Source organism: Bufo gargarizans, chromosome 6 (genome assembly GCF_014858855.1).
Source record: "Bufo gargarizans isolate SCDJY-AF-19 chromosome 6, ASM1485885v1, whole genome shotgun sequence".
In the NCBI taxonomy this organism is placed as follows: Eukaryota; Metazoa; Chordata; class Amphibia; order Anura; family Bufonidae; genus Bufo; species Bufo gargarizans.
In genome coordinates, this window is record NC_058085.1 from 268,265,476 (window position 1) to 268,409,654 (window position 144,179).

The window sequence follows — 144,179 nt, forward strand, 5'->3', positions numbered from 1 at the left end:
TTTTAGAAATGATGTACGTGACGTGCAAATTCGGCACCAAATATACACCAAAAAGTGGCGTATATTTGGTCATAAAAGATGGCCAGTGTGAATTCATCTTAAATATTCATCTATTCTAACAGTTCAATAATTTAAACCAAAATCAGTGTTCTTCACAAAAGAGGCAGGGCAGCTACACCTTCCTGATATTAATGGAGCTTGATGGTTCTTCAGAGGTTCTTGAGCTGTCCTCTCTGATTAAAAGAGAAGGGACCAGAGTGGAGTTTACCTTCTTTTAACTCAACATGTCCTATTATTTTTTTTATTTTCAATAATTTTTATTGAAAATGAAAATCATTACATATGGTAAAGTATGAAGAAATACATACTGGTATCAATTAAAGACATATGTGTAACAAAAGTGAACAGATAGTAAGACAGGTTCCTACATGTCCTATTATGATATCTTACTTGTAGTTGTCCTGATCTTATATTGGTTGTATTGGGGACATTGTTTTAGAAATATACTTTTATAGCAGAATCTAGAGTTTGGGTTCACAGAAAGTATGCAGAAGGCTGCTATGGACATCTGATCACCTAGTCACCATTATGACATCAAGAGTCTTTACTTGAATCTCCTGGGACACAATGCACAACATGTACCAGGGCCCCCAGTTTGGACATGCAATTATTTCCTCCTGCACAATGTATTTCTTTATCTGTATTTATTATAAAGGCAAGTCATGACATTGACAGTGCTTTTTATCTGTAGAGGAGCCTTTTAGGTCCCTCATGTTCCAAGGCCCAGGAACATCCTACTACTATGTAGAAATATTCAGCTAATTGCCACATATGTCCCTTACATGTGCTTTTTATTTTTTTGCCTATATTAAGAAATAAGGTAGTATTCATATGTTGAGGCAGTATTTTACGTAGGCACGCTGACAAAATAAATGTCCAGCCCTATCTGGCTTTGGTTTCTGCAGCAGAACCAGTGCTGTGACCACGGTGAGTGTTCACATACTGATTAGCCCCAACAAATGGGGCTAATAAGCTTGCAGAATTATGACAGAACCTGAAGCAGAAATCCAACACTCAGCCTTGGCTGTCTGCTGCAGGTCCACAGACAAAATACTTGGATGTTTCCAAAGAGCATTTTGCCCAAATAAACTAACCATAAGGCTGCCTGTGCATGTTCAGATTTTGATCAGATTTTTGATGCAGTTTTTGAAGGTAAAACCATGAGTGAAATCAAAATGAAAGCGGAGTAGAATCTGTCCTGTATATTTTCTTCTCCATTTACGATCCCCAAATGGGTTTGGCTTCCGAACTGCATTAAAGAATCTGAACAAAACCTGATTAAAAGTATACAGGAATCCATAAAGGTGTCCAGTTTATTGTGTATAATGAAAATGTCTAGAGCTTAACACTCCTTTGGCCAACGGCCGTCACTACCGTTCCCCTCATACACGTGCATGCTTGGCCGAGTGATCATGAGTTCACAATAGGAAGAGGTGAGAAAGCCTCTGCCGTGCTCCTTTGTTGAAATCCAACTCACCAATCCTTATCTTCCCCAATATCTGTCACTGGGGAAGGGGGGGGAGTTGGGAGGCCCCCAAACATATTACCGTAGATGGTCAACTGAAATTGGCAGGTGTATGGACAGCTCAAACCTCTACATCAAGAAGTTTTCAATTAATTGATAGCTAGTAGGGATCTTGAAAATAAACAGTGACCAAAAGATAATTTATTAGAAAGTTTCACCACAGTGCTGGGAATAGAGTTAATCCCTTACATGCCAGTGTCAGGACCGATCAGAGCACCTGACTTTTGTGAGTGAAAATAAATAAATGAATACATGACTTAGGGTGGGTTCACATCACATGTTATGTCTCTGTTTGACATATATGTTAAAAAAAATTATACAAATCTCAGCACACCACGTTCTTGTATCCTGCATAGTCCAGTAAAAAAAGTATGTTTTTTTTTTTTTTTTTTTTACAATGGGACTCTAAAGTGAATGGATACCATTGGATGGCATCAGTCTGAGGCATCTGTTTAACGTATGCATTTTTGGTATACGTTAGAGGGAACCTAACGTATACCTGTCACCGCGTTTCTAAATGTTCATTGTGTTACCCTAAACATATAAATTACACTTTTAATTTAATTTGCAGACAAATTCAATAAGTATTATGCATTTTTTTTACTTCCCAGCCTTTTATGCAACTTAACATAAAATAGTCATATCTTACTTGTGTGACCAGAGAAGAGTCATATTTTCAAGCTCTGACTCATCTCAGGGACAGGACTCATCTCAGGTTCATTTGCATATGTATCAAATCGTTTTTTTTACACAATAAAAGCACACAGAGCTATGGGGACTGGATATTGCGGATGTTCTAGTGGCCATCTAGTAACCCATGTCCTTAGCTCTATACCCAAAATCCAGGTGACTGGTTCCCTTTAAATGGATGGGAAAAACGTGATGTGAACCCAGCCTTAAGGCTGGGTTCACACCTGAGCGTTTTACAGCGCGTTCCTACGCGCTGTAAAACGCACAACAGGCAAGAACCAATGATTCCCTATGGGAATGGTTCTCACCTGGGCGTTTTACAGCGCGTACGATCGCGCTGTAAAACGCCCGACGCTCAAACAAGTGCTTGAGCTTTTTTTTGGGCGTTTGTCGCGCGTTCCCGCACATAGATATTCGGGAACGCGCGACAATGTGTGCACGCCTGTCTCTGTATGCGCGATTGTAAACGCCCGTACAATCGCGCATACAGAGCGCTCGTTTCAGAACGCTCAGGTCTGAACCCAGCGTAAAAAACACTTACATAATTGGTATTGCTAATTGGTATTGCTGCAGCGATAATGACATGTGATGCAAAATAAACTCATTATTTATCCCACATAGTGAACCTGAAAAAACAATATCTTTGTTCCTTCATCCCCAAAAATAGATATAAAAGTGATCAATAAGTTACCTTTACACCAAAATGGTAGCAATGATAACTACAACTCATCCTTCAAATAATAAGCCCTCATGAAGTAAAAATGTGGTGGGTCTTGCCGTGCAGTGGCACAAACACAATAAATAAAACAAACTTTGGAGAAATTTCAGCCCCCCCCCCAAAAAAAAGCCTTTATGGGCACTGCAGAACCATGTCCATGGAGCAATATGGAGGTGTATCTGATAGGGGAGAAATTAGGGGACAGTGCAAACTCATGAACCCATATCTGCAAGATAGTAGTGGGGATACTAACCACTGAGCCACCATGCCACCTATATGGATGACCACATAACTCAGTGTTCGATAATAATATGCTTATTTACATTTTAGATTGTTTTGTTCAATAAATATTTACTTAGTACTGCAATTAATGCTAGGAATTGATTAATAAAGGTAAACATATAATGGATCCTGGTGTTATCATTACACTTGAGTAGCCATGGAGCTCTGGCTATTGAGCCTCGATAATGTAACTGACTCCTCTGTTTTATATACTGCATACATTTAAGAAACTTCTGTCATCTTAAGGGGTGACCTGACAATGACAGTACTCTGTCTGACAGCATGGCTCGAGAGCAACCAAATTCTCAGTCTGAACGGGGTGTAAATGATTAGTGAGCTGGTGACAGGGGATATGTTCAGACTATGTGCTCAGTGACATTTTATTTTATGGCTCAGTAGGTTCTCAGGTGAGATGTTTTATTGCTCTGCTGTTCCATGTATAATGCATTAGAGTCTGAGCTCAGGGCAGTGACAGGATCACCTTCTGGTGCTGCCAGGTAGGAGGCATCTGAAACTTTTACCATAGGACAGTGACTTCAGCTTAGTGGTCTCCTCATGAACTTGTCTTCTTCTGTTCCTCAGATCTCAGCTGAAAGATGGATTTCACTCTTCCGGACTTGCCCTTCGAGGCAGCCTTTCTGAGAGAGTTCTTACGCAATTCAACCCTTAATGGCAGTTTCTTCAATGGAACAGGAGACAGGTTCCTACCACTGGGCATTGAGGTCACCATAGTTGTGGTGTATCTGATTGTCTGCGTGGTGGGCCTTGTGGGAAACTGTGCAGTGATGTACGTCATTATCAGGTAAGAAAGACACGGCTTGTATAGTCCTTGACTCGTATGTATGGCTGTACCAATAAGACTTGTGTAATTAATTATTCCATTAAGTGTTCTTCTTGCATGTGAAATTGAATCTGTACAATGAAATTAAATACATAAGTACTGGATGAAATGCATGATGTGATGGTAAAGATTTCCTAGGAAATTAGGATTGTGGTGCATCTCTATGTACTGTACTATTTCAAAGACCACTTTCACATGGTCAGTATTTTGCATTAGTATTTGTAAGCCAAAACGAGGAGTAGGTCCATAGAGAAATCTTTCTGTTGTATGTTTTCTCTGTAGGCTCCACTCCTGGTTTTGGGTGACAAATAGTTATGCAAAACACTGACCTTGTGAAAGTCGCCTAAATCATGATTTGAATGTTCGGTCTTTGAGCTGTGACTGTCATCAGATTAAACTACATCGTTACAATCATCATATTGTGAGCAATCACCTAAATCGACTAATGTGTGTATATAGATATTGTAAGGGATCATCTCTTTTCAGGGGGTCACACTTACAGATATCTTCGCAGACACGGTTATAATGTCCAAACTCTTGCTTTATTTCAGACACTTTAGCAAAAGCACAGGTTACGAAGTCGCAGATTCAACTTATCACATGTGACATCCACACAAAATAAAAAACCCTTGCCCGGCTAGGCTCTAACTAAACACATAGTCATATCCCTGACTCACCTAGAGAGCCCTGTTCACACATGGAACACAAATGCGGCTTTCCTCAGCCATACAGTCCAGCAACCTTCAGGCTGTGACACTTCAATACCCTTTGGGGGATTGTGGCCCAGTAGTCCTCCCGACTCTGGCCTCGTGATCCTTGTTTCGAAGGCGTCACCGCGTCCCACAAAGTTCAGGCTATTGCCTAATCTCGTGGCCCCTCAGCCCACCTGGCGGAGACCATTCACACAGAGCCTCACCAGGACTCTGCTTCATAAAACACTCCAGAGTGAGACACACCCATTTCCAGAAACCAGATTAAATAGAATCCCTGGACGTGAGCATGCCCTAAGTCCCGAACTGGAGCATGGGGAACAGGCACCCACCTAACACATTGCCTGTTCCCAGTAAAAGCTCGCCCTGAAATAGCTGAACCAGCAACACTATCTATATGGTGTCCCCCAACTACTTTAGTGGACACCTGGACTAGGGCTTTTACTCTAACAAGGCCGGGCCCCTTGGTGACACGTTCCTGGTGCAAACAACACCTCAATGTTCACATTGCCACAATATATATTAATAGACAACATATTATGGTTCCATAAAACTGATGTAATATGGCAGTGTGCTTTAGTGTTAGGCGCGAATGTTCGAATCGTGAATATTGGCGCTTCGAAAATTTGCAGATATTTGGAATATAGTGATATATATTTGTAATTTCGAATATTCTAGATTTTTTTTTTTTTTTTATCAGTAACCTCCCTTCTTGCTTGTGGGCCAATGAGAAGGATGCAATGTCTTTGCCTGAGCTTAGCAACATCCCTAGCAACCAATAGGAAAGTTGCCTACCCCTTACTATATAAGAACTTCCCTAGCAGCCATTTTCTACAGTTTTTTTAAAGTTCTGAGAGAGACAGCAGTGTCATTGCTGTGCTCTGTGCTTTCCACACAACATAAGATAGATAGTTAGATATATTGAAGCACTCTAACTGCATATAAAGCCATTTTTAATCTTCTGCCGTGCCAACCATCCAGTCTTACGAAACTTCTAGCAGCTTGAAAAATGTAGCAAAAGTGACCTATGCCTGTATTTTGCACGCATTATGCGAATATTACATTGCCGATTTTTTGCAATCAAGAAAATAACCTCGAAATCGCGAATTCGCGAATATATGATGAATATTCGCCCAAATAGTAGTGAAATATTGTAAATTTGAATATAGCCCCTGCCGCTCATCACTAGTGTGCTTTAGTTTGAAGAGTATGGCCGCACAGTCAGAAGTCTGAGTTTTGGGAGTGGAAACCCAGAAGTGAATTCAAAAAAGAGAAGTCGTATCTGTCATTTATAATTTATAATTTATGATCCAGTCCGGATTTTGGTTTAAAAAACCTGATGGTGTGGCCGTACGCTAGGGTTGCACCAATAATTTTTTGGTGATTGTTATTGACCAGTTGACTAATGTCTTGGTGCTGTAGGGGATCAGCTCTCTTTCGGGGGTCATTCTCACAGATAACTTCAAGACACCAAGTTTAAGATCCAAACACGGTGCTTTATTGTGGCACACCCACATAAACATAAACAACAATACAAAATAATAAACACTCACCCGGCTGGGCTCTAACTAAACAAACAGATCCCTGACTCACCTAAGTCCCTGTTCACACCCTGGGAACACATGCGGCTTTCTGAGCCAATGTCCCACAGCCTCCTGGCTGTACAGAGCACAGTACGCCCACTGTCTCCAGTCCAGTGTCTCTTGGGGAATCGTGGTCTCTCAGCCCTCCTAGCTTGGACCACACAGAGCCTCCAGGCCTCTGTCCACAGGCAACACACTTCCCCCTTGCTGACACCCTGGGAGGTGCTTTATGCCAGCTGGTCTCACCTGTGGTGGAATAGGGGTGTGGACCGCACTATCCACCCCTTCCTTGCCGCTAACCTGTGTGAGACCTGTCACTGTCTCACAGTGCTTATAGGGTATGTCCACATGTGACTGTTTTTTGCTGTGTGTACTGCAAGTCGATTTACACTGGATGGCAAATCCGCAGCAGTTATGTCACGTGGGCACATAGCCAAACATATTGTGGACCCAATAATTCCAATTACTGGCCTATGACTTTATAACATGATTTTGTTCCCTCTTTTTCCATGCAGAGATGTAGCAAAGCTGAATTTTTCATTTCACAGTTTTTACATCATCTCAGTTGCTACCTGTGGTTTTATTGAAATCCATAGCTAACACATAGCGATGTCAGTACAGTAGGCAGGAAACTCAGACAGTGAGCCTTGACTGGTACCCATCCTATTTTCCCTGCCTACTTGCAGTACAAGCCCTAAGTGGCAAGTCTGCAACTGGTCGACGATCCTTGCTCTGCTAAGTGCTAGACAAACACACTCACAGAGACGAGAAAACACGAAAACATGGTCATACGAGAATGGTTGGAGCCAGGTGGACAAAACAGTACCAAATCAGACAAATGGTAGTAAGAATAGCCAAGCCGAAGTCAGAACCAGATGGGAGGGAGTCACAGTCCCAAATCACGAGGCAGACAGTAGTCAAAGGCAAGCCAAGGTCAAATCAAATAGCAATCCAATATGCACAGAAGGGAACCGGGAGCACAGGAATGGAGTAAAACGTATAACTGGCAAGGATGTATTGCCAGCATGCGATTTAAATAGAGTGGCGAGTCCCTGGATCAGAACCTGATAGGTCCAGTGACCCGGCTCCCCATTGGACCAGAACACAGTAGCCCAGACATAGGCAGGCTGAGCAGTCACTCAGCCTGCATCATAGGTCACACACCTATGCCAAATAAAGCACTAAATCTCCCCTAGCGTTTATGCGCTGTGGGGAGGAATAGAGTGAGCGCTCCATTGCTATGGATGCGCTTGCACTACCAGAGGGTGTGGCTGGGCAGCGCATCTTAGAGAGAATGCCCCGGCATCACGTCTGACACGCCACAGCACAGCACCAGGGTGCAGCGCTGGACCTCAGACAGGTAAGTTGGTGACATGAGCTGTGTCAAATGGCAAACTGGGCTCTGCTACATCTAAACACTTCACCTGCCTACACATACAACCTGTATCTCCTTTTTCGCTCTCTTGAAGTTGATGCTTCTTTGCATGGCTATCCAACTAAATCTAACATCACATAGGGTAATGTAGTCCACTGTGCTCTTTTTTAAACATGTGACGGTCGGTTTGGATAGTATTTGAAAATATTTGATTACCAGCAATTTTCAACAGTGATCCAATGATCAGCCAGTAATATATATATGTATATAAATCTTAGTGTTGCTACAATGTTGCCAATATAATTGTCCGACTGCTTCGCAACCATGGCAACAGCAACCATGAATAACTGCAGCAAATCCAAGCTGAATGTAAAACTCACATTATAATGTAGACTGTATCACCCAGGCATCAAGCAGGGAACCAGTTACATTTTATATATATATATATATATATATATATATATATATATAAATAAATTAAAAAAAAAAAATATATATATATATATATGTATATATATATATTTATTTGTATTATTAATTTCTAAAAAGTAATTGCATGAGCCCGCATAAGTATAATTTGTATATCATTAATATTTATGACCCTGTGTGTCACCTCTCACACTGTGCAAACCCCCCACCCCCTCCGCCCCACTGGAGCAATACTGCACCCAAGATCCTTAGAAGCACACCATTTTGGGTTCACTTGAAAGAGTCCTTTCAGAAGTATAGCTATTGGAGCTCTCTAGGGACCCCTTAGGATCTCTTCATAAACTTCCCCATTTATTTTGTAGTTTTTGGCTTAAATGATTACTAGAAATAATGGGATTACCTTAAAAATAAATGCTTGAAATTTTTTTTTCTCCAAATTTTCATATACTAGTATTATGGTAATAATGGTGTCACTAAGACAATGAAGGGATAATGGCTCCTTTGTACGGTTATCTGGAAAGTAATATACAATGAAGTATATGATACTGAATTCTCTGGGGAGAAGTATACAATGCTGAATCATCAGCTGAGATGCACACAATGCAGAATTGTCTGGTGAGAAGTATGCCATACACATTTGTTTAGTGCAAAGTATACAGTGCAGAAATATCTGGCGAGAAGGATGCAATGCAGAATTGTCTGTTGAGCAGTAAACAATGCAGAATTTCTGGTGAGCAGCATACAATGCAGAGTTGTCTGGTGAGCGGTATACAATATACTATTGTCTGGTGAGAAGTTGGTCACAAGTATATAATGCAGAATTGTCTGGTGAGATGTATACAATGTAGAACCCTCTAGTGAGCAGTCTACAGTGCAGAATTGTCTGGTGAGTAGTATTCAATGCAGAATTATCTGGCGAGAAGTATGAAATGCAGAATTGTCTGAAGAGCAATATACAATGCAGAATTATCTGGTGTGCAGTTAGACAATGCAAGCAGTATATTCTGTTCCAAAAATAATTTTGTAAATAGTATTAGGTCCGACTGTCAGTGGCCTCCACTCTAGGATGATGGAAGGAATTCAGTAGGACAAACTTAAGGCGATTGTATGGTCTCTCTGCAGGAAAAGTAATGGTTACAACCTTTGAGGGGCAAAAGTCTTTGTGTTTACATTAACCACTTACCTTTGGCTTGCGTTGCACACAGCTTCCTGGTCGTTGGCAATGTGGTAAGTCTCATTAGAGTGACAGAATAAAACATGGTTGTATGTGCAATTAACACCACAGTTATCTCTAGAGGTGGTTCAGTACCACACAGTCTGCATAGTCTCTAAATTGGGCTCCTAGATTGCAGTATTTCCACCACTACAGCCACTGTGCACAGTCTTCTCAGTGGCAGTATGCCATGCAATGCAACACAGTCTTGCACGCAATCTCCAACAGAATGTTGCTTACAAGCTGCAGGCTAGCTGGTCTTGGTTACAGACCTTGGCTGCTTCCCTGAGTCACAGACTATGCGGCTGTTGGCTACCACTCAACTCTTCTGTAGTATACAGCTTCAGGTGCCTTGGGTATTCCCCTGAGGTGTGTGGCACCTTTATTACTAGTACCACTTACCTCCACTATCCAGCTAGTTACTCTCAGGATTAATGCTGGCTTTGTTTCCAGCAGCAGCTTCCCCACTCTGCCCCAGTCTCAGACACTCCTGCTACTGACCATGAGTTCTGCAGAGCACTACTATTCATCTCTCCTCCACAAGCTGTCTACAACTTAAGAATAATTTACAAATCAGTCTATTATCCAACTGTAATAATGCAGTTGGTCAATAGATGTTAGCATAACTCCATTGTTGCTTCCAACATGCATACATTTACAGTGCAATACCGTTATATTAGTACAGTATATGATACAGTGCAGTTCATCTACAGTGTCCATCACATCCTGTCCAAGGTATATGACTCCCCCAGTGTGACATTATGTTGTCACAACCTACCTGACATATTTCCCACCATTTGACAGCTATGTCCAGGGTGTTTTACTGTACTTAGTTCAGTGCCTTGTCTTCTTGTGTTTGCCAGCAGCATAAGAACCATACACTATACACTCACCTAAAGAATTATTAGGAACACCATACTAATACGGTATTGGACCCCCTTTTGCCTTTAGAACTGCCTTAATTCTATGTGGCATTGATTCAACAAGGTGCTGATAGCATTCTTTAGAAATGTTGGCCCATATTGATAGGATAGCATCTTGCAGTTGATGGAGATTTGAGGGATGCACATCCAGGGCACAAAGCTCCCGTTCCACCACATCCCAAAGATGCTCTATCGGTTTGAGATCTGGTGACTGTGGGGTCCATTTTAGTACAGTGAACTCATTGTCATGTTCAAGAAACCAATTTGAAATGATTCGAGCTTTGTGACATGGTGCATTATCCTGCTGGAAGTAGCCATCAGAGGATGGGTACATGGTGGTCATGAAGGGATGGACATGGTCAGAAACAATGCTCAGGTAGCCCGTGGCATTTAAACGATGGCCAATTGGCACTAAGGGGCCTAAAGTGTGCCCAGAAAACATCCCCCACACCATTACACCACCACCACCAGCCTGTACAGTGGTAACAAGGCCTGATGGATACATGTTCTCATTCCGTTTACGCCAAATTCAGACATTTTTCCAGTCTTCAACTGTCACGGAAAGTGTACAGGAAACAAGACAACACAAAATTAATATACGACTCACTGGATCCAAAACTAAGGAACAAAAAGGGAGACCCCTGCATCAGACCTGGCACTCTCCCTGACTGCTCAGCCTATGCGAAAATCCCAATGGTAGATGATCACATATCCTCGTACCTCGACTGTATAACACCTAAACACCCTATAATAGTGAGGGGACACGACCACCGGCTCCCTACACTAGATACGGAGGGAGTCAGGGTCACCTGGGATCCAGCAAACAGAAAAACACAAATGAATGCACAACACTTATCTTGTAGAAGACTGGGAATTAGGATCAGCATGCACACACACTCCAGGAAGAAATATAAACCGCACACTGATGCACTATGGGGAGGAATTTAAAGGGATGCAATCAGTACAACTACATGACAGCTGAGAGAGGCTAACGAGATGAGGAACTGAAAGCAAAACAAAGGAAGCTCAAGGAGGAGGTTCTGAAAGGCATCTGTCAGAGCTTCTCAGATGTCTGGTGGTGACATCAACAGTCCAATTTTGGTGAGCTCGTGCAAATTGTAGCCTCTTTTTCCTATTTGTAGTGGAGATGAATGGTACCCGGTGGGGTCTTCTGCTGTTGTCGCCCCCATTCTTTCCCATTCTGACATTCAGTTTGGAGTTCAGGAGATTGTCTTGACCAGGACCACAACCCTACATGCATTGAAGCAACTGCCATGTGATTGGTTGACTAGATATTCACATTAATGAGAAATTGAACAGGTGTTCCTAATAATTCTTTAGGTGAGTGTATATGTAGCACATGATATTACATCATGCACTATATACCACTCACCAGATAATTCAGCATTGTATACTGTTCACTACAAATTCTGCATTGTATACTTCTCACCAGATCATTATGGACTGTATTCTGCTCAACAGACAACTCTGCGTTGTACAGGTCCTTCTCAAAAAATTAGCATATTGTGATGAAGTTCATTATTTTCTGTAATGTACTGATAAACATTAGACTTTCATATATTTTAGATTCATTACACACCAACTGAAGTAGTTCAAGCCTTTTATTGTTTTAATATTGATGATTTTGGCATACAGCTCATGAAAACCCAAAATTCCTATCTCAAAAAATTAGCATATCATGAAAAGGTTCTCTAAACGAGCTATTAACCTAATCATCTGAATCAACTAATTAACTCTAAACACCTGCAAGAGATTCCTGAGGCTTTTAAAAACTCCCAGCCTGGTTCATTACTCAAAACCGCAATCATGGGTAAGACTGCCGACCTGACTGCTGTCCAGAAGGCCATCATTGACACCCTCAAGCAAGAGGGTAAGACACAGAAAGAAATTTCTGAACGAATAGGCTGTTCCCAGAGTGCTGTATCAAGGCACCTCAGTGGGAAGTCTGTGGGAAGGAAAAAGTGTGGCAGAAAACGCTGCACAACGAGAAGAGGTGACCGGACCCTGAGGAAGATTGTGGAGAAGGACCGATTCCAGACCTTGGGGGACCTGCGGAAGCAGTGGACTGAGTCTGGAGTAGAAACATCCAGAGCCACCGTGTACAGGCGTGTGCAGGAAATGGGCTACAGGTGCCGCATTCCCCAGGTCAAGCCACTTTTGAACCAGAAACAGCGGCAGAAGCGCCTGACCTGGGCTACAGAGAAGCAGCACTGGACTGTTGCATGTCATTCGGAAATCAAGGTGCCAGAGTCTGGAGGAAGACTGGGGAGAGGGAAATGCCAAAATGCCTGAAGTCCAGTGTCAAGTACCCACAGTCAGTGATGGTCTGGGGTGCCATGTCAGCTGCTGGTGTTGGTCCACTGTGTTTTATCAAGGGCAGGGTCAATGCAGCTAGCTATCAGGAGATTTTGGAGCACTTCATGCTTCCATCTGCTGAAAAGCTTTATGGAGATGAAGATTTCATTTTTCAGCACGACCTGGCACCTGCTCACAGTGCCAAAACCACTGGTAAATGGTTTACTGACCATGGTATTACTGTGCTCAATTGGCCTGCCAACTCTCCTGACCTGAACCCCATAGAGAATCTGTGGGATATTGGGAAGAGAAAGTTGAGAGACGCAAGACCCAACACTCTGGATGAGCTTAAGGCCGCTATCGAAGCATCCTGGGCCTCCATAACACCTCAGCAGTGCCACAGGCTGATTGCCTCCATGCCACGCCGCATTGAAGCAGTCATTTCTGCAAAAGGATTCCCGACCAAGTATTGAGTGCATAACTGAACATCATTATTTGAAGGTTGACTTTTTTTGTATTAAAAACACTTTTCTTTTATTGGTCGGATTAAATATGCTAATTTTTTGAGATAGGAAATTTGGGTTTTCATGAGCTGTATGCCAAAATCATCAATATTAAAACAATAAAAGGCTTGAACTACTTCAGTTGGTGTGTAATGAATCTAAAATATATTAAAGTCTAATGTTTATCAGTACATTACCGAAAATAATGAACTTTATCACAATATGCTAATTTTTTGAGAAGGACCTGTATACTGCTCAACAGATAATTATGCATTGTATAATGGCGGTCTTTCAGCCTCGTCATATATTATGCTCGTCGTCCGGCAGGCCGCGTGCCAGGATGAATTCGGAGCTGCTGTTGATTGCTGTCTTCATTTGCAACTGAAAACAGGAGAAATGTAAATAAATAAATCAGACCCAATGGCCACGCCCTCGCCATGCGTGCTTTTTAGAAGGTGGCAAGCGCGCGGTGTTTGCAACTTTTTTACAGAGACAAAAACAGCACTCTGCAAACACAAATAATGTACAATAATGCCATAATTATACAAAATATACCGGTGCTAATGCTACGCTCATTTTGTAAATATGAGATTCTTGGCAAATGCATTTTGTACACAATTTTTTGTGCCTGTCCACCAGCTTCAAGGCGATCTTTATAGGACAGAAGCCTAATACTCCACAAAAAGTGTTACAGGGAGATGATAAATCTCCCGTTTGTTTCAATCATTTTACTAATATACACAAAACTATCTGGTGGGCAGTATACAATGCAGGATTATTTGGTGAGTGGTATACAGCGCTGGATCCATATGTTGCACATAACGCTTAGTCATCTGGCATGCAGTGGGCCTTGTTGTCCCATCTGGTCACTGTTAGCTCTCTGTGGTTACTCAGTGTGAAGAAAACAGAAGAGCTTGGATAAATAAGACAAGCGGCGACAACCCAGTGCAATGATTAGTTTCAAAGCTTCCCCCATGTATTTACATAGCAGCCCGGCAGAGGTACACAGCTCCATACCACAAGGCTTTCAGTGCTAGAATACAACTTAACTGTAAACAGATATCATCAATTATTCAACGTTAAAGTGTCTATGAATAGTATAAGCGCTGTCAATCAACATTTCTTGAACCTGAGCCATATTTTGTGGTGGATTGTAATGAAGGACAATCAGATTGGACAAAAACACATTCCATAATATTTCTAGGCACAATTGTAATTATTCATTGTGCAGAGCACAAGTTATTTGCCCCTGGACGTAGAGACAAAGTATCAGATATAAAATAAAATAGAAGAATGTCACCTCCATGGCATGTTTTCTGCAGCAGTGTAACCTGGAGAATGAGGGGACTTGAAAAAGTCCCCCTGTCTCAAATTAAATGTCTATTGCTTTAAACTACATTTGACAGTTGGAGACCCTAGGTAAGCAGCTGTTCACCCTGGGGGAGGGGGGGGGGGGATATTACATTCAGAAAGGGGGTTGTTCTTGCTGGGTAACCTGATTAATAAAGCCCACTGGAGGCCTGTCTGAAGCAGATGCAGATTATGGTCTACTGAATCTTTGTTGATTGACTAAGGATCTCATATAGGGATGAGCGAACTCGAACTGTATAGTTCGGGTTCGTACCGAATTTTGGGGTGTCCGTGACACGGACCCGAACCCGGACATTTTCGTAAAAGTCCGGGTTCGGGTTCGGTGTTCGTCGCTTTCTTCGCGCTTTTGTGACGCTTTCTTGGCGCTTTTTGAAAGGCTGCAAAGCAGCCAATCAACAAGCGTCATACTACTTGCCCCAAGAGGCCATCACAGCCATGCCTACTATTGGCATGGCTGTGATTGGCCAGAGCACCATGTGACCCAGCCTCTATTTAAGCTGGAGTCACATAGCGCCGCCCGTCACTCTGCTCTGATTAGCGTAGGGAGAGGTTGCGGCTGCGACAGTAGGGCGAGATTAGGCAGATTAACTCCTCCAAAGGACTTGATTAACTGATCGATCTGCAGCTGTGGATCATTGAGCTGCTGATCCTCAATTGCTCACTGTTTTTAGGCTGCACAGACCGTTTGTCAGTCTCATTTTTCTGGGGTGATCGGCGGCCATTTTGTGTCTTGTGGTGCGCCAGCACAAGCTGCGACCAAGTGCATTTAACCCTCAATGGTGTGGTTGTTTTTTGGCTAAAGCCTACATCAGGGTGAAGCTGTCACACCAAGTGCATTTAACCAGCAATAGTCTGTTCATTTTTTGGCCATATACAAAATCAGGGGCAAGCTGCGCCTGTCACCAAGTGCATTTAACCCTCAATGGTGTGGTTGTTTTTTGGCTAAAGCCTACATCAGGGTGAAGCTGTCACACCAAGTGCATTTAACCAGCAATAGTCTGTTCATTTTTTGGCCATATACAAAATCAGGGGCAAGCTGCGCCTGTCACCAAGTGCATTTAACCCTCAATGGTGTGGTTGTTTTTTGGCTAAAGCCTACATCAGGGTGAAGCTGTCACACCAAGTGCATTTAACCAGCAATAGTCTGTTCATTTTTTGGCCATATACAAAATCAGGGGCAAGCTGCGCCTGTCACCAAGTGCATTTAACCCTCAATGGTGTGGTTGTTTTTTGGCTAAAGCCTACATCAGGGTGAAGCTGTCACACCAAGTGCATTTAACCAGCAATAGTCTGTTCATTTTTTGGCCATATCCCAGTCTAATTCTGTCACTAAATCCATACCGGTCACCCAGCGCCTAAATACTAGGCCTCAAATTTATATCCAGCTAAATCTGTCCCTAGTGCTGTAGCTGGGCGAGTTATTTAGTGTCCGTTCAAGCACATTTCTTGTTCTGGGTTGAAATACAATTCCCAATTTAGCAATTTCATAATTTAGTGGTTCCTGCTATATCAGAGCTATTTGAAATCTATCCCAAAAAGGGTATATAATATTGAAGGTGCACATTGGGTCATTCAGAATAACTTCACACACACCCGCTACTGTGTATTTCCAAGTCTAATTCTGTCACTAAACCCATACCTGTCACCCAGCGCCTAAATACTAGGCCTCAAATTTAAATCCCTCTAAATCTCTCGTTACCCACCGCTGTACTGTTGTTGCTGGGCAAGATATTTAGTGTCCGTCAAAGCACATTTTTTGTTCTGGGTTGAAGTACAATTCCCAATTTAGCAATTTCATAATTTAGTGGTTTCTGCTATATCAGAGCTATTTGAAATCTATCCCTAAAAGGGTATATAATATTGAAGGTGCACATAGGGTCATTCAGAATAACTTCACACACACGCTTCTGTGCATTTCCAAGTCTAATTCTGTCACTAAATCCATACCGGTGACCCAGCGCCTAAATACTAGGCCTCAAATTTAAATCCCTCTAAATCTCTCGTTACCCACCGCTGTACTGTTGTTGCTGGGCAAGATATTTAGTGTCCGTCAAAGCACATTTTTTGTTCTGGGTTGAAGTACAATTCCCAATTTAGCAATTTCATAATTTAGTGGTTTCTGCTATATCAGAGCTATTTGAAATCTATCCCTAAAAGGGTATATAATATTGAAGGTGCACATAGGGTCATTCAGAATAACTTCACACACACGCTTCTGTGCATTTCCAAGTCTAATTCTGTCACTAAATCCATACCGGTGACCCAGCGCCTAAATACTAGGCCTCAAATTTAAATCCCTCTAAATCTCTCGTTACCCACCGCTGTACTGTTGTTGCTGGGCAAGATATTTAGTGTCCGTCAAAGCACATTTTTTGTTCTGGGTTGAAGTACAATTCCCAATTTAGCAATTTCATAATTTAGTGGTTTCTGCTATATCAGAGCTATTTGAAATCTATCCCTAAAAGGGTATATAATATTGAAGGTGCACATAGGGTCATTCAGAATAACTTCACACACACGCTTCTGTGCATTTCCAAGTCTAATTCTGTCACTAAATCCATACCGGTGACCCAGCGCCTAAATACTAGGCCTCAAATTTAAATCCCTCTAAATCTCTCGTTACCCACCACTGTACTGTTGTTGCTGGGCAAGATATTTAGTGTCCGTCAAAGCACATTTTTTGTTCTGGGTTGAAGTACAATTCCCAATTTAGCAATTTCATAATTTAGTGGTTCCTGCTATATCAGAGCTATTTGAAATCTATCCCAAAAAGGGTATATAATATTGAAGGTGCACATTGGGTCATTCAGAATAACTTCACACACACCCGCTACTGTGTATTTCCAAGTCTAATTCTGTCACTAAACCCATACCTGTCACCCAGCGCCTAAATACTAGGCCTCAAATTTAAATCCCTCTAAATCTCTCGTTACCCACCGCTGTACTGTTGTTGCTGGGCAAGATATTTAGTGTCCGTCAAAGCACATTTTTTGTTCTGGGTTGAAGTACAATTCCCAATTTAGCAATTTCATAATTTAGTGGTTTCTGCTATATCAGAGCTATTTGAAATCTATCCCTAAAAGGGTATATAATATTGAAGGTGCACATAGGGTCATTCAGAATAACTTCACACACACGCTTCTGTGCATTTCCAAGTCTAATTCTGTCACTAAATCCATACCGGTGACCCAGCGCCTAAATACTAGGCCTCAAATTTAAATCCCTCTAAATCTCTCGTTACCCACCGCTGTACTGTTGTTGCTGGGCAAGATATTTAGTGTCCGTCAAAGCACATTTTTTGTTCTGGGTTGAAGTACAATTCCCAATTTAGCAATTTCATAATTTAGTGGTTTCTGCTATATCAGAGCTATTTGAAATCTATCCCTAAAAGGGTATATAATATTGAAGGTGCACATAGGGTCATTCAGAATAACTTCACACACACGCTTCTGTGCATTTCCAAGTCTAATTCTGTCACTAAATCCATACCGGTGACCCAGCGCCTAAATACTAGGCCTCAAATTTAAATCCCTCTAAATCTCTCGTTACCCACCGCTGTACTGTTGTTGCTGGGCAAGATATTTAGTGTCCGTCAAAGCACATTTTTTGTTCTGGGTTGAAGTACAATTCCCAATTTAGCAATTTCATAATTTAGTGGTTTCTGCTATATCAGAGCTATTTGAAATCTATCCCTAAAAGGGTATATAATATTGAAGGTGCACATAGGGTCATTCAGAATAACTTCACACACACGCTTCTGTGCATTTCCAAGTCTAATTCTGTCACTAAATCCATACCGGTGACCCAGCGCCTAAATACTAGGCCTCAAATTTAAATCCCTCTAAATCTCTCGTTACCCACCACTGTACTGTTGTTGCTGGGCAAGATATTTAGTGTCCGTCAAAGCACATTTTTTGTTCTGGGTTGAAGTACAATTCCCAATTTAGCAATTTCATAATTTAGTGGTTCCTGCTATATCAGAGCTATTTGAAATCTATCCCAAAAAGGGTATATAATATTGAAGGTGCACATTGGGTCATTCAGAATAACTTCACACACACCCGCTACTGTGTATTTCCAAGTCTAATTCTGTCACTAAACCCATACCTGTCACCCAGCGCCTAAATACTAGGCCTCAAATTTAAATCCCTCTAAATCTCTCGTTACCCACCGCTGTACTGTTGTTGCTGGGCAAGATATTTAGTGTCCGTCAAAGCACATTTTTTGTTCTGGGTTGAAGTACAATTCCCAATTTAGCAATTTCATAATTTAGTGGTTTCTGCTATATCAGAGCTATTTGAAATCTATCCCTAAAAGGGTATATAATATTGAAGGTGCACATAGGGTCATTCAGAATAACTTCACACACACGCTTCTGTGCATTTCCAAGTCTAATTCTGTCACTAAATCCATACCGGTGACCCAGCGCCTAAATACTAGGCCTCAAATTTAAATCCCTCTAAATCTCTCGTTACCCACCGCTGTACTGTTGTTGCTGGGCAAGATATTTAGTGTCCGTCAAAGCACATTTTTTGTTCTGGGTTGAAGTACAATTCCCAATTTAGCAATTTCATAATTTAGTGGTTTCTGCTATATCAGAGCTATTTGAAATCTATCCCTAAAAGGGTATATAATATTGAAGGTGCACATAGGGTCATTCAGAATAACTTCACACACACGCTTCTGTGCATTTCCAAGTCTAATTCTGTCACTAAATCCATACCGGTGACCCAGCGCCTAAATACTAGGCCTCAAATTTAAATCCCTCTAAATCTCTCGTTACCCACCGCTGTACTGTTGTTGCTGGGCAAGATATTTAGTGTCCGTCAAAGCACATTTTTTGTTCTGGGTTGAAGTACAATTCCCAATTTAGCAATTTCATAATTTAGTGGTTTCTGCTATATCAGAGCTATTTGAAATCTATCCCTAAAAGGGTATATAATATTGAAGGTGCACATAGGGTCATTCAGAATAACTTCACACACACGCTTCTGTGCATTTCCAAGTCTAATTCTGTCACTAAATCCATACCGGTGACCCAGCGCCTAAATACTAGGCCTCAAATTTAAATCCCTCTAAATCTCTCGTTACCCACCACTGTACTGTTGTTGCTGGGCAAGATATTTAGTGTCCGTCAAAGCACATTTTTTGTTCTGGGTTGAAGTACAATTCCCAATTTAGCAATTTCATAATTTAGTGGTTCCTGCTATATCAGAGCTATTTGAAATCTATCCCAAAAAGGGTATATAATATTGAAGGTGCACATTGGGTCATTCAGAATAACTTCACACACACCCGCTACTGTGTATTTCCAAGTCTAATTCTGTCACTAAACCCATACCTGTCACCCAGCGCCTAAATACTAGGCCTCAAATTTAAATCCCTCTAAATCTCTCGTTACCCACCGCTGTACTGTTGTTGCTGGGCAAGATATTTAGTGTCCGTCAAAGCACATTTTTTGTTCTGGGTTGAAGTACAATTCCCAATTTAGCAATTTCATAATTTAGTGGTTCCTGCTATATCAGAGCTATTTGAAATCTATCCCAAAAAGGGTATATAATATTCAAGGTGCACATTGGGTCATTCAGAATAACTTCACACACACGCTTCTGTGCATTTCCAAGTCTAATTCTGTCACTAAATCCATACCGGTCACCCAGCGCCTAAATACTAGGCCTCAAATTTATATCCCGCTGAATTTGAATACAATACATTGGGCCAAATAATATATTTGTTGTTGTGGTGAACCATAACAATGAGAAAAACATCTAGTAAGGGACGCGGACGTGGACATGGTCGTGGTGGTGTTAGTGGACCCTCTGGTGCTGGGAGAGGACGTGGCCGTTCTGCCACATCCACACGTCCTAGTGTACCAACTACCTCAGGTCCCAGTAGCCGCCAGAATTTACAGCGATATATGGTGGGGCCCAATGCCGTTCTAAGGATGGTAAGGCCTGAGCAGGTACAGGCATTAGTCAATTGGGTGGCCGACAGTGGATCCAGCACGTTCACATTATCTCCCACCCAGTCTTCTGCAGAAAGCGCACAGATGGCGCCTGAAAACCAACCCCATCAGTCTGTCACATCACCCCCATGCATACCAGGGAAACTGTCTCAGCCTCAAGTTATGCAGCAGTCTCTTATGCTGTTTGAAGACTCCGCTGGCAGGGTTTCCCAAGGGCATCCACCTAGCCCTTCCCCAGCGGTGAAAGACATAGAATGCACTGACGCACAACCACTTATGTTTCCTGATGATGAGGACATGGGAATACCACCTCAGCATGTCTCTGATGATGACGAAACACAGGTGCCAACTGCTGCGTCTTTCTGCAGTGTGCAGACTGAACAGGAGGTCAGGGATCAAGACTGGGTGGAAGACGATGCAGGGGACGATGAGGTCCTAGACCCCACATGGAATGAAGGTCGTGCCACTGACTTTCACAGTTCGGAGGAAGAGGCAGTGGTGAGACCGAGCCAACAGCGTAGCAAAAGAGGGAGCAGTGGGCAAAAGCAGAACACCCGCCGCCAAGAGACTCCGCCTGCTACTGACCGCCGCCATCTGGGACCGAGCACCCCAAAGGCAGCTTCAAGGAGTTCCCTGGCATGGCACTTCTTCAAACAATGTGCTGACGACAAGACCCGAGTGGTTTGCACGCTGTGCCATCAGAGCCTGAAGCGAGGCATTAACGTTCTGAACCTGAGCACAACCTGCATGACCAGGCACCTGCATGCAAAGCATGAACTGCAGTGGAGTAAACACCTTAAAACCAAGGAAGTCACTCAGGCTCCCCCTGCTACCTCTTCTGCTGCTGCCGCCTCGGCCTATTCTGCTGCTGCCGCCTCGGCCTCTTCCTCCGCCTCTGGAGGAACGTTGGCACCTGCCGCCCAGCAAACAGGGGATGTACCACCAACACCACCACCACCACCTCCGTCACCAAGCGTCTCAACCATGTCACACGCCAGCGTTCAGCTCTCCATCTCACAAACATTTGATAGAAAGCGTAAATTCCCACCTAGCCACCCTCGATCCCTGGCCCTGAATGCCAGCATTTCTAAACTACTGGCCTATGAAATGCTGTCATTTAGGCTGGTGGACACAGACAGCTTCAAACAGCTCATGTCGCTTGCTGTCCCACAGTATGTTGTTCCCAGCCGGCACTACTTCTCCAAGAGAGCCGTGCCTTCCCTGCACAACCAAGTATCCGATAAAATCAAGTGTGCACTGCGCAACGCCATCTGTAGCAAGGTCCACCTAACCACAGATACGTGGACCAGTAAGCACGGCCAGGGACGCTATATCTCCCTAACTGCACACTGGGTAAATGTAGTGGCAGCTGGGCCCCAGGCGGAGAGCTGTTTGGCGCACGTCCTGCCGCCGCCAAGGATCGCAGGGCAACATTCTTTGCCTCCTGTTGCCACCTCCTCCTTCTCGGCTTCCTCCTCCTCTTCTTCCACCTGCTCATCCAGTCAGCCACACACCTTCACCACCAACTTCAGCACAGCCCGGGGTAAACGTCAGCAGGCCATTCTGAAACTCATATGTTTGGGGGACAGGCCCCACACCGCACAGGAGTTGTGGCGGGGTATTGAACAACAGACCGACGAGTGGTTGCTGCCGGTGAGCCTCAAGCCCGGCCTGGTGGTGTGTGATAATGGGCGAAATCTCGTTGCAGCTCTGGGACTAGCCAATTTGACGCACATCCCTTGCTTGGCGCATGTGCTGAATTTGGTGGTGCAGAAGTTCATTCACAACTACCCCGACATGTCAGAGCTGCTGCATAAAGTGCGGGCCGTCTGTTCGCGCTTCCGGCGTTCACATCCTGCCGCTGCTCGCCTGTCTGCGCTACAGCGTAACTTCGGCCTTCCCGCTCACCGCCTCATATGCGACGTGCCCACCAGGTGGAACTCCACCTTGCACATGCTGGACAGACTGTGCGAGCAGCAGCAGGCCATAGTGGAGTTTCAGCTGCAGCACGCACGGGTCAGTCGCACTACAGAACAGCACCACTTCACCACCAATGACTGGGCCTCCATGCGAGACCTGTGTGCCCTGTTGCGCTGTTTCGAGTACTCCACCAACATGGCCAGTGGCGATGACACCGTTATCAGCGTTACAATACCACTTCTATGTCTCCTTGAGAAAACACTTAGGGCGATGATGGAACAGGAGGTGGCCCAGGAGGAGGAGGAGGAGGATGAGGAAGAGGGGTCATTTTTAGCACTTTCAGGCCAGTCTCTTCGAAGTGACTCAGAGGGAGGTTTTTTGCAACAGCAGAGGCCAGGTACAAATGTGGCCAGCCAGGGCCCACTACTGGAGGACGAGGAGGACGAGGATGAGGAGGAGGTGGAGGAGGATGAGGATGAAGCATGGTCACAGCGGGGTGGCACCCAACGCAGCTCGGGTCCATCACTGGTGCGTGGCTGGGGGGAAAGGCAGGACGATGACGATACGCCTCCCACAGAGGACAGCTTGTCCTTACCCCTGGGCAGCCTGGCACACATGAGCGACTACATGCTGCAGTGCCTGCGCAACGACAGCAGAGTTGCCCACATTTTAACCTGTGCGGACTACTGGGTTGCCACCCTGCTGGATCCACGCTACAAAGACAATGTGCCCACCTTACTTCCTGCACTGGAGCGTGATAGGAAGATGCGCGAGTACAAGCGCACGTTGGTAGACGCGCTACTGAGAGCATTCCCAAATGTCACAGGGGAACAAGTGGAAGCCCAAGGCCAAGGCAGAGGAGGAGCAAGAGGTCGCCAAGGCAGCTGTGTCACGGCCAGCTCCTCTGAGGGCAGGGTTAGCATGGCAGAGATGTGGAAAACTTTTGTCAACACGCCACAGCTAACTGCACCACCACCTGATACGCAACGTGTTAGCAGGAGGCAACATTTCACTAACATGGTGGAACAGTACGTGTGCACACCCCTCCACGTACTGACTGATGGTTCGGCCCCATTCAACTTCTGGGTCTCTAAATTGTCCACGTGGCCAGAGCTAGCCTTTTATGCCTTGGAGGTGCTGGCCTGCCCGGCAGCCAGCGTTTTGTCTGAACGTGTATTCAGCACGGCAGGGGGCGTCATTACAGACAAACGCAGCCGCCTGTCTACAGCCAATGTGGACAAGCTGACGTTCATAAAAATGAACCAGGCATGGATCCCACAGGACCTGTCCGTCCCTTGTCCAGATTAGACATTAACTACCTCCCCATAACCATATATTATTGGACTCCAGGGCACTTCCTCATTCAATCCTATTTTTATTTTCATTTTACCATTATATTGCGATGCTACCCAAAGTTGAATGAACCTCTCCTCTGCCTGTGTGCTAGGCCTAAATATATGCCAATGGACTGTTGCAGTGGTGGCTGACATGAAGCCTGATTCTCTGCTATGACATGCAGACTAATTCTCTGCTGACATGAAGCCAGATTGTCTGTTACGGGACCTCTCTCCTCTGCCTGGGTGCTGGGCCTAAATTTATGACAATGGACTGTTGCAGTGGTGGCTGACGTGAAGCCTGATTCTCTGCTATGACATGCAGACTGATTCTCTGCTGACATGAAGCCAGATCGTCTGTTACGGGACCTCTCTGCTCTGCCTGTGTGCTAGGCCTAAATATATGCCAATGGACTGTTGCAGTGGTGGGTGACGTGAAGCCTCATTCTCTGCTATGACATGCAGACTGATTCTCTGCTGACATGAAGCCAGATTGTCTGTTACGGGACCTCTCTGCTCTGCCTGTGTGCTAGGCCTAAATATATGCCAATGGACTGTTGCAGTGGTGGGTGACATGAAGCCTCATTCTCTGCTATGACATGCAGACTGATTCTCTGCTGTCATGAAGCCAGATTGTCTGTTACGGGACCTCTCTGCTCTGCCTGTGTGCTAGGCCTAAATATATGCCAATGGACTGTTGCAGTGGTGGGTGACGTGAAGCCTCATTCTCTGCTATGACATGCAGACTGATTCTCTGCTGACATGAAGCCAGATTGTCTGTTACGGGACCTCTCTGCTCTGCCTGTGTGCTAGGCCTAAATATATGCCAATGGACTGTTGCAGTGGTGGGTGACGTGAAGCCTCATTCTCTGCTATGACATGCAGACTGATTCTCTGCTGTCATGAAGCCAGATTGTCTGTTACGGGACCTCTCTGCTCTGCCTGTGTGCTAGGCCTAAATATATGCCAATGGACTGTTGCAGTGGTGGGTGACGTGAAGCCTCATTCTCTGCTATGACATGCAGACTAATTCTCTGCTGACATGAAGACAGATTCTCTGTTACGGGACCTCTCTCCTCTGCCTGTGTGTGTGCTGGGCCTAAATATATGCCAATGGACTGTTGCAGTGGTGGCTGACGTGAAGCCTGATTCTCTGCTATGACATGCAGACTGATTCTCTGCTGACATGAAGCCAGATTCTCTGTTACGGGACCTCTCTCCTCTGCCTGTGTGTGTGCTGGGCCTAAATATATGCCAATGGACTGTTGCAGTGGTGGCTGACGTGAAGCCTCATTCTCTGCTATGACATGCAGACTGATTCTCTGCTGACATGAAGCCAGATTCTCTGTTACGGGACCTCTCTCCTCTGCCTGTGTGTGTGCTGGGCCTAAATATATGCCAATGGACTGTTGCAGTGGTGGCTGACGTGAAGCCTCATTCTCTGCTATGACATGCAGACTGATTCTCTGCTGACATGAAGCCAGATTCTCTGTTACGGGACCTCTCTCCTCTGCCTGTGTGTGTGCTGGGCCTAAATATATGCCAATGGACTGTTGCAGTGGTGGCTGACGTGAAGCCTCATTCTCTGCTATGACATGCAGACTGATTCTCTGCTGACATGAAGCCAGATTCTCTGTTACGGGACCTCTCTCCTCTGCCTGTGTGCTAGGCCTAAATATATGCCAATGGACTGTTGCAGTGGTGGCTGACGTGAAGCCTCATTCTCTGCTATGACATGCAGACTAATTCTCTGCTGACATGAAGACAGATTCTCTGTTACGGGACCTCTCTCCTCTGCCTGGGTGCCGGGGCCTAAATATCTGAGAATGGACTGTTCCAGTGGTGGGTGACGGGAAGCCAGATTCTCTGCTATGGAACCTCTCTCCAATTGATTTTGGTTAATTTTTATTTATTTAATTTTTATTTTAATTAATTTCCCTATCCACATTTGTTTGCAGGGGATTTACCTACATGTTGCTGCCTTTTGCAGCCCTCTAGCCCTTTCCTGGGCTGTTTTACAGCCGTTTTAGTGCCGAAAAGTTCGGGTCCCCATTGACTTCAATGGGGTTCGGGTTCGGGACGAAGTTCGGATCGGGTTCGGATCCCGAACCCGAACATTTCCGGGATGTTCGGCCGAACTTCTCGAACCCGAACATCCAGGTGTTCGCTCAACTCTAATCTCATATTAATGGGGGTTTTCCAGGGGTAGAATATTGATGACCTATCCTCAGAATAGGTCAACAATAACCAGTGGGGTACCTCAGGGATCTGTTCTGGGATCCATATTGTTTAATATCTTTATCAGCGAAATTGCAAAAAGGCCTCAATGGTAAGGTGTGTCTTTTTGCTGATGATACAAAGATTTGTAACAGGGTTGATGTTCCTGGAGGAATACACCAAATGGAAAAGGACTTAGGAAAACTAGACGAATGGTCAAAAATCTGGCAACTAAAATTTAATGTTGATAAGTGCAAGATAATGCACCTGGGACGTAAAAACCCAAGAGCAGAATATAAAATCAGTGATACAGTCCTAACCTCAGTATCTGAGGAAAGGGATTTAGGGATCATTATTTCAGAAGACTTAAAGGTAGGCAGACAATGTCACAGAGCAGCAGGAAATGCTAGCAGAATGCTTGGGTGTATAGCAAGAGGAATTACCAGTAGAAAGAGGGAGGTGCTCATGCCGCTCTACAGAGCACTAGTGAGACCTCATTTGGAGTATTGTGCGCAGTACTGGAGACCATATCTCCAGAAGGATATTAATACTTTGGAGAGAGTTCAGAGAAGAGCTACTAAACTGGTACATGGATTGCAGGATAAAACTTACCAGGAAAGATTAAAGGAACTTAACATGTATAGCTTGGAAGAAAGACGAGACAGAGGGGATATGATAGAAACTTTTAAATACATAAAGGGAATCAACAAGGTAAAAGAGGAAAGAATATTTAAAAGAAGAAAAACTGCTACAAGAGGACATAGTTTTAAATTAGAGGGGCAAAGGTTTAAAAGTAATATCAGGAAGTATTACTTTACTGAGAGAGTAGTGGATGCATGGAATAGCCTTCCTGCAGAAGTGGTAGCTGCAAATACAGTGAAGGAGTTTAAGCATGCATGGGATAGGCATAAGGCCATCCTTCATATAAGATAGGGCCAGGGGCTATCCATAGTATTTAGTATATTGGGCAGACTAGATGGGCCAAATGGTTCTTATCTGCCGACACATTCTATGTTTCTATAACCTATCATTGGAGGTCCAACTCCTGCCACCCCCGCTGGTCAGCAGTTTGAAGAGGACGTGGCTCTCCAGTGAGTGGTGTCTCCTCTTCCTAAGCCAGCGACATCACATTCAGCAGTCACATGTCCTACATACTATATGTTTAGCTCAATCCCATTCATGGGTCTGGGCTGCAATACCAAGCATAGCCACTATACAGTGCACAGCACTGTGCTTGGCATGCTGTGAGGAGGCTGCAGCGCTCACTGGAGCACCATGGCCTCTTCAAACAGCTGATCTTTGGTAGTGCCAGGTGTCAAACCCCCGCAGATGAGATATTGATGTGCTGTCCTTAGGATATGTCTTCAACATTCTACTTCCAGAAAACCCCTTTAATGTCAGATCCTTAGCTACATATGAAGCAGTTGCTGCAGTGACATCTCATATGCCAGCCTATTGGCCAGTGTCTGTCCATCTCTGCCTTTCTTCAGTCTATTGCTCCACTAGAATGGTTTAATTACTCATTCCCCATTATATGGTATATAGAAACATTATTGTAGAAATTAATCTGGAACTATGTGTGACTTCTCTGCAGCTTTATTATAATCGATTAGAACATTTAAAGTGCTAATTTTTAAAATGCATCTAATTGTTGTAAATTCTATTAAACCTTAGATTCACTGCCAGCTATAGCTACTCCCACTTCGAGAGGGATTCAGTTATCTTCTGTGGAACTTTACAGAGCAGCCAACATAAAGCTTATGAGTATAGCATGACTCAGGAACTTCACCCACTGCTATAAATCATCACTTACTCGCTAAATATCAAAATAATATTCAGTAGATGCAAAACAGATCTCACCCAGTGACCTATATGTGAAAAGTGATCTATATACAGAATATTAAGATAGAAGATACAAACTCATAAGCATCACCTAGAGCCCATTTTTTCAACTGAATGTCACTTCTATCTTGACTCAGGATACAGAACAGATGTAAGGTGCTCATAGACATTAGACACTGAATGAAACCTCAGGGCTAGCTAGTAATGCCCATACACATTAGTCTACAGTTGACCAGAACTGACAATTTAAATCAAAACTATTATTCATCAGGGGAAATGTAACAATGAAGAATTGATTTGGCCAACCAATGACAGGCTGTCATCATCTGGAAAGAAGTAGTGGCAGTGTGTAAAATTTTTGTCCAATAGCATAGCATGAACAGTATATATATATATATATATATATATATATATATATATATATATATATAATAATAGAAATAGTACCCATCCAGAGGTTCCCCAAGGCCTCTCAGCTAGAAAGGCCAATTCTGACTGCTTTGCTCTGATAAAGAGTTTTTCTTCTGGAACTAGATGATATTACCCTAGTTATGCTATAAAGCCTGCTTAAATGGCTAAGCAATGATTGGAGGGCTATGCTGTTGCTGTAAAACACTTAGCTTGTTAATTCTTTCCAAAAGAAATCTGAATTGCACATGTTTTTCACGTGCAGATCTCTCTCTTGATTTGCCTGAAATGAATTGCAAAATATCTGGGTTTGATAGAGTAATAAAAAAAAAAAAAATTGCGGCTGAATTCCAAATTGTTAGAATTGATGTGCTTATCTCTAGTATGTATATTTATACATACCTCCTTGTATTTCATAGATTAATTTATTATTTTTTTTTCCTTTAGTGGTAGTTTCAGACTTTTCAATTAGTGCTGTTTCATAAAATTTTCTCTTAGTGGTAGCCTCATACTTTTCAATCAGTGCTTTTATGATTTTTATGTATTAGGCCCCTTGCAGACGAGCGTGATAAGGTCCGGATGCGTTGCGGCAAACCCGCGCGAGTAGGTACGCAACTGCAGTCAGTTTTGACTGCGATTGCGTTCCGTTGTTCAGTTTTTATCACGCAGGTGCAATGCATTTTGCAAGCACGTGATAAAAAAACTGAATGTGGTACCCAGACCCAAACTTCTTCACAAAAGTTCAGGTTTGGGTTCAAGGTTGTGTAGATTGTATTATTTCCCCTTATAACATGGTTATAAGGGGAAATAATAGCATTCTGAATACAGAATGCATAGTACAATAGGGTTGAAGGGGTTAAAAAAATAAAATAAAATTTAACTCACCTAATCCACTTGTTCGCGCAGCCGGCATATCTTCTGTCTTCTTCTTTGAGGAATAGGACTTTGATGACATCACTGCGCTCATCACATGGTCCATCACATGATCTTTAACCATGGTGATGGATCATGTGACGTACCATGTGATGAGCGCAGTGACGTCATCAAAGGTCCTTTTCCCGTGCACAGCAAAGAAGAAGACAGAAGAGGAGCCGGGCTGCGCGATCAAGTGGATTAAGGTGAGTTATATTATTATTATATTTATTTTAACCCCTCCAGTCCTATTGTACTATGCATTCTGTATTAAGAATGCTATTATTTTCCCTTATAACCATGTTATAAGGGAAAATAATAATGATCGGGTCCCCATCCCGATCATCTCCTAGCAACCGTGCGTGAAAATCGCACGGAATCCGCACTTGCTTGCGATTTTCACACAGCCCCATTTGATTCTATGGGGCCTGCGTTGCGTGAAAAACGCAGAATATAGAACATGCTGCGACTTTCACGCAATGCACAAGTGATGCGTGAAAATCACTGCTCATGTACACAGCCCCATAGAAATGAATGGGTCCGGATTCAGTGCGGATGCAATGCGTTCACGTCACGCATTGCACCCGCGTGGAAAACGCTTTTCTGGAAAAGAGACAGGCAACCTAGTCTCCTTTCCAAAACTATTTTTCCTTATGAAATGCGGCAAGTATGCATAAGGAGTAGGGAAGATAAGATGCCTTTATTGTCACTGTACAATACAATACAATGTAATACAATGTACAATACAATGAAATGTTGTTTGGAGCAATTCTAGATGCCATGGACAGAGGAACTGATATTTAAACTAAAGCATTACACTAGAAAAAAACAAAACATTGCACTAGAAGGCATTACTATTTAACAAAGCCTGTCAACGATCCTCTCGGTTTTTGGGAAAAATATATGAAAATTAGCACATTTCTCTCTCTCTTGCCCAAAATGAATCACAAAAAATATGGGTTCCTAGAATCCAAATCTTTTGGGAAATTCGGGACAAATTCCTAATCGGTAGAATTGATTCCCTCATCCTTAGTATGGCTGCCACAATTGTTCAGATGCTATTCAACCATCAACCTCCTTGTATCTAATATCTATGGCCAGTTTTTGTATTCCTTGCACAATGGGAGGTTTTTCCATCATGTACTTCACCACTGCTCACTGCTAGGGAAGGGATTGACAACTGCTCTGGGCACAGAAGTGGTTGTCACTTTTTAAACCCATTAATGGTTTTCACTTTTTAAACCCATTAAACCAGTGGTGGCGAACCTATGGCACGGGTGCCAGAGGCGGCACTCAGAGCTCTCTCTGTGGGCACCCGCGCCCTTGAAAAAGTCTATGGTGTACATATATGCCTTAGACTTTTCCTGCCATTCATCAGCGCAGGGTGCACTATGGACAGCACAGGCAGCGCATTAAATGTAGGCAGGTTATTATAGCTAAATGATAAAGTACATGGAAGATATACTATATTGGACTGTGGTACTCAGGTTACACTGCCGTGTTGGCAATTCGCGATAAATAAGTGGGTTTTGGGTTACAGTTTGGGCACTCAGTCTCTAAAAGGTTCAGCATCACTGAATGAAACCATTGGCCTAACAATCCGAGATGACTAGCATGTGCAAAAAGCAAATCAGAACATACACATACGACTGCACCTTAAAGATAAGTTACATAGCCTATAATGCAAATCAGAAAATATACATATACGATAAAAACACAGACTAAAGAATTTCATTTACTTAAAGGGAACCTGTCACCGGGATTTTGTGCATAGAGCTGAGGACATGGGTTGCTAGATGGCCGCTAGCACATCCGCAATACCCAGTCCCCAAAGCTCTGTGTGCTTTTATTGTGTAAAAAAAACGATTTGATACATATGCAAATTAACCTGAGATGAGTCCTGTCCCTGACTCATCTCACGTACAGGACTCATCTCAGGTTAATTTGCATATGTATCAAATCGTTTTTTTTACACAATAAAAGCACACAGAGCTTTGGGGACTGGGTATTGCGGATGTGCTAGCGGCCATCTAGCAACCCATGTCCTCAGCTCTATACACAAAATCCTGGTGACAGGTTCCCTTTAATGCCCTCCAGGTAAATTTGTGTTACATGTTCCTGACCCCTGATATGGTCAAAGGACACCCCACCGCCAGTAGTCAATTTAAATATATGAACAGTGTGATAGATAAGACATACAAGCATCAGGCAATAATACCTTCTCCAAACAAAAATAGCACAAAAATTATAGCAATACACATAGAAATGTTATTTTGAAATAGAAAACCCAAGCATATTGCCAATAAGGCCTCGTTCACATCACCATTTCTCCTTGCCGTTCTCCGGCTCCGTTAAGGACGGATTCTGCAGATAACTGAGACCTAACTGAGCGTAGCGGAGCCTAAAGACCCCATAGACTATAATGGGGTCTGTTCGGTGTCCGCTCAAAACATGATTTTTGAGTGGAGACGAAAGTCCTGCATAAGGAGCCGTATTAATGGTGATACGTGTGGGGTTTATGTAACATTTACTGTCACGGATGATATTGCAGATAGCTGGAAGTTATGGATAAACATGCGACTAGCTTGATCCCAAACTAAGAAGCATAAAGGTGACCCCTGTAAAACCCTAAGAGCTCACCCTGACTGCTAAGCACATACAAGGGTCTCAGAGGTAGACAATTGCATGCCCTCGTACCTAGACTGTGTGACACCTGAAAACCCTATAATAGTGAGGAGACATGACCACCGGCTCCCTGCACTTAATACGGAGGGAGTCAGGGTCACCTAGAATCAAGCCAGCAAAGAAACACAATACAAGAAAGGACTTATCTGAACAAGCAGTAACATAAGTCTCCAGCAGTGATCACTTCAATCCAGGAAGTAGTATAAACCGCAAAGTGAGGCAGTATGGGAGGGAATATAAAGGGAGGCAATTAGCGTGAATAGGTGACAGCTGGGAGAAGGAAAAGAGATGACAAAGTGAAACCAAAACAAAGAACATCATGCAAGAGGTACAGAAGAACGTCTGCCAGACCTTCTCAGAGAGCTGGCGGTGACATTTACATGGACCAGACTATATTGTTATATTCTTTTACTCTTTGCACTAAGTTGAACTTTGTACTGCTCAGCCAGTTGTAACCATTGTAATACTAAATTATCTGGATATTATATAGGTTAATGACAACTTCCTTTCTTTTTTAGGGGGTTTGGAAGTGGGGATGGGTGGGCAGTGAGGGATTCTATGGTGTGTAATTCTTGTGCTCATGTATGCTGTATCTATAGTACTGTCCTAATACATAGTCCTAATGTCTGCAAACATGGTATATTAGTAGTAATGGTAGAACATCTGGACTTGTATTTTTATTTATTTATTACATTTCAGTCATGGAAATGCAAGCAACATCTTACCTTCATAACTGATACACGTTTCACCAGTATTTAATGCAGGAGATTTTGCGTACAAGTTATTCTAATTAAATAAGTCCAGTTGCTCTGACTTATTACTACTGATACTGGATGTCCTTTGACTGCCTCATGGGTTAAGGACATGTAACATCAATTTATTTGTGTGATTGTGTTTTTTAATCATTTTGTCTGTTTTTCTTTAACGTATGTTTATTGTTCAATACAGTGTAAAGTAGAACTGGCTTAGTTGCCCATTGCAACCAGATTCCTCCTTTCATTTTCAAAAGGAGCTGTGAAAAATGAAAGGTGGAATCTGATTGGATTCTATGGGCAACTAAGCCAGTTCTACTTCACACCAGTTTGATACATTTCTCCCTTTGTATGTAAACATGCCTTCATATGTGCATGTTCTCTGATTCGCTTGTTCTTTTTGTTGATATATGCTGATTGGCATTCATTTATGATTTGGGGGTGCTGAATTATGCTGAATTTATAAAAACACTATGGGGGTTATTTATCAAACTGATGTAAAGTAGAACCTTTAATTTTGGACAGCTCCTTTGGAAAATGAAAAGAGGAATCTGATTGGTTGCTATGGGCAACTTAGCAAGTTCTATATTACCCCCCCTATTGGCAAGAATATAATTACTATAATATTTACAAGAATATATAGTGTATTACTGCCTCCTGTTTACAAGAATATGGCTATTATAATACTGCCCCTATGTACAAGAATATAAATACTATAATACTACCCCATGTACAAGAATATAACTACTATAATGCTTTCTCTATGTACAATAATGTTACTACTTTAATACTACCTCATGTGCAAGAATATACCTACTATAATACTGTTTCTATGTACAGGAAAATGACTACTATAATACTGCCACTATATACAATAATATTACTACTATTAGGCCAGTCTTAGGCGAGTGAGTTGTGGGAAACATGCCCCTTGTGGGAGCATGATTTCCTGGTCTGAACTTTGCTCCTGCAATGGGATTTCACTGCATTATAATGATTTAAAATGCTGTGTGTGCCAGGGCCGGGCTGCGGTAGTTCGGCACCCTAGGCTGAGCAGGCAAATTGCATCAAAGAAGCAGTCAGGGGCAAATCCAGTGACTTACAGGTAAAGTCTCCACGGATTCCAGTTGTTCACTTTTCTGCTCTTTTCTACTGTATACGGCACATACGGACTATAACAAATTCTGCAAATCAGCCCCCAAATATATAAAGGCCACTGTCATCCTGTTGCTCCTCTGAATACTCTGCCGCTGTGATTAGAGATGGCCTTGCAGTTCGCCCGGCGGTCGTTTAGCGGCGAACTTTGCTCTCTTTGCACATACGAATATGGCGCCATATTTTTTTGCATTGTGCCGAACTTTGACACATGAACATGCACATATGAAGGCATTTTTAGATACAAAGGGAGTAAATGGTGTGAAGTAGAACTGGCTTAGTTGCCCATAAAAACCAATCAGATTCCACCTTTCATTTTTCACAGCTCCTTTTGAAAATGAAAGGAGGAATCTGGTTGCAATGGGACCGGACAGCCAATTGAGACATTTCAGCACATGGACACACCCCCTACCGTATAAATAAACCCAATCTGGCCGCCGTTTTACATTCTGTTTTTTGCCATTGTAGGGAAAGGTTGCTGTGTGGAGTAAGGACAGACTGTTAGGGACCCCAAACGCTAGCTAATAGGACCACAAAAGTCCTTTTAAGGACTGGTATAGGTGTGCTATCGATAGGTGTGACATACTGAGGGGTGTGATATACTTAACATAGAAAGTATATTACAGTGCATTTGTATTGTGCAGCAGTTGTTTACGGTTCTGCTGCGATACCGCAGCTATATAGAGGGACAAACGCAATTGGAATAACTAATTGCAACTGGTGTTATATACTGTACCTGTTGCCCTCCCGAAAAAAAACTGATTGAGGGGTGTGATTCACCTATAATATACCTTCTAACATAGATAGTATATTATAGTGCATTTGTACTGTGCAGCAGTTGTGTGCGGTCCTGCGAAGTAGTGATGGACGCATGTCGGCTGGGGAGGTTCGAACGCGATCAAATGTTTGCGAACCGCAAGTTCGCGACAGGCCCCATTCACTTTAATGACAGGCGAACCTGGAAAACCTTCAGGTCATATTTACAGCCACCTATTTTAATCAGGGGCCATTTTTATGTGTCTTAAAGGGAAATTCTCAAAAATGTGCCCTGCTGGAGCCTAGAAAATTTTTATTTTAGGCCACGGTAGTAAAGGCCCTAAAATTAGGCATTCACCTGACATAAAATAACAAGTGATTATGTGGCTCGAGGTACATTATGTGGTCACTGAATAGCAATTTTACTGTAGCCCACTTTTTTTTTCACTTTTTTGGGGGGGCAACTGGTATATCACACCAGTAGAAATAATTTGTTCCAATGTCGTTTGTCACTATCTGCAGCTGAGGTGACGCAGCAAAACCGCAAACAAATGCTACACTACCCAAATGCACTATATAGAAAGTATATAATTGGTATATAACACCTCTGCTTCAATCAGTTTTTTTGGAGGGCAACTGGTATATCACACCAGTAGAAATTATTTGTTCCAATGTCGTTTGTCACTCTGTGTAGCTGCGGTAACGCAGCAAAACCGCAAACAAATCCTGCAATACCCAAATGCACTATATAGAAAGTATATAATTGGCATATCACACCACTGCTTCAATCTGTTTTTTTAGGGGGCAACTGGTATTTCACACCAGTTGAAATTGTTTGTTCCAATGTCATTTGTCACTATCTGTAGCTGAGGTAACGCAGCAAAAGCACAAACCAATGCTGCACTACCCAAATGCACTATATAGAAAGTATATTATTGGTATATAACACCCCTGCTTCAATCAGTTTTTTTGGGGGGCAACTGGTATATCACACGAGTAAAAATGATTTGTTCCAATAGCGTTTGGCACTCTGTGTAGCTGCAGTATCGCAGCAGAACCGCACACAACTGCTGCACAATGCAAATGCACTATAATATACTTTCTATGTTAGAAAGTATATTATAAGTATACTACACCCCTCAGTAAGTCATACCTATCGATAGCACACCTTTACCAGTCCTTAAAAGGACTTTTGTGGCCCTATTAGCTAGTGTTTGGTGTCTCTAACAGTCTGTCCCTGCTCCACACAACAACCTCTTCCTACACTGGCAAAAGACTGAATGTAAAATGGTAGGGGGTATGTCCATGTGCTGAAACATCTCAATTGACTGTTCTGTACCACCTGATGGATGTGTCATGGATAAAAGTTCTTCGCAATGTAAAAGAATATGGCGCTGGCAGACATCGCCATATGTTCGCCCATTTGTCGAACCACAGAAGAGCAAAGTTTGCCACGAAACGACCTCCGGGCGAACCGCAAGGCCATCTCTACTGCTGAGATACCGCAACTAGATAGAGGGACAAACGCTATTGGAATAACTAATTGCAACTGGTGTGATATACCTGTTGCCCCCCCCCCAAAAAATTTGATTGAGGGCTGTGATATACCTATAATATACCTTCTAACATGGAAAGTATACTATATACCTATAGAAATGAATAGGGTTGCGTGAAAATCGTAGTGATGGATCATGTGACGGACCATGTGATGAGCGTAGTGACGTCATCAAAGGTCCTATTCCTCACAGAACAAGACAGAAGAGATGCCGGCTGCGTGAACAAGTGGATTAAGGTGAGTACTATGCATTCTGTATTCAACCATGTTATAAGGGGAAATAATACAATCTACACTACAACTAACCCAAACCTAAACTTCTGTGAAGAAGTTCGGGTCTGGGTACCACAGTCAGTTTTTTATCACACGCATACAAAACACATTGCACCCGCGTGATAAAAACTGAACATCGGAAAGCAATCGCTGTCAAAAGTGACTGCAATTGCGTTCCTACTCGCGCGGGTTTGTCACAATCCACCGGGACGCATCAGGACCTAATCCGTACACGCTCGTCTGCAAGGGGCCGAAAAGAACATCTAAACATCCTTGATACATTTTGAAAAAAAATCCTGTAGATGATGAGGTTAAAATAGAACTCTTTGGCCACAATGAGCAAAAGTATGTTTGGAGAAAAAATAGCACAGAATTTTCTGAAAAGAACACCTCTCAAACCATTAAGGATGAGGGGGAAATCAATCCTGCTTTGGGGTTGTGTTGCAGCCAATATCACGGGAAACATTTCTTGGGTAGAGGGAAGAATGGATTCAATGCAATTCCAGCAAATTCTGGAAGAAAACATAAAACCAACTGTAAAAAAGCTGAATTTAAATTGAGAACGACTTCTACAAATGAATAATGATCCTAAACACACTTCAAAATCCATAATAGACTACCTCAAAAAGTGCAAGTCGAGGTTTTGCCATGGCCCTCACAGTCTCCTGATCTGAACATCATTGAAAATTTGTAGATAAACCTAAAAAAAGCAGTGCGTGCACTGGAAGACTTTTGCAAGGAAAAATGGATGTAAATCTCTCAAACAAGAATTAAAAAACTCTTGGCTGGCTAAAAAAAGTGTTTACATGCTGTGATACTTGTCAAAGGGGGTGCTACTAGGTACTAACCATGCAGACTGCCCAAAGTCTTTCTTCAGTTTTGCTTTGGACCCCCACGGATCAAATACTGGTGACCTATCGTGAGGATAGGTTGTCAGTATTAAAGTCTCAGAAAACCCCTTTAACTTTATGCCTTTTGGAGATAATTTAATCAACTTTCTTAACTGTTCACAGTAACAGTAGTTTTGACCAGCTCTGCCTAAACTTTTGCATGCCACTGTAATGTCGTCAGTACAATTGATCACGGCTGAGGTCGGGCAGGGACACACAGCAATATAAATCATTATAATGCAATGAGGTCCTGTTACAGGAGCAGAGCTTAGTTCGGGAGATTTCGCTCCCACACAGCGTGTTTCCCGCACACAACTTGCTCATCTAAAAGTGGTCTAAAACTGTTCTTCATTTACAAGAATATAACTACTATAATACTTCCTCTGTGCATAATAATGTAACTACTATAATACTGTCCCTTATGTAAAGGCATATACCTACTATAATACTACCCCTATGTACAAGAATACAACTACTGTAATACTGCCCCTATGTAAAATAAAATGTAATACTACCTCCTGTGGCCAAGAATATAACTGATATACTAATGCCCCCTATGTACAAGAATATATTGCTATAATACTTCCCCCACAGAAATATAAGAACTATTGATCTGAATAGAAAAGAGATTTTATATGCGTCTTTATCTTTTTTGGTTGTTTTGGCATGCAAATTTAATTGGGGCTTAGTTTGTGCATACATAAATAATGGTTATCCATCTGTGTGTCCGGCTGCACCCTTCTATTTTTCCTTTGTAACTCTAATATTTTACAATTTTAATAAATGCTACTTAGCATCACCAAGTTTTCATAGTATTTGCATCCAAAACCTGTAGCAGCTGTGTGGACCTCTTGGCCAATACTGGCATTTTGTGTATGTGTGTAATCTCACAGCGCCATCTGAAGTCTGAGAGCAGAACTGCCCCCTTTTAACTATAGCTTCTTTAATCATTCATGTTATCTCCGTGTCAGTGGTGAATGTGAAACAATGTTGAGAGACATCATTTCTGAGGATACAGACACAAAGTTTGCCCCTAGAGCTTACATTCTAATTAATGAAGTGGGTTAAGTAGATGTCAGCATGAATATGTGTTACTGAGTACCCATCTAACCTAGCTATTGATTGATAGTGATGTTCTCCAGTATTTGCATTAAAAATGTACTTCAAATGCATGAAACAGTAATTGGATTTCTCCTGGCTCGGAGGAGTCGGTCCGAAGTAATCAAATTACACAAGATGGAGACATGCCAACGTTTCTCTTCTACAGGTTAACAAGCTGAATGTCAAATGGGGGTTGTACAGGACTCTTTCTGACCTGTACCCCTCAGCAACAAATACAATTAATACAGGTTTTCAGTGAGTTTTTACAGTCCCCAGATATTTTTCTGGTCTCCTTAAGTGATGGTTGAGAAGACATATCCATATGATATACGCTCATGGAGCGGAACATCTATTAATGAGAGAGTCCACATAAACTGATTTATGACAGTGACAGGAACGGAATATGATTTTTCTTCGTTCAAGCTTATCTCAACCAAGACGTGCGTCACAGATATTATAGAGAATCAGAAATTCGAACAGTCTCATAGATTAGTCTGGCTCTAGCGGATGATGAGGAGATATTAGCAGAGCGGAAATTGAATTCATTTAAGACACACCTATAGTCATTTGAGGATTTTAGATGCTTGAATTATCATTTAGAGAATGCTTTGGGGGTTTAGTGATAAAATTAACATTTCTTCATTAAAACAAAAAAATATCCTAATTCCTTACTATGAAGATACAAATTCCTAATGCTGTCATAAATCATAGGTTAATAATATATGTCATTTTTGTACAAAGATTTTCAATGTGTGGATTTTTTGGGGCCCCTTAACTGATAAATTGAATGGAGCAGAGTGTCTTGCTCTTTCCTGCCTGCACCAAACTCAATATATTTCCCATGTGAATCCCATCAGGTAGCATAGATTTTGCATTCTTTTTACTCTGTTATGAGAGTTGCTATGTGTTGCCACCTGCTATATTATATTGTATACTTTGAGTTAGCTAAAGTAGTTAAGGATTGGAACTAACAGCTGGCTGTACACATTAGATAGAAGTTGGTTGATGGTTGGACACCACTTGAACAAACAAACAAACGCCTGGTGAACCTTCCTTTAACAGACACAGCTATGCACATTTCAGTCCATATTGGCCATTACATTTGTTCAAACTGCCCATACAAGTTCAATGAAATCGGGCACTGGACGAAAGCTCTTTCTGGGAACATTCTTTTTTTCAAATGATAATGGTCTATCATCTGTTGGCTAAAACGATTAAACCTGTTAATTTTCAATCCACGAATGTTCATTTTGGTTAAATTTGTTCATTTTGATCAACTTTAGACTAAGGTCGAATGCACACGGCCGTGTTCCCGGTCCGTGGTATGCCGGGCTGGATTCCTGTTCAGAGCAGGAGCGCACGGCATCATTGGTTGCTATGTACTCGTATAGTGTATTACTGTAGTGCAGCAGCGACATGGAGCGCACTGCGTCAGAGCAACCAAATGACGCCGTGCTTTCCTGCTCTGAACAGGAATCCAGCCCGGCATACCACGGACCGCTCTCGGCCGCGTAACACGGCCGTGTGCATTCGGCCTTGCATGTATGGACCGTTTAACAGCTGTTTTTGAGCATACTTTTTGTTCTGGATTGAGGTTGCCGCGTTTTAACCCTTTTCCTAAAACCGCCATACATGAACGGCGCTGGAGCTATAGGTAAACGTGGCTGCCGGGTCTCTGCAATTCTTATTTTGGCCAGCAGGTGGAAGGTCAACATAAGAAAAGATCAATTCTCCTCTCATCATGGAGCTATAAGAACCATGAGGGTTCAGAATTTAAAAAAAAATTATGAATACCACAAGTAAAAAAATAACTGTTACAAAATATATAAAAAATTAAAAAAATATTAAAAAGAATAATACATAAATATGAACTATTTTTCCAATATGCAGAAAGGCGTAACAGAAAAAACGTCAAAATGGCAGTTTCCCAATTTTTTTATCTCTTCTCTTATCCCAAAAATTTTATAGAATGTGATCAAAAAGTCATATACACTCTGAAATGGTATCAATAAAAACTACAGATCGTCCCACAAAAAAAATGAGCCCTCACATAGCTCAGTAGATATAACTATAAAAAAGTTATGGGTGTCAGAATATAGTGATGTAAAAAATTTCAATTTAGGCATACAAAAACTTAACTTATGGGGTATCATTGTAATCATACTGACCCAGAGAATAAAGGGCACAGGTCAGTTTTGCTGCAAAGAGAACGCGGTAGGAACAAAACCCATAAAAACGGTGGAGGAATTTTGTTTTATTTTTCAATTCCACCCCATTTGGAATTTCTTTCCCGCTTAACACTACATTGTATGCCATATTAAATAGTGGCATTAGAAAGTACAACATGTCCCCCAAAAAATAAGCCCTCTTATGGATATGTGAACAAAAAAAAAAAATGGCTCAAGGAAGATAGGGAAGAAAAATGAAAACTAAAAAATAACAGGGTTAAAACTATTCAACCACTGCCCTGACAAACTAAGCTGAATATCATTACTGTCAGTTCTGTTGTAATACTGCCCACATCTACAAGAATATAACTATTAAAATAAAGCTCCCTATGTACAAGAATAAAACTACTATAATACTGCCCCTATGTACAAGTAAATAGATACCATAATACTGCCCCTATGTTGAAGAATATAACTACTATAATATTCACCCCTATGTACAAGAATATATAATACTGGCTCCTCTGATATAACTGATATGCTACTGCCCTATATGTATAACAATTTACTATAATACTTCCCTTATATACCAGAATATAACTACTTTAACATTGCCCCTATGTACAAGAATATGACTACTATAATACTGCCTCCTATGTACAAGAATATTACTACTGTAGTACTGTCCCCATGTCCAAGAATAGAATTACTATAATACTGCCCATAATGTACAAGAATATAACTTTTATTATACTGACAGATATGTACAAGAATATAACTACTATAATACTTCCCCTATGAGCAATAAAATAACTACTATAACACTACCCCCCTATGTAGAAGAATATAAATACTGCATGTACAAGAATATAACTTCTATAATGCTGCCCCCTATGTATAAGAACTACTCATATACATTCTGCAAAAAAGAACCACTCAGTGACGATGATTCCCCATATGCAAGCTCTAGACGGAAATCTAAATGTACCCAATTTTTTTTAAAGGGTTTTATTTCTATAGATGGTAAAACCTAATAAAAGCAATATAACTTTGATATTACTGTAATTGTAATGACCCAAAGAATGAGGTTGTTATACCATGTTTAGTACATAGGGAACACTGTAAAAATAAATCCCAAGAAAGAGTGATTATTTTTTCAATTTCACCGCACAGAGAATTTTTTCCTGCTTTTCAGTACAAGTAAAAAAATACAACTTGTTTAGCAAAAATTAAGCTCCCATAAGGCTATGTGAATTGAAAGGTAAAGAAGTTACAGGTGGGGAGAAAAAAATGAAAATTGGTCTGTAAGAGATTAAGCCTGTATGTGGGAAGAGCTTGTATCCTTTAGGCTTACCATAAAGCACACGTCCCATACTTGTGTGCAAAAGGATGTAGTTAGAAACCTGTCCATTGATATTTAGGAATGGGGCTCGCATTCTTTGTTCTTGTGACTCACTGTACTTTAATGAAAAGTAGATATTGATTGAGCTTTCTGTAAATCAATAATGGTTTGTTCACATTAATTAGCCCAAACTGGGTTCCCAGCATGCCTCTCCAGCTTGATACCTACAAGACACAAAGGCACAGAAGAAAAGTGAAGGCTGGAAGCCGCTGAGATGAGAACACTCAATGACGATGATTCCCCCGATTCCTACTTATTTGGAAACTGGCATCTTTTCTTTTAACTACCTACAATTCTTATAATTGCCTACACTTACATTATATTGTCCGCTGCTCTCTACCGGCACGCTCTCGCAGTCTCTAGATATCTATAGCATAGTCCTGTCTCTTGCTACTTGTATTGGGTTATCTAACATTTGAAGCCAGCACCGTGTCTATAAAATCTATTTTACAAATCTTACAATTGTTCTGCTTACATTTTATTTAAGTATTAAGTGACTTTAGTTGATGGTGAATTGCTAAAATAATGTTTTAATATAAGCAAATGAGCTGCTAGGAGCAATGGGGTTGTTGCTGTTACACCTAGAGGCTCTGCTCTCCCTGCAACTACTGCGCCCTCTGCACTCCTGGTCCTGTCAGTCAGAATGCAGAGGGAACAGCAGTTGCAGAGGAAGCAGAGCCTCTAGGTGTAATGGTAACGCCCCTGTTGCTCCTACAGGCTTATTTGCATATATTAAAACTTCATTTTTCTCAGAAATACGGGCACATATGAACATGGGGCCAACACAGATGCCTTCAGCTGCCAAGCACACATGTAAAAGGTGGTCCGGTTTCATAGGTACAAAACTGCCCTTTAAAAATTAGGCTAAATGGTGATGCCAGTGATGTCAGCACTTTCTAGTTAACTGATAGGTGGAATGCTCAGTGATGTCACTACTCTCTCTAGTGAACATATAGGCTGCTTCTCAGTTATGTTGGGGCTCTCTGATGAATGGATAGTCTTCTTCTCAGTGATGTCAGTACTTTATAGTGAATTGATAGGCTTCATGCTCAGTGATGTCAGCACTTTCTAGTTAACTGATAGGTGGAATGCTCAGTGATGTCACTACTCTCTCTAGTGGACATATAGGCTGCTTCTCAGTTATGTTGGGGCTCTCTGATGAATGGATAGTCTTCTTCTCAGTGATGTCAGTACTTTATAGTGAATTGATAGGCTTCATGCTCAGTGATGTCAGCACTTTCTAGTTAACTGATAGGTGGAATGCTCAGTGATGTCACTACTCTCTCTAGTGAACATATAGGCTGCTTCTCAGTTATGTCAGAGCTCTCTAATGTATGGATAGGCTTCTCCTCAGTGATATCACCACTCTCTAGTGAAGGTATGGGATGCATGTTTCCCTCAAAAGGAAAATATAGTTTAAATAGACTGTTGTGTTAGTTGTCTTACAGTGAACCCCTTTTACCTCTGCCTACAAATTTTCCCTGCACTGTAACTGAAGAATTAATGTGGCCTCATCACAGCAGAACTTGGGTGAGGGCTGGAGACTATGGGTGAGGGCTGGAGACTATGGGTGAGGGCTGGAGACTACCTTGAGACTATATTGAATCTCCAGAAGAGAACTTGAGGGATGCATAATGTCAGGGTATCAGTATATTTCCACAAACACCTCTAGTCCAGTATTTGCCAGGTGCTTACCAAGTAATGAGATACATAGACACCAAGCAAGAAGAACTTTGGTCTTTGGCTTAACAGTATATATCTGCCATGACCCCCCCCCCCCCTGTCTTCCCTTCCCTCTCATTACACTAGGAAGAGCTGGCTGTCTGAATAGCTGCTGGTGTCTCAAGTAATCTGTCTGAAACTTTCACAATGGAGTTTAATGTATCATAATAACAGTGGCACAGATACTACGGCTCTGACCTATCCAAAGGTATATACTTGACAGACTTTCCTGGTTCATCCAAGTCACTTGTGTCAGTCAAGTATGCTACTTATGCCGATGGCTCACACGAATGTCAATGTCACTGAGAAGTATATGAGTCCAGATATCTGTCCAGAAGCAGCAAGTCGATGTAAGATTGTAAGACAGAACAAAACACTTGCAGGTTTTTATATTTTTTGCGGCGTTGCATAACTATGGGTTGCAGGGCATACTAAGATAATGACTTTAACACCACTTTAGGCTGAGCACCCCACATCTCTGGTTTTATTCGAAAAATTCCCATTAATTTTTTTTTATAGTTTTTATTGAAATATACAGTATAAAACGGAAACAACGAAAAGAAAAAGACGTGTTTCTGCATGAAAAAACTCAGTGTTTCTGCATCATAGCGTTGGACCCCCACACACATTAGTCTTATGTGTATGAGAAGCTTCTGGCTCTTCCCTGAGAAAATAAGTCGTGGACAGAGAGAGAGATTGGCCATATTGAGCTACATTGCCCTATATTTTTGTTCTCCAGACATGTTTTGCAATGGCTCTCTCCTCTCTCTCCATTGTCAACAAATACATGCTCGTCTGAACCGAATGTGTGTGTGTTTCTGTCAGCGAAGATTAACCCCATAAGAGTCAACTTAAGAGCCAATGCTCAATCAGGTATGCCCCATGCTTATATACCTCCTCATTATTCCCATAGGAGAAAAAAGATGTGGGTTTTCCAGATTCTGGGAATTGCTAAACTATTCTCGGGTTAGGTTATTAAGATCAGTTTGGTGGAGGACATCTGGCATGCCCACCAGTCACCTGTTCTCAGCATCCTCCCATTGCTGGAAAAACACATGGATGATGGAGCTGGAAGCGGAAATCTGTGTAGTGGCCCAGCTGGGTTATTGAAGCTCAGCTCCAATTTACTTAAATGGGCTTCTCCTTTGTTTTGGTAATTTTTTGGGCTTCTTTTTATAATACATGTATATACAGCAAGCCCAGGAGACGCAAGAACAGGAGTGATAGTAACAGAAATGGTGGTATTAGTGATCAGAAGGGTGCACTTTTCATTAATTCAGAGCACATTCTGATTCTGGGGTTCTCCTGCTTGATGTTGGTTGAAGAACCCTTGATGTTAGAGATTTTGGGGTGCAAGGCAGGGTTTCTAGGTGTACCTATAGATGTGAGTGCAGTTTAGGAAGCAATGATGAGGCATTTGTCCAGCATAACAGTTCTTTACTGAAGACTTCAAATGCAAATATATCAGGGCAGTTCTTTTGATGGATACATTGGAAGTTGGAACACAAAATGCACTTTCCACAGATGATACAGGCTTCACAGCTGCACGGGTGATTAATAGGCCAAGGTGCCTCCTAGTGGTGGCTGCGAATATGGTTTATTAATACCATGTGCATGTCAAATACAGCACACAAAAATATTTATTTTAACTCCAGTTTTGCAGTTTACCACTGGTCTGAAGTGGGATGCTGCATGCACCCATGGCTACAGATGATAGGGGGAGGTTACAGGCTTAGGAACTGCATCCAGGACCATGAGGGAATACAATGTGATATACATGAAAATGTTAGTTTGCATATGTTTTTTGCTTTTTAATAAAGGTAATTTCCATTACCTTTTTATGGGCAGTCAGTAAATTTACTGCCAATTTACAGCTATACTCTCAGGAGAAGCTAATCCTTACAGCCACAGCACATCCTATTAATGTTCGCTATTTGAACATAAAGTATAGAATATAGGTTATTCGTGACTTTTTCTAGGGTATAATTGTAGAATTGAGCAGGGAAGAAATTCCTTTGCTCCAGTTAAACAAACTGTGATGAATCAGTCAGTGTCTTAAAACAGCCACGCAATGAATCACTGCTGCTAGAAATTAAGGAGCATCCTTGCCTTGGCAATGAGCCTAAATGCACCATTGTAGACCCACTTAGCAACATGCTGGCCATTCATACATATACATAATATAGAAAAATAATTGCAATGATACAGTAATAATACTGGTCAGATGATCTATCTCAGCCAATCAAATGAGAGGTACATGCTGTTTTAACATTTTTTTAACACCCCCCCCAAGAAATTGCAGTCGTGATTGCGGTCCTACAAGCCAGAGGGGCCCAGAGACCCCTTTACCACACTAAGGCTGTTTGTACTTATTTGATCTTCTTTCTGATCTATTTTGATGTTTTGTAGCAAAAGTATTGTAATTCTAACATGCCTAAGCAGGGGATACAGGGGAAGAAGATCATTAGCCTTGTAACGCTAAAACTAGCTGCATGTCAGCATATAGTCAAGGAAGAGAAGCTGTGAAGAAAAATGCAGATGGGCGGCTGCAAAGGTTGCAGTGTTCTCATAGCACATGCCTGTATTGAAGAGACTGCTGAGCTGTCTAAGAGATTATACTTCCCTTTAGTTCACCCCTGTCTCTGTTTACAGAGGTCATGTTTTGGGGGATTCACTAATTGTGTGCATAAGTGCCTGCATAGAACTGTTTCACAATGTGTTGTGAAAGCCCCCCAATCAAAGAGCTAAGGGCGCTGCAGTTGCAGAGAGAGTTGAGCCTCTAGGTGTAATGGCAACTCCCCATTTGCTCTTAGAGGCTCCTTTGCAATGCAGGTAAATATGTACAGTACATAGGACCAACACAGATGCCGTCAGCTGTCAAGTGCATATGCAACCACTTTCATAGGTACAAATCTGCTGACCGATGCCCTTTTAAGTAACATTCTTGATATACAGAAATTCCTTAAAAAAATTTATTTTCCTATGTGTTGCAGGCAGATGTTATCTGCTTCACAGGCTATGATGATTTGGCCCGAGAAAGCTTCCAGATATAAATTAGCACATCAGCGCTTACTGACAGTGCTTGTTTTTGGAATAACTAAGCCTGGTCGTTCACTATTGATTTTAATATTGACTCATTCGTCGTTATGTTCTGGCTCATCGCCTTTGCTGCTTAGGTGGACATGACAGTAGCAGGAAATAATGCAATCCTCATTATATCACTTTCTGTTATTATTTTTAGCCCTTTTAATGGTTTCAATCAAGCAATTTACAGAAGTTTTAACAAAATGGTCCTGGTCCTTGTCTCTGGGTGGACAATAAAGCTCCTGTACAGCTGTTTATTAGCACTCTCACATCATACTTTTATTTAATTCAGTAATGTCTCAGGACAAATTCATTTCCTATATATCCAAGTAGGAGGTGAAGGTGCAGTGGTACTTGTAAATGTGTGAACCCTTCAGAATTTTCTATATTTCTGAATAAATTTGACTGAAAACTACATCAGGTTTTCACACAAACAGTAGATAAAGATAACCAAATCAAACAAATAAGTCAACTATGTTAGACCTGGTCATTTATTTATTGGGAAAAAAAATGATACAATATTACATGTCTGTGGGAGGTAAAAGTATGTGAAGCTTTGCCTTCAGGATCTGGTGTGACCCCTTTGGTCAGCAATAACTGCAAATAAATATTTCCAGTAATTGTTCATTAGTCCTGCACATCTGCTTCAATGAATTTTTGTATGATAAATGACTCCCATTGTTCCAATAGCCTTTTGACTTGTACAGGTAATCTTAAGCTAACTGCAATGGGCAGTAGTGTTCTTTTATTAAGGGCAGCAGCTTTATCCTTGCAATCCTGCCATTCACACCATTGTTGTTCAATGTTCTCCTGTTGGTGGACACATAAACATTAAAATAAGCTAATGTATAGAAGGCCTTAAGTTGCTTAGAGTTTACCTTGGGTTTCTTTGTGATCTCACGGATTATTACACGCCTTGATCTTAGCCTGATCGTTTGTTGGTCGACCATTCCTAGTTAGGGTCATAATAATTTGGAATTTGCTCCGTTTTTACACAATCTGGAGTCCAAACTTTAGAGATGGTTTTGTAATCTTTTATAGCTTGATAAGCATCAACAACTCTTCTTTTGAGGTATTCACAATTCTAATTCCACCTTTAAATTATTGCTAACCCTAAAGGTTCACATACGTTTGTCCCTCACAGAATTGTAACTTGTAGATTGCAAGCTTTTGCAGACAAGGTCCTCTCCACTTCTGTACCAGTCTGTTAATACGTTTCATAGTTATTGTACTTGTGTTGTTTTATATTATGTATTTATAATCCCTTTTAGATATACAGTGTCTTGAATCCAGAGGAAAAAAGCAGGCTGGTTTGAGAGCTGCATTTATACAAGCAGGCAAATAACGCAAGTTTGTGAGCGTTTGCGTGTTTGAGTTCAAGTGTGTGCAAATTGCCCATTTTGAATCGCACATCGAGTATCTAAACAGGCGAATTTCAACATTGAGAAGCGTTGACAATTTGGAAAAGAGTTTGCTGCTCACTGAGCAAGCACTCTATGGGGTAGATGTGGGGGAGGGTGGTAGCGAGTAGGTTCAGGAAAGTGAGGTAGCTAGCTGGGTAACAGAAAGCAGGGTAGAGGGAAGAGTGCCAGGGAGGCTAGCCCTGATCTGACACACCCCAAAAAGTTTGCAGAGTTGGCAGATGAGGGGGATGTCAGTTCAGGGAGAGCACTTCTGCATCCAGACACTTCCTCTGCCAGTCAGGGGAATGTCAGCCCCAGTAAGCAGGAGAGCATGGCAGGCCAGACAGGTGCTGGTAGTGGGCGACTCAATTATTAGGGGTACAGATAGGGCAATCTGTCACAAAGACTGGGATCGTTGAATGGTGTGTGTTGCGCTCGAGTTCGACACATCGCGGGGTTGAAAGATTACTGGGAGGGGCTGGAGAAGATCCAGCGGTCATGGTCCAATTACAAAGTTAGAGGTAGGTGGAGCGTCCTTAAAACTGATTTTAGGGGTTTAGGTCAAAAGCTTAGGGCAAAGACCTCAAAGATAGTATTTTCCAAAATACTACCGGTACCACGAGCCATACAAGAAAGGCATCGGGAAATTAGGGAGGTTAACAAGTGGCTCAAGAACTGATGTAGGAAGGAGGGGATGGGTTCCTGGAGAACTGGACCGATTTCTCTTTTGGCTACAGGCTCTATTGTAGGGATGGACTGCACCTGAATAGGGAAGGGGCAGCTGTGTTGGGGGGGAGGAGTGTTTAAACTAGGGACTGGGGGGGAGGGTAATTACATTATAGGATGGGAAGATAGTGCCGATAGACAGCGGGGGCAAGGTAATGGGACTGGGGAAGAAATGGAAGGAGGCACTATAACAGCTCAGAAGAAAAAGTGTAGGGACAAAATATACATAAACCTTTTAAATGTATGTATACTAATGCCAGAAGCCTGACTAATAAAACTGGGGAACTAGAATTAGTGATGTGTGAGGAGGACTGTGACATAGTGGAAATAACTGAGACATGGCTGGATGATAGCTATGACTGGGTGGTTAATGTACAGGGTTACAGTCTGTTTAGAAAGAATCGCCAGAACCGGAGAGGGGGAGGGGTCTGCCTTTATGTAAAGTCTTGTCTAAAGCCCACACTCCGGGAAAATATAAGTGAGGGACATGAACATGTGGGTAGAAATACATGGAGGCAAAAACAATAATAAATTACTAATAGGAGTTTATTATAAACCATCTAATATACTAGAGTCCACAGAAAATCTGCTACTAAATGAGATAGAGGAGGTGGCAAATCATAATGAGGTGGTTATTATGGGGGACTTCAACTACCCAGATATAGACTGGGAAACTTAAACTTGTATATCTCATAAAGGAAACAGGTTCTTGGCAATAACCAAAGTTAATTACCTTTCCCAACTGGTTCAGGACCCGACTAGAGGGACGGCCATACTGGACTTAGTATTAACCAATAGACCTGACAGAACAACAGATGTGCAGGTCGGGGGACACCTGGGAAATAGTGACCATAAAGTAATAACCTTCCAATTATACTTCAAAAGAGTGTTTCTTCAGGGAGGAACAAAAATACCAAACTTCAAAAAAGCTACGTTTAGCCAACTAAGAGAGGCCATAGGCCTAACTAACTGGGACAAAGTCCTCAAAAATAAAAATACAGCCACAAAATGGGATATTTTTAGAAGCATCCTAAAATCTAATTGTGAGAGGCACATACCTTATGGAAATAAAAGATTAAGGAACAAGAAAAAACAATGTGGATAAATAGAAATGTAAAGAAAGCAAGACATGACAAAAATAAATCATTTAAATCACTAAAACAGGAGGGTTGCGAGAAAGCACTGAAAAACTAAGGGAAAAAAATAGAATATGTAAAAAACAAATAAAAGCGGCCAAACTAGAGATCGAGATATTAATTGCAAGAGAGAGAGAGTAAAACTAACCCTAAAATGTTCTTCAATTATATAAATGGTAAAAAGTAAAAATCTGAAAGTGTCGGCCCTCTACAAAGTAACGAGAGGGGTAGTTGCAGAGAGTGATGAGGAGAAAGCAAAGCTATTAAATATTTTTTTTCTCCACTGTATTTAATGAAGAAAATAAACTGTCAGATGAAATGCAGGGTATAAAAGTTAATTCCCTATTAAAATTGCCCTGTATGACCCAGGAAGAAGTACAGCGGCATCTTAAAAAGATTAAAAAAGACAAATCGTCAGGACCAGATGGCATGCACCCCCGTATCCTAAGAGAATTAAGTAATGTCATAGCCAGACCCTTATTTATGATATTTAAGGACTCTATACTGACAGGGAGTGTTCCACAGGTTTGGTGCATAGCAAATGTAGTGCCAACATTTAAAAAGGTTCCAAAAACGGTGCCTGGAAACTATAGGCTGGTAAGTTTAACATCTGTCGTGGGTAAACTGTTTGAAGGTTTTCTAAGAGATGCTGTCTTGGAGAACCTCAAGGAAAATAAGCAAATAATGCCATATCAGCATGGCTTTATGTGAGGGATTGTTCATGTCAAACTAATTTATTCAGTTTCCATGAGGAGGTAACGGTAAGTTCTAGACTTGACAGCGGCGAGTAAATGGATGTCGTATATCTGGACTTCTCCAAAGCATTTGACACTGTACCACATAAAAGGTTAGTATATAAAATGAGAATGCTTGGACTGGGAGAAAATGTCTGTATGTGGGTAAGTAACTGTCTCAGTGATAAAAAACAGAGGGTGGTTATTAATGGTACACACTCAGATTTGGTCACTGTCACTAGTGGGGTACCTCAAGGGTCAGATTTGGGCCCTATTCTCCAATATATTTATTAATGATCTTGTAGAAAGCTTGCACAGTAAAATAAAAATTTTTGCAGATGACACTAAACTGTGTAAAGTAATAGACACGGAAGAGGACAGTATACTGCTACAAATAGATCTGAATATTGGAGGCTTGGGGAGATAAGTGGCAGGTGGGTTTTAACACTGACAAATGTAAGGTTATGCTCATGGAAAGGAATAATACAAGTCACCCGAACGGTAAAACACTGGGTAACACTGACATGGAAAAGGAACTAGTAATTTTAGTGAACAGCAAACTAAGCTGTAAAAACGAGTGTCAGGCAGCTGCTGCCAAGGCCAATAAGATAATGGGTTGCGTCAAAAGGGGCATAGATGCCTGTAATGAGAGCATAGTCCTACTACTTTACAAATCACTAGTCAGACCACACATGGAGTACTGTGTACAGCTCTGGGCCCCTGTGAACAAAGCAGACATAGCAGAGCTGGAGAGGGTACAGAGGAGGGCAACTAAAGTAATAACTGAAATGGGGGGACTTCAGTACCCTGAAAGATTATCAACCCTAATTATTCACTTTAGAAAAAAGACAACTGAGGGGAGATCTAATTACTATGTATAAATATATCAGGGGTCAGTACAGAGATCTATCCCATCAGCTATTTATCCCCAGGACTGTGACTGTGACAAGGGGACATCCTCTGTGTCTGGAGGAAAGAAGGTTTGTACACAAACATAGAAGAGGATTCTTTATGGTAAGAGCAGTGAGACTATGGAACTCTCTGCCCGAGGAGGAGGTGATAATGGTGAGTACAATAAAAGAGTTCAAGAGGGGCCTGGATGTATTTATGGAGTGTAACAATATTACAGGCTATAGCTACTAGAGATGGGTCGTTGATCCAGGAAGTTATTCTGATAGCCTGATTGGAGTCGGGAAGGAATTTTTTTCCCCTTGAGTGGGGAAAATTGGCTTCTGCCTCACAGTTTTTTTTTTTTTTGCCTTCCTCTGGATCAACTTGTAGGATAACAGGCCGAACTGGATGGACAAATGTATTTTTTCCGCCTTATATACTATGTTACTATGCTACTATGGAATTAACAGTGCTTTCAGATACAAAAATTCTAAAATAATAATGCAAGATTGGATAATTTTCCTTAATAAATAAATGACCAAGTCTATTATTTTTGACTCATTTGTTTGATTTGGTTATCTTTATCTACTTTTAGGACTTGTGTGAAAGTCTGACATAGTTTTAGGTCAAATTTATGCAGAAATATAGAACATTCCGACGTGTTCAAGCACCACTGTAGTTACTTCCTTCCCCACATATTTCCCCAATTTGGCAAACAAGCATGTTTTTTTGTACAGGGATGGGTATGGTAGAATTCTTTCAATGTGATTACCAGCCAAGGAAATTAAGAAAGTAGACTGTCTGGGTGACCATATGACAGAAAAAAATTCTCTGTAAAAATGAATATTGCTGACAATGGTCCCTAGCAGATAGCTATTTACTGTCCAAGAAACTGCAGATTGGCAAGGTTTAGATCACAAAGAGCCGAGCCTACAACAAAGAGCCGAGCCTACAAAACTTTACATGCATTTTTGGAGCAGATGTATGTTTCAATTTTTAACTGGAGCTGTTTAATATGTTGTCATCTGCAATATTTCATCTTGTCACGGACAGCAGTTAAAGGTTTGTACTGTAACAGGACAGGGTGCAATGGTGATTTGCTCTGCTGTAGTTGTGGCAATGTATTTTTTTTATATTTTTTACTTCTCAGGCATTGTTTGCGTAATACCCCAGAGTTGGAGGTTTTACTATTTTGTACTCTGTTTACTGTATTTTACTTATTTCTGATGCAGTCTTATTGTACTAATGATATGTTATGTACCTGTTTCACCACTAGATGGAGTATGGTTGGCAATGTTTGGAAATAGGAATAGAACTTACCATTCCATTCCTCCCACGTTTGGTAGAAGTGGGCTAGGCCGACTTCCTGCCAAGGGTGGGGTTTGCTAGGGAGAGTCAGTCTAAAGATAGAGAGTGAGGAGTGAGGGGGAATGTGATCCATTGTCTACTCCTCTGGGCCATGAGCACCCCAGAGGCAGCTCATCTGTGAGGACCACTACTCCAGAGAGCCTACAGGGACCTATGTCCCAGAAGAATTGCAAGCTATGGCATATTAGTCAGCAAAGTGATCAGGCATCCGAGCTATCAATACTCATCTGCCAAAAGTGGTGGGAAACATGTTCAGACACCATCATGAGAGTCAGGACAGGCATAGCTAGAAGCCTGCATCATTCGGTGGACACCTACAGTCACAGGTGCCAGAGTAAAGCCGTAGGGAAGATATTCCAGAAAGAGACAGTGTCAGCTAGCAAACCTATGAATGTTACCCTTGCTGCATTGCCAGTCACCATACCGCATCATTTGGGAGGAGAGATTGCACCTTGTACGAACTGGTGCTGTATGTGCTGCTATCTGTTTTTTGCACTCAGTGAAAAAGAGGTTATTTGTTCAACCATCTCTGCCTGATTCCTTTCATCATCATCTCTTTCACTGCATCGAACCCCAGGGAGCAAAGGCCTGAGGTAGTACAGCGTGACACAACTACACTACATCAGCACCACTACCATTCCCATCCCCTACACCAGTTCCCACAGGGACTCGCTGCATTTGTACTTGGCTCAGGGATCATTTTGAATCTGTAAGCATATTTGAAAGCTTTAGAAATGTATAGGCAGTAATAAATGCAACAGTGCAACCTTTTACAGTCTTAGGTTTTAGGCTATAGAGTCAGACTGGCCCACCAGAGTACTAGAGGATCAACCATTGGGTCCATGTTCTGACACAATAAAGAACCTAATGGAGAAAAAAAAACCAGATCTAGCAGAAGACTATTTCATTTGGAGTTGACCTTGGAATAAGAACAGGGGTATATATGTCCAGCCTGGACCCAATGAGAAAAGGGGTCCATCACCATCTTATCATGACAAACTCAATGCATCCTAGTGTCTAGTTAATTACATGTAAAGGACTGTTAAACTATTGTCATAGCTGGTCACTAGTGGATTCAAATCTGCAAGAGAAGTTGGTAGATCATTAAACAACTTTCTGTTACATAAAAGGGGCCCACATACTTTTCTTGCAGAGGAGCCTTTTGCGATCTATGAGGCTGGGCCCTGAGGATCTTTTTCTCTGGTGGGCCCAAGGAACTCCAGTCCCGCGCCATTGGGCTACATGATAAGAGTCCCATTGGAAGCCCTTTTACCACAATATGTCACAATTGTTTTGAACAGTCCTGCTAATATCATAGGTAGGTATTGCAGCATGGCTTATTCACCAAACAGCAATAACACGACTTTGGTTTATGACAAGATGTGAGGATGTAAAGTGATTTAGGCTACTTTCACACTAGCGCTTGATCGGATCCGTTCTGAACGGATCCGATCATATTAATGCAGACGGAGGCTCCGTTCAGAACGGATCCGTCTGCATTAATAACTTAGAAAATTTTCTAAGTGCGCAAGATGCCTGAGCGGATCCGTTCAGACTTTCAATGTAAAGTCAATGCGGGACGGATCCGCTTGAAGATTGATCCATATGGTGACCTCTTCAAGCGGATCCGGTCCCATTGACTTACATTGTAAGTCTGAACGGATCCGCTCGCCTCCGCATGGCCAGGCGGACAGCTGAACGCTGCAAGCAGCGTTCAGCTGTCCGCCTGTCCGTGCGGAGGCGAGCGGAGCGGAGGCTGAACGCCGCCAGACTGATGCAGTCTGAGCGGATCCGCTCCATTCAGACTGCATCAGGGCTGGACGGAGGCGTTCGGGTCCGCTCGTGAGCTCCTTCAAACGGAGCTCACGAGCGGACCGACGAACGCTAGTGTGAAACTAGCCTTACCTGTAGTTCATAGAATCCATTACAAAGAGAATACAACCGTTTGTATTTGTCCATGGATATTTGCTTTGAGAGGTTCTGTCTCTTTTTCCATTGCTGATCACTTTTGCCTCTTCGATCTCCTATCTTCATATAATACTATTCCGCTCCTCTCTCTTATATAACTCTTTTCATGTACTTTAATGTTTTCCCTCTGCCAGGGAACTCAGGAGATTATGAGATGAACAGTCTGAGGCTTTTACCTTAGGTCAGCTCCATTGTGTAAAAGGTGCATTTACTTATTCTTTTTGATAATGATCATCTGTGTATTGTGCAGATTCTTATAGAAGTCAGTTTAGGCAAAATTAGAATGTGTCAGTTCAGACAAATGTCATAAATTATTCCTTTAAAATTGTGTGTATACCAGTGGTCCCTCAAGTTAAAATGGCCTCAGGTTACAACATTTTCAGCATACAATTTCCTGGGCCATTGTTACTTAATACTATGTTCAAAAGGTAATACTATAGACACTGCTGATCTGTGGCACATATAATTAAGTGGAAGATCCAGCCAATCAGCTTTAGCATAACTCTAGTAAACACCTGTATTACTGAAGTTCATGCAGCGATTTGCTGTCTAGTAGAGCCTCTCTGCAGTACAGTATAGAACTACATGTTCTACACTGCTCTAGAATCAGTGCTAGGAGAAGCAGCTCCTGTGGACATCAGATGAGAGTGACTTTAATTTATTTTTTTGGTACTAGTTTTTCATAGAGTTGTGGTCTCATATTACAGTGTTTTCAGCTTACTGTGGTGGCCCTGGAACAAATTAATATTGTATCTTGAGTGACCTCTGTATTTCTATACACCTTCCATTACACAATGTTAGTCAGAGGGTTCCTTGGACCCAGTAGAGGAAATGGTTCTCCTGAGGGCCCTCTGTCTATACAGAATATATGCACATCCACGTGTGGTAATTTGCAGCTTCTGGGTTCCAATGCAAGATATATAACAATGCTACAAACTATGATGAGTCACTTACTGTTGTCCTCATATGGAACGGAGGAACATTTTGGACCCTGTCAGACCTCATGGCCCAGGTATGGCTGCAACCTCTGCATTCTGTGTCACATTTAATTTGACCACTTTTCTTGGTCTAGATCAGCAGAATAGCTAAGAACTTTCTACATTAGAAGGGTAAATAATTTATTGTAAAATGGTCTGGTCGCTAGTACAGTCATATTTTGATCACTAGGCAAATGTTGTTTACTGCACAACATGAAAATGTAATTGAGATATTGTGATACAGTCACATAGTGTATTGTCAGTCACATTTTAGTTCAGTTGTGTTGCAGTCTCTTTTGTGTGGGGTAGTAGCCCTGAGAGAAGGCACTGTACCACAATATTCAGTGCAAAAGCTTTAAGGTACAGTCACATGTTGTGGTGACATTAAGTTCTGTTTATTGTTACTACAAAATCCCATGCTTTCACAAAAAAACAAAGCATTTTGGCACACTTTCGAGTTAATCACAGAAATAAATTGGCTCCACCATGTGATAATACCCTTAGAAATTTGTCTGCATTTAGAACAAACAGGGCAAATGAATTTGACATATTTGTGACTAAAACTGAGGAAAAACAGATAAATATGAACAAATAAGTCCCTTATATTCTACAACAGGCTTAGAAATTGGGGCAAGTAGAGAAGTACAGTACAGACCAAAAGTTTGGACACACCTTCTCATTCAAAGAGTTTTCTTTATTTTCATGACTATGAAAATTGTAGATTCACACTGAAGGCATCAAAACTATGAATTAACACATGTAGAATTATATGCATAACAAAAAAGTGTGAAACAACTGAAAATATGTCATATTCTAGGTTCTTCAAAGTAGCCACCTTTTGCTTTGATTACTGCTTTGCACACTCTTGGCATTCTCTTGATGAGCTTCAAGAGGTAGTCAACTGAAATGGTCTTCCAACAGTCTTGAAGGAGTTCCCAGAGATGCTTAGCACTTGTTGGCCCTTTTGCCTTCACTCTACGGTCCAGCTCACCCCAAACCATCTCGATTGGGTTCAGGTCCGGTGACTGTGGAGGCTAGGTCATCTGGCGCAGCACCCCATCATTCTCCTTCATTGTCAAATAGCCCTTGCACAGCCTGGAGGTGTGTTTGGGGTCACTGTCCTGTTGAAAAATAAATGATGGTCCAACTAAACGCAAACCGGATGGAATAGCATGCCGCTGCAAGATGCTGTGGTAGCCATGCTGGTTCAGTATGCCTTCAATTTTGAATGAATCCCCAACAGTGTCACCAGCAAAGCACCCCAACACCATCACACCTCCTCCTCCATGCTTCACGGTGGGAACCAGGCATGTAGAGTCCACCCGTTCACCTTTTCTGCGTCGCACAAAGACACGGTGGTTGGAACCAAAGATCTCAAATTTGGACTCATCAGACCAAAGCACAGATTTCCACTGGTCTAATTCCATTCCTTGTGTTTTTTAGCCCAAACAAGTCTCTTCTGCTTGTTGTCTGTCCTTAGCAGTGGTTTCCTAGTACATATTCTACCATGAAGACCTGATTCACACAGTCTCCTCTTAACAGTTGTTCTAGAGATGTGTCTGCTGCTCGAACTCTGTGTGGCATTGATCTCGTCTCTAATCTGAGCTGCTGTTAACCTGCAATTTCTGAGGCTGGTGACTCGGATGAACTTATCCTTCGCAGCAGAGGTGACTCTTGGTTGTCCTTTCCTGGTGCGGTCCTCATGTGAGCCAGTTTCTTTGTAGCGCTTGATGGTTTTTGTGACTGCACTTGGGGACAGTTTCAAAGTTTTCCCAATTTTTCGGACTGACTGACCTTCATTTCTTAAAGTAATGATGGCCACTCGTTTTTCTTTACTTAGCTGCTTTTTTCTTGCCATAATACAAATTCTAACAGTCTATTCAGTAGAACTATCAGCTGTGTATCCACCTGACTTCTCCACAACGCAACTGATGGTCCCAACTCCATTTATAAGGCAAGAAATCCCACTTATTAAACCTGACAGGGCACACCTGTGAAGTGAAAACCATTTCAGGTGACTACCTCTTGAAGCTCATCAAGAGAATGCCAAGAGTGTGCAAAGCAGTAATCAAAGCAAAAGGTGGCTACTTTGAAGAACCTAGAATATGACATATTTTCAGTTGTTTCACACTTTTTTGTTATGTATATAATTCCACATGTGTTAATTCATAGTTTTGATGCATTCAGTGTGAATCTACAATTTTCATAGTCATGAAAATAAAGAAAACTCTTTGAATGAGAAGGTGTGTCCAAACTTTTGGTCTGTACTGTATGTTCAAGAGCTCAGCTGAAGAGGCTACAGAAACTGGGTTAGAGTGGAGGGCCCCTTCTCCACGTAAGAGGACAGGAATAGTTAAAACTATATGTGAGAATTGGAGGCCCCTTGACCTTGTTCAGATTTTGCATTCAGGCCCAGGTACTATTATATGTACCTTTGGGTACACATTTCTCTAGTTACATTAGTAGTGCAGCAAAACATCTGTGAATGCTCTTATAATGTTTGGACAGTTTTAATTTGCTTAGTTAGTTTGGCTGTACACAATAGATGACTGACACAAGAGATAACCTCTCTCCTGACTACACCATACATGTACTACAAACAGTTGTTCTCAATAGATACAGGAGGAGTAATTCCAGCCATACAGGCAAGCATCTGCTTGAATGTGGCCATTCAGTCTTCAGTAGGATTGTTCATGTGAATTATCCTACCATCCCTACTAGGGATCCAGTTTTAAAAAGACTTGAGCAAGGTGGCAATTTATTGGCCTGATAAGGCAGATCATGCCAAAGACAAGTAGTTTCACTTAGACTGGAGTTTTAAAAACGGAGTGGTCACATTTATGCTAGAGAAAACTCTGCTGACGGTCATTGTGATCATTAAACAAAAGACATTTTGCCTGACAATTATTTTGGTCAGCTTAAGCCACTGCTGAAAACCTTCAGTTGTGGTTTACCTCCCCAAAAACAAAAGGATCAGGTATGTTGAATTCCAGCATGCCTGACCCTTCTCTTCCATGACATCTGCAGTTTGGCAAGAGTTAGGAGGCACCATATACATTAAGTGGTTGCCTGGCTGGTCCTACCAAAATCCAGGGGTTTGGCCCATATAAAGTAATTTATATGGATAGCTTTGGCCAACTTGATATTGAACTCATATAAGATAATGATGCTTAGATGGTCATTATAGGGATAACTAGTTGTGTTACCGTGAATTCTGAGATTTGGGAAAAAATAAGGTGCCTAAAGTTTACTAGACTATGATAAATAATATATACAAAAGATAACACACAGAGTAAAGTAAGTAACAGTCACAAAAGCCGTGAACAATTGAGCGAGGTCCCCATTGCCCAGTTCCCCACCTAGCCGACCCCCATATGATACAAAGAGAGATAATGGTGGCAAGACACTGATTACCCTGATGATGTCCTCAATGAAGCTAAGCTCTTTGTTACATAGCTAGATGTTTTCTAGCCTCCTGACCCCTCCTAAAAGTCTTTAGTGTGCAGTACACATGTAGTTACTTCACACTTAAGGAATCTGGCCAGGTACGGTACCAGGTACAACTAACCAACAACTACATTACAAGGAATTAAAAGGGGAAAGAACCACAAAAATACCTTGGCATACCCTAGTCCTTATCATGGTCCATAAGTATAAAATTAACATGCTATTGCCCTATTCTTATAAAAATGATTAACTTGATTGTTGAATTCAGTTTTATTTTGTTCTTAACGCATTTCGAGAATATGTGAAACATGATGATAAAAATACAATTGAATTAATTAACCAGGATTATGTGTGAGAAAACCCAGGTCCCTATAACCTCGGCACGCCTACAACTGCAGCAATAAAAGTTTTTACCCCATCCATGCTGCCAGCTTTCTAGAAGGCAGTGAACTGAATGAAACTGGATAATGACCTTCTTGTGGTAACTACAGCTTAGATCCAAAATTCACACAATTTTCGCAGTTATTCACAGAAATTATTTCCCTGAACAGCCTTTGAAACTCAGGTCCCCTTCTCGATCTTAACTCAAAGACACGTGGGAGATCTAATAGTGAAGTACTGACACAAAATTTATTATAAAGTATGCACATAACAATAAAACCAATAAAATCCTAGTCTTTCACCCCAGGCTCACCCGACCCTGGTTTTGTACTGCTTCTTCAAGGGATAACTTTTCCGTCACCATCCATATCCATAAAACACAATAACAAATGTACAGCACTATCTTTTTTACAATTAAATCATGACACATCATTTGTAAATTTACCTCATGATATTGAAAACTTTTCACAATTTGGTCTATTATTAGTCCGATTAGAAACTAGATTCCCTTTTTTCATTGTTTGACGCCTTTGAGCCTTTAAAAAACATGATGGCTTTATCTAATCGGAACTGGGACCCCCTTTCTTATTCTCACATCACTTTAAATCATCCAATAATATTGGAAAATCATCCATTAATAGAGTCTCCTATTCTTTCTTCTTTTGCTCAGATAACAAATCAAGCAGGGTTTTAAACCAAAATCAATATTGAGACTATGCAGTTGCTTGGTTGGTTTTGTTTCATCAGTCTGACCGATCTCCTTCTCCTCACCATTTCTTTTTATTCAGAACGATGCCAACAAAACTTAGGGGGAGATTTATCAAGACTGGCACTTTCTGCACCGGCTTTGATATCCTCTGCGCTGCCCAAAGATGTGCCTAATTCATGATGAGGCACAGGCATCTGAACAGTAGTCTGAGGCAAACTGGCATAAATGAAGATAAATTTGTTGTGGCTTCTGGTCATGCCCCCTTCCTGCTCTAACCATGCCCCCTTTCTGAAAAGTGGTGAGGAAACATAAAACTGGGAGGTGCAACAATTTTTTTTTTAAAGTCACAGTTGAAAAGTCAATAGGGGGTCATTTATTAAGCTGAAATACGCTGTGACAAAGCGAGGGGTTTTGTCTGTGAAGGCAGGTATTTTCCTCCCAACATGTGTGGCTGGGCTGGTTTCCAGCCAGGTGAAGTCAAATTCCGGAGTTTAAGTGCCGGTCTGGGTTATGGCAGCATCTGGCTGTCCTTAAATTGGCAGCTGGGCTCAGCAGCTGAGTCTCTGTGTTGGGATCTGGAAACCTTGTTTCTGGATGAAGGCTTGCTACCTGTTTGGTGTGAAAACAGGTTGGTGCTGCTATCAGCAAGGACTCTTTGAGGCAGAATTGCCACATGGTGTAAATTACCACCAACACCGCAAGGTGACTTTTTGTTTGAATATGACAGTTTGTTTTGTCACTTGCCTAAAGTGTGAATAAAACACTGAACTGTTTGATCCAAAGAACTTGTTGTTGCCTCTATACTGCGTCCGCTAATCTTGTCTACCAGAGCGAGTCCCCACAACGCCTATATTAGGTGTATTTTAGCATCTAGTTGCGCCGCAATCTGCAACTTCTCCCCGCTGATGTCAAGTCTAAAAAAGTGGGCATGGCATGGGCAGAGAAGGTGACCGGCCGACAGGCCTATCTCAATTACCAGTTTCTATACCTGTTTCAGGCGTAGAAAAAGGTCTAAATGTAAGACACCAAGGAAGCTTTCTTACATTTAGAAGTGGCAATGAATCCGCTGAAGTTAGGAAGAGGCCTCTGCCTCTTCATAACTTCGGCGGAACCGCCACCAGCTTAAAGGTTTATTAAGACCAGTGTCTAAAACACTTAATAAATGTGCCCCATGGTTTTGTGATTTTTTTTTAACGCCACCTTTCAGGAGCATGGAAGATAATTCTCTCCCTGTGAGTTTCAAGGCCTTTCCTTATATTTCTTGTATATGTGTCCTTAATTTGTGGAGGGTTTGACCTACATACTAGAGACCACACAGGCACGCTAGCATGTATATGCTCCCCGCATTATCACAGATAATGTTCCCTTTAATGGTAAACTCCATCTTTTTGATTGACTTTTCTGCAGTCTATCATACTGATTACAGCTCTTGCAAGGACCATAGAAACTGCACCATGTGAACATAAACCCTATCTCCTTGCCTTGATTGGGCTGTAAACTATTACGTACCAACTTTAGTCTTTAGGATGGCAGCATGCAAAATCTTTAATTGACTATTTATTGAAAAAGACATACTTCATTGGGATCCTGCAGCACCAGTAGTGATAAAGACTAAAACAAGGATTGTTTCTTTTTTTTTTTTTATTACAACTGCAGCAATGCCTATGATCCTCCAGTGTTTCATCTGGACACATTGGATGAGTGCTATATCAGATGATACTGTGGTCCTTTCAAGGAGGTGAGGTGAAGCAGGAGCAATGATCATATCTAGGCATATTACTACTGTGGTGCCTTACCCTAAGATCAGTAGGTAATCTCATGGTGTCGTATGTGAGATTTATGAATACGGTGTTACTGGTACTGGACATCCTTACTTCAAACTCAACTGTAATATCTTCTATTAATACCAATTTATGTTTAAAAGGGTTGTGTCGCTTCAGCAAATAGCATTTGTTATGTATAGAAAGTTAATACAAGCCACTTACTAATATATTGTTACTATCCATATTCCTTCCTTTGCTGGCTGGTGTAATTTTTCCATTACATTAAACACTGCTCGTTTCCATGGTTTCCACCCTGCAATCCATCAGCAGTGGCCATGTTTGCACACTATAAAAAAAGCACCAGCCTATGTGAGCTCCCATGGTCCCGGTCACCAGAGAGGCTGGCATTTTTCCTGTAGTGTGCAAGCACGAACACCACTGATGGATTACGGGTGGTCGTAACCATGGAAACAAGCAGTATATAATTTGATGGAAAAATTGATCCAGCCAGCAAAGGAAGCAATATGGGTAATGACAGTACATTAGTAAGTGGCTTGTATTAACGTCTTCTACATAATAAATGCTATTTGCTGAAGTGACACAACCCCTTTAAGGATTAGTGGTCCTTAAATCTACTTATTAACATAATATTCTTCCCTTTGATGCATGCATTACTCATGACAGGGATTCCGTATTTTCCTTGTATATATTTGGCTTCTGTATTATATCTTTTCCTGCGAAGATCAGCAGGAAGGCTCAGTGTGTATCTCATATGCTGGCTACATCTGCTCTGCACCAACTCTCATTTCCATGTCATTTTAAATAATTCACAGCCCATGGGCGCAAATAGCCCACGGGAAATCAAGGAAGGCCCAAAAGGATGCACCGAGAGACTTCCAGCTTAAACCATTACTGTATGACTGCTGGAATATCAACTCAATAAGTCATACAGTGGTCGGATACTCTGTGATCTTGTAATACTGCTGCCTGTAAGGAGATACTTCAGCTTGTAAGGACCAGACCTCTTACCTGGCTAAGTATGTTCTACTTGCTTTACAATTGGGGTCAACAAAATAGAAAGCCCGAATATAAAGTTAAGAATCTGCTGTACATCGATACAAGTCCGTAGGGTTTTGCAATGCAGGCTGAAAATAAAATATATTGTTCTCCAGCTATGTGCCGTGGGTTTATCCTATTGCAGAAGTGTCCTGTTATCTTTGCTTGATGTTCACAGACCTTTAAATTCTACATTTTCTTGTTGCATCATGTTATCTGAGAGACATAATGGGGAAGATTTACTAATCAGAATGCGCCAGAATTCTGGCTCAATTTACACAAAAAAACTGGCATACATGCTTTGTAACATGTTTATTACCGTATTTTTTGCCCTATAAGATGACCCTGCAAGATGCACCTAGGTTTTAGAGGACAATAAGACCTTAGATCAGGAATCAGACCCCCCATGTTAATCAGACTTCAGCTCACCACCCCAGTCAGACCCTCAATGTTAATAAGACCCTCAATCACACCTCAGATCAGACCCCCAATGTTAATAAGACCCCAATAAGACCGCAGATCATACCCAAAACCAGACCTTAGCTCAAACCCCAATGTAAATTACCCCCAATCAGCCCCAATATAAATAAGACTCCCCTATTCAGACCTCAGATGAAACCCCCATACCTTAGATGAGATCCCAACCATGCTTCAGATGAGTGCACCATGCCTGAGATCAGCCCCATGCCTCAGATCAGCCCCCCCCCCCCCAATGCTGCAGAGCAAATAATATTTTAAAAAAATCAACTTACCTCTCCTGCTCTGGACGCCACTGCTCCTAGGATCCAACTCTCTACACGCTGTACTGTGACACTGTGCACAGTCACAGTATGGCCAACGGCAGAGGACCAGAAATCGGTGAATACAGAGCCCACTGCATTCACCGCTTCTGGTTCCTCTGGTACTAATGGAAGCTCTCATTAGTATTCGACCCCATAAGACGAAGTTACATTTCTCCCCCGCGTTTGGGGTAAAAAAGTGCGTCTTAAGATGTGAAAAATATTGTGTTTTAGGCACTCTCAGACACCATTTGGAACTAGTCTGACAATGGGGTGTGACATATTGAAAATGGGCACAACTTTCTTTTGCTGCCATATGCCAAAAATAAGCCAAAACTTTGGCACATTGGAGTAACCTAGGCCAACAATTAATCTGTGTAAATTAAGACTCAACAGTCTGTAGGTGCGCCAGATTTATCAACTAGCATCAGCCACTGTGATAAATCTGGTGCAGTTTAAGAATTTCTGGGGGAGATTTATCAAAACTGGTGTAAAGGAAAACAGGCTTAGTTGCCCATTGCAACCAATCAGATTCCATCTTTAATTTATCAGAGCTCCTTTAGAAAATGAATGGCGGAATCTGATTGCTTTTTAATTGCAACCAAGCCAGTTTTCTCCTTCTAAGTTTACACTGTGTTACTTTTAGACAGTATTAATTAATGTAGACCAATGTGACAGTTTTTTTTTTTACAATACATTACAACCTCGGCTAATTGTTGCGTTCCATAGGACACAACCGACAGGGCTTGGACACTATAACATACCTTATTAAGGATTATTTTTTGTCATTCTAGGAGACAACCCCTATGTTCCTAATGTGTGCCCCATAAAACACACACACACACACACACACACACACACATCATGGTGCTCATATTACTGCTCTGTTTCTGGCTACTTCTAGTCCCTGCAGGTCCAGTATTTGGTCCTGTTACCACTGCAGCCAATTAGACCTCAGCGGTCACATCTGCTTGAATATCATGTCATAGGACCAAGCCACTTCCTGTCCCTGCAGAAACCGGAAGCAGCCAGGCATGCTGCGGACAAGTAAGTGTGTTTTTTATGGTGTACACTTTAAAACTATAGGGGTTGTTGGATCCTAGGTTGGATAATCCCTTTAAGATGCATTTGATGGTGTGCCATCAAAACGGTAAATTCTTTTTTTTCACAGCCAGCCATTTTAGGGTCTGATTAGATGCCTATGGCCAGTGAATACAACTGACTCACAATGCCCTCTGTACAATCATTCACTGTAATGAGACAGTTTGTGAATATAAGATGTTCAGCGAAAGTCACGGTGACCCAACAATCTAATTGTCACAGATCCCCAGTTATAACATATTCTGACATATCTCAGTGACATATTAGAAGGTATGTTCTATATGACCTTCCCTTTAAAAGATCTCCTTTGCTATGCTTATGGATCACCCCTGCTTCAAATAGGAGTAATTCCAAAATCTAGTGCAGTATTTTATATGGTCATTCCACACTAGACACAGTCCACTCTACGTGAAACTGGCTTGGTGAAGCACTATTCAAAGGCACCATAAAACCATAGTACTGCTTAAAGGGTGCAATAGACATATCAATCTTCACTGTCCAAATTAGCTGTTTCCTAAAGGAAAATAAAGCTGTTCCCCCGTGATCCTTAATATGTCCCACAGTATATAGCTCTAAAGGAAGAAATGATGGAAAGCTGCCCCCCCCCCACCCCATAAAATAACACAGGGAGGTTCATTCCAATGAGGAACCTTAATCTGGTCAGAAAGGTTACATGCTGTGCCATACAACATCACATAGAGTTAAGCTTTTAAAAAGCAAAGCTTCTCTGTGCAATCCTAGATTTGTATTAGGGTCGTATTACAACGCCCAATATTCGGCAGTTCGAGTGCCGATGGACGATCCATTCGTTTGCACTGGCCTGATTCCATAGGCCGATGCAAATTGAATGTAGAGGGAAGGTTGGCTACCACAGTCATTATCGTTCCGCTCTATACATTATCAGCAACACATCCCTGATTACACAGTGAGATGTGCTGCCAATAATCGTGTATCTTTCATCCTGGTTAAAGATACAAATCAGCTGAAAAATTTGCTCATTCATCAGCTGATTGGCCGCTCAATCATATGGGTAAATTATTGGGAAAGAGCTTTCCTATGATTGCTTGTTCCTGATAATGGTACCAAAAATCTTGCGGTCAATAGGGCCCTTATTCATGTGTGGCAGACAGCCCTACCAAAGCAGACCTCTCTAACCCAAAGAAAATGGGCTAAGACTTTGGTAGCAGGGTTTGTGTGTTGGCTCATCTCTAGAAGGTTAATGTTATATCACCTTTGCTCAGCTCAATACGTACCTTTGTTTTTTGTTTCTTAAAATCCTAGAAGAAACAGGTGGTTTCATTGTCTAGTGGAGTACCTGGGGCACCCTGCTCCGTGTTCCCAGAATTGGAATATAAACTCAGTTGTAAATCAAGTATCTATATTTTCAGATGTATGTCCATTTCTCTTTAAAGGGAATGTGCAATATTCTTTATGCTGCCCTTACCAAGGACAACATAAAGTAGTGACAGAAATGCTGAAATCAAACATGCTAAAGTTCAAAGAAGCACTCTCACAAAAATTGTATTCTCTGATCTGTTAGAAAGGTACATGATATAAACTGTAGCAAAGGTTATTTTCTTACCAGTGACTGTATTTGTGAGTTATAACCTCCATTCAGATCCTCAACTGTGTCTGTGACCAGCACTCTGATCTCCAACTGACATAGCATTTTTTTAGGTATGGACAAGAAGGCAATGTCTCTATGTATTTCTATGGGAGCCTCAATGTCATTCTCAATGGAATGAGTAGAAAAGTGACTTCCTGTGAGTGCGGCAACATTACCTGGAGAAGAGTCAAGTGCTGCTAGTGAAGAGTCCGGCTTATTCATGAGCTCCTTCCTTCTCTTCCAATTTGTCCATCCTTTCCTTATTTTTCTCCCTGGGGGAATCCTGTCAGTCATCAATTGGTGGGTAGAGGGAGAACTCCTGAATAAGCCAGACTCTTCCTAGCAGTACGTGACTCTTCTCCAGCACAGGGTCCGCATTAATATGACAGCTACTTTACCAGATAAGTGATTTTAGTGTCTGACACTAATTTATGCTGCCATCAGTAAGGGTAGCATGAAGAAGGTGACAGGTTCCCTTTAAAACACATTTTGCTATATTATAGAGTCTGAAACCTTTAAATATTAAATGGATATATAACCAATAGATTTTTTTTATCAGCAGAACAGCAGTTCACCATTTGTCGTCAACATACAGATTTTTTTTTATATAATATGTCACATTAACTTTCCCCCCCCCCCAAAGCCCAAGTTAGAAATATGCATAGCCTCCTCCGATATCTGAGTAAACAGTTTGAAGTAGACATAAAAGTAGACACAAAAGGGGCATTCATATAGAAAAAAAAAAAGATTTCTCTGAAACACAAAGATTGGCAACATTGGACCCCCACCCCCAAACGGCAAAGTCCAAATTACATATCAAGGGGCAGTATTGTGCATTTATTCCAAAGTAATATATTGGATGGCAGATTTGGGTAATCCAGCCAAGGACCACAAATTTCATCAAAGTTATGAAGAGCATTGTTTATCCAATAGACCCCTTTTTCCAAATCTATCACCCCATTCAACTTATTCTTAAATTCTTGGATAGTGGGTGGCGCTACCTGTAGCCAATGGAAGTTTAAAAGCTTCCTGGCTTGGAATACCATTCGTGAAATACTCACATTAGTAGGATCGTCCACCCCTTCCAGATACCAGTGCACTTCTGTAATAGCGCATTATACTTCTTGACATATGACTGATCACTGTAATATTACAGTTTTGTATAAGTTGCTGCTCCTATTAACATATTTTGCGGTTTATTTCAGGTATACCAAGATGAAAACTGCAACCAACATCTATATCTTCAACCTGGCCTTAGCAGATGCCTTAGTGTTGATAACTCTCCCATTCCAAGGGACTGATATTATTATGGGAATTTGGCCCTTCGGCAATGCGCTCTGTAAGATTGCCATAGCTATTGACTACTACAACATGTTCACCAGTACCTTCACGCTGACCATGATGAGTGTGGACCGTTACATTGCCATCTGTCATCCTGTGAAAGCCCTTGACATCCGTACTCCACACAAAGCGAAAGTCGTCAATGTCTGCATCTGGATTCTAGCCTCCTGTATTGGAATCCCTGTTATGGTCATGGGGTCAGCAGAGATGGATAATGAGGGTCAGTATAAAAGTAATTTAAGAAAATAAGATGCTTTTCTCATAGATAATAATGCCTATTAGAGCCAAATGCAGAAATGTTGTTTGCCTGTAGTCACCACTAGTGGGAGCTTTAGCGCTTACTGCATACTTTTAATAAAAAAAAATCCTCAAAGTGGGGGTTACAGGCACTAGCTTTTATGTATGCACAGGATTTGGAGCTTTGTATAAGAAAAAGTATCTTTCTTTGTCATCTGGGAGGTTGACATACTGAATAATATTTAGATATTTAATGATTGCACTCTATTCTGTTACATCCTTTTAGATGTTTTTTTTTTAGAGAAAGCAGTTTCTTATTGACTGATAACCTGTAATCCTTTGGATTTTTGTTTTAGCACACAAAATGTACACTTCCGCTGTGTCTGCTCTCTAGGCCTCATATGCACGACCGTTCAGTTTTTTGCGGTCCGCAAACCGCGGATTCGTAAAAAACAGAGGCCGCCCGTGTGCCTTCCGCAATTTGCCCAATGTAGAAATGCCTACTCTTGTCCGCAAAACGGACAAGAATAGAACATGTTATATTTTTTTAGCTGGGCCACGGAACGGAGCAACGGATCGGACAACACACAGAGTGCTGTCCGCATCTTTTGCGGCCCTATTGAAGTGAATGGGTCCGCATCCAAACCGCAAAAACTGCGGCTTGGATGAGGACCAAAACAATGGTCGTGTGCATGAGCCCTTAATCATACTATACCACAATACTGGCATACTACAATTAAACCTAATCTGCAGAGTGAGAAATAGGTCTTTCCAGCAGTGAAATATTATTATAATTAAGGTTGATTTGAAAAGAAGGCTCAATTCGCCAAATTTATAATTATCCGAGGCTAGTGTAACTCATGACCTTCTTTTATGATTTTGCAGGGTTTTTTTTTATTTTTTTTTTCCAGATGACCCAATTTTATTCTCAACCGAGGTTGAAATTAATGTAGTTGCGCTTACTTTCTAATGTGCACACACAGCAAACTAAGGAAGAGGCATTACGGAGCGGAAGAATCAAGAGGGGAAAAAACAAGCAAAACAGACGCTTCTGAAACTGATCTGCTGGGTTTAACGCTACCACATCCATCCCTGTCACTGTAATATCACATAGCTTTCAGTCACATCTATAATTCATGGGCTCTGCTTATACTGCAGGGTGCTTGCTTCTAGGTAAAATGTATGATTGCAAATGTGGACAGCTGCCTTTAGTGCTTGCTACGTGACTGGAGAATAGGATTGGATATAAGGCTCATTTTCGAAGCTGCATAGGCATATTGCCCAAATGACCTCTAATGATGCTTTGTCCTTCTACAAGTGAAGGCAATTAAGGCTTTTTACACGAGTAGATAATTGACTTGATCGAGCAACGAACAAATTGCTATTCGAGTTGTTAATGTTTGTAAGGTAACCCCTTTAGATGCGCAGAGTACCTTTTAAAAATTTGTGTTTGCGATTGTGAAATAGATCATATGTAAGGCTAGCAGTTGCATTTAGATAAATATAATTCACTGTGTGGGTGTTTTGGGGGAAATAAAGGCATTGTGAAAAGGTTGTGTTAAAAAGGTCTCTAAAGACCCTTTTTTCCACCTTATTTACCACCAAAGACCACCTTCCCTCCTGTTTGCCATCTCTGTTTTGTCTTCGGTTGAGACAACACGGTTGAAAGATGAGCTTGTGAGAAAAATCATCTCCTTGCCAAGGAAATATTGGATTATGTTTAAGAGATGGAGCTTGAGGAAAATCGGCAAGGATTTGGACCAAAAAGTGGTTCCAGAAAATAAAATACACGTTGTCTTATATGGGGCTGATGAAAGAAATTTTGAATCCATACCCTTTTATGATTTGTGCACGTATTTCCGGCTGAGGCAATTGACTTGAGTAGCGTAACGATTTCACACCCACAGTGGAATGGTCTAATCAGCTGTAAATGATACCTGTTTACACTTGTGGAATTCTAGACAAGGAATGATGATTTAGACGCCTACCTCAGTGATTCCAAGAACAACAAACGAAACAATTATTGCTCATCGTTCGATCCATCAATTGTGTAGCGGGGCCTTTCGAAGTTGGGGATCATTTTCACTTATCGGGTATGGGAAACAGCTTACTGTTGTAACGGTCACATACACACACGGGGGGGGGGGGGGTAGGATAGTGACCACTGCGCTCCACCCTCACCCCTGGCCCTGCCTACTTTGCTCGCAAGTCCTGATGACAGGGGACAACTGGACTGCAGTCCCTAGCTTAGAATACGTTCTGGGAGGACAAACAAGACAAACAACGGATAGTGAACGGACCAAGTCAATACCAAGAGAGCAACGAAGTACAAATGGAGTAAGCAGAGAATAGTCAGGAGAAGCCGGGGGTCAAATACCAGGAGAGTAATAAAGTACCACAGGAGTCCGCAGAGAATCGTCAGGTGGAAGCCGGGGTCAGAATATCAGGAGAGCAGCGCAGTACAGGAGGAGCAGGCAAAGGATCGTCAGGGAACACAGGAACAGGTAAGTATGCCAGGTAACAGAATCGCAAATTAAGCTAATTAAAAGGCAACCTGTGGCCAGCTTGCTGCCTGTAAAATACTACCTGGGGTCATGTGACGTGTCCAGCGCCACATGACCCATGCTGCTGAATACAGCTGAGCACCAAGTGCCCAGCTTGGTGCTCAGACCTCCCCTGGTTCCCGGGGAAACTGAGGACGCCGGCCACGCTGAGGAGATGTGCGCAGCCAGTACGTCCCAGCAATAGGCCGGCAGCCTATCAGAGGCCGGTGCAGGTGGCGCGATGACGTCATCGCGCCACCTGAGCCAGCGAGGGACACAGGCCGTAAGAGGCCTGCATCGCATCGCTGGAGGAGGTAAGTATAAGTTGTTTTTATTATATATATGTACAAATTACAGTACTGGAACATAAGGGGTCTGCTGGTACATGATAGGGGGGACTACTGGCACTTAAGGGGGACTACTAGCATGTAAGGGGGGCCACTGGTACATAAGGGGATCTACTGGCACATAAGGGGGGCTACTGGCACATAAGGGGGGCTACTGGCACATAAGGGGGGCTACTGGCACATAAGGGGGACTACTGGAACATAAGGGGGATACTGGCACATAAGGGGGCTACTGGAACATAAGGGGGGGCTACTGGCACATGATAGGAGGCTACTGGCACAAAAGGGTAGGGGCTGCTGGCACATAAGGGGGGCTACTGGCACTTGATAGGGGGATACTGGAACATGATGGGGGGCGACTGGCACATAAGGGGGCTACTGGCATATGATAGGGGGCACTCTGGCTACTGGCACATGAAGGTGGGGGGGCTCTTATTACTGGCACATGATTGGGCGCATCTATGGGGGCACATCTTACTGGCACATGATTAAGGGGCATCTATGGGGGCACTTATTACTGGCACATGATTGGGGGGCATCTATTGGGGCACTTATTACTGGCACATGATTGGAAGGCATCTACTGAGGCTAAAAAGAAGGGGTATTTATATGGGGGCTCTGTATTGGGGCATTTTATACTGGGACACATTATGATGGGTACTATGGGGAAGGAGGGAGAGGAGCACTATGGGGTCATCTACGGGGACACTGAGAAGGGGTATTTTACATTGGCACATTATGGGAACATTAGCTCAACTGGGGGCATTACAAGGGGGTATGTTTTGCACATTATAAGGAGAATTATTTCTCCTGGGGGGCCTTATGTTGGACTTTATTACTCCCCCATGGTATGACCCCCTAGTAGCAGCACCAGCCTCTCCCTGCTCTGCTATCCCTCTGCCCTTTCTCCAAATACTTATTATGAAATCTTTCTTATTAGGATAAAGCACAACATCAGCTCCGCCGAGCCCCCGGCCAAAGTGTTGAAGTGGTGTCCGAAATCCCCAAGGGCCAAGCCAAGTAATTGTAAGTTTTCATGTGGAGTATGTTTATGTTATACACATATAGCATACACTGTGCCACACAATATACAGTATACCTCTAAACTGTGTAGGGGTTATACTGTTTATTGTACAGCATAGCACAGAGGTTATATTGTCCGGCATGGTGTAAAGTCCATACATTTTATGTACAGTATACAGTAATCCGCCTTGACATCTATGCTTTGAATCTGGTTTTATGTTACTTGGTTTTTGTACATTTACTTGCGTGTGGTAGTTGAGAACTGCTGTGATTGGGTTTTAGTTAGTTATTAAATGCTAACATGACAGTTTTTTGGTTTTGCACATTATTGATGATTGTATTTTATGACTACTCTTCTAAGGGTATTGTCTTCCTTTATACTGCAGTTCTCCTGTACCACTCTGCCTGCGACCTTTAGCTGTTTAAGCAGTAATTTCAGATTTTATTTTGCTCTCAATAAATCTTGTGTTAAGCATAATTTTTTTTTTATAAAATAATATTAATAATAATAATAATATATATATATATATATATATATATATATATATATATATTGTGGGGGTTTAGCTCTTTTCCGGTGGTTGCAATCACACACTTCTTCACAGACACCAGGATTTAGGGGCCAAACTGTGCTTTATTGTGGCACACGGCATAAAGAAAAACACACAAAGCCAAAATAAAATACCCTGCCCGTCTGGGCCCTATCTAAACACATAGGTTTCCCTGACTCACCTAAAGCGTACCACAGTTCACACCCGTGATGAGATGCGGCTTTCCCAGCCCAACCTCCAGCAGCCTCCAGGCAGCTCCCACACCAGTGTCTCTTGTGGGATAGTGGTCTCTCAGCCCTCCCGGCTCAGACCACACAGAGCCACTCCAGCCTTCTGTGTGCAAGTCCCCCAAAGTTCAGGCTATTGCATAGCCTCGTGGCCCCTCAGCCTTGCCTAGCTGAGACCACACTGACAGAGCCTCACCAGGCCTCTGTCTGCACACTCTCCAGAGTGAGACACACCCAAGATCCAGTAGCAGGATTAAATAGGATCCCTGGACATGAGCATGCCCTAAGTCCTGGACTGGAACCTGGGGAAACAACACTTCAAATGTTCACATTGCCACAATATATATATGGTGAGACGGTTGCAAGTACTCTTCTGATATGTTTTCATCGAGCAGTTTTGATGGGGGGGGAGTTTTTTTTTACACTCATCCTGAGATAAATTTTACCTAGAAACTGCACCGATAAGGATGTACCTGAACCAACAGGATGCATTTTCTATATATTGATTGAGCAGCATCTGAAGTCCCAATCTAACCAATAATAACATTCCCAGTTCTTGTACCGTCTTAGCAAGCTACCTGGCATTGTGCAGACTTGTCTGCGTAGTTAAGACATTGCAAAGCAATGCTTTCCACAGTGGTAATTGTAGTATATGCATACTGATCTGTCCTACTACTAAAATTAGCAGCTTTCAGTAGATGACTTAGGTAGATGATGCTATAAAACTACAGGTTTAATAGGACATAGTCTTCAGCTTCACGTCAGAAAGGTGATCTTTATGCAGTCATAAATACCAGCACAATTAAAATATTATTATGTAGAAATGTCACTGATAAAATCTTGACATCCAGCAAGGTGAATTAGGCTCTTGATTATAAAAATGCAAGAACACCAAGAAGCTGGTGAATATCTTGCTTTACACTAGAATTTTGACTATTTTTGACTACCAGAGTGAAGAGGTCATGGCGAGTGTTGATCGAGCACCTTAGTGCTCGGGTGCTCATGGGCTCGGGCCAAACATATCGGGATGCTCGGGTGCTCTATTGAGCACCTGAGTATAATGGAAGTCAATGGGAAAACCCGAGCATTAAACCAAGCACCCCCTGCTCTGAAGAGGGGAGGGTGCCTGATACATTGGAAAATGTCATAAATTAATGGAAACACCACCAAAATGGTTCGGGAGCAGCATGGTGTGGATGTCTGTGTGCATCTTGGACTCCCTGGTCGCTGCTGGAAACTATGTTGTTCGAGTAGTATGCCACTTTTACAGACTGACAATAATATGCACAAAACCAAAGATAAAATGGATTTTAGAGGAAATTGTTAGGAAACATACTTTCCTGTATATTTCCATAGGCACTCCGATACAACCTGTATATCACATAAAGGAGGGCCTCATTCACATTGTGGTACAATTGTTCAGGTAGTGGGACTCCTACACTCATAAAGCCTATGCATTAAGGGAAAGGGCTGCCAAAAATTACAAGGAACTGGCACTACAATACGAATACACCCTTTGTTATACATAAAGACGGGCATCATACACAGCCTTGAAACATTATGATTGATGGCCCACTGGTGACCCTCAAAAACATTTGGAGCAAGGGCCTGCTGATCTGACTATCTAAAACATTATGGGCGAGGGCCGGCTGCCGCTTTGGTGTCTCTAGATAACCTGGGCCCGATCGCACGTCCCCGTGATGGCGACGATCCATTCGGATGTCTGCCCTATCAACTTTCGATGTTATTTTGATTGCTAACCACGGTGACCACGGGTAACGGGGTATCAGGGTTTGATTCCGGAGATGGAGCCTGAGAAACAGCTATGGCTACCACTTCTAAGCAAGGCAGCATGCGCACAAATTACCTATTAGGTATAATAATAATGCCTGCAGGTGAGCTGACCCTCTAAAATATTGTAGGTGAGGGCCTACTGGTGAGCTGACCCTCTAAAAGATTGTAGGTGAGGGCCTGCAGGTGAGCTGACCCTGTAAAAGATTGTAGGTGAGGGCCTGCTGGTGAGCTGAACCTCTAAAAAATTATATGCGAGGGCCTGCAGGTGATCTGACCCTCTAAAAAATTAAATGCAAGGGCCTGCTGATGAGCTGACCCTCTAAAACATTATGGTTGAGGGCCTGCTGCTGAGCTGACTATTTAAAAAAAATTATGGGAGAGTGCCTGCTGATTAGCTGATTTCAGGGATTTAGGTCAAAAGCTTAGGGCAAGGACCTCAAAGGTATTTTTTTCCGAAATACTACCTGTACCACGGGCCACATAAGAAAGGCAGCGGGAGATTAGGAAGATTAACAAGTGACTCAAGATCTGGTGTAGGAAGGAGGGATTTGGGTTCCTGGAGAACTGGGTCGACTTCTCTATCGGCTACAGGCTCTATCATAGGGACGGTCTGCACCATAATGGGGAAGGGGCAGCTGTGTTGGGGAAGAAGATGGCTAGAAGGTTGGAGGAGTGTTTAAACTAGGGACTGAGGGGGAGAGAAATTAGATTATAGGAGGGGAAGTTAGTGCAGATAGAGACCGGGGGCAAGGTAGTGGGACTGGGGGAGGAATGGAAGGAGGGACTAGAACAGTTCAGAAGGAAAGGTGTAGGGTAAAAAATATACATAAACCTCTCAAATGTATGTATACTAATGCCAGAAGCCTGACTAATAAAACTCGAGAACTGGAATTAGTGATGTCTGAGGAGGACTATGACATAGTGGGAATAACTGAGACATGGCTGCATGATAGCTTTGACTTGGCAGTTAATGTACAAGGTTACAGTCTGTTTAGAAAGAATCATCAAAACCGGAGAGGGGAGGGGTCTGCCTTTATGTAAAGTCCTGTCTAAAGCCCACACTTCGGGAATATATAAGTGAGGGACATGAACATGTGGAGTCACTGTGGGTAGAGATACATGGAGCTAAAAGCAATAATAAATTACTAATAGGAGTTTACTATAAACCACCTAATATACCAGAGTCTACAGAAAATCTACTACTAAATGAGATAGACAAGGTGGCAAATCAGAATGAGGTGGTTATTATGGGGGACTTCAACTACCCAGATATAGGCTGGGAAACTTAAACTTGTATATCTCATAAAGGAAACAGGTTCTTGGCAATAACTAAAGACAATTACCTCTCCCAACTGGTTCAGGACCCGACTAGAGGGACGGCCATACTGGACTTAGTATTAGGTTTGACAGAACAACAGATGTGCAGGTTGGGGGACACCTGGGAAATAGTGACCATAAAGTAATAACCTTCCAATTATCATTCAAAAGAGCGTTTCTACAGAGAGGAACAAAAATACCAAAAAAGTAGAATTTAGCCAACTAAGATAGGCCATAGGCCTAACTGGGACAAAGTCCTCAAAAATAAAAATACAGACACAAAATGGAATATCTTTAAAAGCATCCTAAAATCTCATTGTGAGAGGTACATATCATGTGGGAATAAAAGGTTAAGGAACAAAAAGAAACCAATATGGATAAACAGAACTCTAAAGAAAGCAATAAATGACAAAAAGAAAGCATATAAATCACTAAAACAGGACGGTAGCACGGAAGCACTGAAAGACTCTAAGGAAAAAAATAGAACATGTAAAAAACAAATAAAAGCGGCCAAACTAGAGACCGAGAGATTAATTGCCAAAGAGAGTAAAACTAACCCTAAAATGTTCTTCAATTATATAAATGTTAAAAAGTATAAATCTGAAGGTGTCAACCCTTTAAAGAGTAATGAGTGGAGAGTTGCAGAGAGCGACGAGGAGAAAGCAAAGCTGTTAAATATTTTTTTCTCCAGTGTAATCACTGAGGAAAATAAACTGTCAGATGAAATGCTGAATGTAAAAATAAATTCCCCATTAAAAGTGTCCTGTCTGACCCAGGAAGAAGTATAACAGCAACTTAAAAAGATTAAAATAGACAAATTGTCAGGACCGGATGGCATACACCCCCGTATCCTAAGGGAATAATGTCATAGCTAGATTCTTATTTCTGATATTTGCAGACTTTATACTGACAGGGAATGTCCCACAGGATTGGCGCATAGCAAATGTGGTGCCAATATTCAAAAAGGGTCCAAAACCAGAGCCTGGAAACTATAGGCCAGTAAGTTTAACATCTGTTGTGGGTAAACTGTTTGAAGGTTTTCTGAGAGATGCTATGTTAGAGCATCTCAACGGAAATAAGCAAATAACGCCATATCAGCATGGCCTCATGAGGATCGGTCATGCCAAACTAATTTAATCAGTTTCTATGAGGAGGTAAGTTCTAGACTTGACAGCGGCGAATCAATGAATGTCCTATATCTGGACTTCTCCAAAGCATTTGACACTGTACCACATAAAAGGTTAGTATATAAAATAAGAATGCTCGGACTGGGAGAAAACATCTGTATGTGGGTAAGTGACTGGCTGAGTGATAGAAAACAGAGGGTGGTTATTAGTGGTACACACTCAGATTGGGTCACTGTCACTAGTGGGGTACCTCAGGGGTCAGTATTGGGCCCTATTCTCTTCAATATATTTATTAATGATCCTGTAGAAGGCTTGCATAGTAAAATATAAATTTTCGCAGATGACATTAAACTGTGTAAAGTAATTAACACTGAAGAGGACAGTATACTACTACAGAGGGATCTGGATAGATTGGAGGCTTGGGCAGATAAGTGGCAGATGAGGTTTAACACTGACAAATGTAAAGTTATGCACATGGGAAGGAATAATGCAAGTCACCCGTACATACTAAATGGTAAAACCATCAGTAACACTGACATGAAAAATGATCTAGGAATTTTAACCCTTTCTTGACCAAGGGTCGTTGATGCCCTAGTGCCCAGGTCAAAATTTACAAATCTGACATGCTTCACTTTATGTGGTAATAGCTTTGGAACACTTTTACTTATCCAAGCCATTCTGAGATTGTTTTCTCGTGACACATTGTACTTCATGATAGTCATATGTTTCAGTCAATATATTTCACCTTTATTTATGAAAAAATCCAAAATCTACCTAAAAATGTACTCACAATTTTCAAAATTTCAATTTCTCTGCTTCTAAAACAGAAAGTCATACCTAATAAAATATTTATTACTTAACATTCCCCTTATGTCTACTTTATGTTGGCATCATTTTGGAAATGTCATTTTATTTTTTTAGGATGTTATAAGGCTTAGAAGATTAGAAGCAATTCTTAAAAATTTTAAGAAAATTTCCAAAACCCACTTTTTAAGGACCAGTTCAGGTCTGAAGTCACTTTGTGGGGCCTACATAGTGAATACCCCCATAAATGACCCCATTGTAGAAACTACACCCCTCAGGTTACTCAAAACTGATTTTACAAACTTTGTTAACCCATTAGGTGTTCCACAAGAATTAAAGGAAAATGGAGATGAAATTTCTAAATTTCAATTTTTGGGCAGATTTTCCATTTTATAAAAAAAAAATTCTTTAACACATTGAGGATTAACAGCCGAACAAAACTCAATATTTATTACCCTGATTCCGCGGTTTACAGAAACACACCCCACATGTGGTTGTATACTGCTGTACAGGCACACGGCAGGGCGCAGAAGGAAAGGAATGCCATACGGTTTTTGGAAGGCAGATTTTGCTGGATTGGTTTTCTGAACGCTATATGTTTTTTATTTTTCTGCCGATCATCTTGTGCAGGGGCTCGTTTTTTGCAGAAAGTGTTGAGGTTTTTATTGGTTCCATTTTTGGGTACATAGGATTTTTTGATCATTCATTATTACACTTTATGGGGCAAGGTGACCCAAAAATTGGCTGTTTTGGAACAGTTTTCATTTATTTATTTTTACAGCGTTCATCTGAGGAGTTAGGTCATGTGATAGTTTTATAGAGCAGATCATTACGAACGTGGCAATACCTAATATGTATACTTTTTCTTATTTATTTAAGTTTTACACATTAATAGCATTTCTGAAACTAAAAAAATGATGTTTTAGTGTCTCCATAGTCTGAGAGCCATAGCTTTTTTATTTTTTGGGTGATTGTCTTAAATAGGGTATAATTTTTTGCAGGATAAGGTGACGGTTTGATTGGTACTATTTTTGGGGCTATTAGCCTTTTTGATCGCTTGCTGTTGCACTTTTTGTGATGTAAGTTTTTTCTTTTTTTTGTTATGGTGTTTATCGGACGGGGTCTATCATGTGATATATTTATAGATACAGTCGTTACGAACGCGGTGACACCTGATATGTGTATTTTATTTTATTTTTTCATTTTTTTATAGGAAAAGGCAATTTCTTTTTTTAATTTACATTTTTATTTATTTATTTTTCATTTTTATTATTTTCACTTTCTTTTTTTATCAAGTCCCTCTTGGATCTTGAAGATCCAGTGGGGCTGATGGCTGTACTATACTTTGCAATGCTCTTGAATTGCAAAGTATAATACTATTAGATGCCCTTTTGCAAAGCATCCGGTTGTCATGGCAACCATCGGGTGCTGCCATCGCAGCGCGGCAGCTGCGATCGTTGAGAAAGGGAGCTCCCTCTATTAACCCCATGGATGTCACAACTGCGGCATCTATGGGGTTACAGTAGAGTGTCAGCATAGAGCTGATACTCGCTGCGGATGGTGGCGGCTCAGGAATGGAGCTGCCGCCATCACACACAGCAGGGGGACCGGGGGCAGTGCTGGAAGGGGGGGGGGCAATATTGAGGGAGTCTGGGACAGGAGGGGTGGGTGAGAATGCATGGGGCGGGGAGGAGGCGGACCGAATCAGTGCAGGAGGCAGGAGATGAGCGCAGGAGCAGGAGATGAGCTGCAGGCAGCAGGCGGACACAAGGGGGGCTTGGAGGGGCAAAGAGGGGGGCACAGATGGGGGGCACAGATCGGGGGGGCACGAGGACACTACCTGATTTCAGGCTCTGATCTGCAGAGCGCAGATCAGAGCCTGAAACCGGCATTTTTTCACTGCACAGACTAACCAATCGGATTGATTGCCGGCAAGGGGCCACTCCGATTGGACCCTTGCCGGCATTACTGCACTGTATGCTGTCCGTGACAGCAGCAGTGCAGGGGCAGAAGCTTTAATCCAAGTGCTTTGCAGCGCTTGGATTAAAGAGCTGGTTTGACGTTTATAGACGTGATAGCTGCACGGGGCATGTGCAAATATCACGTATATAAACGTATTGCAGTCGTAAAGGGGTTAATAAACAGCAAACTAAGCTGCAAAAACCAGTGTCAGGCAGCTGCTGCCAAGGCCAATAATATAATGGGTTGCATCAAAAGGGGCATAGATGCCCGTGATAAGAACATAGTCCTAGCACTTTACAAATCTTTAGTCAGACCACACATGGAGTACTGTGTACAGTTCTGGGCTTCTGTGAACAAGGCAGACATAGCAGAGCTGGAGAGGGTCCAGAGGAGGGCAACTAAAGTAATAACTGGAATGGGGCAACTACAGTACCTTGAAAGATTATCAAAATTAGGGTTATTCACTTTAGAAAAAAGACGACTGAGGGGAGATCTAATTACTATGTATAAATATATCAGGGGTCAGTACAGAGATCTATCCCATCATCTATTTACCCCCAGGACTGTAACTGTGACGAGGGGACATCCTCTGCGTCTGGAGGAAAGAAGGTTTGTACACAAACATAGAAAAGGATTCTTTACGGTAAGAGCAGTGAGACTATGGAACTCTCTGCCTGAGGAGGTGGTGATGGTGAGTATTTGGTAAAGGAATTCAAGAGGGGCCTGCATGTATTTCTGGAGTGTAATACTATTACAGGCTATAGCTACTAGAGAGGGGTCGTTGATCCAGGAAGTTATTCTGATTGCCTGATTGGAGTCGGGAAGGAATTTTTTATTCCCCTAAAGTGAGGAAAATTGGCTTCTACCTCACAAATTTTTTTTTCTCCTTCCTCTGGATCAACTTGCAAGATGACAGGCCGAACTGGATGGACAAATATCTTTTTTCGGCCTTATGTACTATGTTACTATGTTGTATGCGAGGGCCTGTAGCTGAGCTGACCCTGCGAAACATTATATGCGAAGGGCATATATGCAAGGGGACTATATGCGACGAATAAGCATAAGGAGGATGAGAAAAGGAAGATTTAAAAAAATACCCTCATTTGTGGTGGAAGGGGTGCATGGGAATAAAGTGTATTCAGTACATTATAAACAACACATTTAAAGTGCCTTTATGTTCATCAGATTTCCTCTAGTGGAGTCGAGAAGTCATGGTCAATCCAGGCCTTATTCCTTTTTATAAGAGTCAACCTGTCAGCATTTTAAGCTGATAGGTGGATACGCTTATCTATTGTAATGCCACCAGCAGCACTAAATACCCGCTCAGACAAAACGCTGATGGCAGGGCAGGCCAGCACCTCCAAGGCGTAGAGCACCAATTCGTGCCACGTGTTCAGCCTGGACACCCAGCAGTTGTAAGGCACTGAGGGATCACTGAGGATGCTGACACGGTCTGCTACGTTCTCCTTCACCATCTTCTAAAACGTTTCCCTCCTTGTGACACTAGGCTGTGCATTAGGGTGAGGGTGCTGGCCGGGTGTCAAGAAACTGTCCCAGACCTTGGAGAGTGTTGCCCTGCCTCTGTTGGAACTGCTGTGTGTTCCCCTTGTCTCCCCTCCTTGGTTCGGCGAGGAAGTACGTACTCTGCCGCCATTGTTGTCAGATGGAAATTTTTGGAGCAATTTTTTAACAAGGACCTTCGGGTATTGCACCGTTTTGCTCGTCCTCTCCACCTGAGAAATGAGAGATGAGAAGTTCTCTTTGTAGCGGGGGTCGAGAAGGGTGAACACCCAGTAATCCGTGTTGTCTAAAATGCGTATAATGTGCGGGTAGTGGGAAAGGCAGCCTAACATGAAGTCAGCCATGTGTGCCAGAGTACCAACAGACAAGGCTTCGCTGTCGTCATCAGGAGGATCACTCTCAACCTCCTCATCCTCTTCCTCCTCTTCTGCCCACCCACGCTGAAGAGATAGAATTAAACTTCCATGGGTACTACCCTCTGTAGTGGAGGCAACCTTTTCCACATGCAAAGAGCCATCCTTAATTGTGATCAGCAAGCGTTTGAGTAGACACTGAAGTGGGATGTTTACGCTGATAATAACGTTATTGCCGCTCACCATCTGTGTTGATTCCTCAAAGTTTCTTAAAACGTCGCAGAGATCAGACATCCATGCCCTCTCCTAGCTTCTGATTAGCGGAAGCTGACTGGAAACACGACGACCATGTTGCAGCTGGTATTCCACTACTGCCCTCTGCTGCTCACAAAGCCCGGCAAACATGTGGAACATCGAGTTCCAGCACGTGCTCACATCGCACAACAGCCAGTGAGTTGGCAAGTTAAAGCGCTGCTGCAGCGTTGACAGACCAGCTGAAGCTGTCGATGACTTGCGGAAATGTGCACACACGCAGTGCACCTTCACCAGTAGCTCAGGCAAATTGGGGTAGGTTTTGAGAAACCGCTGAACCACTAAGTTTAAGACGTGGGCTAGGCATGGGATATGTGTGAGCTTGCCAAGCTCCAAAGCCGCCACCAAGTTACGGCCAATATCACACACAACCATGCCTGGTTGTAGGTTTAGTGGCGAGAGCCACAGCTCAGTCTGGTCTCTTATCCCCTGCAACAGCTCTGCGGCGGTATGCTGTTTGTCCCCTAAGCATATCAGCTTCAGCACGGCCTGTTGACGCTTCCCCACTGCAGTGGTACACTGCTTCCAGAAACCGGCTGATGGCTGACTGGTGCTGCACTTGGATAATCGGAGGTGGAAGTGATGGAGGAGGTGAAGGAGGAGGAGAAGTGGGGGTTGTAGCCACTAACGTAGGTGCTGGCGGAAACCCTGATGGGGCCTGCAATCCTCTGCATTGGTAGCACCTGTGCGATCCCAGGGTACGACCCACCCCTGGCCTCTACAATGTTCACCCAGTGTGCCTTCAGGGAAATGTTGCCTCCCTGGCCAAATGCACTTGTCCATGTGTCAGTAGTTAAGTGGACCTTCCCAGTAACTGCGTTGGTCAGGGCATGTGTGACGTTTCGGGACTCATGTTGGTGTAAGGCGGGCACAGCACACCTTGAAAAATAGAGTACCGCAGGATGGCCGCCGACATCAGGTTGCGGAAGGCCTCAATGTCCACAGGCCTAAATGGCAACATTTCCAAAGCCAGTAATTTTAAAAGCCTGTGGGTGGGTGGCTGGGTATTTGCGTTTGCGTTCAAATGCCTGTGGTAATGCCTGGGACAGAGAAGTGAATGTGGTCGCTGATGGTGCTTGCGAAGGTCCAGATGCAGCGTAGGAGGCATCCTCGCCTGCACCTTCGACAGGCGATTGGCCAGCACGTACCATAGGGGAAGAGGAGGCAGTGGTGTGACTCGCAGACACAGATTGTGGACCCAGGCATTCGTCCCACTTATTACGGTGCTTGGATGCCATGTGGCGGATCATGTTGGTGGTGCTGAGGTTGCTAGTGTTCAAGCCCCGGCTTATTTTGGTGTGGAACAGGTTGCAAACTACTATTCTTTTGTCATCCGCACTTTACTCAAAAAGGCTCCATAATGCGGAACACCTACCCCTTGACAAGGGAGATTTATTCAAGAGGGTGCTCCATGGAACATTTGTGGGCCTGTTTGTTGTGGCCCGCCTTCTCCCTTTTGCCACCCCTCTGCCTCTTCCAGCCTGTTGCAGTGCTGCAGATCCTTCCCCCTCTGTACTGCTGTCCTCGCTTGGCTTTCCACCTTCCCAGGTTGGGTAAGTGACCTCATCGTCCACCACCTCCTCTTCCACTTCCTCACTCTGATCATCCTCTTGTTTGTTGACCTAACCACAACCTCAGTGATTGACAACTGTGTCTCATCCTCTTCATCAACCTCTTGAGACAGTACTTGCGGTTGACTCATTGGAAACTGTGCCTCATCATCATCCACCTCATTAAACACTAATTGCCATTCCCCACCGTGATGTTCTTGTGACTGTGGATGCTCAAGAGGTTGGGAATCAGGGCAAAAGATCTCATGATCCTTTTCAAGCGTGCTTGGCAAGAGGGCCAAATCAAGTAATAGCGATGAAAAGAGCTCCTCGGAATTTCCGAGTGTGGGATCATTTGTTTGGCCAGACTCTCTATGTTGGGAGGAAGGAGGATCAGGTAGAGGATTCTGTTGACCAGACTCTTGGCTACTGAGACTGGACTTGGTGGAAGACAGAGTGGTGCTTAACCGACTGAAAGCATTATCTGCTGCAATCCAACCTACCACCTGGTCGCAATGGTCTGACTTCAAGAGTTTTTTCCTGTGACGCCCTGCAAACTGGGACATGAAGCTAGGTATCGTGGATGATTGTTTCTCTTGTGCTCTGGCAGAAGGCACAGTTTCAACGCGCCCCGAGCCATGGCCTCTGCGTGAACCATCAGCATTACGGCCACTTCCCAGTCTCTTACTGCTCGCCTTCTTCATATTAAATGTTATACGCACGCTTGACAGACAAGATGTGGCACGGATGTCACAGTTCACAGCACGCTCAGTATATTGAAAAAATACATAAAAGTATGGAAAAAAAATAAAAAATTCACTTATATTTCTCAAATCTCTGTCCCTGACACACAGAAGGTATTGGACAGATGCCACAACTCACCGCTGACACCCTCTATATGAAAAGTATAGAAAATTATGAAAAAAATATAGTAATTTTCACTTATATTTCTCAAATCTCTGGCCCTGACACACAGAAGGTATTAAACAGATATTACAACTCACTGCTGACACCCTCTATATAAAAAGTATTGACAATGATGGAAGAAATATTGTAATTTTCCTTTATATTTCTCCAATCTCTGGCCCTGACACACAGAAGGTTTTGGACAGATGTCACAAGTCACTGCTGACACCCTCTATATAAAAAGTATTGAAAATTATGAAAAAAATATAGTCATTTTAACTTATATTTCTCCAACCTCTGGCCCTGACACACAGAAGGTATTGGACAGATGTCACAAGTCACTGCTGACATCCTCTATATAAAAAGTATTAAAAATTATGAAAAAAATATAGTAATTTTCACTTATATTTCTCAAATCTCTGGCCCTGACACACAGAAGGTATTGGACAGATGTCACAAGTCACTGCTGACACCCTCTATATAAAAAGTATTGAAAATGATGGAAAAAATATACAGAAGCAATTTTCCTTTATATTTCTCCAATCTCTGGCCCTGACACACAGAATGTTTTGGACAGATGTCACAAGTCACTGCTGACACCCTCTATATAAAAAGTATTGAAAATTATGGAAAAAAATATACAGAAGTAATTTTCCTTTATATTTCTCTAATCTCTGGCCCTGACACACAGAAGGTATTGGACAGATGTCACAAGTCACTGCTGACACCCTCTATATAAAAAGTATTGAAAATTATGAAAAAAATATAGTCATTTTCACTTATATTTCTCCAACCTCTGGCCCTGACACACAGAAGGTATTGGACAGATGTCACAAGTCACTGCTGACATCCTCTATGTAAAAAGGATAAAAAATTATGGAAAAAATATAGTAATTTTCACTTATATTTCTCAAATCTCTGGCCCTGACACACAGAAGGTATTGGACAGATGTAACAAGTCACTGCTGACACCCTCTATATAAAAAGTATTTAAAATGATGGAAAAAATATAGTCATTTTCACTTATATTTCTCCAATCTCTGGCCATGACACACAAAAGGTATTGGACAGATGTCACAAGTCACTGCTGACACCCTCTATATAAAAAGTATTAAAAATTATGGAAAAAATATAATAATTTTCACTTATATTTCTCAAATCTCTGGCCCTGACACACAGAAGGTATTGGAGAGATGTCACAACTCACAGTTGACACCCTCTATATAAAAAGTATTGAAAATGATGGAAAAAATATAGTAATTTTTACTTATATTTCTTAAATCTCTGGCCCTGACACACAGAAGATATTGGACAGATGTCACTAGTCACTGAAGACACCCTCTATAGAAAAAATATTGAAAATGATGGGGAAAAAAATTGTACTGTAGCTATAAAATTCTGCCAGCCTGCTGCCACACACAATAGTCCTTAAAAGGACTTTTGGGTCTTTGAAACGTTTTTCTACTAAATTGATTGCGATCAGACACCCTACACTCTCTGTCCTTTCCGAAGTGCAGCTCTCCCTGACTGCAAATGAGCCGAACATGCGTCATCAGGTGTATTATATAGAACTTGATGACGTGTTCTGGCCAGCCAATCACTGTAATGCCAGTAACCAACATGGCTACTGGCATTACAGTGAGGGCAGTACTTACCTGCACATTTATTGGCTGCATAGCAGCCGCAAAACATGCGGGGAGGAGAATCCAGCATGGGGCTCAAGCACATGCGGTACTTGGCCGAGTACCGCATGTCCTGAGCATAGCGATGCTCGAGCCGAACAGCAGTTCGGCCGAGCATGCTTGCTCAACACTACCGACCATCACATTGTGACCTTAAGCTCAAGCATACTTGCGTTCTGCAGCAGGACAATGATCCGGAGAATACCAGCAAGTCCATCTTTGAAAGGCAAAAAAAAAGAGAAGGCTTTGGAGTGCCCTTGTCAAAGTCCAGACTTAAATCTTATTGAGAAGCTGTGGCAATTAGAGATGTTGCAAACATTAAATTTTCCGTTCACGAACGGCGAACGCAAATTTATGCAAATGTTCGCGAACAGGCGAACTGCCATAGACTTCAATAGGAAGGTGAATTTTAAAACCCACAGGGACTGTTTCTGGCCGCAATAGTGATGGAAAAGTTGCTTCAAGGGGAGTCACCTGGACTGTGGCATGCCGGAGGGGGATCCATGGCAAAACTCCCATGGAGTCACTGCTGACACCCTCTATATAAAAAGTATTGAAAATTATGAAAAAAATATAGTCATTTTCACTTATATTTCTCCAACCTCTGGCCCTGACACACAGAAGGTATTGGACAGATGTCACAAGTCACTGCTGACATCCTCTATATAAAAAGTATTAAAAATTATGAAAAAAATATAGTAATTTTCACTTATATTTCTCCAAACTCTGGCCCTGACACACAGAAGGTTTTGGACAGATGTCACAAGTCACTGCTGACACCCTCTATATAAAAAGTATTGAAAATGATGGAAAAAAATATACAGAAGTAATTTTCCTTTATATTTCTCTAATCTCTGGCCCTGACACACAGAAGGTATTGGACAGATGTCACAAGTCACTGCTGACACCCTCTATATAAAAAGTATTAAAAATGATGAAAAAAATATAGTCATTTTCACTTATATTTCTCCAACCTCTGGCCCTGACACACAGAAGGTATTGGACAGATGTCACAAGTCACTGCTGACATCCTCTATATAAAAAGTATTAAAAATTATGAAAAAAATATAGTAATTTTCACTTATATTTCTCAAATCTCTGGCCCTGACACACAGAAGTTATTGGACAGATGTCACAAGTCACTGCTGACACCCTCTATATAAAAAGTATTGAAAATGATGGAAAAAATATACAGAAGCAATTTTCCTTTATATTTCTCCAATCTCTGGCCCTGACACACAGAAGGTTTTGGACAGATGTCACAAGTCACTGCTGACACCCTCTATATAAAAAGTATTGAAAATTATGGAAAAAAATATACAGAAGTAATTTTCCTTTATATTTCTCTAATCTCTGGCCCTGACACACAGAAGGTATTGGACAGATGTCACAAGTCACTGCTTACATCCTCTATATAAAAAGGATAAAAAATTATGGAAAAAATATAGTAATTTTCACTTATATTTCTCAAATCTCTGGCCCTGACACACAGAAGGTATTGGACAGATGTAACAAGTCACTGCTGACACCCTCTATATAAAAAGTATTTAAAATGATGGAAAAAATATAGTCATTTTCACTTATATTTCTCCAATCTCTGGCCATGACACACAAAAGGTATTGGACAGATGTCACAAGTCACTGCTGACATCCTCTAAATAAAAAGGATAAAAAATTATGGAAAAAATATAGTAATTTTCACTTATATTTCTCAAATCTCTGGCCCTGACACACAGAAGGTATTGGACAGATGTAACAAGTCACTGCTGACACCCTCTATATAAAAAGTATTTAAAATGATGGAAAAAATATAGTCATTTTCACTTATATTTCTCCAATCTCTGGCCATGACACACAAAAGGTATTGGACAGATGTCACAAGTCACTGCTGACACCCTCTATATAAAAAGTATTAAAAATGATGGAAAAAAGGGGCGGAGCTAGCACCAGCAGGAGATGGCTGCATGAGTGCATAGCTCCGTACACAAATCGCCCTAATTAGCCTGGATATCGAGCCTGGAGATCCAAACATGGTCAAAATCGGAGGACCCAAACCCAGTGACACCGCTGACCAGCAGAAAGCCCCAGCCTGTAAAGGGGATATGGACAAATTTGTCAAGAAAGCAGCCGCTGCTTATGTAGCGCGGGAAAGTAAAATGGCGCCGGCCTCACCTCGCGCTGCCGCCCGCCCACAGAAAGATTCATCTGATGCGTCCCAAGAAGCGGAGGTGGAGGTGGACAATCTACCTATATCGAGATCATACCTTAAAGAAATCCTCACCTCCTCTCTAACGGCAGCGCTGGAGCCTCTGAGCACAGACCTTTCCGTGATCAAGCAGGACGTTAGGCAGATCGGCAGGAGAGTGGAGACGCTGGAAGAGTCTCAAGCGATCATGGTGAGTCACCAAAAGGAAGTGGCTAACAACATGGTCTCTATACAAAGTAATCTGAATGCCTTATACTGCGCTCTGGAAGACCAAGAAAATCGCGGCAGGCGCAATAATTTGCGCTTTCGCGGAGTACCAGAATCAACTGGCGCACGCGATATTCCTTATGTCATCACTCAAATTTGTCTCTCCATCCTGGGCCCTGACTCAGCCCATGAGGTATTAATAGAAAGAGCTCACAGAGCTTTAAGACCCAAGCCAGTCTGATCCACCAAGGGACATCATTTGTAAGTTCCTAAGCTTCCAAGTGAAGGAAGCCATTATGATTAAAGCTCGCTTAGCAGGAGAAATCACTTGGGAAGGGTGCAACATCTCTGTATACCAGTACCTCTCCCAATCCACACTGAAGAAGCGGAGATCTTTGAAGCCACTGACAGATTGGCTCAGGTCCCACAACATTCCATATAGATGGTCATTCCCTTTTGGCCTGTCCTTTTTCCATGAAGGTCGCAGGCTGAATATTTCTACATTTATGGATCTCAATCAAGTGTACGACCACCTCAACATTGGACCTCTGAACATTCAGAACTGGGACCCAATTCAGAACTTATCCTCCTTACCGGACTTACCTATCCCGGCTCCGTGGGAGAAGCAACGCACCCCAAGATCTTCCAAGTCAAGACGGGATGTCTCACAATCTACGCCAAGAAGACTTCCACTAGGAGAGTGAGCGGGTCGGCATTACTATTATCTTCCATTCTGCTCCTTCTCTTTAAACTTTAACTCTTTCACCTCCTCCACTGTCCTTCAATTACCGTCCGGGTAAATGTTCATAATTCCTTACCCCTCTAATGCCTCCTCCGATCCAGCATATATACATGTTTTGCAAAGTTTTGGATCTAAGCATCTAAACAGGGTGATGTCCTTCACATTTGGGAAATTCCCCCTTCAAGTCACCAACGAGTTTTATGCGCATCTGCGCAAATTTTTTCTTTGTTAAGTTTGTCTTTTTATTTATGCCGTTTGTTGTATTATTTGTTTCTGTTTAATGGATACCCCTCACAGAGTGATGTAACCCTGTATATTTCAAGATATACTATGTCTTTGTTCCTACTACCGCGGTATAAACTTGGGATTGCCTTGTATGGCTCTTTTGGCGCGGGGGGGCCTGAGTCGCAGTGTTCCACACAAACGATCGAGTTAATATGGCGGATCTCACAATAGTTTCTTACAATGTTAAAGGCTTCAATGCGCCTTCTAAAAGATGCCAAATATTTTCGCTCTTAAAAAAGAAAAACGCCTCTATTTTATTTTTGCAAGAAACCCACTTTAAATTTAACCACTACCCAAATTTATCTTATTCTAGCTTTCCGACATGGTTCCACTGCGGCTCGGGCTCTTCCGCTTCCAGGGGAGTTAGCATAGGATTTAACAAAAACACTAATTTCCAATACGCGTCCCATATTCAAGACGCAGAGGGACGGTATATAATGCTTAAAGGTACTATAGCTAACCATGTTTACACCCTGATTAACATATACGCCCCTAATGTCAACCAAGCTTCTTGGTTTGAAACTATCTACCCGATTATAGAGTCCTTCCAAGAAGGCACGGTTATCATGGGAGGGGACTTTAACGTCGCCTTGAATCCTGTTTTAGACTCCTCAACCACAAGGTCTGCCCTCTCACGGAAGAAACTTAATTCTCTCTGTACAAAAATACAGGATTTAAATTTAGTCGATGCCTGGAGAACATTTAATCCCACGGAGAGGGATTATACTTTTTTTTCGAATGTTCATGGCTCGTACCACAGGTTGGATTACTTATTTATTTCTAAAGCACATCTTCAGTTCTGCTCTAAAACCCTTATAGACTCCATTCACTTATCCGACCACTCTCCAATTTTTATCACCATCTCCACCCCACAACGCGCTCTTAAGTCAACTAACTGGAGACTTAATGAGCAGCTGATATCCTCTAAGGAAAATAGAGACAAGATACAAAAATCCCTTGATGACTTTTTCTACCTGAATGCCCTCCCGGAAACCTCACATCACGTCCTTTGGGATGCCCACAAGGCATATATAAGGGGCCAATTTATTAGTCTAGGAGCCCATCTTAAGAAGCTGAGGACAGCACGAATTGATCACCTTCTGTCTGAAATTAGCAAGGCAGAAACAACCCACAAAAACTCCCTCTCTGACCAACACCTTCCTAAACTTAATTCACTTCGTTCTGAGCTTAAAAATATCCTAAACTCCATATCAGCTAAATATTTTCTTAACTCCCAGTTCAAATATTTTGCCCATGGAGACAAAGCGTCCAAATTTGTCACGAATAGGATAAAAAAAAGGAGGAACCATAACTACATCTGTAAGATCCATACTAATGAAGGTGGCTTGGTTTCTACGTCTAAAGACATAGCCTCCCAATTTCAGGCCTTTTACCAAGCTCTCTATAAATTACCCCAATCCTCTTCTCCAGCCGATGCCTCCTTCACTATGAATGCCATAAACAGCTTTCTTGATACTGTCTCTCTCCCTAAACTCAATACTTCTAACATTAAGGTATTAGACTCCCCTTTTTCCATGGATGAACTGAAAAAGGCTATTAAACAGCTTCCAAAAAATAAAGCCCCAGGTCCGGATGGCCTTTCGGCCCTTTATTATAACACTTTCACAGATTCCATATCCCCTTTCCTACTTAATATTTGTAATCAGTCACTCAAGGGCATCCCCCTGACTACAGATATGACGAGAGCTTTGATAACTATTATCCCCAAAGAAGGCAAAGATCCAGCTCATTGTGCAAACTATCGGCCTATTTCCCTATTGAACCTGGATTTAAAACTATTGGCTAAGATGTTAGCGAATCGTCTCTCTCCCTTACTCCCATCCTTGATTCATGGTGACCAGACAGGCTTTGTGGTTGGAAGAGAGGGTAAAGACAACTCGGTCCGGATTATTAATGCCATTTACCACGCCACCAAATTCGCTCATCCGTTGGTCCTCCTCAGCACCGACGCCGAAAAGGCTTTTGATAGGGTTAGCTGGAGTTTCTTACGTCTTACCTTATTAAGGTTTGGAATTCCTGCATCCTTCGTCGACGCAGTCTTCTCCATGTACTACAACGCCTCGGCGTCGGTGCTGGTGAATGAAACAACCTCTCCTTCCTTCCCCATTAGAAATGGGACCCGCCAGGGCTGTCCCCTTTCCCCTCTGGTTTTTGTGCTTTCTATGGAACCTCTCTTACAATCTTTCCGTCAAAATGACGAAATCAAAGGTATTAAGCTAGGAAAACACGAACATAAAGTCGCAGCTTTTGCGGACGACCTCCTTCTTATTACCACAAACCCGAAAACATCCCTCCCATTAATTTATGATACTTTTGAGAAGGTCAGCCCCCTATCTAACCTTAAAATTAACATGAAGAAGTCCCATATTCTGTGTTTAGGCCTAAATCCTAGTACTAAAATGAACTTGGCAGCCCAATCCCCATTTAACTGGGATACCCCTTTCATAACTTGTTTGGGAGTTAAAATTGATACCGATACTTCCAAATTATTCCAACTAAATTATGCCCCACTTCTACGACATATGCAAGACCAATTGAACGATCTTCACCGACATACGTTATCCTGGTTTGGGCGTAAAAATATGTTTACCTCCTTAGTCCTCCCTAAGCTTACTTACTTACAACAAGTCCTTCCCCTCCCTGTCCCCAGATCCTTTTTCCAATCCCTGGATAAGGATATTCGCTCTTTCATTTGGAGTCGCAAGAAAGCCCGTATACGCTTTTCTGTACTGCAAAACCCCAAATCCCTGGGGGGCATCAACCTGCCTAATCCCTCCCTATATAACTTAGCTACCCTATTAACCAGAGTTGTCGACTGGTTCAGGAATTCAACATATAAGTCCTGGCCTAGCATGGAAGCTGCCCTAGCTAAGACTTCATTTAGAACTCTTCTGATCCACTCTCAGCATGACCGGGCTAAACTTAGGACCGCTGGTCCGATTGTATCTGCCACCCTGGATGCATGGGATAAGTTCCAAAAATCTGGTAATGGCATTCCACTTCCCTCCCCTCTTATTCAAATCAGGGACTTAGTGGACATGGCACCGTTAGAGCTGAAACAAAGTATACCCTCATCTATCCGCAATTCAGAAATTCCAGTTCTCTCTCTTTATGAGGCGGATGGTAGTATGATTAATAAAGACCAACTTGCCTCCCTCTTTCCCGAAAAGTTGATGTTCCCCTCGCTCTTTTCCTTTGTGCAGACCAGCTTAGCAAAGTTTGTCCCCTACCAAGCACTCCTAAGACCAATCACCTGGTTTGAGAGTCACATTGGCTCTAAGGATCCCCCTAAGAAACTAATTTCTCTTCTATATAGGAAATTGAGCCTTCCTATATGCCCTCCTAAAATGGCATTTATTGGTGCGTGGGAAAGGGATCTGAACACCCTATTTTCTAATGAAGACCAGATGAGATTGTTTAGAGAGCCTCATAACTCATCTAGGTGTGTTCGGATTCAGGAGAATGGCTACAAGGTTCTGACCAGGTGGTACAAAACCCCTGATGTCACATGTAGATATAGTAGTTCTGGTTCTGACGCATGCTGGAGGTGTGGGGAGGAGGGCGGTAAGTTCCTCCACATATGGTGGTCTTGCTTGCCTTTAAGTAATTGGTGGTCCGAGATCTTTAGACAATGCAACTTGATTTGTAAGTCCAAGATCACACCATCTCCTCAACTCGCTCTCTTAGGCCTCCCTTCTTCTCACACGTCCACCGGAGTCACTCCACTTTTTAAGAAATTGTTATCAGCAGCACGTCTCTTAATCCCCAGATTTTGGCTCTCATCAGACCTCCCACCTCTCGAGTTCTGGGTAAACAAAGTGGATTCCATATATAGATTTGAGGAACTCTCAGCATGGGAAAATCGTTCTCATAGCAAGTTCTCCATTTTATGGAAGCCCTGGACTGCTTATAGACAATTTAACGAGACCCATTAATGGTTCTAGGTTTTATCACCTCTCATCTCCAATTTATACTGCTCTTACGAAGAATATGCTATACATCTGGTAATGGTATCCATAATGTTGTAATTGTAATTGTGAATGTTTAAGTTTGTTGTAAACGAAGTAGTGCAATGTTCGCATAACATACCTTTATTGTACACATATGTCCACCGCAGTGGATTACTTGTACTGCTTTATCAAGACTTCAATAAAGCTTTGAGAAAAATAAATAAAAAAATGATGGAAAAAATATAATAATTTTCACTTATATTTCTCAAATCTCTGGCCCTGACACACAGAAGGTATTGGAGAGATGTCACAACTCACAGTTGACACCCTCTATATAAAAAGTATTGAAAATGATGGAAAAAATATAGTAATTTTCACTTATATTTCTTAAATCTCTGGCCCTGACACACAGAAGATATTGGACAGATGTCACTAGTCACTGAAGACACCCTCTATAGAAAAAATATTGAAAATGATGGGGAAAAAAATTGTACTGTAGCTATAAAATTCTGCCAGCCTGCTGCCACACACAATAGTCCTTAAAAGGACTTTTGGGTCTTTGAAACGTTTTTCTACTAAATTGATTGCGATCAGACACCCTACACTCTCTGTCCTTTCCGAAGTGCAGCTCTCCCTGACTGCAAATGAGCCGAACATGCGTCATCAGGTGTATTATATAGAACTTGATGACGTGTTCTGGCCAGCCAATCACTGTAATGCCAGTAACCAACATGGCTACTGGCATTACAGTGAGGGCAGTACTTACCTGCACATTTATTGGCTGCATAGCAGCCGCAAAACATGCGGGGAGGAGAATCCAGCATGGGGCTCAAGCACATGCGGTACTCGGCCGAGTACCGCATGTCCTGAGCATAGCGATGCTCGAGCCGAACAGCAGTTCGGCCGAGCATGCTTGCTCAACACTACCGACCATCACATTGTGACCTTAAGCTCAAGCATACTTGCGTTCTGCAGCAGGACAATGATCCGGAGAATACCAGCAAGTCCATCTTTGAAAGGCAAAAGAAAAGAGAAGGCTTTGGAGTGCCCTTGTCAAAGTCCAGACTTAAATCTTATTGAGAAGCTGTGGCAATTAGAGATGTTGCAAACATTACATTTTCCGTTCACGAACGGCGAACGCGAATTTATGCAAATGTTCGCGAACAGGCGAACTGCCATAGACTTCAATAGGAAGGTGAATTTTAAAACCCACAGGGACTGTTTCTGGCCGCAATAGTGATGGAAAAGTTGCTTCAAGGGGAGTCACCTGGACTGTGGCATGCCGGAGGGGGATCCATGGCAAAACTCCCATGGAGTCATTGCTGACACCCTCTATATAAAAAGTATTGAAAATTATGAAAAAAATATAGTCATTTTCACTTATATTTCTCCAACCTCTGGCCCTGACACACAGAAGGTATTGGACAGATGTTACAAGTCACTGCTGACATCCTCTATATAAAAAGTATTAAAAATTATGAAAAAAATATAGTAATTTTCACTTATATTTCTCCAATCTCTGGCCCTGACACACAGAAGGTTTTGGACAGATGTCACAAGTCACTGCTGACACCCTCTATATAAAAAGTATTGAAAATGATGGGAAAAAAATATACAGAAGTAATTTTCCTTTATATTTCTCCAATCTCTGGCCCTGACACACAGAAGGTTTTGGACAGATGTCACAAGTCACTGCTGACACCCTCTATATAAAAAGTATTGAAAATGATGGAAAAAAATATACAGAAGTAATTTTCCTTTATATTTCTCTAATCTCTGGCCCTGACACACAGAAGGTATTGGACAGATGTCACAAGTCACTGCTGACATCCTCTATATAAAAAGTATTAAAAATTATGAAAAAAATATAGTCATTTTCACTTATATTTCTCCAACCTCTGGCCCTGACACACAGAAGGTATTGGACAGATGTCACAAGTCACTGCTGACATCCTCTATATAAAAAGTATTAAAAATTATGAAAAAAATATAGTAATTTTCACTTATATTTCTCAAATCTCTGGCCCTGACATACAGAAGGTATTGGACAGATGTCACAAGTCACTGCTGACACCCTCTATATAAAAAGTATTGAAAATGATGGAAAAAATATACAGAAGCAATTTTCCTTTATATTTCTCCAATCTCTGGCCCTGACACACAGAAGGTTTTGGACAGATGTCACAAGTCACTGCTGACACCCTCTATATAAAAAGTATTGAAAATTATGAAAAAAATATAGTCATTTTCACTTATATTTCTCCAACCTCTGGCCCTGACACACAGAAGGTATTGGACAGATGTCACAAGTCACTGCTGACATCCTCTATATAAAAAGGATAAAACATTATGGAAAAAATATAGTAATTTTCACTTATATTTCTCAAATCTCTGGCCCTGACACACAGAAGGTATTGGACAGATGTAACAAGTCACTGCTGACACCCTCTATATAAAAAGTATTTAAAATGATGGAAAAAATATAGTCATTTTCACTTATATTTCACCAATCTCTGGCCATGACACACAAAAGGTATTGGACAGATGTCACAAGTCACTGCTGACACCCTCTATATAAAAAGTATTAAAAATGATGGAAAAAATATAATAATTTTCACTTATATTTCTCAAATCTCTGGCCCTGACACACAGAAGGTATTGGAGAGATGTCACAACTCACAGTTGACACCCTCTATATAAAAAGTATTGAAAATGATGGAAAAAATATAGTAATTTTCACTTATATTTCTTAAATCTCTGGCCCTGACACACAGAAGATATTGGACAGATGTCACTAGTCACTGAAGACACCCTCTATAGAAAAAATATTGAAAATGATGGGAAAAAAAATTGTACTGTAGCTATAAAATTCTGCCAGCCTGCTGCCACACACAATAGTCCTTAAAAGGACTTTTGGGTCTTTGAAACGTTTTTCTACTAAATTGATTGCGATCAGACACCCTACACTCTCTGTCCTTTCCGAAGTGCAGCTCTCCCTGACTGCAAATGAGCCGAACATGGTGTATTATATAGAACTTGATGACGTGTTCTGGCCAGCCAATCACTGTAATGCCAGTAACCAACATGGCTACTGGCATTACAGTGAGGGCAGTACTTACCTGCACATTTATTGGCTGCATAGCAGCCGCAAAACATGCGGGGAGGAGACTCCAGCATGGGGCTCAAGCACATGCGGTACTCGGCCGAGTACCGCATGTCCTGAGCATAGCGATGCTCGAGCCGAACAGCAGTTCGGCCGAGCATGCTTGCTCAACACTACCGACCATCACATTGTGACCTTAAGCTCAAGCATACTTGCGTTCTGCAGCAGGACAATGATCCGGAGAATACCAGCAAGTCCATCTTTGAAAGGCAAAAAAAAGAGAAGGCTTTGGAGTGCCCTTGTCAAAGTCCAGACTTGAATCTTATTGAGAAGCTGTGGCAATTAGAGATGTTGCAAACATTAAATTTTCCGTTCACGAACGGCGAACGCGAATTTATGCAAATGTTCGCGAACAGGCGAACTGCCATAGACTTCAATAGGAAGGTGAATTTTAAAACCCACAGGGACTGTTTCTGGCCGCAATAGTGATGGAAAAGTTACTTCAAGGGGAGTCACCTGGACTGTGGCATGCCGGAGGGGGATCCATGGCAAAACTCCCATGGAAAATTACGTAGTTGACGCAGAGTCAGGTTTTAATCCATAAAGGGCATAAATCACCTAACATTCCTAAATTGTTTGGAATAATGTGCTTTAAAACATCCAGTGTGTGTATACGATCAGGTATGATGTTGTATCGATCAGGTAGTGTAAGGGTTATGCCCGCTTCACAGTGACAGACCAAACTCTGACAGACCAAACTCCCCGTTTAACGCACCGCAAACAACCGCAAAGAGTTGTCAATAGTTGACACACTCATGACATAAATTTTATTCCTCTATGCGTCAATCTTGGTGTAGTGATGACTGTGCTCGTGCGCATGTTCGGGAGATTGCAGGTGATGGCGGTTTTTCAAAGCCTATGGTCGTGCTGAGGTAGTTTAGTGACAGTTAAGTGACCCAGAAAACAATGATTCTGCAGTATGGGCCCATTGTTGGCCTAGTAGGCTTTAATGATCACCTTAGATGATCACAAAGAAAATTAATGTTTTTTCTATGAAAAATTATCCAGCCAATTGCTTTTGGTCTGTTCGCAATGAAGCAACGACCTTATCATCTGGGGTGTGCCAACATTGCCAACACACTCATAGAGGTGATCGCTTCATTGTGATACGCAAGCCCCTTCACCACAACAATTCACGAAGGGGAATTGACACATGTATGTGCCTTTTTTTTGTTTTGTTTTTGCAGCCACAGTGCAGCACCAGAGGCCAGAAAAGTTAGGCATGTACACATGCCTGAAAAATTAGGTATTGTTGTAGCAGCGGCCGGAAAAAATTATGTTTTCCTGGCAGAAAGTGTACTAAAACATTGCGGAACCCTAGTTGGTGGCGGAAAAGTCACGCAAGTCATCCGGCATGCAGAGATTACATACAGCAGCGTGGGGACCATTTTTAGCCCAAGGCATCTCATTAGGCCTTTTTTAGTCAAATGCATCCCCCACTGTCAGTCTCTTCAGGATCCATGCCTCATTCATCTTAATAAAGGTGAGGTAATCTAGACTTTATTGACCTAGGCGACTTCTCTTCTCAGTGACAATACCTCCTGCTGCGCTGGGGTCCTTTCTGACAGGACACTTGAAGCGGGGCAGGCCAGAAGTTCTATCGCAAACTGGGATAGCTCAGGCCACAGGTCAAGCCTGCACACCCAGTAGTCAAGGGGTTCATCGCTCCTCAGAGTGTCGATATCTGCAGTTAAGGTGAGGTAGTCTGCTACCTGTCAGTCGAGTAGTTCTCTGAGGGTGGACCTCGAAGTGCTGTGGCTCTGCATGTCCTCCATCAACAACACGCCTGTAAAGCGTCCTGTCCTTGCCGGCGTGGTCATGGTAGGAGGAGGATTACTTTCACCTCTTCCCCTGTTAGATTCTCGTTGTGCTGTGACATCACCCTTATACGCTGTGTAAAGCATACTTTTTAACTTGTTTTGGAACTGCTGCATCCTTTCCGACTTCCGGTAATTCGTTAACATTTCAGCCACTTTCTGCTTATACCGGGGGTCTAGTAGCGTGGCCACCCAGTACAGGTCGTTCTCCTTCAGCCTTTTTATACGAGGGTCCCTCAACAGGCATGACAGCATGAAAGACCCCATTTGCACAAGGTTGAATGCCGAGCTACTTATGTCCAGTTCCTCTTCCTCACTGATCTCATTGAAGGTCTGTTCTTCCCCCCAGCCACGTACAACACCACGGGTCCCAGATAGGTGACAATGAGCACCCTGGGATGCCTGCTGTGGTTGGTCTTCCTCCTCCTCAAAGCCACATTCCTCCTCTGACTCCTCTTCCTCAGACTCCTCTTCCAGTTTTGCCGCAGGTCCAGCAAGCAATGATGATAAGGCTGTTTCTGAGGGTGACGGTGACCACAACTCTTCCTCTTCACGCTCATCTACGGCCTGGTCCAGCACTCTTCGCAGGGCATGCTCCAGGAAGAAAACAAATGGGATGAGGTCGCAGATGGTGCCTTCGGTGCGACTGACTAGGTTTGTCACCTCCTCAAAATGATGTATGAGCCTACAGGCATTGCGCATGAGCGTCCAGTAACGTGGCAAAAAAATACCCAGCTCCGCAGAGGCTGTCCTAGCACCCCAGTCATACAAATACTCGTTGACGGCTTTTTCTTGCTGGAGCAGGTGGTTGAACATTAGGAGTGTTGAATTTCAACGTGTCGGGCTGTCGCAAATCAAGCGCCTCACTGGCATGTTGTTTAGCTGCTGAATATCGGAAAAGTGCGCCATGGCCGTGTAGGAACGCCTGAAATTGCCACACACCTTCCTGGCTTGCTTGAGGATGTCCTGTAAGCCTGGATACTTATACACAAAGCGCTGTACAATCAGATTCAACACATGTGTTATGCATGGCAGATGTTTTAAATTACCCAAATCCAATGCCGCCAACAGTTTGCTTCCGTTTTCACACACCAATTTGATGATCTCCAGTTGGTGCGGGGTCAGCCACTGATCCACCTGTGCGTTCAGGGCGGACAGAAGTGCTGGTCCGGTGTGACTCTCTGCTTTCAGGCAAGTCAACCCCAAGACGGCGTGACACTGTCATATCCGGGATGTGGAATAGCCCCTGGGGAGCTGGGGGGTGCAGTTGATATGGAGTAAGACGCAGCAGCAGAAGAGAACTCGGCCGAGGAGGTTATGGAAGAGGAAGGAGTAGGAGGATTAGAAGAGGTGGCAGCAGGCCTGCCTGCAAGTCTTGGCGGTGTCACCAACTCCACTGTAGAGCCACGCATTCCATGCTTGGCAGCCATCAGCAGGTTTACCTAATGCGCAGTGTACGTGATATACAGTACCTGCCCTAACCGTGCTTTGCAGACCTGTCATGGAACCATGAACCAGACATACAACAAGAGATAAGTGGAAATAAGAAGGCTTTATTGTAAATCAAGCTGTGAGCAAAAGTCCAAACGGATGGCTAAACCGAAGCAGGGTCTTGCGTAGCCAGAGGTCAGGAACCAGAAGGGTAGTCAGACGAAGCCTGGATCAGGAACCAGCAGGGTAGTCAGACGAAGCCAGGATCAGGAACCAGCGGGGTAGTCAGACGAGGCCAGGATCAGGAACCAGAAGCAGCAGCAGTCTTAGAAGCATGTGAACACAGGAGGACCAAGCAAGGAACTGAAGCCACAGACCTCCTATATATATGAGCTAGGCATCCAGCTCCTCCCAGTGGGAAGGAGAAGCCGCAGGGTGGGAGGCTACAAGAAACCCAGAAACCAAGATGGCCGCCAGCACATGTCAAACGAAGGAGAACAGCAAGAAGGTAAGACCATGACAGTACCTCCCCCTCAAGGGCCCCTCCTCCGCGGAGTAAGGAACGGTTTCTGAGGGAAGCGTGCGTGGAAGGCTCGGAGCAAAGCAGGAGCATGGACATCTGCGGAGGGAACCCAGGAACACTCCTCTGGACCATAACCACGCCAATGGACCAAAAACTGCAACCGACCGCGGACCAGGCGTGAGTCCAGGATATTGCTCACCTCATATTCCTCACGATTGCCCACTTGGACCGGACGGGGCCGAGGAACCGAGGAAGTGAAACGATTACACACCAATGGCTTCAACAGGGAGACATGAAACACGTTGGAGATCCGCATGCCAGGAGGAAGCGCAAGGGCATAGGCTACCGGGTTTACCCTGCGAAGCACTCGGAAGGGACCAACAAAGCGAGGCGCCAGCTTGGGAGTGGGCACTCGAAGGTTGAGGTTGCGGGTGGACAACCATACACGGTCTCCGACCTGGTAGGAAGGAGCGGGCGCTCGTCTGCGATCAGCCTGGAGTCTCTGGCGCTGCGCAGAGACCTCAAGGGACCTCTGGATCTGTACCCAAGAAGCACGTAGGACGGAAAGGTGATCCTCCACAGCCGGAATATCCTGGGGAGAGAATACCTCGGGTAACACGGCAGGTTGGAACCCATAATTGGCCATGAAGGGAGACGTCCCAGAGGAAGAGTTCACCGCCGTGTTCCTGGCAAACTCAGCCCAAGGCAGGAGGTCAACCCAATTGTCTTGGTGATCGGAGACATAGCAACGAAGGAATTGCTCCAAGGCCTGATTGGATCGTTCTGCGGCCCCATTGGACTGAGGGTGGTAGGCCGAGGAGAAAGAGAGATGAATCCCCAACTGGGAGCAAAAGGCACGCCAGAACCTGGACAAACTGACTCCCCCGATCCGACACAATCTCCTTGGGCAAACCGTGCAACCGGAAGACCTCCCTGGCGAAAATCGTGGCCAACTCTTGTGCAGAGGGTAACTTCTTGAGAGGAACACAGTGGCACATTTTGGAAAACCGATCCACAATCATGAGAATGACCGTATGGCCTCGGGATGCAGGGAGGTCCACAATGAAATCCATCCCCAGGTGTGACCATGGGCGCTCCCCGGTGGCTATGGGTTGCAAAAGGCCCAACGGAAGGTGCCGAGGGGACTTACTCTGGGCACAAACGGAGCATGCCGCTACATATGCGGCGATGTCGGAACGTAGAGAAGGCCACCAGAACAGACGTGAAACAGCCCAGGACAGCTGATTCTTTCCAGGATGCCCCGCGGCCTTGGAGTTATGGTAGGTTCGCAACAACCGAGTGCGCAACTCCTCAGGCACAAAACATCTGCCGTTGGGTCTCCCAGAGGGAGCACCAGATTGAGCCGCCAAAATCTGCTCACCCAGGGGAGAGGTCAGGCTGGTGCGAATGGCGGCCAGGATCTGATTCGGAGGTATGACCGAAGTCGGAATCGACTGCTCCCCGGACAGCTCGGAGTACTGCCGTGATAAGGCATCCGCTCTGATGTTCTTGGAACCGGGTAGGTAGGAGACCACGTAATTAAAACGTGACAAGAACAGAGCCCATCTGGCCTGACGTGGTGTCAATCTCTTGGCCTCAGAAAGGTAGGTCAGATTCTTGTGGTCCGTCAGGATGAGAACCGGAACCACCGAACCCTCGAGCAAGTGCCTCCATTCTTTAAGGGCCTGCACGATGGCCAATAACTCCCTGTCACCAATCTGATAGTTGCACTCCGCGGAAGACAGTTTCCGGGAGTAAAACCCACAAGGAAGCAGAGGACCCTCTGGTGTTCTACGCTGAGACAGAAGGGCGCCTACTCCCGTCTCAGACGCGTCCACCTCGAGGACAAAGGGCAACCCAGGGTTGGGATGCGACAGAATCGGAGCCGACACAAAGGCGGACTTTAGAGCCTCAAACGCTCGGATGGCCTCGAGCGGCCAGACCTGGAAATTACTGCCCTTCCTGGTCAGATCCGTGAGAGGCTTGGCTAGCATAGAAAAGTCCCTGATGAACTTCCGATAATAATTGGCGAAGCCCAAAAAGCGCTGCAGGGCACGGAGACCACTGGGCTGGGGCCACTGTAAGACAGCCGAAACCTTCTCAGGATCCATGGAGAACCCCTCAGCGGAAATGATGTAACCTAAGAAGGTTACCTGGGATCGGTGAAATTCGCATTTCTCAAGCTTACCGAACAGCCTGTTCTCTCGTAACCGTTGCAACACTCGTCTGACATCCATAATGTGGGCCTCCATGGATTCAGAATATACCAAGATGTCATCCAAATAGACCACCACACACTGCTGCAACAGGTCACAGAAAACATCGTTGATGAATTCCTGGAAGACTGCGGGCGCATTGCACAACCCAAAGGGCATAACCAAGGATTCATAATGACCTCTCCTGGTGTTAAACGCGGTCTTCCACTCATCGCCCGCCTTGATCCTTACCAGGTTATATGCCGCCCTCAGGTCGAGTCTGGTAAAGACCGTGGCCCCTTTGAGGCGATCGAACAGCTCGGAAATCAAGGGTATCGGGTAAGCGTTCTTGATCGTGATGCGATTGAGACCCCTGTAATCGATGCAAGGGCTCAACTCACCGCCCTTCTTTTTCACAAAGAAAAATCCAGCCCCTGCCGGGGACGAGGATTTGCGAATGTGTCCGCGTGAAAGCGCCTCCCTCACGTACTCCTCCATGGCCTCATTCTCCGCTACCGACAGTGGATAGACTTTGCCACGAGGAGGAACGGCACCAGATTGTAACTCTATGGCACAATCGTATGGGCGGTGCGGAGGTAGGGCAACCGCGCGCACCTTATCGAATACATCCCGGTACTCTTCGTATTCAGGAGGCAACAGAGAGTCCGAGGAAGTACACAGCAACATGACAGGCCCATGGATGCAACTAGCCCCACACTGCGGTGACCACGAGAGGATCTCGGCCGATCTCCAATCGAAAGTCGGATTATGCTTCTGGAGCCAGGGGTACCCCAAGACCACCGAGTAGTGTGGAGACGAAATAACCTGGAGACAGACCGACTCTCTGTGAACGGCACCAATGGCTATCCCCACTGGAAGGGTCTCATGAGTCACGTGTGGCGGCAGAAGGGGTCTGCCGTCTATCGCCTCAAGAGCCAGTGGGGAACCTCGAGGCTGCAGAGGAATGGAATTGGCGGCAGCGAACACACTATCAATGAACAAACCACCGGCACCAGAGTCCACCAACGCCTGGGTCGTCACCGAGCCCCCGGCCCAGGAGAGGACAACAGTGATCAGTGGTTTGTCAACACGGGAAACCGGGGACGAGGAGACTCCACCCAAGATCTGCCCCCGACAGGATCTCAGGTGCGAGCGTTTCCCGGACGGTTCGGACATGCCAACCGAAAATGCCCACCGAGACCACAGTACATGCATCGGCCCTCGCGTCTCCGGAGTACCCTCTCCCCCTCGGACAGGCGAGCAAACCCCAGCTGCATGGGTTCACCCCCAGACAAGTCATCCCCAGGAGGCGTGGGAGGAGAGGGAGGCACGGGTGGGACAGCAAACGTAGGCGCCAATCTGTTAGAAGACCTCCGCAGGCTCTCCTTAAAGGAAGGTCTCTCCCTGAGTCTGGTGTCAATCAAAATCAGGAAAGAAATAAGAGACTCGAGCTCCACTGGTAGGTCCTTAGCTGCAACCTCATCCTTCAAGGCATCCGAGAGACCATGAGAGAAAGCAGCGACCAGAGCCTCATTATTCCAGCCCACCTCTGCTGCCAGGGTACGAAACTCAATGGCGTATTCATCTACGGATCGTGAACCCTGTCTGATGGACATAAGGAGCTTCGCAGCAGAGGCAGCACGAGCCGGCACATCGAATACCTTCCGAAGAGAAGCAACAAAACCGGAAAACTCGGCAACCACCGGATTGTTGTTCTCCCATAAAGGGCTGGCCCAGGCCAAGGCCTTGTCCGAGAGCAGCGAGATCAAGAAGCCCACCTTTGATCTCTCAGTAGGAAAGGCATGTGGCAGCAACTCGAAATAAATGCCCACCTGGTTAAGGAAACCTCAGCACTGAGTTGGCTCTCCCCCAAAGCGCTGTGGAAGGGGGGCAGAACCGGTCATACCCCGAGACACCGCAGGCACAGCAACAGGTGTCGGGGTAGACTCTGGCGCAACAACCGGAGCGGCAGTAGGAGCGGGCCCAGGAGCGACAACCGACCCATCGGCAACTGAAGCGAAATGAGCCGTGCGTTCAAGCAGGGTTTGCAACGCCACAGCGAACCGACCCAACAGATGATCCTGCTGATCAAGTCTGGCAACCAGCGTAGGTAGCGAGGATGGCCCTGTACCGTCAGAATTCATGGCTTGGTCCTAATGTCATGGAACCATGAACCAGACGTACAACAAGAGATAAGTGGAAATAAGAAGGCTTTATTGAAAATCAAGCTGTGAGCAAAAGTCCAAACGGATGGCTAAACCGAAGCAGGGTCTTGCGTAGCCAGAGGTCAGGAACCAGAAGGGTAGTCAGACGAAGCCTGGATCAGGAACCAGCAGGGTAGTCAGACGAAGCCAGGATCAGGAACCAGCGGGGTAGTCAGACGAGGCCAGGATCAGGAACCAGAAGCAGCAGCAGTCTTAGAAGCATGTGAACACAGGAGGACCAAGCAAGGAACTGAAGCCACAGACCTCCTATATATATGAGCTAGGCATCCAGCTCCTCCCAGTGGGAAGGAGAAGCCGCAGGGTGGGAGGCTACAAGAAACCCAGAAACCAAGATGGCCGCCAGCACATGTCAAACGAAGGAGAACAGCAAGAAGGTAAGACCATGACAAGACCAGGTATCAGTGGTCAGATGGACCCTTACCCCAACACTGTGTTCCAGACATGCCATGACTTCCTTTTCCACAATAGAGTACAGGTTGGGGATTGCCTTTTGTGAAAAAAAATTAGGCCGGGTACCTTCCACTGCGGTGTCCCAATAGCTACAAATTTTTTGAAGGCCTCAGATTCCACCAGCTTGTATGGTAAAAGCTGGCGGGGTAAGAGTTCCGACAAGCCAGCTGTCAGATGCCGGGCAAGGGGATGACTCTGTGACATTGGCTTCTTACACTCAAACATTTCCTTGACAGACACCTGACTGTGGGCAGATGAGCAGGAACTACTTAAGGTGAGAGGCGGAGTGGCGGGTGATTGAGAGGGGGAAAGGAGGACAGCAGTGGTTGACGTGGCTGAAGATGCTGGACCAGGAGGAGGATGGTGGCTTTGAGTTTGTGTGCTGCTTGTACTCATGTGTTGATCCCATAGGCGTTTGTGATGTGAGATCATGTGCCTTCGCAAAGCAGTTGTACCTAGGTAGGTGTTGGACTTCCCACGACTCAGTTTCTTTTGGCACAGGTTGCAAATGGCATCGCTGTTATCAGAGGCAGACACACAAAAAAATGCCACACTGCTGAGCTTTGCAATGACGTCATTCTGGTGGTGGCAACAGCATGCGTTGATTGGCGTGCTGTCTGGCTGACCCCGGGTGTCGATACATGCTGTCTGACTGTGCCACTAGCTCCTTGCGACGACCTCCCTCTGCTTCCAACTCGTCTCCTCCTCCCTGTCTCCCCATCTGAACTTTCCCCCTGTTTTTCTTCTCTTTGAGCGGGCACCGACGTGACATCCACGGACACATCGTCATCATCAACCGCTTCACTTGTATCTGACAACTCAGCAAAGGAAGCAGCAGTGGATACAACATCATCATGATCACACCGTACGTCCATGTGTGTAACGCTGCCTGACTGAGACATACCCCTGTTATCTATATCCTCTGGCAATAATGGTTGCGCATCACTCATTTCTTCCAACTGATGTGTAAATAACTCCTCTGACAGATCAAGTGAAGCGGCTGTGGTGCTAGTGTTGGTGGTGGCGGCGGGCGGGCGAGTGGTAACTTGAGAGGTGCCCGAAGCTGAGCTGGAGGAGGATGGTGCATCAAGGTTCCGAGCGGAAGCTGTAGAAGATTAAGTGTCCTGTGTAAGCCAGTCAACTATGTCCTCAGAATTTTTTGAGTTCAGTTTACGTGGCCTCTGAACACTGGGCATTATTCTAGGGCCAAAGGAAATCACAGCACCACGACCACGACGGCCCCTGCGGGGTGGCCTGCCTCCTCCTGTCATTTTTTTTTAGAATAGTGGTACTATGCGTGCAAGGTACTGTGCCACCCTATATGAGTGGTGGGCAGTGGGCACAGTACAGTCAGTGGGCCTGACACACACTGGCAGGCAACTGCAATTATATTACAGAGAAAAAATTAAATTACTTTTTTATCTGCAAGGTACTGTGCCACCCTATATGAGTGGTGGGCAGTGGGCACAGTACAGTCTGTGGGCCTGACACACACTGGCAGGCAACTGCAATTATATTACAGAGAAAAAAATTAAATGACTTTTTTATCTGCAAGGTACTGTGCCTACTGCCCACCACTTATATAGGGTGGCACAGTACCTTGCAGATAAAAAAGTCATTTAATGTTTTTCTCTGCCAGACACACACTGGCAGGCAACTTCAATTATATTACAGAGGAAAAATGTAATGACTTTTTTTATCTGCAAGGTACTGTGCCACCCGATATGAGTGGTGGGCACTGTCAGTGGGCACAGTACAGTCAGTGGGCCTGACACTCACTGGCAGGCAACTGCAATTATATTACAGAGGAAAAATTAAATGACTTTTTTTATCTGCAAGGTACTGTGCCACCTCATATGAGTGGTGTGCACACAGTACAGTCTGTGGGCCTGTGGCCTCTCACACACGAGCAGGCAACTGCAATATATATATATATATAGAAAAAATAAATAAAAGCAGACTGATGTACCAGCCCTAATTAGGGCTTTTTGGGGTGCTGTCAGGACGCTGTCCTTACAGCAGATGAGTCTTTGAGGACTGGAGTGGACACAGAACACTGGCCTAGCTAACGCTTTCCCTATTAATTCAGCAGCAGCAGCACTCTCCCTGCTCTAACTAACACTGCAGCTTCAGAATGAATCTAAGAGGGCTGCCGTCCTTGCTTTTTTATAGGAGGTGTGAGGGTCTGGGAGGGAGGGTATGCTGATTGGCTGGAATGTGTCTGCTGACTGTGAGGTACAGGGTCAAAGTTTGCTCAATGATGACGTATAGGGGGCAGATTGAACATCGCATATGTTCGCCCGCCGCGGCGAACGCGAACAAGCGATGTTCGCCGGGAACTGTTCGCCGGTGAATAGTTCGGGACATCTCTAGTGACAATTAGCAGATTGTTTTTTTATACATCCATCCACTTGTTTTTTGCAGGTCGAACTGTATTTTTTATTTGTACCATTTTTGTGGTACGCACTACTTTTTGATCACTGTTATTCAATTTTGTTAGGGATAAGGTGACAAAAAAATTACAAATCGTGTGTTTTTCATTTTGTTTTCTATTATGGCGTTCACCGTGCAGGAAATTTTTACAAATATTTTAATAGTTCAGACATTTTTGGATGCGGAAATACCTGATATATTTTAATTTTTTAAACTGTTTATATATTTTTATATGTAAAAAAGTTGAGTGATTTAAACTTTTAATATTTAAAAAAAAAAATTACTTTTTTTATTTTTATTTCTCCCTCCCTCCTTTACCTTACAGACGCCGCGATCAGTGTTGATCACAGCATCTGAGGGGTTAAATGATGGGCTTTGATGTTATTTCCCCGTCATTGCAGCAGCCTTTCCCCGTCATTGCAGCAGCCCGCTGCCTCAGCCACCGCTATGCCGCTGTGGCCGAAGAGGTTAAACACGCTGTTCATCTTCGAAAACCCTCCAATGTGGGTGAATTAAATTCTGCAAAGACGAGTAGGCCAAAATTCCTCCACAAAAATGTGAAAGACTGATTGCAAACGCTTGATTGCAGTTGTTGTTGCCAAGGGTGGCACAACCAGTTATTAGGTTTAGGGGGAAATTCCTTTTTCACATAGGGCCAAGTTGGTTTAGATAGCTTTTTCCCCTAATAAATTAAATCATCATTTAAAAAAAGAATTTTTGTGTTTACTAAGGTTATCTTTGTCTGATACTGAAATATGTTTGATAATCTGAAACATATAAGTGTGACAAATGTGCAAAAACAAAATAAATCTGTAAAGGGGCAAATACTTTTTCACAGCTCTGTATATATATATATATATATATATATATATATATATATACACAATTGCAAGAAACAGTATGTGAACCCTTTGGAATGATATGGATTTCTACACAAATTGGTCATAAAATGTGATCTGATCTTCATCTAAGTCACAACAATAGACAATCACAGTCTGCTTAGACTAATAACACACAAAGAATTAATTTTACCATGTTTTTATTGAACACACCATATTAACATTCACAGTGCAGGTAAAAAAAAAATATATGTGAAACCCTAGACTAATGACATCTCCAAGAGCTAATTGGAGTGTGGTGTCAGCCAACTGGAGTCCAATCAATGAGATGAGATTGGAGGTGGTGGTTACAGCTGCCCTGCCCTATAAAAAACACACACCAGTTCTGGGTTTGTTTTTCACAAGAAGCATTGCCTGATGTGAATGATGCCTCGCACAAAAGAGCTCTCAGAAGACCTACGATTAAGAATTGTTGACTTTCATAAAGCTGGAAAGGGTTATAAAAGTATCTCCAAAAGCCTTGCTGTTCATCAGTCCATGGTAAGACAAATTGTCTATAAATGGAGAAAGTTCAGCACTGCTGCTACTCTCCCTAGGAGTGGCCGTCCTGTAAAGATGACTGCAAGAGCACAGCGCAGACTGCTCAATGAGGTGAAGAAGAATCCTAGAGTGTCAGCTAAAGACTTACAAAAGTCTCTGGCATAGGCTAACATCCCTGTTAGCGAATCTACGATACGTAAAACACTAAACAAGAATGGATTTCATGGGAAGATACCACAGACCACACTATCATCAAAGAAAAAATTAATTCCCAAGTTTATCAAGACATTTTGCAGGAGAACTTAAGGCCATCTGTCCACCAGCTGAAGCTCAACAGAAGATGGGTGTTGCAACAGGACAACGACCCAAAGCATAGAAGTAAATCAACAACAGAATGGCTTAAACAGAAGAAAATACGCCTTCTGGAGTGGCCCAGTCAGAGTCCTGACCTCAACCCGATTGAGACTCTAAGGCATGACCTCCGGAAAGCGATTCACACCAGACATCGCAAGAATATTGCTGAACTGAAACAGTTCTGTAAAGAGGAATGGTTAAGAATTACTCCTGACCGTTGTGCATGTCTGATCTGCAACTACAGGAAATGTTTGGTTGAAGTTATTGCTGCCAAAGGAGGTTCAACCAGTTATTAAATCCAAGGGTTCACATACTTTTTCCACCTGCACTGTGAATGTTTACATGGTGTGTTCAATAAAAACATGGTAACATTTAATTATTTGTGTGTTATTAGTTTAAGTAGACTGTGATTGTCTATTGTTGTGACTTAGATGAAGTTCTGATCACATTTTATGACCAATTTGTGCAGAAATCCATAACATTCCAAAGGGTTCACATACTTTTTCTTGCAACTGTATATATATATATATGTATATGTATATATATATATATATATATATATATATATATATATATATATATATATATACTGTAAGTCATATCTGTCATTCTTTTCCTGCCTGTAATGATGAGGAGATGATTACTGAAAAGACCAAGACATTTATTTGGCTTAGTGGCCAGTGCTAAGACTGCAGGATTTTAGGATTTTTTTTTTAAATATAAATAGTAATATGGGAAATGAAATATAACATCACTAAAAATAGTTTGAAACTATGTTTAAAATAAAAACTTGATTTAAAATATAGGCCATTTTCTGATGCCACTTTCCCTTTACAGTTGTTGATGCTGATAACATCTATGTATAAATATCTCTTTACTGGCAATGGTCTTTATTTTCTTTGTATTTCTTTGCTTTTTGCTTGGATTGTTTACCTGTTGTAAAAACAAAGACATCAGACAAGCATCTTGTCTGCAGTCCTACATCAGGATCTGGGCAAGAGGTACGGGAGAGACAGCAGTCTCTGGGGAAATAAAATCTTATTAAGTCAGTACCATTGTAGAGTTTTCTCCCTGCTGTGATCAACACAACACATACCGAGGACCAAGAAGAGATTCCGATAAAATCCATCATTCGCTGCTGCTTGAAGAGCAAACATTGCTTTTATACAAGTAAATTGCCCAGTCAGATCAAACCCTCACAAACATGTCTGTATGTATACACTTTTTTTTTAAGTTGCCTCCTGCTTACTTAGCGTTGACTCTATTCTCACCTTCTCCAAGGATTCTATATTCTACTACTGGAGAATGTTATTAAAGTTATATTTCACAGGCCTAAGCTGGTAGTTTGCCTTTAGAGAGAAGAACGAAATAAGTGGAATTAGTATCTGAATTCAACTGTGATTTTTATTTGGCTACTGGCAGATGAGTCACACCAAGAGAGGAACTGGCTTTCAAAGTCATTAACAGGGACTGATGAGTTCAGATAATGATGTCCTGGACTTCCTGAAGAAACTAAGCTTTAAAGATTTTTTGTAAGTTTTGGTAAAATATGTTTAAAATAAAACAACGGTTGGGGTTGCCACTAGTTGGTGCTATGTTTCTCACAGCTAATTAGGTCCTGGCCACCAACTGGAGGTAAAGTAGGGAGGAAAAATCCTTTGACCAGCAGAGGCTGCCTTTCAGTTATTTGTAAGATGTCATAAACTAGTGGTAATATTTGTACCCACAAAATGGTTCCCTGAAGTTGAGCTTTGCTAGAACATTGTATGGGTACCATGACTTGTATATGCTTTATCTGTCCTCTTGTTCTTATTTCATTTTAATATAATAATCCAGTTATTTCTGGAGTACAGAATCACTTGTGGTGAAGAGCAGATTTAAGAGTGGCAGAATAAATATTTTACAGTGGTGCTATAGAATAATCGAGAAGGTTTCATTCATTTTCTGACTGGGTTCTGCTGCAGGATTGCAGGTCATGCTAATAGAGGAGAGATAGTGAGATAGCTACAAGTGTAAAGGAAAACACAGTAAATGCAATAATGATAGAAATCTGTAAACTGATGCAGTATTTCTAAGGCAGCAAATTACAGATTCACTCCGGTTACCATGTATTAATGCAGCACAATATGACTGAACCTGTAATTTTCTTGTCTCCTTTGTGTGTGGATTATTTGCAATTTGCATATAACTAAACAGGTTTTATTACTGTGTAATCACTGGCATGTCTTTAATAACACTGTCTCCTTTCCCCCCTGCAGATATTGAGTGTATGGTGCAGCTTCCTGATCCAGAACATTATTGGGAACCAGTCTTTGGTACTTGCGTTTTCCTCTTTTCTTTTGTGATACCTGTTCTTATAATCACCATATGCTACAGCTTGATGATTAGAAGGTTGAAAAAAGTCAGAGTCTTGTCTGGTTCAAGGGAGAAGGACAGAAATCTTCGTCGGATCACACGACTGGTTCTGGTGGTTGTAGCTGTGTTTATTATCTGTTGGACCCCCATACAGATTTATGTGCTGGTTCAGAACCTTGGAGCTAAGCCCAACAGTGATATCAAGGTTGCCATCCTTCATTTCTGCATTGCTTTGGGCTATATCAACAGCAGTCTCAACCCTGTCCTTTATGCCTTCTTAGATGAGAATTTCAAAGCATGCTTTAAGAAGTTCTGCTTTCCCTCTGCTTTCCGTACTGAGCTCCAGATGTCCAACCGCATGTGCAGCATTGCCAAAGATGTTGCCTATGCTTGCAAGAACTCAGATGGGCCGAATAATCCAGCATGACTAGGCATGGAACTGCCCATGTTGGGCGGGGATACAGACCAAGTGGGGACTAATCCACAGGCAGAACTGACGCAGATCACTGCTTTGTGACCAAGATGATGGAGGTGTACTGAGAAACACCTCCTTTTGGATGTAATTCATGTATACAAGGGAAATAACGGTGGAAATCCATTGGATGTTTAATATACTGTAGGACTCGCCAACTTCTGGCAATGGACTGTCACTTCAACTAGAGATATACTGACTTAATTCCTGTAGAGACCCAAAAATGAGGACAATGTCTTCTTCAGCAGCTTTTCAACCTCCATGTTGAGATTGAAATTCTCTCTAACTCTGTATCTTCAGTCTGTACAGAAATCAAAGATTTGAGTCGCAAGTTATTTTGCTCCAGAGGAGCAAAAGTTGCCCTACAGGGATTTGTTCTCCTATAACTCCACCTCCCATATGTACAGCCTAAAAATTATATATCTGTATATGTGTGCATATGTACAATTGTTATTATCTACTACAATTATAAATTGCATATGCACCTACCATATAAACTGGAAGATATTCATTTGGCATAAAGGACCAAAAAGATAATGGTTTTATGTCTGTCCCACCACTGTTTTAGCTCAATGCTAATGGACTTTTCTTTTAGATCTGTCACGTTAAATTCATGCAAGCATCTAAAATCTGCTCATGACAGATGAGTCCTGGACAGCAAAATAAAATGGTTTCCACCTTGTCCATAAAGATGTACCTTTACCATCAGAAAGAAGCTCCATTTTTGAAGACATATTAGACTTGGGTTCATCATTGTGGTCAATGTCTTGTATGGCTTGTCCACAACTTCGTGATATTGCTTCTTGTTAAGTGTAACTCCTCTTACAATGTTATAACTGATGAACACTTTGAACTCTCCATATCAACCTGTACGTTTAGTGTTTTTCAAACAACACTCACACCATGCGTGACAAGCTGGTCATGTCAAAGATAGCACAACATTCTACAGGACTATACATTTGCATTCCTTCAACTGTTATGAACAAATATTTTTTCTGTACAACACACAGTCCAGACTACAGGCAAAAAGTTCCTTACAGCTTCTGCCAGACTTGGGGATGTTATTCTTCTCTGATACTGGTCTTTGCCCATGTATCCATCTGTATCTGATTATTGAGAAGGTTATACTCATGCAGCCTTAACTCTTCTCCTTTCTAGTGTTGCCCTTACCTAAAGCATTTCTGAATTGTATATAGACCCTGTTACATGTACTATATACTCTGTGGTAACATACATTATATATATTTATATATATATATTCACTCACATAAATTTTTGAAGCCTCAAAAAATGTAAACCTTTTTTCACTGGGGATCTGCTGAACTTTCCCTAGCAAGAAAGGAATCTAAAAAATGTTTTGCTGTAGCCAAAGGCAAATTATGACTGTAAGAGTAATGACTTTATATTACTATCTGGAAACACCTCATGTGTAGAGCTTCTGACGTGGACCACAATGCCAGCCTACATGAACAAATCAAGTCCATCAAATAAAGAAGAGTGTTTCCTTGGACTGAAGGATAAAAGAGAACAGAAAAGCTCTTATAAGAATGGTAATTTTCCACCCTACGAGATGCTGTATGGACCAGGATCTGAGGCCCACTGAGAGTACCCATTCCATCATAACGCTAGAGTGAAAAAATGGGATGCTAAAAATACAGAAGATAATATCCCTTGCTGGTCCTCAAAAATTGTGGAGATGGAGAACATTTTAGTAGTTAGGACTACTGCCTCTTCTTCTGGCCTTGGAGATGTATGATCAGGAGCACAGAGAAATGAGTGTGGATTTGTAGTGAGTGTTTATATGCCACTTGCATAACTCAGTTTTAAAGATGGTTGGATGATTTTATTGAGTGAGTGTGAGCGGGCACCTTAAAAATGTTTATTAAGATTATACAATGTATATAACATTATGGACTCAGTTGTGGGCACAATAAATTTATGCCATGTCCCAAGTAACTGAGCGAGAGAACCTCTACCACATATAATACATTTGGTGGCCAACCCCCTCTTCATCATCAATGGTGTCATTCTGTTTGCTGGTCCTAAGTAAAGAGACAGAATTTTAGTTTCATCTGACTGAAGAAAGTTTTTATTCCAACAATAATGTTTAATATATTTGCAGCATTTAGATTCCCCATGCGACTTACCCAATGTGAGCATTGTCAGTAGTTGTTTAATTCCTCTAGGTGTCCATAATTGATCCTATTGGAGGGTCAGCATACTGCATTAAAGTGAACCCATACTTTGTATGGGACAGCAAATTTTAGGCTATAAATCACCTGGTGGACTCCTATTGAGTTCATAGGCATCATTTATCTTATTGACTGCCTGATGCCAAGGGGCAGGGCCATAACCGTGGGGGCGGCAAAGACGTATGCCTTGGACCATCTGTGCCACTTGTAGACATTATGGCATATCTTCCTAATTGCACAATGATATAATCACAGCTGATACCAGGTATTGTATAAAGGTCTGGCATAGTGTAACATTGTCATAAATGGAATCATGTCACTGGTACTTAGGTAGGGGTCCCAGGTGTAGGTTACTTTTATTGGACCCCACTTCAGTTTATGCCACTTGCAATGGGTGCTATTTACAAGCTGGTTAGCGGAAAGTAACCAGCCAAATTATACTATGGTGGGTTAGGCTCCCAGGGACCAAGGGAGCTGCACATGATTTTGGTGTCTAATCACATGACAATTTCTTGTATTAATATAAGATCATCTGCTGCTTTCTTGACCTTGGACAGACCCAACCAGAATCTTGACTTTTTCACATTATCTTGTAGCCTACGTCTTGTGCAATGTGGTCATCCACTGGAAGAGTGCAATGTGGGGTATATTTTGTAATTCTCAAAAAAAGAAAAAAACTTTATTGAAATTTGTTTTATGACAAGAAGGGGAACAGTGCAATCTGTTTGCAGGAGTGCCTTATTGCGAACTATATTGTAATTCTAGTTGTGTTTCTGTCTGGTGTGTGTTATGGACTCGTTTTGATGAATGGCTCCTATGTGAATGTCTCTCAGTGGCCAGCATTGGATCTTAACGGTTCCTCCTTTTTGTGAACTCCCACCTCCTGTACAGATTTCCTTTGCTTGCTCCAGTGTTCTCTGTGATCTTAAGATGCTGCTTTGCGGGATGCAGGTTCATGTCCCACATATTGTTGTGCTAGCAGAACGACTCATTGAATGTCTGCCTGGAATATGGCCAGTTCCAGCCTCCCTCACTCACCTGTACAGAAATGCTTTGTCTTCACTGATGTTATGCTTCATTTTGCAGCAAGATTTATTTTCTGCTATGAGACAATTACTTCAAAAGCCAAATCAGTTACCTAATGAATGTGATGTCATTGTGGAACTGGGTCCTGCATGAGCATGGTATTAAAGACCACTGCAGAACCCTCTAACCACTAAAGAGGAAGAAAATCCCTGATATCAGGAGTTTCTAACATATTAAAAGAGCAACTCCAGTCAGATATGAAAATTCTCCAACCCCTCAGATCTATATTCTGGTCTATACAGTGGAGTATTACAATACTTAGAGGGTAGTTATATTCTTGTCCACAGGGTATAGTATTATCATTTTCATATTCTTATCCACAGAAGACAACCACCACCATCGAAGTTGAAAAGTGGCAACCACTTTTATAAGCCTGAAATACAATCAGACATAATTTTTCTGAAGGAGATGAAGATGAGCTCATGAGAAATTTCCTCCCTTAGACATGATGTAGTGGTATTGTACATTCAGAAATCCTATCTTAAAATGCTTATATAAAAAGCAATGGATCAATGATTATACAAGGCATTCTGACTGGACTTACTCTTTAATGCACAGATATTGCAATACACGTTGGCTATAAAAGAGGTAAATATATTTGATATTTTACATTTCAATGGTATCTCCATTACATGGAACTGAATTGTTTGGATGTTTCCAATAATCACTCCTTCTGCATCATAATTTTGCTGATTTCACTGGTTGATGTGACATAGACTCTACTGCAATCATCTTTTCACCTTATAGCTATGTCAGCATTTCATCTTTGCATATGATGTAACTGAACAGTGAATGGACTGTGATTGGTTCCCTGCTTGAAATCATTATAATCATGCTGTGATTACTGTTTCCATAAGGCTGGATGCATAATCAAGGAAAATTGCAATCTCAGTCACCTTTACTGGCATGCTGGCTCTAATGTCTGCAAACTCTCTCTAGAGCAGTGGTTTCCAACATGTGCCTCTCCCCACCATCCTCTGATAGATTCTCAATACCTTTTAAGTTTTATTATATTTTTTTAAGATGTTGGTCTACTCTAGACAACCCAAGGTCTCTGCGTCCATACATCATGTATCCATAAGCTAAAGTCTCAGCATCAAAAAAAGTATCCATACCTAAACCATGCTGGTTTATTTCCTGATATCTTTTCACAGAGGCAGAGTTAAATTTTTCTGATACAGAGCTCCAAATCCCCCACATACAATTAACTTATAAAATTCTGCCTTTCCGCAGCCACCACTAGAGGGAGCTTAGGTGCTTACTACACATTAGGCTATTACTGAATTCAGCCCACAAACAATATTTACTAAGCTCCTAAGTGCTCCCTTGTGATGACTGCAGACAGAATGTTACTTGGTCTCTGCAGATTACTTAAAGCTCTGTTTATATAAAGATATACAAACAAATAAAGAAATTCAGTATTGAACGTGGACCTGTTTTAAAAATGGTGATCAAAGGTGGACTTTTCCATTTCATTTTACTCCAGCATTTAGGTTCTGAAACTGATGTGCAGTTGTCAAAAAGTCCATGAGTACAGGAATGTCAGAACACTGTAGATAGATTCTCCTGGGAACTTACAGAGATCTCTTTTTGAATTTTGTCATTTCTTTAAGTATTGTTCTCCTTTGCCAGTCATCTCAGACAGATAAAAATTATCAATGGGCGAGCAAAGTAATCCCAGTTCATGCTGCAAAGGGAAGGGTTTATCTTCCAGGTAATTCTCTTTAGAATAGTAGGTGGACTAGTGGAATGACAGCTTAATTGTTCTCTTGATAGGCCTAGATAAACAGAGGAGCAGTGAATGTGTTAGTGTGATATGAGAATCCCTGACCAGCCACACTACTGGTATAGGGAATATGATGCACTTTAATTGAGTCACCACCCCTCAACTTTGAAGAGTAACCAGCATGCACAGTATATGCGGAAAACCATCCACCCATTAAAAAAATATAGGTTGTTAATATGTGATAACCATTGAGCAATCTTGTTATGTTAAACATAGTTCCCTGTCTATAGGCAGCATTTTATAGAGCACTGGGAGCTGATCAGATGGATATTTCAGGATAGAGTCAGTATTGTTGTAAATCTCAGACTTTTAGGTGGTGGCCCGATTGACAACTTACATATGCACATCTATACAGAGACTCATAATAGCAAGAATTTGATGCTTTGAATTAAATGTTATTCTGAATTGTGTCCTATATATACATCAACCTGTTCTACCCCACCAAAAACAACAGCATGTTTAACATGACAATTTCACTTTAAAGGGGTAGGCCCATACAATACATTTGGGTCATATTGCTAGGATATGCCACCAATGCCTTATAGCTGTGGGTCTTACTGCTGAGACCCACACCTATCTCTAGAAAAGAGTGCGCTGCTCGGTTATTTTCGTCAGTCCCAAAGAAATGAATGGAGGACAGCGGTGCATGTGCGGTGCTCTTTCCTTCACTTTGCAGGCACTATTCTAGAGGTAGGTGGGACCCGCACCTATCAGACTTTGGGGGCATATCCTGACGATATGCCCTCAATGTATTAGATGGGCCAACCCCTTTAATTTTTAGAAAGAATAGACATCGAGATGCATTCATGCTGCCAAAACGGCCTTGTGTAGAAGACCCATACACTTATACCGCTTAGAGCGGCCGCGGCATTTGTCAAGGTTATTGTCTAAACGGTTGTGCATTAAAGATGTCGCTTCTCTCTGGAATAATTTTGCTTCAATTATCAAGAACATGTATCAAGCTAATATCATGCAAAACAAATGAATGCAATTATCCTGTTTTCTTGTTAATAGAATTACCGATGGTTCATGTGTAAAATTCACAGAAACCATTAATCTCTTCAGCACATTCAGTCACCCCCCCCCCCATCTCTGTCACTTCCCCTCCCTTTTTCACAAGCGTTAAACAGATTATTCAATGCAATGAAATCCTACGTCTAGACTAGCACAGCGAGGCAGCATAGTCTGCTCACCTCCAGTCTTCTTGGCAGATTTAAGACCTTTCCATGAAGTCTTTCCACAAAATGTGTTGAAGAGCCGATAATCCCTTTAGTTGAGAATAAGTGGTGACAAATTTAATCAAGGAAGTTAAGCCAAAATTGAAAAGTCTTCCTGAGAGAAAGTCACCAACATTCATGGGATGCTTCTAGCCACCCAGATTACTGAATAAAGACATTCTCCGCAGCTGTAGGCCAAAGCTAAGGGCACAGACACTGGCCTAACAGACATTAATATTTTGATGATAGAATTGCTATACAGAATGACAACCTGTTCCATATACACTTCCTTGAAAGTCACAGAAGATGTGCAAATATTAGATACAGTGTTAACGGTGTGGCATTGGAGATTATACAATAATTTTAAATGCAACTCTCAGAACAGCAAACTAAGGCTGGAGATATAGGATCGTGAGCCTGGGTAGGGATCTTTAAGGGTACTTTCACACTTCCGCAAGTTCCGGATCCGTCAAAATGCAAACTGATGGCATTTGTCAGACGGATCAGGATACTGATCTGTATGACAAATGCATTGAAATGTAATCCGGAAAAATGAATCCCGCATTTATTTTTTTCACATTTTTTGCGGTCTGAGCATGCACAGTCCGCAATGCCGGATCCGTTTTTTGCTAGAACACTCGGGCCGGTTCCGGCATTAATGCATGTCAATGGGAAAAAATGTCAGATGCTGCATCCGGCAAGTGTTCCTCATGCTGCGGTATTATCTCCGTCCTGAAAAATCTAAAAGACTGAACTGAAGACATCCTGATGCATCCTGAACGGATTACTCTACATTCAGAATGCATTAGGATAAAACTGATAAGTTCTTTTCTGGTATTGAGCCCCTAGGACGGAACTCAATGCCGGAAAAGAGTGTAGTAAAAGTACCCTAAAAAATAGGGTTGGTACAAAAATGTATTCAATTATAAATATGATGTGAAATACTACCATGTCTCTGTACCATCTTTCTGTTAAATGCATAATTGCTGTGCATAGGAAATAGGGAACCCCAGAGCAAAGCTAAAACATGGGCCCCTTTTAGGTCCTGCATGAAGCCACATAGCCACATGGGACAATGGATCCTTGTGCTCTCATCCTATTTAGTGTAACTCCTCTGGATTCTTGTTCCCATCACTCAATAAAATGGGAATAAGACGAAACTGGAATAGGTCCCTTGCCTCCAAGGGCCCAATAGCAGCTTCACGTTACATAGGCCATTGGTATACAGTAAGCCCCAGAATTAGTTCTTACAATGAAAAAATATTAATAAGCATAATAGAAAGTCTACCACCTTTCTTTTTGACATTAAAGTGCTAATTGTCACAATGATGTCTCACCTGTAATTGGCTAATGTGAATGGGCAGAAAGTAGACATCAACCTCCCCCCCCCCCCCCCTCCTCATTACCTCATCTGGCTAGATGCTAATTTTATTCCAAGCTCTGGTTAGTGGAGACGGATTTCAGAATCCCAGGAGCAGAACAGAGGAGATGAACCAGATAATGCTATTCTTGTTAATTAAAGTCGGAAACTGCACGCTGACTATGAGATAGAATTTTATCAGTGCTACTTCACACCTTGGACTTATTAGCTCTCTCTGATCAGCTTCTTACATAGATACCCACTGCCTTTAACCATCCCTGTCATGAGTCCTCGCATTCATTTCCTCTGCACTAAGGAGCTATCTGCCCAAGTGTGCACTTATCCGTAGGATGAGATACTATAACAATAATATGTTAATGGTAGAAATGAGAAGAGATAAAAAACCTTTTGTTTTAGAAGCTTCATGACCTGGGATTACATTTAATTTATTTTTTCAAGTTCCAGTAAATCCTTTGGGATTGGTGTTGGAGAATTAGACAAATGTAGATGTTCCCCGTCTGTACAAACCATTTAGCTGCCATATTAAAGGACATGTGCACTTTCATAATCAATTTACTTTTTCGACTCTTTTATTGCCCCAAAGCATCTAAAAATATACAGCAAAAAGTTTTGATTAAAAATGTCCTTCCCTGTGTGTATACCACTCATGTGTAAATCTATGTGTCTCCATGGTAACAGACTACAAACCCTGTTTAGATTTAGCTTGCAGTCATACTCACTTCCTTGTATCTGTCCTGTTTTTTGCTAACAAACATTTGGTAGAATTATGGAAGAATTGTGGAACAAATGGAAGAGAGATTGGGTATTATGGAGTCAGTTTTGCTTCAGTCTGCGTTGGCATGCTTAGCCCCAAACTAATAAGATGTCGGACGTTGTTTCTTAAATTTGGTGCATCTTTAAACCCTTTCGTCTAGGAATACCATTCCAGTTTTTCTATTCCATCTTTCTATCGGGGTTGCCATCCAGAATTTATATTTTTTTCTGGACAACTTTTGCCAAAATCACAGACACCCAACATTTTTTTACAGACAAATTGGAAAACCATAATGAATGATAGAGATAAGTAATACATGTCTAAAACTCATTACCAGCATTTACTGTGACCTGTAAAATGATCCTTATTACCACCAAAATAATCTAGTCAAGAACCACCATCCTCCAAAAAATAATCAAAACTTCTATTTATTTTTTCACGGACACAGCAAAAAATTCACCTATTTTTATGGACTGTCCAAAAATTTATGGACAGTTGGTAACCGTGCCTTCTCGCGACCTTTTTTGTGACTATTCAAAAAATCTGAGTGATATTTCTGGAGTGAAACTAAATAACATCCCTGCCCACTTTCCCACCCACTTTTCAAAACTAGAGTGAGTAGTGTAAAAGTTGTAAAATCTTTGCATAAGCAACCTTAAAAAGCCTTATTTTGCAACTTTTTGACTCTAGAATTCTTGAGTGCAGAGCTTGGTAAATTCCTATCTATGATGTCACCATCAGACTACACAAAGATTGCTTGTAGTCTGTTATCATGGAGACATGTAGATCTGCAGAACTGTAAAAATTATTTGCAAAGTTGCTTTATTTTTCATTTTAGATTTATTGAAATAATAAAAAAGTTGTCTGCAAAGGTGGATATGGGCGATAAGATAAGATTTTTTTTGTTGTTGAAATTTTCAGGGAAAAATGCATTTGGAGATAGTGTTCTAGATCCTATGTTCTCAGCCACGGATATATGCCATGTCCCTAAAGCTCTACGCTATGCATATGTAGAGATAACGGATGGGATTTACTAAGAATTATGTCTTGAGTGGTGCCCAAAAAAGTATGTATGTGTTTTAGAAATTTTTTGTGCCTCACAGTTTTGAAAAGTACTTAGAAATAGGGGTCATTGCTTTTGGTGAAAAATATCTGTGCCTAAACATACCTAGCAAGATGCACCAAATCTATCATACAATGTGAGCCACTGTGATACCTTTGCCCATCTTCTCTCTGCCTGATCTTGTTTTAAGCTGTCCAAATTTGAGACGTAATTTGGCATCCCATGAAGCATGCCTTCTCTGAATCCAATAGGAGAAACCACTGTATATGCATCAGTATAAAATTAGAGGTATGCCCAGGGACAGTTTAGACCTATAAAGGTGCAGTATTATGTCTCACTATGACTTGGGGCTTGTGCAAAGCTATAATACTGCCATGTGCAACAGACCTAAAAGTATGAAAAATACACACTTTATTGTGTTACTTTTATTATACAAATGGTGCAAAAATAATTTCCAGTGTATTCTGAAAAACAAGATGCAAACATTAGGAGGACAACCATGGTCCTCGTTCTACTTACCACTGAGCTAGCATGCCTCCTTGTGACCACCTATATCTGGTGTCAAGCACTAGTCTCCTACTATATCTGCATGCACAGATTTACAAGTCAAAATACAATGAAATTATGAAATGAAATATTATTGTACAATTGTAATTCAAACCATGTTTCCTGAAATCTGCCAATCCGATGCACTGTACCAACAGGGAACCAATCACTGCCAGCTGCATTGTAAGGGCCATATCTGACAGTGGAGGGAGAACGAAACCTTCACTTGTAAAATAGGCCCCATAGGGTCAATACTAATGAAACTGATTATTTCAATTTCAGTGTTTTGAATGTTTGTACATCTTAAACATAGCACTCTTTCTACTTGTTTCAGGTGAGAAGATTGTAAGCTTCTGGTCCAATGAAATGTCCTTGGTGCCATGGTTCCACATCCCACGCATGCTGGTTTTGTGGACCATGGAAGTGTATGCTGCACGCTTGCCCTGCCACGATAAATGCACTTTAGTAGAAACTGGAAAACTGCTCTAAACATTGACAAAATATTTTATGTTTAATGGAGCATGAGACACAAGTTACAGAGAAAAAAAATATAACAAAAATAATATATGTCAAGACATATCGGCTGTGAGATTGATAAATAAGCCTGAGTTTATACAACTGAGCTACTGTATCAGTTCGGTCTATAGTTAAAGGGGTTGTCCCATGAAAAATATGCTACATCTTTTAAACCAGCATCTGACTCTGAATACATTTGTAATAGCATATAATTACAAATTTTGAATAGCTGGTGCTGCTGCGTTATTCAATATGTATCTGTATAACACCACCTACGATTTGGTCTTTCCGCATCTCTCTGTCCACCTCACTGAGCTGGTCACAAATGCTGAGTTTTATCCTTCCTCCCTGAGCTAAGCTGTGATAGGGAGAGAGTTGCAGCAGAAAGGACATGTCCCCGAGCTGCCAGCTTGAAATAAACTTATCAGGCCAATTCAAGCAATGAATGGGGAGTTGTCGGGTTCCATGTGCTGGTTCTAACTTGTTTAGAGATTGTCATGTACTATATGATATCTGATTTTCATTTTTTACATTAACTATAGTATAACCTCTTTAACCACTTCAGCCCCGCTAGCTGAAACCCCCTTCATGACCAGAGCACTTTTTACACTTCGGCACTACACTACTTTCACCGTTTATCGCTCGGTCATGCAACTTACCACCCAAATGAATTTGACCTCCTTTTCTTCTCACTAATAGAGCTTTTATTGGGTGGTATTTTATTGCTGCTGACATTTTTACTTTTTTTGTTATTAATCGAAATGTAACGATTTTTTTGCCCAAAAATGACATTTTTCACTTTCAGCTGTAAAATTTTGCAAAAAAAACGACATCCATATATAAATTTTTCGCTAACTTTATAGTTCTACATGTCTTTGATAAAAAAAATGTTTGGGCAAAAAAAAAAATGGTTTGGGTAAAAGTTATAGCGTTTACAAACTATGGCACAAAAATGTGAATTTCCGCTTTTTGAAGCAGCTCTGACTTTCTGAGCACCTGTCATGATTCCTGAGGTTCTACAATGCCCAGACAGTAGAAAAACCCCACAAATGACCCCATTTCGGAAAGTAGACACCCTAAGGTATTCGCTGATGGGCATAGTGAGTTCATAGAACTTTTTATTTTTTGTCACAAGTTAGCGGAAAATGATGATGATTTTTTATTTTTATTTTTTTCTTACAAAGTCTCATATTCCACTAACTTGCGACAAAAAATAAAAAATTCTAGGAACTCGCCATGCCCCTCACGGAATACCTTGGGGTGTCTTCTTTCCAAAATGGGGTCACTTGTGGGGTAGTTATACTGCCCTGGCAATTTAGGGGCCCATATGTGTGAGAAGAACTTTGCAATCGAAATGTGTAAAAAATGACCGGTGAAATCCGAAAGGTGCACTTTGGAATATGTGCCCCTTTGCCCACCTTGGCTGCAAAAAAGTGTCACATATCTGGTATCGCCGTACTCAGGAGAAGTTGGAGAATGTGTTTTGGGGTGTCATTTTACATATACCCATGCTGGGTGAGAAAAATATCTTGGTCAAATGCCAACTTTGTATAAAAAAATTGGAAAAGTTGTATTTTGCCAAGATATTTCTCTCACCCAGCATGGGTATATGTAAAATGACACCCCAAAACACATTCCCCAACTTCTCCTGAGTACGGCGATACCACATGTGTGACACTTTTTTGCAGCCAAGGTGGGCAAAGGGGCACATATTCCAAAGTGCACCTTTCGGATTTCACCGGTCATTTTTTTACACATTTCGATTGCAAAGTTCTTCTCACACATTTGGGCCCCTAAATTGCCAGGGCAGTATAACTACCCCACAAGTGACCCCATTTTGGAAAGAAGACACCCCAAGGTATTCCGTGAGGGGCACGGCGAGTTCCTAGAATTTTTTATTTTTTGTCGCAAGTTAGTGGAATATGAGACTTTGTAAGGAAAAAAGAAAAAAAAAGAAAAATCATCATTTTCCGCTAACTTGTGACAAAAAATAAAAAATTCTAGGAACTCGCCGTGCCCCTCACGGAATACCTTGGGGTGTCTTCTTTCCAAAATGGGGTCACTTGTGGCATAGTTATACTGCCCTGGCAATTTAGGGGCCCAAATGTGTAAGAAGTACCTTGCAATCAAAATCTGTAAAAAATGGCCTGTGAAATCCGAAAGGTGCTCTTTGGAATATGTGCCCCTTTGCCCACCTTGGCTGCAAAAAAGTGTCACACATCTGGTACCGCCGTACTCAGGAGAAGTTGGGGAATGTGTTTTGGGGTGCCATTTTACATATAACCATGCTGGGTGAGAGAAATATCTTGGCAAAAGATAACTTTTCCCATTTTTTTATACAAAGTTGGCATTTGACCAAGATATTTTTCTCACCCAGCATGGGTATATGTAAAATGACACCCCAAAACACATTCCCCAACTTCTCCTGAGTACGGCGATACTACATGTATGACACTTTTTTGCAGCCTAGATGCGCAAAGGGGCCCAAATTCCTTTTAGGAGGGCATTTTTAGACATTTGGATCCCAGACTTCTTCTCACACTTTCGGGCCCCTAAAAAGCCAGGGCAGTATAAATACCCCACATGTGACCCCACTTTGGAAAGAAGACACCCCAAGGTATTCAATGAGGGGCCTGGCGAGTTACTAGAATTTTTTTTTTTTGCATAAGTTAGCGAATATTGATTTTTTTTGTTTTTTTCTCACAAAGTCTCACTTTCCGCTAACTTAGGACAAAAATTTCAATCTTTCATGGACTCAATATGCCCCTCACGGAATACCTTGGGGTGTCTTCTTTCCGAAATGGGGTCACATGTGGGGTATTTATACTGCCCTGGCTTTTTAGGGGCCCTAAAGCGTGAGAAGAAGTCTGGAATATAAATGTCTAAAAATGTTTACGCATTTGGATTCCGTGAGGGGTATGGTGAGTTCATGTGAGATTTTATTTTTTGACACAAGTTAGTGGAATATGAGACTTAGTAAGAAAAAACAAAAACAAACAAAAAATTTCCGCTAACTTGGGCCAAAAAAATGTCTGAATGGAGCCTTACAGAGGGGGTGATCAATGACAGGGGGGTGATCAATGACAGGGGGGTGATCACCCATATAGACTCCCTGATCACCCCCCTGTCATTGATCACCCCCCTGGTAAGGCTCCATTCAGACGTCCGTATAATTTTTACGGATCCATGGATCGGATCCGCAAAACACATGCGGACGTCTGAATGGAGCCTTACAGGGGGGTGATCAATGACAGGGGGGTGATCAATGACAGGGGGGTGATCACCCATATAGACTCCCTGATCACCCCCTGTCACTGATCACCCCCCCTGTAAGGCTCCATTCAGACGTCCGCATGATTTTTACGGATCCATGGATACATGGATCGGATCCACAAAACACATGCGGACGTCTGAATGGAGCCTTACAGGGGGGTGATCAATGACAGGGGGTGATCAGGGTGATCACCCCCCTGTCACTGATCACCCCCCCTGTAAGGCTCCATTCAGATGTCCGCATGATTTTTACGGATCCATGGATACATGGATCGGATCCACAAAACACATGCGGACGTCTGAATGGAGCCTTACAGGGGGGTGATCAATGACAGGGGGTGATCAGGGTGATCACCCCCCTGTCACTGATCACCCCCCCTGTAAGGCTCCATTCAGATGTCCGCATGATTTTTACGGATCCATGGATACATGGATCGGATCCACAAAACACATGCGGACGTCTGAATGGAGCCTTACAGGGGGGTGATCAATGACAGGGGGGTGATCAGGGAGTGTATATGGGTGATCACCCGCCTGTCATTGATCACCCCCCTGTAAGGCTCCATTCAGACGTCCGCATGTGTTTTATGGATCCGTAAAAATCATGCGGACGTCTGAATGGAGCCTTACAGGGGGGTGATCAATGACAGGGGGGTGATCAATGACAGGGGGTGATCAGGGAGTGTATATGGGTGATCACCCGCCTGTCATTGATCACCCCCCTGTAAGGCTCCATTCAGACGTCCGCATGTGTTTTGCGGATCCGATCCATGTATCCATGGATCCGTAAAAATCATGCGGACGTCTGAATGGAGCCTTACAGGGGGGTGATCAATGACAGGGGGGTGATCAATGACAGGGGGTGATCAGGGAGTGTATATGGGTGATCACCCGCCTGTCATTGATCACCCCCCTGTAAGGCTCCATTCAGACGTCCGTATGCATTTTGCGGATCCGATCCATGTATCCGTGGATCCGTAAAAATCATACGGACGTCTGAACGGAGCCTGACAGGGGGATGATCAATGACAGGGGGGTGATCAGGGAGTTTATATGGGGTGATCATGGGTGATCAGGGGTTCATAAAGGGTTAATAAGTGACGGGGGGGGGGGGTGTAGTGTAGTGTAGTGTTTGGTGCGACTTTACTGACCTACCTGAGTCCTCTGGTGGTCGATCCTAACAAAAGGGACCACCAGAGGACCAGGTAGGAGGTATATTAGACGCTGTTATGAAAACAGCGTCTAATATACCTGTTAGGGGTTAAAAAATTCGGATCTCCAGCCTGCCAGCGAGCGATCGCCGCTGGCAGGCTGGAGATCCACTCGCTTGCCTTCCGTTCCTGTGAGCGCGCGCGCCTGTGTGCGCGCGTTCACAGGAAGTCTCGCGTCTCGCGAGATGACGCATATATGCGTCCAGGAGGAGTAAAGCAACCACCTCCCGGACGCATATCTGTGTTAGGCGGTCGGGAGGTGGTTAAAGAACTAAGAGACAGAATTGATGCTTCCAACAGACATAACACGGTATCACTTTAAGGTCTTGTTTATACAGAACAGCTTTTACTCAGTCGGTCTATGCATTTGTTTGTTTTAAGCCAAGAACTAAGTTGGATAAGAAAAGAGATGCAATATAAAGCTTCCTACTAAGCTTCTCTCGTGAGGAATGCTTGTGGTTTTGGTTCAAGGATACAGGTAGAAGCAGCACCAAAAAGAGACTGTGTGGACAAGGCCTAACGGTGCTGGTTATTGGTAGAATAAGTGACTGTAATGATCTTGACACAGGTGTAGGACTGACTACAGTTGCATACTGCAGCTATATAGAGTGGCAAAAGAAATGTTGTTCAGTTTCAACCTTTCTTAATCAATTATTTATCAAGAATTGCTGGATTTATTACAATCCTCAATACTAGGTAATATTAAATAAGTATTTCGCTCTTTTTTAAATAGTCATAGTATCTGATCTTACTTCCTCTTGGGTTAGGGTAGTTTCATTACACTAACTGAAAAGAACCCTTTCCTATATATGTCTACATTGCCTTGGCATATATTCCAGGAATTAATAAATCATGTGCCAGTTCTTTGTATTGACCACACGTGTAATGATGCATTTAAGATCTCCTCTAAGGAGTCTTTTTTTTACAAGCTTAACAAGTCCATTACACCAGAGACCTTCCATCCCATTTAATAATCTAATTGCCTGCTTTGGACACTCTCCAGGTCTCCAATATCATTTTAGAAAGTGAAGCCCAAACCTGAATCCCATATTCCAAATGTGGCCTTACAATGGATTTACAAACATGGATTTTTTTTTCTCTTTTTATGCCCCCTAAATCTTATTTGCTTCTGCAACTGCTGCTTGGCATTGAGTAGTGCCGCTTAGCTTATTTGTAACCAGAATGCCCCTAGTTTTATTCCATTTAAGGCATATGCAGTAATATCATTATTGTTGCTTAGGTGCATTACTTTACATGTATCAAAATTAAAATGCATCTGCCATGTTCTTGCCCCTGCCGCCAACTTATCTAGAGCTTTTTATAATATTTTATAAGCGAGTTTTGCTTCAAGTAGCTTATAAAGTTTTGTATCAGGAGCAAAAGTTTCCAATCCTATCCATGAGATCAATAATAAAAAGTCTAAAGAAAAAAGGTCCTCATGCAAATCTTTGTGGCACCCACTGCTGACTTTATAAGTAGTGTCTCTCTTTTTTTCTGTCCAATTCTTTACTCATGTCCATATGCCCCCTAGTCCCTGCATGTGTAGCTTCAGTACAAGGTCATGGTGTGGTACAGTATCTAATGCTTCTACAAACTCTAGATATATCACACGAGTCGCATGACCTATATCCAGATTTACACTTTCCTCCTCATAGAAGCCAAACATGTTGGTTAGGCACTACATGTATGTCTATGAATCCATGCAGGATACTAATTCTTAGATTCCTCAATGCTCTATACTTTTACAGTTCCAACATACCACAGATGTCAAATTTGCTGCATAGTAGCTACATGGTTCCACTGTTTTACCCTTAAATGGGTATTTGCATCTGCGACACTCATGGCATATTGCTAGGATATGCCATCAACGTTAAATAAGTGTGGATACCACCCCTGGGAACAACTTCCATCTCCAGAATAGGGCTTCCAAAGTCAACAGAGAGTAGCTGAGCATGTGGGGCTTGCTCTCCCTTCTCTGCTATGGAATTGCTGGAAATACCCAAGCAAGCACTTAGCTATTTTCAGAACTCCCATAATGGTGAATAGAGGATGGCAGAACATGTGTCCCTGCTTACCCTAAATGTCAGGGGACCTGTTCAGGAAATAGGAGCGGGTCGCATAGGTGGGACCTGCATCATTCTAATGATATGCCATCAATGTCACAGGTGGGAACACCCCTTTAGATATTGCTACAACATCAGTTATCCTCCAAGAGTCTAAAAAGATGAGAATACAATGGTCTACCAATTACCGAGCTCAACTCCCTCAATGCCCATGGGGGAATTGCTATTTATTTAGTCAGACACATGACTCAGCGACTGTCTTCATCCTGACTACAGTTATAGTACTGAATGACTGGCCTTATACTTACTACAGATATAGGACTCGTGCTTATCTCATGTTTTTGGACTTTACTGAGCCTTGTGTGTATAGTCCATATATAGGGCTTAGTGACTGATCTTGGCATACAGTATGCTACCATTAGGACGTTGTGACTATATCAAACCTAAAGAACTACATTACAGTATTATCTGACTATATTGAGACTGTTCATAGAGATAGAGATTTTGAAAAGTGACATTTTTGTGAATTTATATCCAGTAACAGGACTGTGTGATGTGACTGCCGGTATATTGCGCTTGACTATAGCGATAACACAAGACTTACTAGTATTATACATTGTAATCATAGGACTGATTGACATTTGCTGCTACCAGGCATGAAAAATACTCATCCCTGCAATTTACATATGTCTATAGTCATATGTGATGGAGATTGTGGACTCTACATCTATCTCAAGGTTGCTGCTATACTGCACACCCAGTTAGAGAGGCTCCTAAAAGTCTCCCTAACTATCTGACCATACATCAGGATCCTGTCTCTAACTCCTTATGTATCTACTAAACTGCACTTATTCAATCCTAAGGGCTCTCTATCTCCTTGCTATGCAGGTGCATTGCTCTGCATTTAGAATATTATGTGGGTCCCCCTGGCCGTGCCGGGTGGGATACCCCTCTGTATTGTTTGGTGAAATATGTAATAAACATGTAATGGGTCTCGTTGAGCCGTGTCATTTGTTGAATAATTCCAGGTGACCTTTACGTCTCTTGACTTGCAGCCGTGTGCCTGAATAACACAATTAATGGGGCCTAATGCTGGGCAAATAGACACAGTGACATTTTCAAGCTTTTGTGTGGGCTCTGGGAAGACGGAACGAATTCAGAGAAATGTCACTCTGTGTCCTTGCCTGACTATTTTATATTATGCTTTATTTATAGTCTGTTGGACGTGTGTTAAATGACTATACTACTGGGATAATCCAGACAGTAGTTCTGGTGGGATTACAATTCTCAGCATACTAGGCATGGCAGAGCCTAAAAAAAAAAAAAGACCTCAAAATTGCATGCCTATGGTTAATTATCCTTCAAGAACATAAATCACTATGAATCCTTTCTGTTGACGCACTTGTCATGCTGGAGGCCCTGTAAATAATAGCTAGATGGCTGATACGTGCATTATAACAGCGAGCGACAGGATTTTATATATGGCAGTATAATTCACCATTAAGTAGATATATATTTTGTAGCTGGTCCAATTTGCCCTTAAGTGGCAGCAATGCATCCAATGATAAAGTCAGTCAGATAACAAATATGTTTGCTTTTCCATAAAATGCTTTTAAAGCAAATTAGATGCAAAGCTATTTGCACTTCCTTGCAGGCTTAACCCATTACGGATGTGGCCAAGTTTTTTACTTAAAGCGTACCGCCTGATGTGTATATATTAGAAACTACTTGCATCCCCCTTGTAATGGCCCTTCTGGAATGTGACGAATACAGTACCCCGACTGACGTCGGACGTCAACTACGTTGAGCCAGCGAGATACGGTATGGTCACGGGTTACCAAGGCGTGATGTTACACCCTCCTGGAGGAGCGGGTAAGGTCAGTCTTGGTACAGTTTACACAGACACCTCCTGTCCACATGGGCACAGAAAGGCAACAAGCTGAGAGAGCCTTTTCACTGCCCCAGTGAAACAGTGCATTCTTAGCCCGGGTATACTGCCACCAGTTTATTGTTTGATATATGCCCGGTCCGCTAACTGGGTTATATAGGGTAAGAAACCAACTGGCGGTAGCATCTAACTAGGCCGAAACACGGACGTGTGGATTCGTGATCAAGATACAAGGACAGCACAAGATTAAATTATATATTTAATTGCCTTAAAGGTGCACTAGACGTAACACAATATACACACAAAGAATATATACAATGGTCTGAGGTTACAAATACAGATGGCGTGGTACAAACAGGGTTAAGCAGAGCAAAAGTCAGTTTACCATGTATAGGAGTCATAGGAGTCCTTTGGGTTGTGATGAGTTCTTAGCTGTGGTCACATGGGAAGCAGTGATGTCAGCTGGTTGCAGGTCCCTCTAAACACATGGCACGATGTGACCTCCCTTCAGAGAAAGACACAGGCGCTTGCTGGCACAAGCCTTTTAGCCTGTAGCCGGCCCCTCCCCTCCCGGCCTCTAGGATGGGTCCACCCCCTCTCTTCTGGGCTGGCAGCACATGAGCCACAAAACTGATTAGGGCTCATGGATCCAGACCAGAATGTCGCAGGGAGGTGGTTCTGGGACCAATGTATCTGCCTGGGTTACGGCTACCAGTAGAGTCCAAGCATGGTACCGTTATTTGGTTTCTGTGGGGATATAGGTATATCTCCTCTCCCTGGCATCCCACCAACAAACTATGACCGCAAGCCTGTTCATCGTGGCCACAGGGACACAAATATGTATCGGGTTTATGCCTGTGATAGACCGTCGATTCATAATTCCTTATGAACCGCCAATTCCATGATGTCTGATAATGTTCATTAAACTAAGGAATGGCCTAGACCTCCTGCCGGGAAGTTTTTCCTGTTAGCTGGGTTCCTGGCTAGCTGAATGGAGGTGAGAAATGTAAACAAAGGTGGACTGCTAGAGGCTCTCTGCCATCTGGCTGTCTTTGAAGCAGGGTCTCCCCCGGGGGAGCTCACTACCTAAGCTACTTTTCAGCAGATGGCTGGTGTGGGAACATGGCTGACAGTGAATAGTAATCCATATTCCTCACACATCCCCCTTTTAGAGGGCACGAGAGGCAGCACATTCTTGTGTTCCTCCGTGCGCCCATTCGCACCCTCTCTGGTGGCAAATGGCAAAGTGGTACTGCTGGAGGGCAGCTTCTTCCAGGTGCAGTCCGTCAGGGGCCTCGCCAGGCTACTATAGTGGGGCATGAGCCCCCTATAGTACCCGGCAGTGCACAGGAAGGACATCACCTGGTTCTATTATGGACTACTGAAACAGTATGGATACTTGTTTGTTCTATATACACTTGCGTTACACTGCTCAGACACCGCTTAGTAGAAAAATCCAGCTTTCCCACTATCTTGAAGATGTGAGGGGGGAAGTAGCGCACTCCAAAGCCCTATATACATGTCAGTGAGGGGGCTGCGTAGTTACACTCCTAGCTAACCTATTAAATGCTTGATATTGCTTCCCAGTAACCAATAAAAATGCACCACATTTAGTCACCTCCCACCAGGGGGGGTATATTTTGTTTGAACACTCACAATAAACTAGAGATTTTGCTTTGACTCCAGCGTGTGTGTCTTTGCTTAATTCCTCCATGCACATAAAGACAATATCTACTAATTTGGAGCAGTACATCAACCTACCTGGTATCTTGACCAGATCCAAAACATTTGGCAGCCCAACGTGGGGTTTGAGGATAGGATCCCCTGATCCAGCTCCTCCGATGACCAGATGAGGAGGACCTCACTAACGGACACCGGGACTGCATGCCCGTGATAAGAGGTAAGAAAACTGTCCTTTGGTGTAGTCCATCCGTGCCTGTCTGAGGGAGGGGTGCCGTGTCAGCTTGGGGCATCCTCGAGGGCATGAAAGTAAGAACCCCATGTGTTTTAAAGTCCTGATGTACTGTGTTTAAAAACTATGAAGACTCTGTTGACAAGTATCACTGACTGAGAGACAGAGAGTTCTCCTATTTGCCTGCATCGGAGTACAGCCCGGTTGTCTGACTCAATCACAGAAAGGGGAAGAGCGGTCCGCAGCAGCCCAGAAGTCTGCTTATCTGGGACTCAAAGCTTCATCAGGTCCCGTGATTACTCTATACAGAGGTCTCTAGACGGCTCCAGTAGGTGCGAGAGACAATGGGACATAACGTAAGTGTCCCAAAGGGTTACTGCTCACCTGAGCAGTACGTGGTGGACAGGAGAGGAAAATGATTTGTGAAAAGTCTGAGCAGGCTAGAGAAAGGATATGGTATATGTAAAGGTGGTACTTTGTGTTGTACAACATGGCAAACTTTGCTGACAGAAAAGAAAGGTAGATTAGAACAGAAGATGAGAAGTTAGTGGCTACAGTTCTAGTGTGTGGCTGGACTGTAGCAAATAATTTGAACAGACAGGAGGAGAGAAAAATCTTGATGAAGCTAGTGGCAGATATTATTGTAAACCTGGTAATCTTGGACTGGGCCAGCCACTGCCTTACAATGGCGCTGAGAAAAAAAGGAAGTGGGTGGGTTTGTAATGTATGTTGTCAGCAAAATCCCACCTCCCGAGAGACGTGTTTTGCCTGTGGTGCTCCACGCCCACACAGTCACACCCCTGTTAGCCCCAAGCATGTCCTCCCAGTTCCTGCTACGGTGCCATCTTATTCCCAGCCGACGCCCACAGCTGGATCATTAATCTTCTTCAGCCCTGATCCTCCCGTCGCCCCTGTAGTTTCACCAGTGTCTCCGTTATATCCCATGATAAATCCAGACGGCACGTTTATGGCCCCTAGTAATCCACCTCCTGCCTCAATCATGACAGGAGGACAGTCAGAAGCACCTGAACAAGAGAATCCGGACAGTGTTGTTGGTCAGATAGACTCAGACACAGAGACTCCTAAGCGACCAACCCCCAATAGACTATAGTGGCTCTGGCACCCAACCCTTGAGTCTGCCCAGACCAACTCTGCTCCAGGAACAGATTAATGAATTACAAAGGAATATGCAAGCTTTAGAACGGGGCAATTGTGAAGCTGTAAAGGAAGCCCTAGCTCTTACCCGACCATAAGGACCTCCAAAATATGTGTCCTTTACCCCGCAGCAGTTATTCACCATAGTGAACCTGCGGCCAGATCCTGAAACCCATCCCATGCACTTTTTCAGGAAACTGTCACAGGTACATCAAACGTATGGGTGTACATGGTCAGACCTACAGCGTATTGTGGAAAACAAGACAGGGGAGTATTGTTCACTAATAATTGACCATATCCCCACCCCTATCCTAAGGGGTCTGACCTTCAACCCTAGAGGTGGCAGGGAAGGAACTTTCATTCCTTGTAGACACTGGTCCTTCCTGGCCACTGTCAATTACCCTTTTATGGACTAGAAGGGGTCGTGCAGCATAACCCAGTTACCAAGCCACCTCCCCTGGATTCTCCCGGACCAAAACCCCACAGCTCCACCTTCCAGCAGTAGTCATGTGGCAATTTGTTGTCAGCCAAACATGCCCCTTCAATCTGTTAGGCTCTGATTTTCTTCAGAAAATCCAAGCTAACATACAGTTCTGAGAGGATGGGACGTTCACCCTCGGTACAGGCCTATACCCTGAAGAAACTTGCCTCCTTATGCATTAGCAACCCTTCAGGTCACTGATTCATATGAGCCAGGGGATTCGCTGCAAAACAATTTGCACCTCATCCCCGATACCCTTTGAGCCAAAGGACCCCAGGATATCGGACGCCTCAATGTCCCACCAGTCACTGTGACCCTGAAGGACCCCAAGGTCCTGCCATACAAAGCGCAATATCCGCTTTCTGTCTTACAACAGAATACTATTGCACTCCAAGTGCAGGCCCTCCTGTAGAATGGGGCAATCAAAATCACTACCTCTCCCTGTAACACGCCCCTTTACCCAGCTGGCTGCATTGGCAGATCCAGAGGGGGGCAACGGGGCAATTGCCCCCCCCCACGAGAATATAGTTTCCCGCTGGCTGATTCTCCTTTAGCGCTGGCCGCCGCCGCAGCCATACTCACAATACCTGCAGGGCAGCTGCCAGCGGCTAAGTTCAGTTCACATGGGGAGCCGGACTTGGAGGCAGAGCCGTGCGCATTGCAGGCGCACGCAGCCAGGAGAGGGAGTGGTCCCTGTCTCGTCTGGGTGGCAGAGTTGGAAGGAAGAAGAGCGTGAAGCTGCTGCGTGCCGCACGCCTGCTAGTGAGGTGAGGGCTGCCGGCGGTGGCGTGATAGTGTTCGTTTCTGCTCCCTTAACTACAAGAACTGTCTCTGCTCTGCCCTGGCTGAGACCCTCTTTGTAATTTATATATAACAGCAAATGCATATAAAGTATGTACCCTGCTAGGCTGATACCCCTCCTCAATTATATTACCCCCCTGTATAATGTACCCTGATACCCCTCAGTTATAAAATATAACTAAGGGGCATCAGGATACATTATACAGTGGTAATATAACTGAGAAGGGGTATCAGGGGACATTATACAGGGGTAATATAAGTTATATTACCAATGTATAATGTCCATGAAAGCCCTCCTCAGTTATGTTACCCCCTATATAATGTACCCCGATACCCCTTAGTTATATTACCCCCTGTATAATGTACCCTGATACCCCTCAGTTATATTATATAACTGAGGGGTATCAGGGTACATTATACAGTGGCAATATAAGTTATATTACCCCTGTATAATGTACCCTGATAGCCCTCCTCAGTTATAAATAAGGTTAGAGCTGTACGATAGGTTAAATAAAATTGTCTGTTCTATAAGCACCACATTATTTTCTGTCCGCCGCCACATAACAATCTGGAAGTGCCCCTCCCGAGATCAGACTCTGGATCCGCCACAGGCTGGCTGTCGAGTCTCACAAGCCACATTGCAGCTGTGTTTCCCCAAAGTTGTCTTCCTAGGTCATTGTATCTCTCAAGGTAGCAAGCACCTCACTGATGCCAGGAAAAATGCCATCTCTGACATCCAACTCCCGGATACCCCTCATCAGCTGCAAACCTTTTTGGGACTCATCTTCTACTGCAGACCCTGGATCCCTGATGCTTCAGTCCTAATGCAGCCCCTGTATGACTGCATCCCCTGCAATGCTACTACTCCTTTCCAGATGACAATGGAGGCCGGAGAAGCCTTTCAGACATTGAAGTCCGCCATTGCACCTGCCCCTGCTCTTGGCATCCCCAACCTACAACCTTCTTTTCAGAGTGTATATCATGGAACATCAGGGCCACACGACTCGAGTCCTTACTAGTGATGATCGAGCACCAAAGTCTTCTGGTGTTCGGGTATTCGGCCCGAACACATTGCTATATTCGTGTGCTCAGCCGAGCACCCGAGTATAATGGAAGTCAGTTGTATATAAAGTGCTGCAAAAAATTACAAGCAAGAGGCACTCCGAAACAGCCTGTATATCACATAAAGGAGGGCCTCATTCACATTGTGGTACAATTGTTCAGGTAGTAGGACTCCTACACTCATAAAGTCTATGCATAAGTGAAAGGGCTGCCAAAAATTACAAGGAATCGGCACTCCAAAACACCCTTTGTTACACATAAAGGAGGGCATCATACACACCCTTGAAAAATTGATTGATGGCCTGCTAGTGACCCTCAAAAACATTTGGAGCAAGGGCCTGCTGATCTGACCATCTAAAACCTTAGGGGCAAGGGCCTGCTGCCGCATTGGTTAGTCTAGATAACTTCTGGGCAATTGCACTTCCCTGTGACGGCGAGGATCCATTAGGATGTCTGCCGTATCAACTTTCTATGTTCTTTTCTGCGCCTACCATGGTGATCACGGGTAACGGGGAATCAGGGTTTGATGCCGGAGAGGGAGCTTGAGAAAAGGATACCACAGGGAGGTCAATGGCTGAAATCTGATTGGGTGTAGAGGGTGGGTCAAGTTATTAAAGCAGAAACATCGAAGGAAGGCAGCAGGTGCGCAGCAATTACCTACTCCCGACTCGGGGAGGTAGTGATGATAAATAACAATTCAGGACTCTTAAGATCCCCTGTTATTGGAATGAGTAATAAATTACAGAGAATGTCACTGCAGTATTTTGGATGAGGAAATGTTATACAGTAGAGGCCCTGCTGCCGCTTTGTTGACTCTAGATAACTTGCCTGATCGCACGTCCCCATGACGTCAACGATCCATTTGGATATCTTCCCTATCAAGTTTCAATGTTCTTTTATGCGCCTAACATGGTGACCACCGGTAACAGGGAATCATTGTTCGATTTCAGAGAAGGAGCCTGATAAATGGCTACGGCTACTACAAGCAAGGCAGCATGAGTTGTGGGCGTGCAGGTGAGCTGACCCTGTAAAAGATTTTAGTTTCGGGCCTGAAGGTGAGCTGACCCTGTAAAAGATTTTAGTTTTGGGCCTGCTGGTGAGCTGACACTGTAAAACATTATATTCTAGTGCCTGCGGGTGAGCTGACCCTGTAAAATATTATATGTGAGGGCCTGCAGCTGAGCTGACCCTCTAAAAAGTTCTATGCGAGGGCCTGCATGTGAGCTGACCTTGTAAAAGATTTCAGTCGCGGGCCTGCATGTGAGCTGACCCAGTAAAAGATTTTAGGTTTGGGCCTGCAGGTGAGCTGACCCTGTAAAAAATTAGAGTTGCGGGCTTGCAGGTGAGCGGACCCTCTAAAAAATTACATGTGAGGGCCTGCTGGTGAGCGTACCCTCTAAAAAATTATAAGAACTATAGATTTTATTGATACCATTTTGAGATACATGGGACCTTTTGTTCATTTTCTATTCAATTTGTGGTGAGCAAAAATTACAGTTTTGTCATTGGGAATTTTTCTTCTGTATTACAGTGCATAGTCATTCTGGCACGCTAATACAGTCTGCCGGAAGAAGGCCTGGGGCCCTTCAGATTGCATCCACAGGCTGCCGATCGGAGGACAGATGGAGGTCCCTCTCTTTGTCTTAACTACTTAGATACTGCAGTTGCTATTGACTGTGGCAGCTGAGGGGTTAAAATGCTGATATTGGAGATATCGCCCATCCCAGCAGTGAGAGCCAAGTGCCTGCTGTATAATATAGCTGGCACCCACAAGCAATGAAGCAGGTCCAGGTCCCTGAGCCCTCACCGTTGCCAGGATGTACTGTTATAGCACAGAGTAGGAACAACCTTGCTACTGTGATGTAATAATATGTCATGAAGCATTTAGGCCCCTTTCACACGGGTGAGTTTTCCACGCGGGTGCAATGCGTGAGGTTAACGCATTGCACCCGCACTAAATCCGGAGCCATTCACTTTAATGGGACTGTGCAGATGAGTGGTGATTTTCACACATCACTTGTGCGTTGTGTGAAAATCGCTGCATATTCTATATTCTGCGTTTTATACGCAACATAGCCCCATAGAAATAAATGGGGATGTGTGAAAATCGCGAGCATCCGCAAGCAAGTGCGGATGCGGTGCGATTTTCACGCATGGTTGCTAGGAGATAATCGGAATGAAAGCAACCCCGGACCCCATTAAAGTGTATTCACTGTATTATTTTCCCTCATAACATGGTTATAAGGAAAAATAATAGCATTCTTAATACAGAATTGTAGAGGGAAAGGTTATATTTGTATATATATATATATATATATATATATAATATTATATATATATATATATATATATATATATGTATATATACTGTAGATATAGCGTATTAGAATACTATTGTGTAATAAATATTTTATTATTTAAGGGCATAGTGTCTGGTCCATTATTATAGTACAGTAAGGCGCAGGCAGTTGGCTTTCAGCGCAGCATGCAGGCAAGGCGAGGGTGCATATGTTATATTATAATAAGGGAATAAATGGGCGGGGCCACAGTAGATGACTCATGCCTATTTTGGAATATTAATTATTGGTATTGACATAAATATAGGTAATTAATATTCCCCCTTAACATTGGCGAGCTAGGCCCACTGTTGAGATTTGGTGTCTGTGTTTGGTCTTGGTGTGGGAGATCGCTTATTCTGTGAATTATCGGGCAAGAGAGACGCGGTCAGTGGTTTCTGAGTGTATAGTACCGGATAATTCGGACAGATAAGCGTGATTCGTCCTACAAAGCTAGGCACAGACCAAAATCTATAACAGAGAATCTAAATCTTTCTGATTGTTTTGAGGTGTACTAATATCTATCTGTCAATTGCTTTGTACGAACGCTGAAAAAATACTCGTGTTGCAAAGGAAGAAGGAGTCATAGTCACGGTCACTGGAGGAGATCCATCGCCGTTGGAGCTGAAAAGTCGTCCGGCTGGTCAGAAGAAGGTGTTCCTGGTACTAGAGGATCTTCTCCATGCACACAAAAGGACAAGGGAGGACAGCTCCAGAGAAGATGCCACCAAACGGCTTCAGATGCTAGCCAAACTTGGGCATACATTTGAGGTTAGCATCTGCAAGCCAAAGGAAGTTGCGCTGGTGTCTCGGTCAATGGAGACGATTCCTCCGACCATTCACTGCCAGGGCTGTGCCAGTAATTCGGACCAGGTTTCGGCATTGCGGGCACAGCTGGCAGAGAATGTACAGTCTACCGTAGACCGAGATGCGCAGGTGGCTAGGATAGAGTCACAGTTAGTAGAGCTGCAGAGGCAGAAGGAGGGAAATTGAGGCTAAGTTGACTCAGTCTTATACTGAGGTCAAGGCTTTCAAGGAGCGGACTGCCTCTACTGACGTAACGCTAGCCAAATTGAAGGCTCAGGTTGCTGCAAGCTCCCAGCTAATGTCTGGCATGCAACAGGTCATCACCAATTTTGCCAAAATGGTGCCGGCCCTTTCTTTTTCCTTAAAGTCAGGGCCAGAATCTCCCAAAATGTTGCCCTGTGCAGGGCAAAAAGGGGGGAGATTAGTCTGTGACAGATGAAAAGGGGGGAGATTGGTCTGTGACAGGCTGAATCTCCCAAAATCCGAGCCTGTCCAGACTAAAAGAGATTTTTCCCTGTCTTTGGGAGAAAGAAATATAGTGAAAAGTGCCTCCCTGAGGATGGAACAATTCAGGGAGCGCAGTTGCAGTGTGGATGGACCTAAGCCATGCCGAGCAAACATCAGATGCTTTGCATGTGGTTGCTTAGGTCATATAGCGAAGCACTGCAAAACAGGTAAGGAAAAAACACAAAGGATAGGAAGCCAGGTCGGGTGCTTCAGGTGTGGGAACAAGGGACACATTGCAAAGAATTTCCCTTGTGCAAGTATTTGCAATGTGTCCAGTAGTTTTTGCCAGGTAACAAATTGTGCAGTGGGGTCTAGTCAGATTGGCATCAAAGGGGTTACCTCTCAGCAACACATGCCTCACCAGGCGCTGAGGGCGGGGTCAGAATGGCCAATCTAGGCTCGGCAACATTTGAAACCCCTGTACTATTTGTTACACCGTCTGTTCCCCGTGTATGTCCATGTTGTGTGCTTGTTACCTGTTTGTATGTTTTTTATGCGTACGGCAGAGGTCCTTGTCTATGAATGTGTCTCACCCTGCTGATTGTTGTAGTTTACATTCCCCGCTGTGAGTCCAGTCGCTGCTGTTTTGATTCATTCTTGTGTCCCCTTGGAGTGGAACAGTGTTATACTGTGGATCAGGAAAGTATACATTTGCGAGCAGATAATTTCACACGGTAAGTCCTGCTGGTCGGGAGAAGGCGTTCCGAATTAAAGGACCTTCTCCATGCAGTGGCTGTGCTATACTGGGGACTAGGGCGGACAGACAACATTGGTGTAATGTTGCGCTGCGCACTTAATTCTGGTCCGATCAGGTGGCACAGCTCTGATTGGGATTGGGCGCAGGTTGATTGGCAGCGGAGTGTGGACTGTGTTTTTGTGTTGTGGAGTCCTACAAAAGTCTAGGCAGGACTTATGCCATGAATTCTGCCGGCCTCCACAAAATAGGATGACAGGGGGAAATCAGCTTGAGTACACATGAGTGGACAGGGATACAGTGCCATCAATTACTAGATGGTGCTTTATCCACAGTTCCCCTCTGTATTCCTAACTTAGTAAGGTACCCATCCTGATCTGTTGGTGCAGAGGGATGGGGAGACGCGGTAGGGTGTTCTCACACCACTGTTGGGATAACAAGGGGTCCTGTAGGATGGAGGTCAGCCCAATACCTTTCTCTACTCATGGATCAAAGGTATTGGTGCTGGGTAGGACAATTAACTGCACCGTGAGGGGAAATCCTCCAGGAGCACCTGGTATTTTCTTCTATTCCAGGTGTTTGCTACGGAGCAGAGGAAAAATACCCAGATGACTGCTATCTGCCCTGACATTCTTGTGAGGATCCAGAGGATCCCACTGGATTTTGGCAGTTTAGTGACCCTTGTACAGGAGACAGAGAACTGTGCCACAATCCAGCGGGAGCATTCTCATTGCGCTGGAGAAAGATTTGATTGTGTTCTGGTGGAAGAGTGATTACAGTACTGTTTCTTCTGGTTGTGGTCAACATCATCCACTTGGGACTGTGTCTAATGTACCGGAGGGTCAAGAGACTTGCGGACCGATCAAACCAGAACCAGACAGAACTTCACGAAGTCCTGGAGCCAAAAATCCAAGAGACATGACAGTTCGTGTGTGGGTCCAGGATGAAAAATCTCAAATTATCCTGAGACCCCATGGAGTGGAATATTTTCTTATGAGGTTTTGGGATGTAAATATGCCATCCTGAGACCTCATAGTATTGTTTACAAATGTCCTTGGGTTTAGGTGGGTTGGGGGAGGGGGAGGTTAACTGTGTATGTGTTTTGTGCGAATGGGGACAAGAGTAGGGCACACTAGGGACAGGCCCCCTCTGTTCGCCATTTGCCACCTTGAAACCAGGACTGGTGAAGTTCAAAAGGAAAGGACTGGATGGGTAGTGTGGCGGAGTTATTTCCCACAGTTAGAATTTAGATATCATGACATCATCTCACTTAAAGGGGTTGTCCAGGTTCAGAGCTGAACCTGGACAGCCCTCCATTTTCACCCCGGCAGCCCCCCTGACATGAGCATCGGAGCAGTTCATGCTCCGATGCTCTCCTTTGCCCTGCGCTAAATTGCACAGGGCAAAGGCATTTTTCTGAGTTCCGGTGACGTACCGGGGCTCTCTATGGGGCTGACAGGAACCCCGGTGACGTCACCGGCACTGATGGGCGGGATTTGGCTCTGCCCTAGCCAGTAAAACGGCTAGGGCAGAGCTAAAGCCCGCCCCTCAGAGCCGGTGACGTCACCGAACACACTGCTGGGCGGAAGTTACTGCCCGGCAGTGTGTTATTGTAAACACAAGAGCCTGTGCCCTGCACGATCTAGCGCAGGGCACGGGAGCGCATCGGAGCATGAGATGCTCCGATGCCAGGCTCAGGAGTGCTGCCGGGGTGAAAATAAGGGTATGTCCGGGTTCAGCTCTGAACCCGGACAACCCCTTTAATGAAAAATCTGACCTGCCTTGTAAAGACCTACTCATCTGTCCACGGGAGAACCGCACTCATCCTTCAATCAAGACGGAACAAGGGATGTCGGACGAAAGTTTTTTCTTTTAGAAAGTTGGCGCAGATGGAAAATTGAGACTGTGAGGGTGAACCCACTCCAGGTTCCTTGGGGGTGGACAACACCTGAAGATCGGCATTAATACCGAGAGACCACCGGAAGATGGTTCCCTGAAAGAAAGACCTGTTCTGTGAGGATCAAGCCGGTCCGGAAGTCAGGAAAAGACGACAGTAGGAGGTGCTGATACCGGAATATGGAAGCAAAAGAGGTCCAGAAATTTCCTGCGAAATGAAGTAGACGACGGTATATCCTGTGGATGGGGGTGGCTGGTTACGGTGAAGAGCAGGTCGGAGGCGGGATAGGTGATGTCTATGCACCTAAGGACCAAAGTGTACTCCAGTTCTTCCTGAACTGTCACCAAGAGTGGGGTTAAGGGGGCAAATACATCCTAACCCTTCCCTCTAGTTATTGTTGTGTAATTCGACAACAGGGGGATTGTAGATGGAAGGGTTAGATTTAAATATATATATACTATATGTTGGTAAGGCTGATTAGTCAGCCTGCATTTGTGGGAGGGGCGGAGGCTCTTCATATACGAGCCACACCCTCACTCACAGGTGGGTGTTTTCAGGTGCCTTTTTACCACGACCAGGTATTCATTTTCGCCAGTAGCTTCATTGCATTGCATTCCCTCACTCATGGGAGGGCATAGACAGAATCTTGTATATTATGGCTTCATAGATTCTTGCCGCACTAACCTCCGACTCCCTACAACCACGTTGAATCGGATTTTGGACAAGGTCCAGCATTTTCTCACGGTAGAAGATTCAGATAGTAGGTCGGTCTTCACGTCTCAAGCGCAAAAACAATTCTCAGGGGCGTACAGTAGAACAAAGCGCGGATAGCTGTTGTCTGGGTAACTATTCAAGGATTCTCTTCCTATCTACATGGTTCTTTTTGGCCCTCATTCCTGCATAGTCAAGGCAGTTAGGTTTTGGTCCCACGATCTCCTGACGCTAGGGCATTGCCAGTACTCGCACTAGAACCAAACTTTACAAGTTTCAGTTGGTTTTTATGATCCATTTCACAACGTAT

General features: G+C 42.9%; 1 protein-coding gene across 2 annotated transcripts; it reads left to right on the forward strand.

Moving 5' to 3' along the window:
* The first annotated feature begins 3,871 nt into the window (after nt 1–3,871).
* Nucleotides 3,872–112,485, forward strand: OPRL1 (opioid related nociceptin receptor 1). Of its 2 annotated transcripts, none has more exons than XM_044298675.1 (3): nt 3,872–4,077; nt 67,931–68,286; nt 111,962–112,485. In XM_044298675.1, exons 1-3 carry the CDS (start codon nt 3,872–3,874, stop codon nt 112,483–112,485), a joined length of 1,086 nt encoding a protein of 361 aa, XP_044154610.1. The 2 variants fall into 2 exon arrangements, with proteins under 2 accessions (XP_044154610.1, XP_044154611.1); XM_044298676.1 differs by having other exon boundaries at nt 3,983–4,062.
* Nucleotides 112,486–144,179: the final 31,694 nt, after the last annotated feature.

What these genes read in the sequence shown, in the direction of transcription:
- OPRL1 (XM_044298675.1), top strand. Translation starts at nt 3,872, where the DNA reads ATGGATTTCACTCTTCCGGACTTGCCCTTCGAGGCAGCCTTTCTGAGA. An exon ending in GTGATGTACGTCATTATCAG is followed by an intron (nt 4,078 to 67,930) that starts GTAAGAAAGACA and finishes GGTTTATTTCAG; the next exon opens with GTATACCAAGATGAAAACTG. An exon ending in AGCAGAGATGGATAATGAGG is followed by an intron (nt 68,287 to 111,961) that starts GTCAGTATAAAA and finishes TCCCCCCTGCAG; the next exon opens with ATATTGAGTGTATGGTGCAG.